Raw genomic sequence first — 111,813 nt, forward strand, 5'->3', positions numbered from 1 at the left:
CAGGACATAGGATACACCCGGGCGTACGGCTGACTACTTTATCCTCTGAACGGTTTGAGGTCCGATTATTAATAAACCCTCGACACCGCAAAAAGAGGATAAAAGGAAGATGAGATGAGATAAACAGAGTGCTATATCGAGATATTTTACGATTTTTCTTTCCCAAGAAAATGAAGTAGCTTCTGAAATTATGTTTGCAATACGAAATTACGAGTTTGAACTTTGCGCACATCTGAAAAAGGTAATAGATATATGCTAATAAACCTTTATGCCGTATATCGAGAAATAATAATGCTTGCGATGTATGTTACTTAACTTCCCTAGTTAATCTCTCTTTGCTATGCAGGCGTGTCTATTATGAAAATAACATTCTCTTTTATACTCCCTTCCCTCTACACGTTAAGTGCTCTCAAAATTATCTCCTTTATTTTTATTTTAAAAAATTATCTAAAGAAAATTGTGTTTCAAAAAAAAAAGTTAAGTAGTGTTGCACATAACTCGCATTACTGAGCGCATGTTACTTCAGTTCATTACTCGAACTCTGAGAGCAAAATGCAAATGTTTGCATTTTTAATTTTTATTGAGAATAACAGTAAGAATAGATTTCGGTGGATTAAAAAAGCCGAAGTGAAGCTGGTGTTTACTAATTTTGGTAGTAACAAACTTACCAAAATGAGAAATATCATGAAATATATGTATTTTTCGATTTTTTAAGTTTAGTTGAGGAACAAATTCTGCGGCTGCTATAAAATCATAGTGACAAAATGGTGCTCACCTTTATTACAAACATTTCAAAATATGTAGTCTCGTATTATGAATTTTTCGAAAGAGATAGAAAGAAATTCTCCCAGTGATTATATTTTCGAAACCCGCTCTAATTTTATCACAAATACATTTTAAAATGTTCTTACAGAAACCCTGCTATAAAAAATAGAAAAAAAAAACTATTTTTCTATTTTTGTACCACAGAGGTTAAGTGCTTTTTGATATGCATTTGGTTGTTACGTTTTTCGGAATGCGATCCAGCAGTGAAAGTTCATGGTGTGCATTTCTAATTTTGTTCTAATTCCTATGTTGTGAAAGCACTTATGAAATCGGTCGTGGCTGCCCTCATCTCCAATCAGGTGATCTAAAATCCGTTGACGGGAGTTTAGGAGATTTCGAGTATAACAACTTCGTCTGTCTTTCATCATTTTAGATCTAATTTGAATGATTCCCGCCAACGAAATGTTCTAATTCTATAATGTATTTTTTGTATCGAGGGTTATCTAAATGTTTAATAATCCATAAGCCCTAGAAACAAAACATAGCCCTTTTTTCAATACATCAAGTATTTTCCTTTGAAACGCTGCTAACACTCTTTATATACTCGTCATTCACACATACAACATCGAAATCGCTTTCCAGCAACCCCTCTGCTCTCCTTTTATGCCCACAAATGCATATTTCTCATCCATTTCCATTTTTCTGTCATCCGAGAGGTGTCCTGTGAATTTTGATACGATAGTGTTAATTGCTGATCTCAAAACAGCTTTTATATCGAACTTCATAAGCAAATATTCAGGTACTGAAAACGAAAAAATATGGAGATGATAATATTGAGAAGTAGTAATACAAGTTATACTACAAATATGAAATAACAAGTATTTTACAACTGAAAATGTAAAAGGATTAAGTGCTAAAAGGATTAAAAAGAATAAAAATTTGGATCAGAATGAAAAAAAGGAAATCAAGAGCGTAAAACATTGGTGATAGATCTATACTATGTTTGTGAAAATAACAAATGGATTGAAATATTTGATGGTGCAGGAAGTGGGGCCTTCTCCACACCCCACTTTTTCATTAGTTCCCATCAACGTTTTAATCACAAAAGCCTTCCAGATCTGAAGATATTACAACAGAAATAATTTTTGTACGGCTTTCCTTTCGTCAGGCAAAGGCTTAAAACGTAGATGACATACGGTTTCAGCATCTTCTTTTTAAAATGCACAGAAGATCCAACGACGTGAGGAAGAATCAAGAAAAGGGGCAAAAAATCGCAGTCAACAGGATTCGAACCTGTGGGTGGGGAATCCCCAACGGATTTCTAGTCCGTCAGCTTAATCACTCGGCTACGACTGCTTATTTTTAGTACTCGTTTAAAACATTAAAAAAAGGAAAGAAAGAAGAAAAAGAAATCTTAGTACACCTTGATATTTTTGAAATCTATTGTAAACAAAAAACAGTACAACATGTGTATGTGATATACACTTGCTTATATATATAATATATAAGCTTATATATATAACACAACAAAAATTAAAATAACTTAAAAGTAATAAGTAATTAAGAAGATTAGTTATCGTCAAGAAAAATTACTTTTTTTTCATAATTCGTGAATATTTAAATTAATTGAACATGTAATTCTACTAAACTAAGCCTTGTTTACTACATTAGTAAACATCCCCCTGATGAACGAATGAGGACAAACGCTGCGAATTTAATGTTATTAGAAAGGAAAAAGTAGACATATAATCATTGAAAAAGACCTTAAGAGGCTTCGTTTGGGCTAAATAAATTAATAGAAATTTAGAACATTATGAATCCATCCTTATTTCATAGTCGGATGTGTAGAAACTTAAAAGCAAGTTCCGAAAAATAGAACAGAAAGCTTATGAGAGAAAATCCTCACATCAGAGTTGCCATATTATTACGCTATTTTTTTTTCAGTTATATCATAGTTATTTCTTGGTACATGGTCTTGTACCAGTGGAGTGAATCTAGATATCTAATAATAGCATGACTGTAGATTTAAATTTTAAAACCAAATTCAAGTTGATGCATTACACTCCATTTAGGTCAACATTGGTATCGGATTTCAAAAGGTATTGTTTCTTCTGGCAAGAAACTCAAAATGTATTTTAAAATCCATATCGCTGATAACTTCATAAATTTAGTTAAAGTTTCTTGTTACCAAATCATGGTGATCATAACTGTCTGACATGGATATCAGTGCGTTTGGCATTGCTTTTACAGCCAAATTGGGGAAGAAATTGGTTCTACCCTATTTCATCGTAAAATATGCATGCATATGTTCGTACGTCTTCATGCTATCAGTGAATGAGGATTAAAATAACCAAATGTCCGTGATTTTTTGGATTCTAATGAACAGCAACAAAAGCAGTCACATATTTGATTTAAATGAATATACAGAACTAGTTTTTTGCATAAATATCAACTACCAAGTGGTGAAAAAGAAAATTTGTCTACATTCTAGGATGTGATTTCCACTATCTCGCAACACTACTTTGAATACTTAAAGTTTTTTTTAAAATGATTTTACTTATTGGCTGTTTAGTATAAATACTTACTTTAAAGAGAAGATATTGCAAGTAAATAAACGAACTGAGTCTCCATTACTCGTTGAAGAGACATACAACGACTTCCCGAAATCACAGCAAATGTTTCATTTACTATTACTATTACCAACGGAGCATTAAATTTCTCCAGAAAGAGTTTGATCTCTTTAATGCTTGATTAACTGTTTTCACTTCTGGTTTTGGAGTTTGTTCGAAACTTCGAACATCATTATTCTGTTGATGAAATGCAATGGGGTGGAATGAACTGCATCTCAATTTGTACCAAAACTGTTTAGGCAACGCCAATTGGTTGGTGTTTTTTCGTCTTTTATAAACCTTCTTTGATATAATGTGCTCTTTTTATTTGTGACATAACCATGCATAAAATGTGCTAATAAATTTAACCTTGAATACTAAATGGCAGATCTGATGGATGGTATTCTAAAAGATGCATTTCAGATATATTCAGTAACTCTTTAGAAACTAATTTTCCATTTAGAATGTCTCGCACTTATTCCAGTTCTCGGAGATAAAACTTTTAATCTAAATAACATTTCAGGATTTTTTAAATTCCATACGTTTAGCAATACCCACAAAATCTAGACATATACGAGGGTGGTCTTAAAAGTTCTTAGCCTCGAACATAGATGGCAACACTATCGGCACGATTTTTTTTCTAATTTGGTACATTTGTCATAAGCATCCATTTGAAATTGCAAGTAATTCTATCATGTAGTTTGTTTTATACATCTGTCTGAAGCCAAACTGTTTTGTCTGTATCCCTTGAAATGGATAAAATTGAGTACCGTGCGGTTATAAAAAGTCTTTGTAAAAGAAGGTTTAACGACAAAAGAAATTCATTCGAAGTTCATAAAAGTTTATGGGCACTCTTCACCTTCGTGTTTGACAATTAAGAAATGGACTGCCGAGTTTAAACGTGGCCGTACCAGCCTTGAAGATGATCCACGTGAAGGACGTCCAAAAAGTGTAACAACACCAGAATTCATTGATCAAGTGTATGATATGTTATTGAATGAACCGGCGAGTCAATGTGCGTGAAATTGCTGAGACTATAGGCATTTCAAAATAATGTGTAGGATATATTTTGCACTAAGAATTGCAAATGAAAAAGCTTTGCGCAAGATGGGTGCCGCGCTTGCTCACAGCAGATCAAAAACACACTCGCATGAAAATCCTTGAACAGTGCTTGGAGCGTTTTAACAAGAATAAAACTGATTTTGTGCGTCGATTTATTACTATAGATGAAAAGTGGATTCACCATTACACATCAGAATCCAAACAGCAGTCAAAACAGTGGACAGAAGCCGGTTGTTCAGCGCCAAAGAAAACAGAGTCGGTTCCATCAGCTGAAAAGATCATGGCATCGGTGTTTTGGGATGCTAAATGCATTTTGTTTATTAATTATCTTGAAAAGGGTAAAACAATAATAGGGGAATATTATTCCGATCTTTTAACCGGACTAGACGAAAAAATTCGTGAGAAAAGACCCGGTTTTCAGAAGTAAAAAATCATCTTTCATCAAGACTGCACCTCTCCAGGTGTTTTGGCAATGGGAAATTTAAGGGATTTGCACTGTGAATTGTTGGGACATCCACCCTATTCTGCAGATTTGGCTCCTTCTGACTTCTATTTCTTCCCAAAACTAAAACTCTTCCTCGCTGGTCAGCGTTTTTCTTCGAATCAAGAGGTGATTGGCCTGGTTGGTCGAGTGCCAGCGTATCCGCTCTCCAGTCAAAAAAAAAGGTTGCGGGTTCGAATCCTGCCTGGGCATGGATGTTTGTGATTGTCTGTGAAAATACTAGGGGTGGTGGTCGGCGCTAGATGGCATTGTGTAGATGATGAAGGTGGTTGCGGGTGGTGGATTGGTGGAGAGGGAGAGTTTGTAAAGTAGGTGCCTTCTCTCGATGAGTCTTTGGACTCCCTGGAGTTGTTACGTAATAATAATAATAACTGCAGCTGTAGAGGGTATTTTGCAGATCTTACTGAGAACCACTACAGGGACGGGATAATGGCGCTGGAGTATCGCTGGAATAAATGTGTTAGTCTTAAGAGAGATTATGTTGAAAAATAAAAATAATTTTGAAATTATAGATTAAGTTTTTCATTGTTAGGTCGAGAACTTTTCAGACCACCGACGTGCACTGTCGAGTAGATCAAAAACGCCATAATTTATGATGCATTAAATCTAAAAGACTCATGTTTCAGTAATTTCTTATTCGATGCTGTCGAGACTGTTTTTATTTCTCATTTTTATTCAGCACGTTAAGTTTTTCTCATCGAGAATTCATGTTCTCGGGAGGTTTATTTGTCTTATAATAATGTTGTTGAAGCCGATATTGAGTCTTTTCGCGAATAGCATGTTTGTTGTTGTTAAATAAAAAAAAATCGCACTGACAAATCACTTTTGAATTCGCAAATTTAAATATGTTTTTTACTTTAAAACATGGCTTGATGTTAATTTTGTCTAATTTTTTCATAGAATCTAACTTTTAAATGTGTAATATACTGTTATTTAAACAGGTTAGAAGATTTTCATCGTATGAACTTTTAGTTTAATTCACTTCAATTTATACTTAATATTTTTAAGAAAATCCGCGTGAATAATATATACAATAATTCAAAAAAAAAAATAATAATAATCAGTGTCCCACTGAACGTGTGCGATTTTATCGAATACTTTACGAAACGGGGTATCATCGCAGTATCGAATGGATAGTAGATGATACTTATGGTTATTCAAACCGAGTAGGATGTAAAGAAAAAACAAATTTAACACAGAACATTGCATACATTTCGTTACATAATATAAATATTGCGTTCTTAAACAATACTAAATAATCCTGAAATATTTTAAAACTACAATATAATCTCACTGTTTTTGAAGCTAAAATAAAATTATATGCAGACAATGAGATTAACATATTATATTTATTTTATTTGGGAGTTTTACGGATAGAATATTCATCTTGTTTGTTGGGATTTCTGAGTTCTTTTTTTTATGCAAATGTGCACATGCGTCTGTTGTACTAAATGTGTCGGTACAATTTTCATACTTTGTGTTTCGATGTTTTGTAAGTTAAGCGTTATTACGGTAATTGTTTTTGCATTCCTGTGTAGCTCTTTATACTTTTTCTTCTGAAATGTCTCTGTCTGGATATAAGGTGGTCTGTTTTAACAAACATTCAAGGTCATCCCCGAAACTCCACTAAAATACTTTTGTGTAATTTTCTAATTTTTATAGGCAACCAAACTGCTATGGATAAATTGTTATGCAATATCTTAGTGTTAATTCCTTGACATATGATTTTTGGATGTTAGTTGATATCATGCGTTCTGCTTGGAAGAATTCTGCAAGATGCTGTCTCCTTGTCCGTAACAATGATGCGAACTTTGATGTCAAGATATTTTATGTATGTAGTTCATTTATTGTGTAAGTCTATCATAAAGATCCAGATAACTAGTATGTGTACAAAATTTTAATTGCCTTAATCTCGACTAATTGCGTGATCATTTGTATCATGTACTTGGTGACTTGACCTTTTTATAGAAAAAAAATATAGTTAGGCTATTCGCCCCATGATTCAGTGAATAATTTAGACTCATCAAGAACTTTTCGCAAAAGCACTAGGAAAATTATTCATCAGCTTGATATGCAAATATAAGCTCTGCTAACGAAGTCCACATAGTTATATTTGTATATGAATAGAAATAACACTACACGATGTATCTCGTTCAATGTTATTTCAGGCTAAGAATTCGATCCAGTAACGGAGCTCTCCAAGTTTGAAAGTAAACGGACGGTAAGAGGCGATAATGAAGCTGAATTTAAATTTGAAAGTTTTGAGTTGTTTCGGGGAAGAGGAAAAAGAACATATAACGCAACCAGCACATAGAGTATGAAATGCTTACCACATAGACAAGAAAATGGGTTATTTTTCCACTGATTAAACACCCGGGATATTTCACCTCTTGAGAAACCAATCAGTTCCGCTGTTTTCGCAATCCTGGCTCCAGCTAGACGGGCACCTACAACAAGCCGTTTGTCGAAGATCCTTTCGGAGTTCGGAAGGATCTTCCCATTCTAATCGACACTAATGGCGATTACCGAAAGCAACATTCTTAAATATTTGCCCAGAACACGCATACAACCAAGCATATACGCTGTAAATGACGTTTATGTATATCTCCGTAAATGTTTCTAATTTGGTGGCCGATATGTGTGCATTGCCCACCTTGAATCAAATTCAAAACTCCTTATAAATGTTTCTCATTTCCTTAAGGATTCAATCTCGTTGAATTCATCCTTATATGGATTGAATTCTGTTGTTTTATAACGAATATTTAAATCATTGGTGTTTATATCATTATGATGAGCTTAATTACTTCGGGGTTTCATGAGTACAGTGAAAGGAGATATAGCATTTGGATTTCGATATAATGAAGAGAAATTGTTTAAAAATATGAAAATAATTATTTCTTGAACAATTTGTCTAGCAGCATTTGCAGAACGTAAACTTATATTAAGATTCAAAATGTCAGTATAGATATTTAAACGATTGTTACTGGATTGAAATAGTTTTGTTGATTGCATGGTATAACTCTCATTGATCCGAACTTATCTAGAAATGGTTTAAAGAAAATGCTATTCAAAACGTCTGCAATTTTATGATGATGGAAATTGTTGAAATGGTAACTTTGTAATCTAAATGATGGAAAAGTAATCGTAATATCTCTGAAATTGGCTGTTGCGGTGATAATCCCCAAATGTTGTCTAGAAAATGGAACGAAGTACCAACATGATCATATTCACTGCTCATTGACGAATGTATACACGTAGATAGAAAAGAAGACAATCATAGCATCTAACGTATTCCTTTACTATTATTCAAGAATAATTGAACTTCCGGTAGGACTAATTCATTACATACGATCGTTCTGCAGCTAAAATTTTAATATCCGGTTGTGTAAGCCACAACAGTCTGTGTTTGACATCACTCCATAAAGCGTCTGGTCGTAGTCTCAAATATGTTGAAAAAGTGTCATGATCTGAATATTACACGAGAGATATCAGTTTTAATTAGAAATCCGAAGAATTGAATTTCATTAAAAAAAAATGTGGGCAAAGTAATAAGCAACAACGAATTACAGCACACAGAATTTCCAAAAATTTGGAGCCAGTATTTATCATCTAGTTGTCATAAAATTAATCTCCACAATTTAATAAATGGCAATAATTATTTATATCCTCACAAAAAATAATAATTATTTAAAGCACTTTTAAAATAATCACTATAATGCATTAGTGGACCAATCACGAATCTTAACGAATCTCCCAATTCTCCTCTATTTTTCTTTAGATAATATAATTTCTCATTAACAGCGCCACCAAACGTCCAGTTTCCGAGTTAAGCTTTCGGTCATAGTTGTTGTTGTGATGACGAAGGACGATGAGTGTAATATCATGTGTATAAATTTTACAATTTTATTGATATTCATTTGTGGTCGAATTCATATATGGAGAGCGAAGAAAATGTAAATCTCTAAGTTCAAAAAAAAAGCTTTCGTTCTTTGTTTTTATTATCATACTGAAGTGATAGTAAAAATGTTGTTGAGGGACGTGCAGTTGTTACCGGTTGGTGTTCTCCTTTACCGCATGACTTTGCAAATATGCAGGAAAGCCGCCATGTTGTGATATTTCGGAATTATCCCATACGCAGTTCAATGACAATGATCATTGAGTGGATACATCACATTCAGAGAATAGAACTCTTATTCATTATATCGATGCTATACTTATGTATGCGTGGAAACACTCAAGGTGAGTTGGATTATTAAACTATTGTCAGTGTATTAAGCGACGCCATGACACTTCAGATGTAGTCAAGTTCAATGAGCGTGGCTACCGGCACTGCAGTGAACGTTTACGCGGATTAGTCTTGCCTGGTCATATGTTTATTTCATTTTCGATTCATTAATGTTAATATTCATTTTAATTTCTTAACATACTTATGTTATTATAAGTTAATGTAAACATGAAATTTCTTAATTTTGAACTGAAAATTCAGAATAGAAGTAAAAATGTATTAAAGCGCGTGTTTTTAGAGTAGCGATAATTCATATGGTATTGTAATATATTTCTGTCATATATCATTATATTTTATGGAATGCGACAGACATGTGATATAAAGAACTTTATCTAACGATGAGAAAGGCATTAAAAAGAGGGGGAAGTTAAAGGCCTCCCCTTACCAAACGAAGATGATGAGTTATGCAAAACAATATCACTTCTTAATTACACTCTATTATAGATGTATTGTTATACATGCTGTTAATATAAATTATATTAAGAAATACAATTTTTGCACTGTCATTTACAGCATTTGCAATCGCAGGTTACTTTTTATGGATGTGAGCCAAATCTTGTATAATACTTATATGCTCTTCTTCTTGAGTATTCTGAAATTGAGCAGGTTCTTCTTTTAGTAGCAGAAACTTTCCTTCCACTCTCTTCTGTTCTAAGCCTTCTTTTTAAAGGTTGTGTACCTGTCTCCATTGAGCATGTCATCTGGCATATTTTTCTTACTCTTCCTCTGGATCTTTTTCCGTCTATTTTTCCTTCGATCGCTTTCCTTTGATGATTCCATTCCCTCTCAGAATAGGTCCGATCCAGTTTCCCTTGGTTCTTTTTATCCTCCTTAACAGACTTTCTTCTTTTACTCTTTTTAAGACCTCTTCATTAGTTATTTTATCTGTCCATTTGAATTTTTCCATCCTTCTCCAAATCCACATCTCAAAGCTTCCAAAATCTTAATTTCTTCAATGTTCAAGTTTCAGCTGCATAGAGGGGAACACTCCACACATAATATTTTATGAATCTTTTCTTTAGGTTTCTATCCATTTTACTTCTGAATAAATTCCACTTTCTATTAAAGGCATCTCTTCCCATCGCTATTCTTGCATTTATGTCACTTTTACATCTTCCATCACATTTAATATCTATATTAAACCATCTTAAATAATAAATCTCATATCTAACTTTCGTGTTGCCCTCTGTCATCTAAATTTGATACTTAAATAACTAAATCAAATACATAAATATCTAATATCTAAATATATTTATTTAAATCTCGTACTTTATTATATAATGAAAGATTAAATGTCTTCCTTTATCATCTCACCGTCATAATTATGTTAACTAAAACTAATTTTCTTCCAATATGAATTTTATTTAAAAACTTATACAGCTATTGGACCTCGTTTTCATTATTTTTGAAATTATTGGAGTTTTAGATCAATACATACATCTGATTGTACTTGTTATTCATTTTCTGTTTTATTCAAAATTCATAGTATTAATTTTATAAATTTTATAACTAATATAATAATTAAATTTATTCTTCATACGACAATAAAATCGCCCTTGAACTTTTGTAAACATGGAGATTCTGGTATAAAGTATAAATAATTTGTAAATCTCTTTACCCGAGAGACTTATATAATAATAATAATAATAATAATAATACCAACAACAAGAACAACGACAACCTCAAGCTATAGACAATATTATTCTTGAAAAAAAGCTGATTTTATATTTTAGGAAGCCGATTTTATTTAATAACATTATCTTATGTATTTTGTCTTAACCGTAGATTATTTTTTGAAAGGCAATATCATTATTTATAAAAAATACCAGTTTTTTTTCTTTTCAGAAACCAAGCTAAATTTATTTGTTTATGATAAGGCAGTGACTTTAATTTTTAAAATTGGCTAGGATTGGTAGATTCTGTTTGATTACCATGAACTATTACCTCCAGAAATAAGAACACAAAACATTTTCTAAAGGGGTGTTGTTAAATAGGTAAGAGTAACGTTCAAACAATAATACATCCAAAACTCATCACGTTTTGTGCCATACATTCTCTCACAGTATCGCAACATTTGAAGACTTCTGTGACAGCTGCTATAGATGTTTCTATGAATAATGATACACTATATATTTAGCTCATCGTGGGATCAGCTTTTCCAGAATCTACTACGAAACAAATTATTAAAAATATTATGAGTTTCTTAATTGTAGACATTGATTGACACAAAATATACAGAATTTTGATTTCATTGCTGTGATCCTATTAATTACCGATAGTGAATCAACATGAAGACAGTGTACATTAGGAAGATTGGAGACTACAAATGTTGCAGAAATGCTTGTGAACTGTCACTTCAATTAGTGTGGATATATGATGAGAATAAATGTATACACAATATCAAAAAAGATTTTTAAATAAACATTGAAGGGAAAAGACTAAGCGAAAGACCACAGAAAATGTGAGACAAGATAAAAGAAGAATTTAGAGACACAAACTGGAGCTGGAATAGTATTCATGAAGAAAGAATATGGGAGTATAGAAATAAAGGGAGAGCTTTGATACTCCTGACTTGATAGTATCAGTTGAAATAATTGTGATAAAGAAGAGGAAAAAATTAACCGCACTTTTGAGATTTCAACATTCATTTTCATTCTTGAACTTACGAACAAATAGAACATATTCTTCATATACAGTCTTCAGGCTAAAGGTTTTTATCAAATGTGAGCATATATCTTCTAAAACACGCCTTTGTTTTTCATTGCATTGGATGGTGGTAAGTTCTGTACTTATTGCATCTTCGAGTTCCTGTTTTCAGTAGACCAATCAGTATGTCTTAAGATCTAAACTGATTTACACACACACACAAACACACGTCATGAGAAGAAACAGAATCATGTTGAAACGCTTACAGAATAGTGCAAAATCACAAATGATACTTTATCTACTGTAACCATAGTTGCAAGTAGACTTGAAAAATTTTAATTTCAGTCTTTCGGTTCCGGTGTCTGTTCGTTATTAATAATAACAGGAATAAGAGACAGTGATGAATATGATACGTCTAAACGGTAAATACTGTAGCCACCACACTTATGTAGTTCCTTCTAATAGTTAAAATATCTGACAGTTTTTAATTTTTTTTTTATCCGCATCGGTCTCTGTAGAAGATGCTATCCGCAAGTAAAATGCTCTGTTTTCTTTTTCCTGCAACATTAAAAAAACACTGTTTGCAATAACTCTTCATGCTTATTTTTAAATATTGTCTGTATAAATTGTATCTAGAAACGTATTGCTTTGATATCGAAGCGTACATAAGTATGAAATTATCATAAACAATAAAAAGAAAAGAAATATTCTTTTAACACTGTTATCGTCCATTTATTAAATAATTAAATCTGGTGCCACTTTTGACATAAGTGATCTGGATATGTTTTTTTTTGCTTTTCAAATAGTCTAAATTAGACAATATGGAGTTTAATGGCTATCCTAAATATTTTAATAGTAATGAAATTGAATGGATGCCAAATTTCATTCCATTGAAAATGATTTTATATTTGATAATATGTATGTATGTAATAGATAATAAGATCTTAGAACAGGTGAATTCATTTAACTACCTAAGATGTATGATCACATATGAAAATGAAAAAGATATAAACGTAAAAATTGCAAAATATTTAAAAATAGAAGGTGTAATTAGCTCTATATTTAAACCAAACCTAGTTCAAAAACAAACCAGACTAAAAGTATGCAATACATTAGCCCTATCAGTTTTAATGTATGGAAGCGAAATCCGGACAAAACAAAATGAAGTTGAAATGAAGTTAATGAGAAAAACTGCAAAGTATACTCTATTTGATTACAAAAGGAACGAAGAAACTATGAAAGAATTAAACCAAGAACCAGTAATAGAAAAAATTAAAAAATATAAACATGAATGGATGGAACACGTTCAAAGAATGAAAACAGAAAGATTACCAAACACAAAGATTACCAAAACAAGCCTTAAAATGCAAGCCAGTAGGAAAAAGAAAACCAGGATGTCTCTTAAACGATTCAACGATGACTTCTAAGGCCGCAACAGGCCATGCTAAATACTTGATACGCATGATGATGATGATGATGTATGTATGTTTTAATGCATAAATAATCATATATATATATATATATATATATATATATATATATTTAAAGATACAACTAAACCTCCTTATCCTAAAATTATGGTTATGAAAGCTGTCTAAGCAAGACTGGGCCTTAATGACAATGGCTTATATATTATCTCGAAATATTATTATTGTAGGAAATAATTATTATAATTTCGAATCGTTGTGTCAGTAAAATGGCATATTGTATAAAATGAAATTATAACAAAAAGATAATTTGTTATCAATAAGTTTTGAATCTAGGATTCAAATTATTTTTACTGAAACATACATACATACTATCATATAATTTTGAATAATTTCTGAAAATAAAAACCCATCCAATAAAAGTGTGAGTAAAAGAAAAGAAAGAGTAAATTATTTTCCCTGTAATGGTTATTATGCAAAAGAAAATAAATAAAAAAACAGCATTTTATTCAACAATCTTAAACTAAGTACTTGTTCGCAACATAAGTTCAAATTGTTCAAAAATTTAAATGATTATTCCTTATAATAATCCAAGGTAATTTACAGGCCATTAAGCCTCGCGGTATTCGATATTTGATATTTCCACCGTTTTGTGACAAGATGGAATTATTGAATTCATCTCTCTCTCTCTCTCTCTCTCTCTCTCTCTCTTTCGCGCGAGGTTTGTACTTTGTAAAATTCATACCAGGCTCAAAGGCAAAACTTCGACCCCGTTTTTGGCTTATGATTTTGGCAATTGAAGTAGTTTATTGTTACAAACTACTTAAGACGATTTAACGAAGCTTAACAAATATCCAAAATACTAAATATAATTAAATTACACCTTTGTTCTTAATTACTGACAGCATTTCAAATCACTTTGCAAATAAAGGTGTGCTTAGTGAAAAACGTTCCATGTTCAACCAATATTTAAACAACATAGATATATTCTTGTGCACATAACATAAATACCAAATTTAAATTTTATCATGCCACAATGTATATAATTTTCTCGCAACCTGTTAAGGTCAATGACATGTCGTGGCTAAATAACTTTGCATCATAGAAGTCACATTAATCTTACGACAGGACAGTTGATCCAATATACAGTTTTGTATTGCTGTGAATTGCATACATTCTATAATCTCCCTCTCTCTCTCTCTCTGTTTGCGGATGAAAAATTGAAGTTTCAGAAAAAAAGAAAAACAAAAAAGCACTGTCACTTCGGTATGAGAACGACTAACTCGCTATCAGGTTGAAAAACTCCTTATGCGGGGTTTCTTTGCATCTTAGAGTGAACTCAAACCAAGGTCTTTCCAACCAGAGGGTATCGATGTTATTGCTGACCGATCAAGAAACCTTCTATGTGTATACTTTCTACTTGCTCCCCTTTATGCCCCTGAAAACTGTATGATGAAAACAAAACTCGGACATACCAAATCTCAGTAAATTCCATGTAGCCTGAATATTTCAGTACTGATAGACCGACAAGCAAAACGACTCTAATCTTATTGGTGCTTGCACGTCTTACATAATGCAACTAATATAGTTAATGTGTAGGGCTCATCAAATTCGCTCGTCCACTCGACCAGGACAAATATCTGCAGGCTAAACAAAACTTAATATTTTTATCTAATAAAAAGTAACTTCCTAAACAAAATGTTTTTAACTTTAAGAAAATACAAATTCCGCACCACAGGTCAATCACCACTTTTCTACACTCTGTGGTATGTCCCTATAAGTGGTATGTCCCTATAAGTCAATAGGACTTATAGGGACATACCACTTAAAAGGGTCTTGGACGAGTACAATTTTAGGATAGCGACTAGGATTTTGCATAATTTGTCAAGCCCTGATAGTGTGTATTGTGTATGGTTTGAAGTTCTACTTTCATGTACTATTTCTGAACATAATCACTCCCTTTCAATATACACTATTTTCTCTACCATACTGAACTGTTTTCTTACACAAACTGGTGTACTAACAGCTGTCTTTACTAGAGACATATTGAGGAATCTCTGAAACATCCTCAATACATCATGGCCTTAATCCTTCAGACAGTTTGGTTATTTCCTAAGTTGATGTGGCATTCATTTTGGATTCACCTCATCAGCATCCGTTTTGAAAATGACGAAGAGATCAAAATATAGTCGCCTTTGAAAATGGTTCTGGAAACAACTTGAAAAGTTTTACTACGACTAGTTTCAAAAATTTATAAAAACTTAATCAGTGATAAAAATGTATTGAAAGGGAGGAAAATTAATTTGATAAATCATCATTAGTGGTGCTTAGGGCAAGTATGCTTGGCTTTCGTAACTATAAGTTTAATAAGGTAAAGTAGCTATCCTTACTCTAAACACTCACTCACCTTACGTACAACAGTTTCATTGTTGTACGTAAGATGGGTGTGTTCTTTTGACCTGTTTGCCTAATTAAGCAATGAAACATCCCTACTTTCGGGAAGGAAAACACTGTCACCTCCATATGAAACAAGCTAACTCACCTTCAACTGAAAAACCGTTTTATAAAAGTGCTTCTCGTCTCGTCCTAGATGGGATTGAAACTTGGGTTTTAATCCCATCTAGGACGTCTCTCCCACTTAAAGGCATCGTCAATACCGACCTAGTCAGGAGGCTCTATATTGGGAAATGTCGTGAGAGAATAAAGTGCACTTCAAATTATGTTTATTTATTTATTTATTTATTTAACTGGCATAAACGTATTTGCGAGGACAGATGTCACAATGCCCTCATTGCTTTCGCATTGCTACTCATTCATATTTCGTTGCCTATTGTCTGTATATTGACAAAAATATACTGATCAATCGATTTATATACTGGTTGTTTCAGTCGTGTAACTCCTATAAATAATATTTAGAGCTACCATACATAGAAGGTTCACTCCAGTAGCTTAATTTACAGAAACAGATGGTTTATTCTAAAACAAACAAAAATGTATACGAAGAAAGCAAAGTTCTCATTGATAATGGAGCAGTCTCTTTTTTTATCCAACTAGGTTAAAGTGATACTAATTAAATGGAAATGTATTAAATACAGATTATTAATTTGACATACTTGTGCGCATTTTTGAAGGTAAGGATGACATAGCACTTCGATAGCTAGGATTTGATCAGAACTGAGATGGTATATAATTAATAGGTGTAGGAGATGTAGACCCGATAACTAATAAAAAAAGGGGGAAATGCAGTTAGTTATCGCTGTTCTACATCTGATGACGCTTTAAAACTAAACGGCTAATAAACCATTATGTTGCTTACTTGCTGTGTATACAACAGGTCATTAGTGTCAACTCATTTAAATTCTTAATTTGGTGAATTCATTTTTTCTATATATATATATATATATATTTAAAAAGAATTGAATCATTAGAACCGAGATTTAAGTAAAAAGGTTTTAATATAAAAACACGACTAGTTTCGGCTTGTAACAGCCTTCATCAGGTGACATTATAAAAAAATTTTAAAAAAAGAAAAAACACTAAAACACTGAAGCTTAAATAAACTATCAACACCATAGAGAGTCTCTATACATAACTGACATTAAATCGTTGTGGTTGTATTTAAAGCTGTTCTTTCGTTTGTTGTATTGTTGGGAAAGTAAGTGCTAGTAGCATCTCGTGAACGCCAGTACATGATTACAGCTGAATGACTATCTGGGAGATTGTAGTTCAAGTTATTATTTAGATGAACAGGATTGAAGATGATTTCCCTAGATTCCACGATTTTTCTCTCTAGTTCATTATTGCAACGGAAGATGTTAGTAGATTTTTCCCAGCAGACTTTGTGATTTAAAAATTGGCTTTCATCATTAGGATTAGCCGAGAAAAGGATATGACTTAATAATGCACTGGCTCGCTGTCTCTTGAAAGTAATGTCCCTCATGTGTTCCTCCATACGCAATTCAACAGATTTGTCTGTCTGCCCAAAATAAGGAATATCACAATCACACAATATTTTACATACACCAGGGTGTTTGAGATGATGATGACAAGGTTTTGGGTGGCTTATTAAGAAACGGATCTTTGGAAGCGGAGTGAACAAGGTTCTGATATTGTATTTTCTTAGAACTTTTGCTAATTTGTGTGCAACAGTACTTATTTAAGGAATAGATATATTGCCTCTGAATCTATTTGTTTCTTCTGAGTGATGTCTAGGAGGATTAAGAAGGAATTTGTCAATGATTTTCTTGGAATATCCATTAACTTTGAAAGACGTTTTGAGATGGTTTATTTCTGTAAGAAGTTCATTTGGGTTATCCAGAAGAGAACGGGCTCTATATCCCAAGATAGAAATTATTCCAAGCTTATGAGGAGGGAAGTGATGGGACTGACTATGTAGATATCTGTTGGTATCTGTGGGCTTTCTATATATCGATATTTTTAGTTTACCAGAAGAGCATATTAGTTTGACATCAAGAAAAGGCAGGGAATTATCCGTTTCAAGCTCGGCAGTAAACTTAATACTATGATGTCGGCTATTGAGATGTTAGAGGAAAACCATACGGGAATCATGTCCATGGCTCCAAATAATGAAGACATCATCTACATTGCGTTTCCAAACTTATGTGTTAATATAAAGTAAGAGATAGCCTTGGTTTCAAAATTCTCTACAGGGGATAAAGGATTACCCATAGCCAGTCCATGATTTTGCTTGTATATAGTATCTTGAAATCTTAAGCAACCGGACTTGATGCAATGTGTAAGCAAGGCTAAAATGTTTTTGGATAACTTGTCCTTGAGTAATGTTAGGACTTCATCTGTTGGGACATTAGTGAACAGAGAAGTTATGTCCAAGCTAGCCATGATTTCATCTTCATTAACTGTTATATCCTTGATGTATGTAACAAAATCTGTAATGTTCTTGATAAAGGATGGTGACTTGCCTGAAAAAATTTTGAGGTATTTGGCAATATATTTTGAAAGGTTGTACGCCGGAGAATTGATACCTTCTACAATAGGGCGTAGTGGGGTGTTCTCTTTATGAATTTTAGGAACATCCTCCCATATATGCGAGGAATTAACGGATGGAGAGAGCGTAGAGATAAGCGAACGTTTCGGGATAATTTAGTGGTTGTTTTTAATAAGTTCTTTGTACGATTTTGAAGTTCACGAGTTGGATCTCTTTCGAGTATTGAGTAAGTATCATCTTGTAGTAATTCAAGCATTTTATTCTGGTAATCTTCACAGTTGAGGATGACTGCCGCATTGCCTTTATCCGCAGGAAGGATAATTATATCTCTGTTGTTTTTTAAACTTTTAATAGCTTTGCTTTCTGTTAAAGTAATGTTATCTGCAGGTGGTTTTGCGTTATTGATAATAAAGATTGATTCAATACGTAGAGGTTTTGCATCTTGTGGAGGGAGTAAAGAAGTAGCTTTTTCTATTTTTGTAAGTAGTGTCTCCTTTGGTATAAATTTTGGGGAAGGAATAAAGTTTAGACCTTTACTAAGGATGCTTTTTTCTTCATCTGAAATATTCATGTGTGTGGTTTTATATATGCGAGGAATTAACGGATATATATATATATATATATCATTTCCTGAAATGATATATAAATATCATTTCAGGAAACAGAAATAAATGATGTTCTACTATTTCTGACACATCATCACTGTATAAACAGTTCTATTTAAGGCGAATCATGCGCCGATGATGCTACTCATGCTTTGCAATAAAATTAGTCTTTTGTCTTCATTATCAGACTAATTCTCGCTTCGCTTTTTATCCCTACTAATCCTGAAATTGCGTATCCCCAATAATCTGCATTGCTATAAATTTTAGATATTACAACTTGTAATAGGTAAAACGCTTAATCATTTAATATATATATACAATGAAAATGTTAATTAAATAATGAAAGCAGTTTTACAGTTGATTGAAAAACTTATGGATTTTTTTACCAGTGCCACCTAAACTAGCTCCAGTGCTTCCAGAAGTGAGTCTTCAAAGAAGTCAACGATATCAAGTATTTTGCACTATCACTGAAGGGGATCTTCCAGCTACTTTTCATTGGGTGAAAAACGGCCAGCCCCTGGTAGAAACTTCAGATGTCTCAGTTCGTAGACATGATGATTTCACCTCTGCCTTTACAATAGCCTCTGTGAAAGAAGAGCATGCTGGGAACTATACTTGCATCGTATCCAATATGATTGGTACAGATAAATTTCTAACGAAACTTAAGGTGATGGGTGAGTTTTGTTTTTAGTGGGTATGCATCTTCTTTAATAGATGTTGACAAAACTTTGTTTTATGTATATTTATAATCATGATTTTGCTGTTAAAACATTCATTTGAAACTTTTTTAAATATTTTCAGTTCCTCCCACATGGGTCCGACAGCCTTATGACACTTCAGTCCTTTCGGGGAAGAAATTAGTTCTTAACTGCGATGCCACGGGAAATCCTGCACCAACAACCAGTTGGAAAAAGACTAAAGGTAATTATAAAATTCCAGTTCTTTCAGTAAATGCGGTTCGATATTGAAATTAACAAAAATATAATTTTTTCAGATATGTATTTTTATTCTGCAAATAACGTGAATTTTTTAATAATGAAGAAACGGAAGTGTGGTTCAGAGGAAAACAAATACCAACACTTTGTTATGTAACCTTAGGACTGAGTACGCAAAAAATGGAGCCAGTATCGGGTAGCCGCTGGAGAACTCAGGACGATGGATCTCTGATTATCTCAGAGATCAGGAAAGAAGATGAAGGTTTTTATTCGTGTGAGGTAATAAATGGTGTGGGAGACGGCTTGAAGAAAACTGTGCGTTTAGAAGTTCAAGGTGAGTTACATTTCACATTTAATTATACATTTTATTGAACGAAATGATAAATAAATTAAAAATTTAGTTTATCGGTAGCATTCTGATAATGATAACTTTTAAAGTTGTTCTGTACATTATCATGATGGTAATTGAGTGCTTTTCTAGTTCCACCTGTAGCAAAACTGTCTGCCTCTGGAAAAACAGTGAAAAAAGGTGAGAGAACTGAGATTGTATGTAACGTCAGTGGAGACAGTCCTTTGGAATTGTTTTGGGAAATTGGGAAACGTCAGATAAAGACATCATCAGACGGACGGTAAGAGTACTATTTAGTTTTTAGGTCTCTATACATATGTTCATTTTAAACGTAGTACATGATCAATATAGTATTTTAATAAAATCCAACATAAATTTCAACTGCTTTTTTCTTTGATTTATATCTTTGTAGAATAAAAATCGTCAACTTGCTGACAGATGCAGGAATTACATCTTCCATGGTCATAGAAAGAACAGAAAGTAATGACAGTGCCCTCTATACGTGCGTTGGAAAAAATACTTTTGGTAGTAGTATGACTGCGATTCGTGTCAGTGTTATAGGTAAGAAATGGATATAACAGAAGTTACCACCATTTTTAAGTATTACCGTTAAGAATTATGTCAAAATTATTTTATATGTCTAATGAAAGTAAATGTAATAATTCTCTGAGACTGAAACTACATTCATAAGAAATCATTCTATGTTTTGAATTAACTGAATTGAATCATTGAGTTAGAAAAGGTAACTTTGGCTAGTAGTGTTGGTGGCGATGATGATGTGGGAGAGTGAATATAATTTGCTATCCGTTGGTATAGTTGATTCGGTGGAACCATGGCTGTAAAAGGAGAGAGATGTGTCTTCATTACAATGGAGACTAATCTGTTTGTTTAGACATTTAGATCCATAAGCATATTTAAAATTATATTTATTTTCCCTTTATGGATAGCTTAAAATTCTTTGTAGTTCAAAATATTTAAAACATAAGCAGGTCAGGTTGGCCGAGTGGTCAGCGTATCCGCTCTCCTGCCAAAAGGCTGCAGGTTCCCCGCCATGGGAATGGATGTTTGTGATTGATTGTCTGTGAAAATACTAGGGCCACCTCCCACTTTGCAAGACATAAATTTTGTAACGCCTCCCATTATAACAGTTTGAATAAAACCATATTTCAAATATTTGATACTGAATAAAACCATATTTCAAATACTCAATACTGTACTGTCGACATTTCTTCTTATATTCAGACATAATGAAGTAATAAAATTTGCAAAAATATTCACAAAATAAAAGATTTAATTTACAGTTTGTATGAATCCACTTATCTATCACACTTTCGACTGATGATTGTTGGAAAAGCACACAAAAAATAATGAAACTTATTCCTAAACCACTGGTCTTTATAGATTTGAAATCTAGCTCGAATCGACTTGCATGCGTTGACTTGTTTGCGATACCATCGTACTCGTGCTTTGAACAAGTCACTGCAAGCACCCATATTCCTGTCAAAACATGCTGAATTGAGTGAATTACCTATGTAATAGTTGACCGACATACTACTAGTTAAGACTCGTCTGCTGCGTGGATAGACTAAAGCCTGTATGGCACGATCAATTTTTAAAATAGCAAAAAATGAATACATTTTTTAAGTATATAAAAAATAGAAGTTAAAAAAACCTGTATGACACGTTCAATTTTTTATTTTGCACGCAAGCGCATTTTGTTCATCCGACCACGACATTGTCCGAATAATTATAAATAATAATTAATAAATAAAATAATTACACAAGATATAAACAACAAAACCTACAAAACATAACCACAGAAAACAGTATAATAAGTTTCGAATAATATTTGCTTTGTTTTTTCCCTCTAGTTAGCAATATAAGTTAGTACTAACTAGGCTAACTAAAATTTACGATTTTATTTCTTTCTTGCCATTATTATTTTTACTCGTAATATTAAATTATATAAAATTGGGTTTATTTTTGTACAAATCAATTAAAAAAGTGGTTTTATATATTTTATATATATTTTGAAATGAAATATAACGAATATATTTGCTACTGCAAACATAACCTATTATATACACACATATATACATGCTCTATTTTCTCATTGACATAGAAAATTGACATCTATTTCTATCTAACATGGTAAATTTTCAAATGATTAAATAATTGAAATAGAAAATTGATTAAAAAAAATGATCGTGTAAGACGGGCATAAGATGAATTAAAATGCAATATTTAAATTTTAAATGATTATCTAATCGCAAAATCACGAAAATAATTAATTTGTAAATATATATTATTAATTTCTTCTATAAAGAGCCACCGACCGCCTGAACGCCCCCAAATGCTTCTGATCCCACTATAGCCCCCCTTAGAAGGCTTCAGCGCCCACTGGGGGGCGGTACCGCCCACTTTGGGAACCTATGGTGTAGATGATGATGGTAGCTGCGGTTCGTTGTAGTTGGTGGATTGAGTGGTGGAGACAGAGTTGTATAGTAGGTGCCGTCCCTCAATAAGTCTTTGGACTCCCTGGAGGTGTCACGTAATAATAATATTATTATTATTATTTATCTAATTTCCTCAGAAAGGTAACTGGAAATATGATTTGAACCAGATCACCAACTTCGTTATTAATATATCAAAAACCACTTTGATAAATCTCATTAAGAAACATGAAACAATAATGTGCAGAAATTGCAGATATTATATATATATCTCTATTTCTGGCATATTTCTATTTCTTTAAGCAGTTACTTCCTGGAGATAATTATAAATTAGAACAGCTGTCAAATGGTTTTTTATTAATTGTAGAGAGAATGAAAAACTCTGCAAAATGCTGAAAGGCGATTTCTTTTGTATATTTTATCTTGATCATATATGTTAGCCTACTTTGTATTATTCGCAATATAATACGTAAATAATATGCAGATACATTTTGCAGTTAATATGTTATTATTTCGCTATTATTGGAATAGATTTGATTAATATTATTGCACCTCTCTGTAATCTTCGATTCTAGGGATATAATTGCTTTGATCGACATGCATATGAGTGTCCAATATTATATTGTTACGAACTTATCTCATGAATTATTATATATACATATATAATTCTGAAACTTCGAATATTTTTCGATTTTTTATTAATATTATTTATTAAAGGAAAATGTTTTCTAATTCTATTGTCTTTAATGTACGAAAAAATCATTCTTGATTATTTTATTACACTTTTGTTTCACATTACTGATTAGTAATGCGAATGATATTGTTTATTAATAAAAAGTCTAAGAAATTAACATTGGAGGCAATTTTTATATCTGAGTTCGTTTCATTTGAAGTATTTGACTCTTCGCATATACCTATTCTAAACAAATTAATTTCATTTAATGAAAGGAAAAAGACCCGGAATATGGGGGAGGGGTAGAGAGAGAGAGAGAGATCTAAATAATTTTAAGTAATTATAATCTTACTTTGCCTTTCCAGAGCGTCCAGGTTCCCCGAAAGACTTTTCGGCCACAGATGTTTGGAGTAGCAGTGTCAGACTGATCTGGAACCATCCCTACAATGGAAATAGTCCCATTTCTGCCTACTTCATCATCTATGCAGCAAAAGCATCAGGTAAAAGTTAGCATGATTTCAAGATGCTACCCTGACTTTAAATGTTGTAAACTTAATTTTCGAAAATCCAGGAATTATTTTCCTCGCACTGCCATTTTTCCTGTTATAACGTTAATTACACTTTGTTCCTTGTAGAAAACTAAACGTCTACTATTTTCTTTCGCTTTATGTTCATATTTTCTCGCTTTATGTTCATATTTTCTCGCTTTTTTATTTCCATTCTCAGGTGATCGTGCATCTCAAAGTTCTAAGTTGAGGGAAATGAAAATTACTGGGACCCAGAACTCCTTTCACGTTTCCAGCCTTCGTCCACACACCACTTATGAATTTCAAGTGCTGGCAGAAAACGAAGTTGGAAGAGGATCCCCCTCTAATGTCATTGTAGTGGCGACACATGAGGAAGGTGTGAGTTCATGATTTCTTATATTATAAATTAAATTCGTACACCATAAAGCATTTAAATTTCTGAATAGGCGCATTAATCTATCAATGTGTTTTGAATAGGAACGCATAGACATTCATCTTACATTAATTTATAAAATATGATTGAACCTGTGTTTTAGTTATGCTGAATTGAAAACTCATTTGCTGAACTTTGGCGAAATCCATTAAATCTACAGTAACTCTAGGGCCGCATTTCCGATGACATTACTAACCCTACTTATTTCAAACCTGAATTGAATTGAAAAGAAAATATTTGATCAGTGAGAATGCGTGTTTCTGTTTATTTAGCTAGGTGACTGCATTTTATCAGTGCTTGTATGCTGTCCTGTATGTTTCCATCCTTTTGAGGAGAAATAGTCTTTAAAGAAAATACAATTCTTTACATGAGAAAGGTTGGGTTCATGCTTTGGATTAAGAATTAAGAATATACTTAAACTGAAACTCTTCAGTGTATTCATTGTATTGTTTTTGTTAGCATGTATATACTCCATCGGTAGCACTAATCGCTGCCATGTTCCTAGATGAAACAACTCTGTAGCAAGAGAAGTCAGGAATCGAGTTATTGTGAACGTTCTTCAACGATTTCACTAGAACTGCATTCCTGTGATTCTTGGAATCGGGACTCCACTAAATGGTACACGTTCTCACGAAATAGTAATTTATATGAATTTTACCCACAAATCGTTGTAAACTTATAGCACATCAGTACTATAGATAGCCTAAGAGTTAGATAATCCCGAACGTTGCGTTTCGTTCTAGAGACCAAATGTTTGAAACTTTTTCAAATCACTTTAGACCTCAAACCTGAATCAACACTGGGAAATGAAATTCATCTCCCATCTAAATGAGATTATATTACGCCATATGCCAATCGAGTTCTTAGCGTCCAGCCAAAAGGCTGCGGGTTCGAATCCTATCTTGGGTATTGATGTTTGTGATTCTCTTCACATATCCATTCATGCAAATCTATATACCCTCTTCCAATATGAATGAGTCTTCATGGAATAAATAGTCCCAACCCTCCCGCAGTGTAAAAGACATTCTGTCACCAGTGGAGATACAGGCTGAATATCATCCTAACTATGATATGCGTAATGAAAAAAATGAACGATATATATTCTAGATACGCACTCTACGAGATAAATATAGTATAATCGCTGTGTGGTATCACCATCGCTTAGTAATGAATGACCTAGCGGTAAAAGCATGCTTGAACTGTACTCTTGTATTTCAAGAATACTCTCGAATAGTACATCAAGCTGATTGTTATCCTAATTTTAAACTGCTAATTTTAAACAAAATCTTTTGCTTTCACATGTGAAAATAAAAAATGTCAACTTCGGATATTTAAGTCGCAAATGAACCACGTATCTAGATACTTTAAAAACTTCCAAAAAATGTTGTTTTTTGGAGGTGTTTCAAGGAGATGTGCCTAGCATTATAGGAGATATTAAGACGAGTAGTGATGAGAGCTTGATCCACCTTTACCACGAGTTGCCTCAGCCTTGAAGATACTTCAGGCACAAAGTTTGTTTGCTTACACTTGGATAAAGGATTAAACTAAATTTATTATAGTCTAACCAAGTGCAAAAAAACTTCCAAAATCTTTCTCTAAATCCAGAGGAATTTAATAATAAGGTGAGACACCTTTTGGCAACCCGTATAGGTAAATATGACCTCTCCATTGCTTCCACCTTAGTATCACCACTTCTGTGTCTGGCTTCCACTGACGAGACCTCAATAAAGGTCGAAACTGGTCTGGGTAGTGGCCCTTCCCTTAATGCATAGCATTATAGGAGATACTAAGACAAGGAGTGATGAGAGCCTGGTCCATCTTTACAACGAGTTGCCTCAGGCCTGAAGATACTTCAGGTGCAAACTTTGTTTGCTTACACTTCGATAAAGGATTAAGCTAAATTTATGACGTGGCCAGAACAGTATCCGAGTAGTATAAGAAGAAAATTACTTTCATTTCTGAAGTATCTTTTAATTTCTGTATGGTTTGAAGTAACCTTTATAGCGCCAAAAAAACAAAACTTCTGTAACGGTAAGGAAAGTAAATTTCCCCAAACCTTTAATCTTGTCCGAAACTCAAATATCGGTTTTATGACTATTTTCTAGCCTCTGTGAATAAAATATTTTATAACCATATCAACTGAATCATTGTTTTTTATTCAATTTCGGATAGTGACAGCAAGAGTGGGAGGATCTCCCTGAAACTTCCTTCTGTAAAAAAGACAAATCGGCCGGTAAACACACACAAAGATATAACAGACACGGAAACTATCACAGCTACGAATTAACCGCTTAGAGCCCACTAAAGATCTCTTTTTTATTTAGCTCACTTTTTGGTAGATGTCATGAAATAATTGTCTAGGTTCCCGGAAATCTCTTGATTATTCCTAATATACGCCATCAGATTTTGCATTAAGGTTTGCCTTCTTTCTTTGGCAATTTGCCAAAAGTTTCTTTATTTACTTGTAAATGTGGTTAGATGAATCCCTGATCTCAAATGACGCGGCTAGTGCTATGATTCATCAACGTTCTCTTCTTTTATCCACACGTTTTTCTGTATTTTAGTATATTTTTATAACTGGATTGAACTTCAGAATTTCTCTGATAGCATTGCGCTATTTATGATTCAACCTAACACAATCTCCAAAACTTTGTTCTCCACATCATTAAATATCGATCTCGAAATCATTCTTTAATGGGGTTGGTCTGATAATATTGTTCTGTTTCTCCCAGAAGGAAAAAGAATTTTTCAAAGACACCTTTCCTTGATAATAATAAGATAGGTGACAATATATGATTTTTCCAATAGAACAAGATTAATCTTTATATTTCTTGAAATAAATATTTTATGATATGTCTTTAGATACCCAAGAATTTTTTTTTATTCTCCTGGGTAAGTTACTCCCAAATCCTCACGTCAGTAGCATATTATTCTCCACGAGAAATAGTGACCCAGATGGAAGAAGAATATTCTAAAATTTTCAACTCCATAAAGAAGAAAGCATTAAGTTATTTAATGGCTGCTAAGTTACTGATTCATCCAGATATTCAACGTATGATGCCTGCTGTGCTCCATGAAAGCATTAGACGTTTTATAGGTAATCGTCACTAAAAGTGAAATGAAACAATCTCCCTTTGTATGTAACGCCTCAAACTCAATTCCAGTATTTGTATGAATTTCCTAAAACCTCCTGCATCTATTGAAATCTAACGTGAGTATATTGGTACTTCCCCCTCAACTCTAGCCGTATGAGTACAAGATTTGCAGGGACTTGTGGATGCAATTAATTATCGTAAAGAAAATATTGGTCTCTCATTTACTCGTAGGACCATGAAAACTGAGCAAGATAGAAACATATACAAAGATAGTCAGTGTGGAATAATGTGGAATTCTACATGGAATAAAAGAGTTTCTGTTATTTACGAATATATTTCTATAATAACAATGATTATACTTCAGAATTCAAGAAAATAATTATACGACCTAAAAAAGAAATTTATGGATATCAATCTAGTTTAAAAGACTAAGTAAAAGAAGCTTCTTTCAGTACGACTTAAAATGCCATTGTCAGTGCCACTGTTTGTTTCATATGCATGGAATGCGAAACACTATGTTTAAACACCTGCACGCTTTCATATTATGGTCATACATGCGTATGTGGAAAACCAAATGGACATATCAAGACATCATTCCACTCGTTAACTAACTACCAGTCGTTACCAATTGTCAAAATAATGGAAATGCACCCTCTGTCCAATAAGAAATCGAACTTAGTGTTGTATCTACTGTTTATGACATTGTTTCATTAGAAGCCGAGTTCTAGTGCCAAGAGTGACAGTGTGTTTTGACGAACGGTCGGAAAATGAGTTTCAGAGAGCTGCGATTGACTTTTGTGTTAACTTGGTAAACGTTTTACCGAAACGCATCAAATGTTTCAAAACGCATATGGTCATGAATGCATATCACTTACTAAAGTTTATTTACCAGTGGTTTAAGCGATTTTAAAGTGGTCGTGAGACGCTTGAGGACGACAAAAAGCCGGGCCGTCCAAAAACTGGACTGAGCGAAGTTAACATCCAAAAAGTGCGTGATTTCATTAAAGAAAACCTGAAATCGTCCGTGAGATTTATTGAAGATGAATTCGGTATTTCAAAATCAACTGTGCACAACATTTGGACCGAGGGTTTGTGCCTTCGTAAATTGAATCGTGATTTGTTCCCCGCAAGTTGACCGACGACCAAAAAGTGTATCGAATTGAATTGAACACTGCAAGGACCTCATTAAAACCGCTCGTAAGGACTCAAAATTTCCTTGAAACGATCGTTACTGGTGACGAAACGTGGTGTTTTGAGTATGAGCCCGAAACAAAGCGTCAGAGTGGTGAGTGGAGACCACCAGAAGAGGGGCATCCGAAAAAAAGTCGCTTGGAGAAGTTAAAAGTAAAGACAATGCTGATTTGTTTCTACGATTCCAATGGCATTTTTGCAGTTCCTTTATGGTCAATGATGAGTTTTGTTTTGAAGAGATTGATATCAAGAATTCGTCGCGTACGGCATGAATATCGTGACGACCGACCGTTTGTCAAAACATACTGTCACTCTTGGCACTATAACTCGGCTTTTAATGAAACAAATGTCATAAGGAGTTGATACAACACTAGTGAAGGTTGCCGCTTTCGACAACAAAAAGATAAAACAGGTGGCGCTACTAGTTTCTTCTCTTTTCGAAAAGTTCGGTTTCTTTTTGGAGACAGAGGTTGTAACTACATTTTAGGCACATGATTAGAGATGATAATTGCAGTTCCTTTATGGCTAGTTGCAAGAAAGATTTAAAAAAAAAAGGAAATGGCTTAGAAGTTCAATGGATGACATCAAAGACAGTATTATATTGCAATATTAGAAGCAAAAGTATATTTATACTCGTACACTATATATTGTATATGTCAAGGTAGTTGCAGATCGATATATATCATTATTGCCCTTACTTGGATAAAATGTGACACTCCACTCATTGTGGTTGGATATTCATCACAAATGTCCCAGGTGAAGATGTCACATATACTGTACATAATGTCTGACACACCGTGCTAAACAGTGCAAGTGCATACACCAAAGATTACGGAATTCAGCTAGGAAGTTCTAACCAATAACCGCAACTGTGAAAATAGTAGTCTTAGAACATTCCACTCTTGCACCCGTCACTTGTGACTTCTGTCTCTTAGAAACAATGAGCGAAGATCTTGAAAAAAAATTGCAATCGACAGTACGTGCAATTCGCTGTCGTTTCTTTGTTATTTAATGGCACATGACAATATTTTTTTTATCCTCCTGGACAGATAATGATGTGTTGGTAACACGGTGGAACAAAGGCAAATATCTTTCGTGACTATGTGGGTTGACTAATATCTCATACCTGGCATTTATTTTGAAAGTCCTTCAATCAGATCCCTTGTTAATATATTTTTCGAAACACCTCTTATTTCAGTAATTATAGATTTCTGATTTCATACTTTGGAAATTCGAATTTTCTTTAAAGAAATTAAAGGAAAGTCAGAATATATACTTGACATATTTTATATATTCTATTGCAAATAATAAAATATAGTTTTACTTGCATTGAATTTTAGTATCTACTGGTTTTACAGCATATTTTAACATATGCAGGTTTAGTGTGCTCTTTTCACTATTCCAGAGCCAGGAATGTCTCCGAAGAACATGAAAATCGAAGAAAAAGGAGCAACCTTCATAAGGATATCTTGGAAGGTAAGCGCTATCTTGGTGTAATTAATTCTTCTTTAATATGAAACCCGTCCAGGAAGCATTGTAACCCTACAGTATATTAGTATTTTTTTTCGACGGCTAAGCTAAGGGTAAGATAATACTGTTAGAAAAAATGAAAATCAAAATCGTCTCCATCGAAAAACATGCTCAAACATCTATGCCATAGTAGGAATACAACCCATTGCCAAATTGAAGAACTGCAGAGATGTCCACTCAGTCATCCGTGCCCGTCCTTATTACTGAAAAATTAAGATTGGAAAATAGAATGCAAAAGGACCTCCGATATCATTGTTAATTCATTTTTAAAAATGGCTGCAGTGCAGACCATAAAATGGGCATTATACTCTCTCTCTCTCTCCGTACCAAAGAATTCTTACTGTTACTTTCTTTATTTCTTTATGTAGTAAGAGAGTTTTACAAATCTGACAGATCACAATCTTCTTCTTCTTCTAACTTCGTTTTCTAATATGTGCAGACCGCATTCTCATGCCTGATTCGTCATGCTCATCTAGACATGGAAGTTCACGAATGAATCAAATCAATGACCAATTCACCTAATTAACGTGAATCAACTCACTTCAGACTTCTTGTAATACGCACGATTTCCTTTATTTTAAATTGCGATATGTATGTTACATCAGAAACCTGCCAAATTTATAATAATAATTTAATATATAGTCTAGTCAGTTATATCATATATAACCGATCTAACTCGTAGATATATTAAATAATTTCCCAAGTAAGCAAACAGACAAATAAGTCAAGTTTGCGCCTGCATGTAATGCACGTCTAACTGACCCGTAAAGTAGTACAAGTCCAAGCAACTCGTGGTAAAGTTACAATAAGCTCTGATCACTATTCTTAATATTTACCCTTAATGCAAAGCCCATCTCCTTGAGGAGATGTATGATGCTATGCATTAAAGGCAAGGGGCCACTACCTAGACCGATTTCAGCCTTTATTGAAGTCTCATCAGTGGGAGCCAGGCTTAGAAATACCAAGGTTAAGTAATACAGAGCTTATAAGTATTTTACCATTACCAAAACAAATTACCAAAAGGTGCTTTGACCTTATTAAATAAAACTCCCAGGATGAGAGATAGTTGTAGAAAGTTTTTTACCTTGGGTATAATATTTGTTAAAAATACCAAACTATTTTAAACCTGGTTTTTACTCCATTTCCCAAGTAAGCAAACAGACAAATAAGTCAAGTTTGCGCCTGCCTCCCACTGATGAGACCTCATTAAAGGTCGAAACCGGTCTAGGTAGTGGGCCCTTCTCATTATGCATTGCATTATACACACCCGAAAGGGGGTGTGCTTTGCATTATGGGATACATACTAAGGCAAGTGATATGAAGTCATTAGCCTCTATATACAAGTAGCTTAGACATGAATATATTTCACGCGCAAAACTTTGTTTTGCTACTTGGGAAAAGGATTAAAACCAAGTATAAATTTTCTTGGTATCTTTAACATATACTGTATATGTCTTGATATGTCTTGTCTAACTGATGCTTTTTCTAATTTGATCGCTATTTTATTTACTCTGTACATTTCTTGAACTGACTCTAACAGTTGATGTGATATATTTCAGCTAATACTTGAATAAATTTTGTCTGTTCATTTTTTTCAAACTATTTTTAATTAATAACAGCCGCGTGTATTTCTCTTTAAAAATTTATTCGATTTTCAATTAATAATTTTGAAAAATAATAAATTTAAGCAAACTCTCACTTTCGGAATCCGTTTTTGTTCTTCTATTAATTGACGTGCATTATGTATACTGATCTAATTTGTTATTAAATAATCATCCATCAAAATAATTTTTATGATAAAAACAGTACTCACCTGATTTCTTTCCTCCACAGCCACCACCGAAGGATTCGTGGAATGGAGATTTAAGAGGTTTCTACATTGGCTACACAACTTCCAGTTTATCAAGCCATCAGTTATCATTTCGAACTCTTAATCTAGAAAAACTAGAATCAGAATACGAATATCTTCTGTTAGGTCTTCATCCTTCTACCAGCTACACCATACAAATCAGGGCCTTCAATAGAATGGGAATGGGCCCTCCGTCCGAACAACTCGTAGTGAAAACATTTCATGGAGGTAAATGGAAAAATCATTTTATATATATGTGAAAAGTTTTTTACTTTGGGGATAAAAAATATTAAGGATACCAAGTAATTTTATAAACATGGTTTTTTTCCTCCTTCTCCCAAGTAAGTAAAACAGTTAAATTTGCGCCTGAATGTAGTTCAAGTCTAAAGGTAGTGCAACACCAGGGCAACTCGTTGTAAAGGTGGGTAAAGATCTGATCACTATTCTTAGTATTTCCCATAATGTAAAACACATCTCACTAAGAGATGTATACATTGTGGGTGGGGGAGGTCACTACCCAGACCGGTTTCAATCTTTTTCGAGGTCTCCTCAGTGAGTATCTGAGGAGACCTCAAAACATATATATATGTTCAGAACCCCCATTTCTATTCGACAAACTAATATAGATACAAAAATGTGCCTAATCATAAAAACCAGGTCTGAACTACAATTCCTAGTATTTTCTTCTTTCTATATGTAACCCTACGGAATTCCTGATAGATGATAAAATGTTCATTCCATAATGTTTTTATCCGCACAAATGGTCGTAAGATCTATAACACATCAGTACCAATATGAAAAAATGGACAAGAGGTTGTTTAGTAGAAACCCGTTGGCATGTTTGTTTGTTGAAAAACTGAAGGTTGCTGTCTTTGAGGAAGACATGATGACGGAGGCTGTTCTAAAGAACCGAAGGAGCTGAATGAAAAAAAAGGAGAAAGAGTAGTTAGTTCGGTGAATCTGAAGCTGGACTGTAATGGGTGGTGATTAGGTTATTACTGTTTTGGAAGAAACTAGAGGAAGGATAAAGGCCAGCTCAGCAGAGCAGTGTCCATGAAAGTATCTATATAATAGGTATGATGCTGAAACCGGACATCTATCAGATTAATTGTAGTAGACGTGAGAGAGGAATCATTAATTAGATTGCCCTCTTCCGTACAGCATCAAGCAATAATTCACTCATAACGAGGTATGGTGCATTACCCTCCCTCCCAAGTGTCTCAATACTTCTCCGTGGCCAAGCGAATTTTGGATTTCTACTCTGTTAGAATTTGTACAGAGGAGACGTAGTTCCTTTAGTGGAAAAGCACGCAGAATGTTTTGGCAAAGATATGTATGTGTTCTGGGAAAGACTGAAGGTATAGGTCAGCCATAGAAGGCAGATCTGATTAAGTTGGAATATTTAGTATCATCGAAAGTTAAAGGACTTAATGTGAGAACTTTCTTGAGAGAAATCAACAGGACTGAGTTTTGGAAGCATTGAAGTTTGTGCGTGTCTTCTCTCTCCATTGAAGTATAGTAAGGAGCGCCAAGTTTAGAGAGTTAGTCATTGTTGATCATCAGGCTTCTAATAATTGGACACTATTTTTATGAAATGAAAAAGACGAATCGAGGGTAGTGCAATCAGCAAAAGTATGGATAGGATTTGAAGTCGATGAAAGGAGATCATTTATATGTACAGGAGGAAGAGAGTAAGAAAAATTACAGAACCTTTGGATACTCGTACATTGGTGAGGAAATCTTTGAGGAGGAATCCATCTATCATGGCACACAGTGACCGACCAGAAAGGAATTTGGCAACTTAATTGCAGAGGAGCAGAAAGCTCACTATAGAATGGTAGTTTACTGAGGCAGCTAGCCTCTATTTCAGACCAGATGAAATCGCATTAGGAATGTCGAGATTAACCACATGAGTTTCTCCAAATCTTTCCTTGGGGTGAGTCCAAAGATGAGTGGTGTTGACTAGACGATCATTATGAATCGAGAGTCTCGATATCCATATTGTAGGTCACTAAGTAGCGATTTTCCTCCAGGTGGTAAAGAAGTTTCCTGTTGGTGACTTTTCCATTGTTCTTAAGAGAAATGAAGCAGTGCAATTAGATGGTAGTTTATTCGCTGACTTGTGTGGCGCTCTTTCAAATGGACTTAATATAGACTTGTTTTACATGCAGTAGGTTGGATACCAGTTGAGTATAAAAGATTGAAAACATGAATTAATATGAGCGTGAGTTCTGAACACAAATCCTTAACCTAATAAGGATCCAGATACCTTGTTCGTGTGTGTTCGAGTTATTCAGGATTCATCTGATTTCTTTCTGCCAGTAAACTAAAGGAGTCGTGACGTAAAGAAGAACGAAACTTTGCCTTAGTCAGTAGTGCAGGAAATGGAAGAGAAATCTCTTCTATTATCACACTTCTTATCTTCCAGTTTGTGTGGCCTTTGTGAGGACAAGGAGGCTAGATTTCCCCTTTGAATAAGAGGAGACTTTCCGGCATTTGGTCCTTTCAAAAATAGGTTTTTATTTATTTTTTTAATTTAATTTTATTTATTTATTTTGCAGCTGTTGCGATCCGCATTATCGAGTGAGCTGCAGCTTGAGTTTTGCTCGAGCCACTTGTGGTATACCAATTTTTTTATTGGAACGGCGTTAGCACACTTGTTTGAGAAGGTTGGGAATTTCGAGTGTGAATGAGGAATAAAGGTCTTCATCCCAGTGAGGATTATTTCCGTTATTCGTCTCAGCTGGTGTTTGGATCAGTAGAATAGAAGTAATAATTAGGTCACAGAAATGAGTAGAGTAGAAGTCACGGGGGAATCTCTTTCAACACCTTTGTAATAGCAGCAGAGAATGAGAATTGTAGAGTAAAGGCTGTTCTATGGTGAAGGAAAATTAATTCGATGAAGTTGCTGCATGAATGACCAAGAAGGAATACTGGAAGGGCTGTGACCCGATAAAAAAGAGCAGAATAGACATCCACGTATTTGCACAAGAAGCTTGATCAAAGGGGTTAAAGGTGTTAGTAGGACGTTGAGGGGACTGTCTGGTATTCTTATTTGTAGGTGGGCTGTCTGTGTTAGGTGGTTGCTGATGCATTGACATAAAACACATAGTCCATTCTACCGACTTCTATAGTTTTATGCAAGAAAGAAATAACCTATGCAAATTAGGGACTAAGCATCTTGTTTTACAGAAATTATATTCCGAATTTGAATTTTATACTTGAAAAAGTTGATCAACATTACAGTCACGAATCGAGAAACAAAAATAGGTGTGCCGCAATATAAGCTATTGTGTCGGATGCAGGATTCGACAGATCTTACTGTACAAAATATTGTTTCTCAAATATATTCTTCTGCACAAGAAAGAAAATCATTGAATTCTGAATATTACAGTAGCACTTCATGCAAAATTAAACTAGTATATTTTTTTTGCATTCCTATGTTTTGATTAAAATATATAAACAACTTTTCTGTTTCAGTTATTAGTAAATTGAAAAAAAAATTGTTTAGACTTCAGTACTTTAGTTATTACGAAACAATACTAATTTTGTTAAATAGTTTGGATCTCGTCTTCCTAAGTACTAGTTACAATCACAACAAACTTTCCGTTTTTATTGTAATTTGTGTGTGTGATAAACACGAGAGATAAACACGTATGCTTAAATCGTTATTCCAATTTCATCTTATCTGTAGATCCTCCGGCAGTGCCAAAAGTAGAAATTCTTTCCACTCGTCGTTCTGCAATCGAAGTGAAGATTCAAGTAGAAAATAAAAAGAAAGCCCTTCCATCAGGTGATGATCTGTAACTACGAGTGAACCACTCGTATTATGTCATACTTTTGTTTGTTTTCCGTACATAGATGTTTTATATTAATGTAACAGAAATGTTTATTTATCCTATCTTGATATTTATTCTCCTAAGATTAAATTGGAAATGTTGAATAAATGATTAATTGTGTGAATTGTCATGTATAGTTGTAACACCAAAAATTAAATTTTCCTGCAAAACTTGATTCTCTGTTACGACGATGATCTATTAGTATACGAAGAACGAGTTCCATCATTCCAAGTACCAATATTAAGCTGCTGGATATTTGACCCGGTGTTTCAAATACATTCTTTGTATTACAGAAATCCTATAATACCTGATGAAATATTTTGGAAATTTTAAATTGAGTTTTTACCTGATTTCTACTACAGAAAATATACTTGAAAACATCTATAATAGCTAATATCCATAAAAACGAGAAAACGTAAATAAAGTCCAAACAATTGCTTAATTGCAAATCTACTCGTGCTTGAGAAAGTAATTAAAAAGTTTAGCATCTTTAAAGCTGTATATTAACAAAGAAAAGTATAACATTATTATAAGAAACATCACCAGGTGTGAGACTACCACATTACTTACTGGACGTCTGAAGGTTTTTGAAAAAATTCTATGCTTGTTCTATGGAGATAGGTTTCCCGGATTATCTAATTAGAGTCCATCCACGATTCTCATTTACAATAGGTATAGAACATTTTTTGGAAGGTTTCATATAAAAAGTACTATTTTTCATCAATTAAGCATTTCCAAATACAAAATTGGTAATGTGTTAAAAATATGGAAGTCGTCAAAGTTCAAAATACAATGAAATATTAACACGCCTTGCTAACTCTGGTTATCTCATCTCGCCATCCGATCGTAGAGGTTTTCTCAAATATGTGCGAGTAACCACAATCTCATAAATGTTATCTCTATATATAGATATAATATTTATGCTTCTTACTCAAGACCTGTAGTGCCTTAAAAAAAGTTTCATGTGTGGTGTCTAGAACAAAGTTTCTGCATTATCTAACCCATAGTCTTCCACTCGCTAAAACTAATGCATTATACCTCTAATTTTGCAGGTAGGACTCACATAAAAACCTAAGCAAACTACTGAGATAAAGAGTCAAAGGTTTCACTTCGGCGATGCAAAAACTGATCTGGGTAGTGATCCTCTTCCATAATGCATAGCATCATACATGTTCGCAAGGAGATGTGCTTTACATTATGGAAACTACTAAGGAAAGTGATCAGAACTTACTCCACCTTTACCACGAGTTGCCCCTGTCCTGAAAGGTTGCTCGCGCTTGGAACCGCCGACAATTTTACAGTTACTATATTCGGCACGAAACTCTTGCCATTTCTGTATTGCACGAAACTCTTGTAGTTTCTATATTAGGCTGTGAAATAATGTTGGATTCAATATCCACTTAATTTGTGTAACTAAGCAAACTTTCCTCTCTTTATCTATTTTATTAATAAATTGCTATACAGAAAATCTCTTATGTATCATTCCTTCCTTCCCTTCTCATCCGTCCATTAGGGCAGGTAGAGTACCCTAATGAGGGGGTTTACAACAAATTAATGCAGCAGGCTCGTCACTCCCCCCCCCCCCCCTGCTGCATCCAAATACTTGCTAAGGGTAAGTATTTGTGACTGTAATCCGTGTGTGTTTACAAGGCCGGTTTGCCTGTTCTGAGGGACGAAAAACCCTCTACCTCACTTCATGGATGGAATCGAACCCAGGTTTTTCTGACCAAAGAGCTTCGTCTATATCGACTGAGCTAAGGACGCTCTTGTACACCATTAATGTATATCATTAATTCTCGAAAAATTAATCTAATATTAAGTATCTGACTTGTTAGTTCGGGACAGACTTCAAGAATGCTTCCCTGAAATTCAGCTATTTGTTTTCTCAACTAATACAAATGCTACATAGACTCTGCATTCTGAAATCTGTTTTTTTTTCCTCACGAAGACGGATCGGGAGATCACTCTCTGCTGTTCTGCTTCATTGTAACACTGTAGTACTTCATAAAGTTTAATTTTGTTTTTTATGAAAAGAATTGATTGCTGATTACCCTTCCGGTTGATCTATGACTACACAATCTGTTTCAAGAACACAAAGCAATAAAGACGGAGATATTCCCAATAACTCAGCACAGCCATTGAGAACATTCACATGTCAAGTTCACAGGTTAAATCTCAGATAGCCTACGTACTTTGCCAACACATAACAATGACTTGGTACGAAGACATCCCGTTCTTTAACAAGTGTTCGCCGAGATCAAAATGAGACTTTTTTATGCAAATAGTTATTGTTATTGTTATTGTCAAGTTATTGTGTAACATTTGGCATTGCTTAAACTATTTTATTTTTAATATATTTATATTTCAAATATTAATTTTCATATGTATTTCAGAGTACATCATCCATCTACGCAAGGAAAATGGTCAGTGGCAAGAGGTTCCTTTGTCCATATCTCCAACCCACAAGTATTCTATCGGAGGATTGTTGTCAGGTAGTCACTACCAAATATACGTTACAGCACGTAACCAGTTTGGTGACAGTGGACCAACAGACGTTCTAAGTGTTCGAACAGACAAACAGTGTAAGCCATTACGTTTTTCCTAACAAATGTTTGTATTTTTGGACAACAAAAGTACATTGCAATAGATTTTCCTTACTATGACATAACTCTTAATTGTTTTATAATTTATCTAGTACAGCTACAGAATTTTAAAATAATAGAATAAATTGCATTTACTTCTTTTGAAGAGAAAGACTAAGTCACTGTGATGTTGTCTCGGTTTCCGCTAGAACTCTTTTTATTAACTAAGCGCTTGTAAAATGAAGGAAAACTTTTATTTTACAGTTTCACCTTTTAATAATAACATTATTATTGAAATTTGTGACAACAGCTGGGATTTCTAATTTATCTTTCGATTATTACCCTTTTCTCAAATTAATAACGGTGCTCTTTATTCTCCAGATCAAGAATAGTTTTATTATCTGTAATACTCTCTTCTCCGAAAGTATAAAAGAAGAAGAAGGAGGTGGAAGAGAATCGGGACGAAATAATTCCTTTAGCTGACCGTTATTGTCCTTTTTTGTTACGTACAATATATTGTTATCACGACAGTTCCTTTGGCCGTTTGTTTTTACATGAATGAAGCGATACCCTTACCGTCTGCAGATCCAGGTGAGTTCATTTTTCTTAATAAAATATTTCAATTTGAACATAAAATTTAACTTTGCATGTTTATGTTACAGTTCTAATCATCATGTATATAAGCTATTCTGTTAATGCTTTACTAACTCATGTAGAAGCCCATAATGATGGCATGGTCATTCTTTCTTAACTCTCCACGCTCAAAGGATCAAAGTTGAAAACTTTCAAGAAATACTACCAGGAATTTAAGAAAAATTGTTAAAAATTACTTTTATAAGCATTTAGTATTATGTAAGTCCTTTGTAGAAGAAGTTCTAAACGTGAATGTGGGCAATCGCGAGAACCCTTTAGTTGAAAAGACCCTGGTTTGAATTCCGTCTATGAGGCGAGGACTTTTTGTAAAGGCTTTTCACCTGAAGGAGAGCTTGTTGGTTTTGCACGGAGGTGATAGAGACCCGCTTCCAGGAAACTCGAGTTTACCATCCCTGCATTCTTGAAAGTATTTTTAGTTCAGCTCTATATTTGATCTTGAAGGACAAATTGTAATTTTTTACAGTTTTGTTGGGTATTGTGAATATCATCAAGAAATAAATTTTTATCGGATGTTCAAGAGAAAATCTGAATTGAATCCGACGTTAGGTAGTTAAGTGATAAATTAGTTCTCATGAATTATCTGCGGTTTTCAGTTTCGCAAGTTTAGTGTTTAGCGATAAGAAACGATCTTTGAGAGTTGGATGTGTTGATATAATAGCATTTTGAACAGCATTAAAATGTCGTTCATCTCCGTACCAAATATTTTAAAATATGAAGTCTAATATTATGCATTTATCGAAATTAAACTGAAAGAAAGTATCTCAATCTGGATATCATATATTTTTGAATCGCATTGTATTTCAATCCCAATTCCTAAAATTCAACAAAGTAGTCTGTTAAATCTTTATTTATAAATTAAATTATAAAATTATTTTTAATTAAAATATTTGTGTATTGATTAAATTTAATAAAATTTAATTAATACACATAATCATGCAAATTAGTTTATATAATTAAGCATTTTCTTGTAAAATTTGAATAATAAATTTTTAAAACCATTTGTGGGAGGACGGAAGAAAATTCAGACAGATTCTGCACAGAGACACCAGGTTAAAAGTTTGAGAACTTCGATATATGTAAGGCATGATTTTTTCAATAAATGAGAGACTAAGTCCAAACTAAACAACTGATATTATTTATTATATTTCTTCACTTTTTGGTCAGCTAATTTGTAAAATAGTCCACAAAATGTATTCATCAGGTTTTAACAGATTATATCTACACCCTCTGTCTAAAACGAAACCAAACATTTCGAAAATAGAAGAAACAGTGGCGCCACTTGTTGTATCTTTTTGTTGTCGAAAGCGGCAACCTTCATTACTGTTGTGTCAACTGTTTATGACATTTGTTTCATTAGAAGCTGAGTTATAATGCCAAGAGTGACAGTGTGTTTTGACGAACGGTCGGGCATCACGATATTCATGCCATATGGCATGAATATCGTGAAGCGATTGATAGCGACGAATTCTCGCTATCAATCGCTTCATAACTTCGAGATAAAACTCACCATTGACCGTTTGGCCAGGCTGAACGAATTCTTTGTGGATAATGCCCTTGGAATCGTAGAAACAAATCAGCATTTTCTTTACTTTTGACTTCTCCAAGCGACTGTTTTTCGGATACCCCTCTTGTGGTCTCCACTCAGCATTCTGGTACTTTGTTTCGGGCTCATACTCAAAACGCCACTTTTTCACCAGTAACGATCGTTTCAAGGAAGTTTGAGTCCTCACGAACGGTTTTAATGAAGTCCTTGCAGTGTTCAATTCAATTCGATACATTTTTTGGTCGTCGGTCAAATTGAGGGGAACAAATCGCGAATTCAATTTACGAAGGTCCAAACTTTCGGTCAAAATGTTGTGCACAGTTGATTTTGGAATCCTCAATTCATCCTCAATCAATCTTACGGACGATTTCGGATGTTTTTGTATGTTACCTTTGCTCAGTCCAGTTTTTGGACAGCCCGGCTTTTCGTCGTCCTCAAGCGTCTCACGACCACTGTGAAGTCGTTTAAATCACTCGTAAACTTGAGTGCGGGATAAGCATTCATCGCCGTATGCTTTGTGAAGCATTTGATGCGTTCGGTAAAACGTTTACCAAGTTTAACACAATGGCAGTTCTCTGTTTGAAACTCATTTTACGACCGTTCGTCAAAACATACTGTCACTCTTGACACTATAACTCGGCTTCTAATGAAACAAATGTCATTAATAGTTGACACAACACTAATGAAGATTACCGCTCTCTACAACAAAAAGATACAACAGGTGCCGCCACTAGTTTCTTCTATTTCCGAAAAGTTCGGTTTCTTTTTGGACGGCAGGTGTATTCAAAAAGTTTGTCATTTTGTTTTAGCACCATTCTCGATTTCATATTTTATTTTGTTTGTTCTATGGAACAAAGATATTATTCCATAGAACAAAAATTTAAAACAAAATTTAAAAAATCTCTTCTTACATTCTAAACGCTCATCTCAGTACAATAAAGCTGTTCTGGAAGATCACCATGATTATCATCAAATCCCTGATATATACCCTCAGAAGGTGTACAGGATTTGTTGATAGTACTACATGAAAGAGTTACACAACTTCCGATCAACAGTTTTCCTCCAAATTATTCTGTTATCTGTCAAGACAAATACATTATCAGATCTTATATTTCTATCTTGTAAGTGCCTTGTAAGGCACTCTTTACTGCATCAATCCATCTATATCTTGGTCTCCTTCTGGGTCTTTTTCCTGCCAACCTAGCAAAAAACCCTTGGTTTGCTAAACCTTCCTCTCCCATTCTGTTCTGAAAGGTTAATTTTTTAAAGTGCATTGCAGATCTGCCATATCATATTCAAAAATCCACGAGTGACGTTCGGTCTTATCAAGAAGTAGATTAGAGAGAAACAAGAGTTGGGAAGCAAATACACTACTAGTAAATGAGTGAGTGAGTGAACATGACCTGCTTCATAAATGGTTGCATAAAGGAATAATTCCAAAATAGACTTCATATGGAATTTTTCAAGGCACTTCAAGTCTCCAATAAAATGGGACGGTTCCTCATACGGTTTTCTCAAAAATTCATGCTCACTGCTGGCATAGATTTCCAAACATTATTTACGACTAAAAGAGCCTCCTCCCTCGTAGGAATAAAAATAAATTTGAATTTTATATAACAACCCTAATGGACAGGAACACCTTTTCCGACTACACGTTTCTATCACGTAAGTAAGTAAGCAAGTGCAGAGGTCTTGAGAGGGAAGTTTGCATATGGAATATAAAGAAAGATTAATCTTCACATCGTTCTTATTTTCATGCAGGTAAAGTTAAGAGACCCTAAAAGATCAACTTCTGTCACTGGAAAAAACAAATAACCTGAATTTATTATCCGTATTACTAATTACATGACGAAAATAATATAACCGCAGCAATGAGTTCAACAAATAAAAAGTAATAAGAAGAATATTAATAATAATGATTTTTATTTCAGTGAAGTGGGCATGGGTAGGGATGTTTGTGATGTCTTTAGGTGGGAGATAAATTTCATCGCTGAGCATGAGAAATTGTCCTGTTTTATTGGAGACCTGAAGTGGCTTGAAAAATTTTCCATATTTGATCTTAAGAGCGGGAAGAAGAAGAAGAAAAAAATATCTCATGATGCTTATTGATTTTATTGACACTCGTCATTATGAAGTTCAGCAATGTAGTTGTATCCAAACTTGAATAATAAGAAATGATCTTCGCAACGGTGTTGGAAATCGCATGCGTGATTAGTCAACTCAACATTTCCTCTTTTTTCCCATGGCCAGTGTCACTCATTTCGGGTAAATTCATGCAGCCAATGGACACCAATTATTGTTCCAGCTTTCGAAGGAACAAACATTGGATAACAATCTCGATTTATGTATATGTCCACATGCAATGCAGCTTAATATTAAAAACTGTACAATTCTTTATTAGCATTTTGATTCTTGCCCTCCTAGAAGGCAGAGAATATTCAGCAGCGTTAATATCAATAAATACGCTGAAAATCCTGGAACACTCTGGATATATATTTTTTTATTCGATCTGAGATCGAACCGTAATCAGACCTCACATTAATAAAAAAATAATAATAAATTATCACCTCATTTACTTTGTTCTTAAAGTTCTTAAAAGAACTGGGCGATGGACTGAGTCCTTGACTCTTTATCCCGTCATCTGAATGAAGTAAATCTGTGTGGATGGGGTGTTATTGAGCTAAAAAGCTCTAGTCATGGCTGGGTAACGGCAATAGCCGAGCCTCAGTTAAAACTTCATTAGCTACAGCATTGCCATTTGTTACCCTGGAAGTCCTAAAAAGGACTCATTTACTTTGTAAAATACCACAATTAAGTAATGTCAGTAAATACTAAAATCTGAATGGTATCCAGACTTACAGTTAGAAACCTTAAAACTAATAATAATTTAAATTTCCTTTATTGAAATTATATTAAAAAAAATTATAGTTTAATCATAATTCTTAGCAGAAAATAATTTCATATATAATATATATTTCTTAATCCTCATACTGAAGTAAACGCAGAATTCTTTCATTGTATATTTGATTAAATTCAAAATTTTCTGACTGAAATAAGCTGTTATAAAATTCATTTATCTATATAATTTAGCTTTGTACTTTTAGTAAAAGCTGCAATTTTTAAAATATAGATTAAAAGCATAGGATATAAAATTTATCTAATAATTTTATTTATGATTAATACATTTCAACGTAATTTCGAAATTTTTGTTTCCTTTTAATAATACTTATTGCAGCGCCATCAAACGTCCAGTTTAGGAATTAAGCCATCTGTTATTGTTGTTGTTCGACATGGTAGAGGACGATGTCAATAATGTCGGACATTTAATTTCAAAAGTTTCGTGATGTTTATTTAGGTGTAAATTGTTTTTCATGAAAGATAAATCTACATGGAACCTAGTAATTTTAAAATGTGTTCCTACTAAATATTTTTATTCTCGAACTCACTTCATAATGGAACTAAATACAGCGCCAAGCTTGTCCAGTGTTTAGCAATTGGTGAGGCGAAGAGGTTCTCCTTCGCCGCATGGCTTTGAAGACATGCAGGAACGCCGCCATGTTGTGATATCGAAATTCATCTACGATTTAAATAATAATGGGCATTTTGTATCAACTACGTCTATCTGGGCTAGAACCACTGGTCACAGTATGGATGATATATTTCTGTGTATATGGAAATGCTCAAGGTAAGTCATATTATTTAAAGATACATAAGTATGACGCCATGGGACTTTTCGTTATGAACTCACCGGCTGTGATGATGAGAATGAGTCATCTCCTATGCACTCAGTATGACACGTTGCCCTTACGATATGTTTTCGTAGTTCTTAATGGATAATAATTTTTAATATATTTTTGTAGTTTGATAATGTATGCTGCTTTATTCATAGTTTTAACAATGAGATATTATTTAAAAATATTATTTTAGAAATATATTTCTACCTTAAGATCACTGTTATTACAGCGTATGACGTGTAGAGTATAAATATATTTCTCCTTTAATCAGTTTTAGGCACTAATAAGATTTAATTGTTTACCTACCATAGAAAAAAAATTCTAATTATATTCAACACAAAACAATAAGTATGTTATCGGCAAATTATTATAATTTGTTCTTTTTCTTTCTTGTGGTTATATCAGTTGTTTTAATATAATTTTTTGTTCTAGCTGTTTATCAGAACTTTCCCTCTCCCCCTCGTATATTGTTGTCTGTTGAGATTTTTGAAAAAAGTTACTTTTCTTTCGTTGGTGTATTAGGTCCCAAAAAGTTAAATGGCGTTCTGTTTTTATTAAAGCGTATACCACTTTCTTTTCATGGAAGTGTGATTGGCTGTAATTTACCCTAATTATAATTTATAACATTATACGATTTACGCGGTAATATGCAAGAATCGGTAAACTACGAACTGCCGTTGTGTATAACAAGTTAGGAAGATTTGTAAATGTATCTGTATTTTATTTAAAACATTTGCGTATGTAATCTATTTTTAATATACATGTACTTTTGTGTTTCCATTATTTTTTCCAGACATTCAAGTGTTACATAAATTTGGGTTCATTGATTTAATCTTTATTTGTATAGAAAATGAAATGGAATTACTTGCAAGATATAATATAACAGTTAATTAAAATCTCTTTCCTATCATTAATGAATTTAGTCTTTAATTAGAAGTTAATAATAGCCCATTTGTTTTCAAATATAAAAATGATAAATATACTAGTTTATATTTTACAAAACCTTCACATGAAACCAAGATTCTATAAAGCTGTTTAGCCTGCCAACAAAACCAGATAGAGTGGACTTGTACCATCATTACTATCATCAACACAGCCATTGATATTCAGTGGGAGATCATTTATGCATCGAAGAAAAAGGATGGGCAACAAAATATAATTTAGGGGAACTAGAGAACTTCTGCATTTAATTTGTGAAATATAAATAATTAATTATAAACCCTCACCATGACGTCAGCGAACGATTGGAGAGAAGACTGCCTTAGTTATAGAAGATGGAAGGTTGGCCATACAGTGGCAGTTCATTGAGAAGACTTAGGTAGACCTGACCAAATTCAATGAAAATATTAACATCAAGAGCACAGTTTTTTTTTTTTCAATTCATTACATAGCGTATCTTGAAAAGTGGAAGACGTAGTTAAGAGATCTGCTAGAAATCTAGAGGCATAATTCATATTGTATTATTTATAAAAACAAAGCAAACGCGGAAAATGGGTGGATAGTTTAATGACAGGCTTTTATCTTTTCTTTTATTTTATTATGTTTTTTGTTTTGTTTTGTTTTATTTTATTTTATTATTTTTGATTTTATTTTAATTTATTTATTTTTAGTGGGCTGAATATAGACATTTCCGTGCAGTAGAGATGCCAGTTGAGTAGAATAGTGTATAAATAAAAAGGTGTATTGATTGAAAGCTTTCTTCTTCGAAGTAATAATAATATCGCTTCTGAAGATATCTTCTGTTTTTCCAAAATCCATCCAAACTAGCTGTATCCTTTTATCAACTTAATTTTTTATTATTATTATTATTTATTAGGGCTATCAAAAGCAAAGAGTTTCACAAACATAATTGTCATCCTAAAACTAATGAATGATTATTAATTGAAAATGTTATCCATTTTCTTTGGCTACAAAATTAATTTTGGATTTACTCTCTTGAGATTAATAGCTAATTTATTCTAAATCAACAAGAAATAATTGACATTTTTGTAACAATTTGTTTCAAATATAGTAGATTTACTTTAAGTAAATTAGAATTACACAGAATTATATTTCTAATTCTCTTAGAAATAAATAGAATTATATTTATTAAATGCTTTAAAAAAAAGGAAAGAAAAGGGCCATGCCATTAGAAAGTTGCCAGTAGAATGCAATACTTTCACGGATATTTAAATATATAACTAGTTTAATGGCTGAAATAAGTAACTTAGAAATTTATTAAAACGTTTTGTGTCAAAATTTGTTAGGACATTCTATGCAAAATTCTCTTGTCTGAAAAATAAAATAAATAGTCATTAAGAAAATAATAAAAAACAATTTTTTAGAAATTGTTTTCTATTTTGTTGTATTTTTTATGTTCCGACCTTTAATCCTTTCTCTTAGTCAATACATAATTCATTTATACATATTCTGCTTCCGACAGTTCTACAATAAACTATAACTAGTGATGGTATGCTTCTGTATTGATTCTTTTTTTAAAAAAATTTAAAAAGTTCTTTTAACATTATTTGTGTAACCTTGACTTAATTATATAATCAAAACGTCATCACCACCTGTGTCATATCATTTTTGAAAGATTTATTCACTCTGTCTCTTTTGGAATTATTCTAATAATAACGGATTTATTCTCATACTGAGTCAAGAACACTATTCGCATTAGTATATTATATGGTGAATGAATTGGCAATTTTGTTTCTATGTAAACATAATTTCTTCTGTGAATTTTGATCATGATTATGACCGTAATGCTTTTAATAATCAGTATATTAAAATTTCCTTACATTTATATTTATTTAAAAAAAACGGGATTTAATATGTCTAAAAGGGAAATACTTGGATATTTAAAACTAGATTTCTTGGCTGATCATTGTCGTTTGAATATATTATCTAATATCTGACTGAGTATATCCAGAAGCTGTCGGTCAAATCTTCAATCCTAACTCTAATAATATATTCTCCTATACAAAAAATCAGTGAAATAAATGCTTTGCAATAGCCGCGAACCATTTACTCTCTTAAATAAAAACACATCAAATTATTTACTTAAAAATATCTATAATTGTTGCTGCTGTTTTCATGACACATCCACTCTAACTCGAATTGCATGGTTCAAAACCATCGCGATCGCTTGCGTTGGAGGGTCTTCATGATCTAGTGTCATCTGCTGATATCTGAAAACAGAAACATTGCATAACCGTTCGTTGTCCCGATGTGTGGACATAAAGAAAAGAGAATAATTTAACATCTAATTCATTGTCGCAAAACGTTGATAAAATTATTAGAACATCACATTTAAGAATTCTGGTTTTATTTATATGTAATAAAATTTATTAAATTAAAACTGCTGACAGAGATCTTTTCATTTTAATTCTTTTTTATATGTGATAATTTATTATAACTGGTTACGATTTCCTGTTAGCCAAGCATTAATTCTCAATACAGGATTGAGTTAATATTTTGTTATTTTATTAAGAAAATTAACAAGTTCTTAAAAATTAAAATTTGATTTTTCTTCTTCTTCTCTTCCGTCTAAGACGGGTTGAGTCTTCTCTTGAGCAGGATCTTCCGGTCTTCTCTATTCCTTGCTGTTCGAAAAAGTTTCTTATATGTTCTGCATCCCGAGATGTTCTTTATTAATTTCAGCCAGGTAATTCTTGGTCTTCCAGGTCTTCTTTTTTCAGTTGGAAAAGTATTGATTAGGACGTTAGGAAGTCTGTCTGCATCCATGCGTACAGTGTGTCCAAACCATCTCAGTTGTTGTTTTCTAATTTTTTCTATTATTGTCTTTTTATACAATAGTTCTTGTCTGACTGTGATGTTTGTTTTCTTTTCTATCCAACTTGTTCTATTTTTATTAAGCATTTCATTTCAAATGCCAGCAGTTTTTTCTCCTCTCTTTTTTTAACTGTCCACGCTTCTGCTCCATAGATGACTGTTGGTATAATTATTGCTTCATATAATTTGATTTTGGCTTGTTTAGATATCTTGTTTGTTTTCCAGATTTTCTGTAATTTTCCCATGGTGGTCCATCCTATCACTATTCTGTGTTTGATTGTTTTGAGTTCATCTATTGTTTCTGTTAGTTTTGATCCAAGGTATATGAAGTTGTCTACTTGTTCTAATTGTTCTCCGTTTAGGGTGGCTGAGATGGTAGTTCTGTTCCTCCCTATTTTCATCACTTTTGTCTTTTGTATATTTATTGTCATGTCATATGTTTTACAGGTTTCGTTTAGCTTGTTGATCAACTTTTGTAGTTCATTTGGGGTTCTTGCAAGAAGGACGAGATCATCTGCATATTTGATATTATTTATGTTTAAACCGTTGACATTGTTTCCAGGCTCATTGTCTATTGCTTTCTTTACAACTTCTTCTAGATACAGTATATGTTGAATAGACATGGGGATAATGGGCATCCTTGCATTACTTCTTTTTGGATCTCTATGGGTTCTGTTGTGAGTGTGTCCTTTTTAATTATTGCATTTGTCTTAGAGTAATATTTTATCAGAAACTGTATTATATATTTGTCTATTGCTTTTTCTAGTAGAATTTTGAGAAGAATGTCTCTGTTGATGCTATCGAAAGCTTGTTTAAAGTCCACAAAACAACAATATAGTTCTTTATGGTCTTCCCAGCTGAGTTCTGCTAGTTGGTGCAATGTGAAAATTTGGTCTATTGTTGAATAGTTTCCTTGGAAACCAGCTTGTTCTATGCCTATCATTTCTTCGTAGGTGTCTTTTAATCTATTTTGTATAATTCTTATGAATATTTTATAGATGTGAGGGAGTAAATTGATTGGTCTGTAATTTCTGCAGTCTCTTTTGTCTCCTTTCTTGTATATTAGGATGATCTTTCCAGTTCTCCAGTCATCTGGGATCTCTCCTGTTTGTAGTATTTTATTGAATAGGGTTGTTAAATATTCTATTGATATGCTGCCTCCATATGACCACAGTTCAGTAGGGATAGTATCAATGCCTGGTGCTTTATTGTTTTTCATCTGTTTTATTGCGTATCTAACTTCTTCTTGTAAAATTTTTGGGTGATCATTATTTTCTTCTATTGTTGGTATTATAGTTTTGTTTCCTTGGTGGAAGATAGTCTTAAAATGGTTTGACCAGATTTTTCTTATATCTTCAATATTCCCGGTTTCAGTCATCTTGTTGTTCATCATTGTTACTGCTTTTGCTGAGAATTCCTTTGTAATTTCTCTTACAGTATCATGGAAGACTTTTAGGTTGTTTTGTTGGTATGCTTGGCATTTCTTAGCTTTTTCTTCTAACCATTTTTCTTTGGCTTTTTTGCATAGGTTATCAACTTTATTTTTAGTGCTCTGTATTTTTCTCTATTCTCGTCATTGTTTTGTTGGTTTACAAGTATCTTGGCCTCTCTTTTCTCCTCTATGGTAGCTATGATTTATCCACTTGGGTTATCCACTGTTTGTTTATTTTGAGTTTGGAACCTAGAATGTCTTTTGCAATTGATAACACTATTTCTTTTCCTTCTTCCCAGAATTTTCCGCTGTTCTGGAAGATGGAGGGTTTTACTTTCAAGCACATCTGTTCTAAAAATCGACTTCTGCTTGAGCTATCTTTTAGTTTTGATAGGTTGATGTTTTCTTCTTTTCTGATATTGTTTTTCCTGTTGAATTTTATCTTCACTTTGGCAGTTAATATTTCGTGGTCAGTGTTAAAATCAAAACTTATTAATGTTCGTACATTATTTACTGATCTTTTCCATTGTTTGTTTATGATGATATAGTCTATGCAGTTCTTTATATTACCATCTGGGGATGTCCATGTATATTTATTATTAGGGCGTTGATAGAATAATGTGTTTGTAATCATTAGATCGTTTGCTTTACAGAAGTGGAGTAATTGTTCTCCTCTGTCGTTAAGCTCTCCTTATCCAAATTTCCCCATCACATCTTTTTTGTCTGCTGTGAACTGTCCTATTTTAGCATTAAAATCTCCCATCACTATCATGAGTTCTCTATTTTTGGGATTATCTATTTCCTGTTGTAGTTCTTCATAGAAATTTTCTATTTCTTCCTCTGAATGGTTACTGTCTGGTGCATATATTTGGATTATTTTAATTGTTTGACCTTTTTCTTTTGCTTGAAGTTTGGCTGTTATTATTCTAGGAGACACTGGGTTTATTTCAATTACTGAGTGTGTAAGTTTCTTTTCAATTAATAATGCAACTCCTTCTCTGTGTATGTTATCTTTTCTTCCTGAGAAGTACAGTCTTCCTTCTGGTAAATCCATGAATCCATCTCCGCACCAATGTGTCTCTGATAAACCTAAAATACTCCATTTCAGTCTTTTTAAATTTTCCTGGGCTAATTGTAATTTTCCAGATCGGTATAGTGATCTTATGTTGAGGGTGGCTACATGTTTCACATCCTTGGCTGACCACATTGCTGATTTCTCACCTACTCTATGTGGTCTTTGAGTAGGCGCGTCGCTTGTCCCGTACGCAGTAGCACTATCTCGGTTTGTAGACTTTCTCCTGCTCATGAAAGTTACTGGCATAATAATGTAGTCAGCTTGCCATGCCTCTGCTACATCCTTTGGTCCACGGCTCTTTATTCTTTATTCAGAGCAACCCATTTGGGCTTCCCCATCCGCCACCAGGGGGACGCGCTTGGTAGGAGTGTGGTCTCCCCCAAGATTTGATTTTTAGGTGTATTTTTCAAAATATATTAGCACCTATATAAATTAAGTGGATATTAAATCCACCATCATTTCAAAGCCGAATACATAAACTATAAGCGTTTCATGCGAAAATTGACCAGAGAGCTTGCGGGAATACACTCGCCGCCATACTACGAGCTTACGGGTTGCCCCCAGCCAAACCTTATAGGAAGCGCGAACGCTCAAAGGACCCGTATATTCGCCTCCTATTGGTCCATTTTGATAAGTTTTCCTTTTCTGATAAGGTTTCCTTTTGAAGCCTTTTGGCTCTTTATTTTAGTAAATATAAGCACCTGTTAAATTCATTCGGCATCTTCGTCAGGTGATAAACTAGGCTGCATGCAAGTTTATCACTCAAGCTGGGATAGATTTTATTGAAATTTATTATTTGGAATCCTTACAAATATTTATTTGATTAATGCAATTTGTCGTTCAATCGGACCATTTTCAGCCACAACATATATCGAAATTAGATATTTCAATCATTTTACCCTTGAATAAAAACAAATTTTATTGTTAAATTCCATCGATCCTGAGTGGAGTTATAATTTAGAATGTATACAAGACATTGTCAGTGATATTTAATTTGGTTTCATTTGATTCAAAGTGAATCAAATGAAACCAAAGTGATTCAAAATGGTATTAATAGTCCCTCATTGGATGGATAAAATTTAATGAAATTTGGTATATAAAACCTGTATTGAAATTTTCCAAAGCATTTACGTAAACCTTGACTTCAATCGGATTGTTTGAAGTTGCAAAGTTAGGCAAAAAAAAATAGATAAACACATAAATAAGAAAACAAATTGGTCGAAGTTTGATTTTTAATATGATTTACAGCAACTAAGCGCTGCAATTCCAGTAATATTACATTAGTACTGTGAGTGGGCTAAGGGTGAGATAAACCGAAAACTCTTGACTCGAAACCGAATATGGAACCTCTCCGGACTCACGTCAAGCTTCCAATAATCAGGGTTGTCTCACACCAGGCAGTGAAATTTATCTACCATCTAAATGTTCATGCCAGCAGTCAGACTGTTGGAAAGCTGATACGCGATCCATTTGACCAACCAGAGCGACTAACTGAGGTATCAAAAACGCAACACAACTTTTGATATACTTATTATGCAATTTTAAAATTTCACCACTTGATATAGTTGTGTGGATGACTTCATATTTTCAGCTTAGTTGGACTAGAGTATAATATATTTTCTAATTAAAAGGTGCTGTTGGATTTCCGACATGGGTGTTTCTAAACTCCTTAAAGCGAAAGATTCGCCTGTTGTACTACGAACACCCTGTTTATTAGCAGCCTGGAGTAGCTTGAAAAAGTTTCATGTTTGGTCTCTAGAGTAGGACAGTTATTTAAAAAGGTACAAAAAATAAATAATTTTAAAATGGTTAAAATTAAAAAAAATCTCTTAGCCCATTCACAGTACTAATGCACTAATAGGTTTACTATCTTTCTTAGATGTTTGGAAAAATCAAGCCAACTATGAAGAATTTCAAATTGTATTGAAATTCAACAATAGTACCCTGTGGAAGCTAAAGCGTTTTTCTATATATATTTTTAATTCATTATTTCTTTATATTTTTTATTACTTTTCCTTCGGTCCGGGAAATTCTGCTCTAGAGACCAAACGGGGAACTTTTCTAAGCCACTTCAATTTTTTGTTCTTTCGTTATAATCCCTTTTATTGGCAAAACGAATTAAAGTGATGACACTTTTTGTATAACTGGATTGTTTCAGTGGCACGTCAAAATGAACTTATTTCTAAAGTAAATATGTCAAAATTAGCATTGGGTTCAACTTTTGTGATAATCAATGAGCTTACTATTCAAAAATGCTTACGAAATGCATCTTCTTATGACTGTCCGAAACCATTTGCGGAAAATTGAGAACTTGTTTTCAAACCATGAAATGGGTCATTTCTCTTTATGATATTTGTACGATATTAAATGATTGTTATAGGGATAACAAAAAAGCAGTCGGAATAACTCCTACAAGACACGTGAAGTAACGGATCGTTGTTTATGACGCTAACGGTATCGTTCTTCTGCATAATGACCTGCAAGGTGTACTTGTCAATGTACAGTAGTATTGCTCGTCAGGACTGTAAGCTGCAGCTCGAACAGATCATCCATTTTGGACATCGCCAACTGTGTTGAATTAGCATAGAACTATCTCTTTGTAATCACCTGTCGAAAGACTGAACCGATGGAAACGGGAAACATAAGAGTATCTGCCTTGTTTCTTGACGCCAGTTTCTGTAACTTTCACCTACATTAAAACTGAGGACCCTCTGCTGAGAGGATGTTGCAATAAGAACGGAAATTCATATGTGCCGTGGTCGCTTCAGGATATTCAGAAAACACAGACTCTGGATATGAACTTTCTCGATTATCACATGGGTTGAAGAATGCTATCCAATGAGATTGTAATTATACGGAGAGGATGGAAACTAAATTTTACCTAAAAATAAAACATTAAAACAAAAAAAAATAATATTTCTTGTTGTTACTGTGTCCCTTTCGGTGTACCTAGGGAAAAGTATTGATTATTTTATTTTCCTTTGTTAGTCCCACCGAAACTGGTCCCAATGCAACTAGAGATGAGTCTTCAGCGAAGTGAACGATATCAAATCACGTGTGCCATCAGTGTAGGCGATCTCCCAGCTACTTTTCACTGGGTAAAAAATGGACTACCCCTTGTGGAAACTTCAGATGTTTCTGTTCGCAGACTGGATGATTTTTCCTCCGCTTTTATCATAGCGTCCGTGAGAGAAGAGCATGCTGGCAACTACACATGCATTGTAAGCAACGTTGCAGGAACAGACAGCTACACAACTAAATTAAAAGTTATGGGTAAGTAACGAGGAATGGTTTTCTCAGTGCTATCAATCTTTTAAAAACAAATCACAACACTTAATCCGCTTGTGGCGTTTTCTTTTTTTCCTCTTATGAATAAACTAATCCTTACATTTCTTGTAGTTCCTCCAACGTGGGTCCGGCAACCTTACGATATTGCAGTACTTTCTGGGAAAAAAGTCGTTCTCAGTTGTGAAACTGTAGGAAATCCTACACCGACTACAACCTGGACAAAAACTAAAGGTAAAGAAAAAGATATATCTTTACAACTCGATACTTTATGGTATGAGATCTTTCATATATAAGAAATATTCGGTTACTTCCTTGATAATAAAATATCACAGAAACATATATTAAATAGAAGTATTTGTAATCGGGAATTAGACGATAATCATAAAAATGCCTTCTAATATACCTGCTATACAGGGTGTTTCAAAGCGAATGACCCGATTTCAAATAATTATATTTAATAATGAAAATGTGGTACAGTTACAAAATAAATTACCAAGTATGAAGTAAGGCCTAAAGTTTCACTCACCACAATTGCAGATGCTTAATGTGCCCTCCACCTGCTGCACGGACAACATCAAGCCGATAGCTGACTTCATCGGGACATTCTTTTTGAAACACCCTGTATAACTCCCATGCACCAAACTCTTCGAATAATTTACACTTTCAAAAAAATCTAATTTATTTCTCCCTATCAAAAGGTCAGGGGTTTCACATATCTAGGGAGCAACTTTAAGCACAATGTAGACTGTGAAAAGGAGATAAGATCTAAGATAACAAAAAGTGAAAGTACTCTGTAAGCAATGGAAAAAAAGAAAAAGTAAAGCAGTAAGCATTGCGCATGGGCATTCACTAAAATGTGCATACTTCAATAAATGACTGAGGCGAATATAGGCATTCTCAGAACGTGCTGTACAAAGATTCTACGAATGATGGATGCGAAAGATAACGTATGAAGAGCTGTGTAGGAAAGTAAATCAGAAAAGGGTTAAAAATAAACGTACTTTTTTGACATGCAGGATAGTGGATAGTTGCGAGTAGAAAAATCGAAACCTTGATGTTCGGTAGAATGGACAACATATATAGACGATTACCGCAAGACAAGAGTAGGTTTATGGTGTGGAAAGAATTTGCAAGAGGTAAACCGCCTGGCAGTTGATGGAAGGGAATGTCAGTAAATAGTGAAACCTGTGTCAGACACCAAATGGACAGTCACGATGGGCTTCACAGCAAATCTGCTGTAAGGCCCACCAAACGGTAATTTTCGGTGAAAGTAATGGGAGTTCCTTGAGCTCATAGGGTAATTCTGAAGACCAAATTCGACAATTTTGGCTTTTTTCAGCCCCGCTCAAATAAAATGATTCTCATCTTCCCAACAGAATTTTCCAGGGCCAAAGCATCATCGACTTCCAGTCTAACCAGAAACGTCAGCGCAAATTGCAGTCACTTGTCATAATCACTGTGTATCTGTTATCGCATGCGGCTGATCTTTTATGGATCAAATATAATAATTTGTGCAAGACTTTCCATGCCGTGAAATAAGGCATATCCAATCGTCGCGCTACTCCACGGGCGATGCTACTACTAGTAACATTTTCGTGTGATCTATCAACAGTCTCTGTGGAAACTTCTTCAATTACCAGTTGTGGCTCTGGTTTCGGTCCTCTGTCAGGTGGAACTTCCAAAAATCCTGTTTCTTAAAACTTCCGAATCGTCGTTCTTACTGCGTTAGCTGACAGAGGATCTTTACGCAAGTTCAAACTCACGAAGAGCGGCTGATGCATTGCACTTGTTAAGGTAAAATAACTTTACAAGTAATGCGCAATGAGCACTGCTATCAATAGGAATGTGTTTGTGAAGTTTCTCCTTTGCTTTATAGCTCTTATGATGCCAGCAAAACAGGTGTTCAACACCTGCTTTGCTGGTTTTTATGCAAATCGAACTACATAAGGCTTTCTATAGGAGAAGCTTAATTATGGCCACCCTGTATATATATATAACAAAAACTGCATATATTCTAACTAAAATAGTATAGCTTAATGACACCCAAACTTAACAATTGTTTCATTAAATAAGACTTAAGGGTTCATCCTTATGTGATTTCACAAATTTGTTTGCACTGAACAAAGCTTCAAATTCCCATCTCTCTCCACAAAAATTTATCTCTCTTCTAATAAACTTCAGTAATTGCAAATAATAATATTAAGTAAACGTATTATATTCTGAAATCATAAATCAATAATTGAAATCACATTTTGTGCGAATGGAGCAATTTTTTCGAATTTTTAAATTATTTTAACAATTCTAAAATTTTTTAAATCAATAAGTTTCTAAACTGAAATATTCAAGCATACACTTTGAATGCTATGAAGTAATATATTTCTAGTAATGCCATCTCCCACCTTCTGTTACAAAATGTTATATTTTATCAAACCCGACCTATTAATTCTCTATGAGAAACTTTAATCAGTTTTCTTTTAGGAACTTGAGTTGAATACCAAATAAATTCAAATATATTAAAAATTTAATGCATTTAAATTTATTTAGTATTCTTTTAGTATTTTATATTTAATATTCTATTTAGTATATTGTAACTAATTATATTTTTATAGGCTTAATGCTGTGAATATCAAAATAATTCTGTTTAATTTCTAGGCCTTATATGTGCTTCCCCCCTCCCCTCTTTCCTACGTAATAAAAATAACTACCGAAATTATCAATACCTACAATTATATTCCCTGAAAATAAAATAAGTAGGTTAGTTGTATATTTAGGTGTATTTTATGAAACTTTCATTTAATATTTTATTTTATCAACCACTAATGGATGCAACACTAGTGGTTGATAAAATAAATTGGCGAACACTTTGAAATATGTGAATATACTCAGAAGTAGAACACTCTAAAAAATTGCAGTATTTCAATACTGCTTGAATTGTTTTTTTAATAAAAGTCGCTTCAGTATTCGTGTTATTTTACTCTGAATTCCCTAGTAGACTTAAACGAGACTGTTTTCATAAAATTTTCAATTTGGCGAATACAGAAGAAAAGAAAAAAAAACGCGAGCTGAGTAAAGTACGGTAGATCTTCCATCACTGCATTTTGTTTTTGACCAAAGCGTACAAAGGCCTATGTGGAAAGACACAATTAATTTGTGATCCAAAAATCTATTTTGTTAAGGTAAGTATTTGACCATTATTTTCAAAATCTTCTTCTTCTTCTAATTCTTCTGTAGCTTTTCCCACTTAAGTTGGGTTGCTGTTTGTGGTGAGTCTCCTCCACAACCTCCTGTCTTGGCTGTAGACACATCCAAGTTCTTCATCCTCAAATCCTCCTCCATCATCTCTCTCCATCTCTTCTTTGGCCGCCTACGCTTCCTCCACCCCTGTACATCCATCTGCATGACTTTTCTTCCCACATACTCTTCCCCCCCTCCTCATCACATGACCAAACCATCTCAACCTTGCCTCCTGTATCTTTGCTCTTAAGTTCGTAACTTTCACCGTTTCCCTTACATAGTCATTTCTCAGACGATCCTTTCTGGTCACACCGCACATCCACCTAAGCATTCTCATCTCCGCTACCTCCATCCTGCTGATGTTATTTTTCCTCAGGACCACAGTTTCCATAGCATACGTCATAGCTAGTCTCACTACTGTTCTATAGATTTTGCTTTTTAGATTGATCGGCACCCTCTTATCGTATAGCACTCCAACCATCTCTCTGCAGTTCCTCATTCCTGCTTGTATCCTGCATCCCACTTCCTTCTCAGACTCACCATCCTCTTTCATTGTTGAACCTAAGTATCTAAAGTCACTGACCTTCCTGATGACATTTCCCTCCAACTCCAGATCTGTCTCCTGGCTGCCATCCACTTTGCAACACATGTACTCTTACTTCTGCTCAGTCTCATACCTCTCTCTTCCAGTACTTTCCTGCAACTTTCCAGTTTAGCTGCCACTTCTTTTCTGCACACAGCACGATATCATCTGCATACAACATAGTCCAAGGCGCGTCTTCTCTCACCTCCTTCGTCACCACCTCCATCACAATAATAAACAGAAAAGGACTTAATGCTGACCCTTGATGCAAGCCAACTCTCACTGAAAAACTTTCTGTCTCTCCCAGGCAGGTCCGAACTCTTGTCTTCACATTTCTGTACATCTCCTGCACCAGACTGACATATTTCTCCAGTATCTTCTTCTCTCTCAGACACCTCCAGACTTCTTGCCTTGGCACTTTATCATACGCTTTCTCTAGACCAATAAATACCAGATGTAGCTCCCGTTGCTTCTCTCGAAACTTTTCCATCATCTGCCGTAATCCAAAGATAGCATCTGTCGTCGACCGACCCGGCATGAAGCCAAATTGCTCCTTTGCAATCTCCATCTCCACCTGAGTCTTCCATCAAGAACCCTCTCTAGGATATTCATTGTGTGGGACATCAACTTTATTCCTCTGTAATTCTTACAGTCTTGTGCATTTCCATTACTCTTGTAGATGGGAACAAGAGTACTTTTCCTCCATTCTTCGGGTATATTTTCCTGTTGACAAACTTTTATTAACAGGTCCCACAGTAGGCCAATTTCCTCTTCCCTCTCCCCAGCGCCTTCCATGCCTGCACTGGGATCCTGTCAGGGCCCACCGAAACGCTTTGATTTAAATGTTTAGCAAAACGTACAGTACAATACCCATTTGTTGTAAATGAACAAATTAACTTGAGAAACTATTAAATTAAACAATAGAAAATCTGATAAAATATCAGATTTTCTGATGAAATATTAGAAATAAAAAGAAAAAAAATACCTCATCTATATTGACAGCAATCGCTAAAAATGTAGACCTTGTAGATAAAACGTCGGTGCATGGCTCACTATTGATATAACTGCTTAATATGGTACGAGTGTGTCTGATGAATAGTGATGATATTCTGCAGGGCTAACTATGAAACAAGTGGAATCTGTATCCGGGAGTAGATGGAGGACTCAAGAAGACGGATCGCTAACCATCTCGGAGATCAAAAAAGGAGATGAAGGCTTTTATTCATGCGAGGTGACGAATGGCGTTGGTGAAGGCTTTAAGAAGACTGTTCGTTTAGAGGTCCAAGGTAAGTTCAATAAATTTCACTTGCTTGCTTCTTTGCTTACACTTAGAGAAAGCATTTATCATAAAATGAGCATAACGCTGTTCATTCGATTTAGTTCCGCCTGCGTCTAAGTTGTCAACTGCTGTAAAAAGAGTGAAGAAAGGAGAAAGGACGGAAATTATGTGTAACGTTACGGGAGACGATCCTTTAGAGTTGTTCTGGGAAAAAGGAAAGCATCACTTAAAAACAACGACCGACGGCCGGTAAGTCAATCTTTCATGACTGATAATCTCACAAATTTATTTCACCGTAATGTAACTTATTGTAATTGTCCTAAACATTATTGTAATTGTAATTGTCTTTATTGTAATTGTCCTTATTGTAATTGTCCTTATTGTAATTGGCTTCCATTAATTAAAATTATTGCATTCATACTATTTCATTCATCATTTGTTCAATGTTGTATCGTCTCGCCGAATTTCACACTCAAGTAACTGAAACAAACTTTGCTTTCAGTCTTAAAATCATTAACTTGATGACGGACGACGGTACTACATCTTCCATGATCATCGACAAAACAGATGGTAATGACAGCGGCCTCTATACGTGCATTGGAAAAAATAATTTTGGTAGCAGCATGACTATGGTTCGACTTAGTGTGATAGGTAAGGAAAAGAATTAGTGAAATGAATCTCGATAAGGTTATACATTTTAATATACACATTGCGTTAATTTGAATAATAAATATATTTAAAGGTGTGTACTATCCTTTAGATAAAAAAACAGTAAAGGTAAATGATTTTGTCTACAAAAAGTGAGGAAGCATCAGAATTTCTGGTTTTTATTGAGGACATTCTAATACATTCAATTATTAATAAATAATCTTCATAAGCACGTTCTTTTTGATCCATCTCTTAACGAAAACGCGGTCCTTCTGTTTAAAATATTTATTAAACTCATATTTTAAATATAATAATTGTTTTTCCAAGTTCAGCATCACTTTCTTTTGAATGTCTTCACTATTCTAAATATGTTGCCCTCTCACGGTGTCTTTCAGTTTAGGAGTATTTTCAGATCAAGATGTAAAGAAAGGATTCGCAAACTTGGTGTTACGTTTTTAGAGCAGAATTGTTAGTCACCTAGTTTTGAGTCTGTATGACTAGTAGTTTTGTTTACTAGTCACATAGTTTTGACAGTTCTACGGCTCAAATGCACTTTCAACTGCAGAACACTGCCCTCATGTTTAAATATATTGATTTTTAAAATGGTGTTAAAGTGCCTTTATTTAAATTTAATTATTAATCATTATAAATCAGCTTTTAATAATTAAATAAAAGCGGTTATCTGAAGAGCTAAAATTAAAAATGACAGAAGTCTAATCTTTCCAACATTTTTGCTAACATTAGAGAGTTATCGAAAACGATCCCATCATTGACATTTTCTTAAACCTTCTACTCGAAAACTCTTGCTCACAGAATTGATCCCTTAGAGACAGCTCATTTTAGTATATTATATGCTCATGTGCAGTATTCAGACTTCATCAAAAATTTAAAGCAAATTGTTATAAATACTGATGTGTACGGAAACATTGTAATGAAAAAAGGAATGCATGCTTTATCTTGCACTTTTTTTTCATTACGATATTTCACTTTTCATGAATCTGTTGCGTTACTTTATAGCTATGTCTTCTGGGTTAGCTTCTCCGATTCCTTTACTATTATTGATGATGTTGTTATTGTTACTGTTAACCTTTAGACTAGGATACAGATTCATTTAGGGTGGCACTGATAATGATAATGAACTCTACCAATTGCCACAATTCTTATTTTCTACCTAATTTACAGCACGTGTAACGTCATTACACATTCTGGGAATTGTGACTTCGGATTTATCTATTCTCACAATTTCCAGAATGAATAATTCACTTACCAAGTTACTTCGCCGTGATAGATCGTTATTCCTAACATGAGAGTGAGGAAGAACGAGATGAGAAAAAAATTGCACGGCAGATGAACCTTTTTTATGACTACCACCCACGAAAAGTTGCAAACCTGGGAAGGTATAAATTTTTTTGTAATTAATTTTTTTAATTTTTATTTATACTTTACTTAGTCTGGCAAACATGCTTTGGAGATCAAATATTGAACTTTTAAAGCCACTTCATTCCTCTAGTAAATGACTCGGTGGTTTCCCACGGAGATTTCCTAATGAAATTCATTTCCCATGTAATGACAATTTCAGCTATCTGTGCCCATTGGTTAGAGAGAGGGTGCGTTAGCCATTCGTTCAACCCAGGCTGGCAACATACTAGCAATTGCCACTGTATCCAAATCAATACGATTAAAACTATTGATACAATATACAGACACATTGCAATTCGCAATGCGTTTATAAATTGGCTTTTATATATTCACGATATAGCTTATCTTTTCAAATTTCATCTTTCATACTTTTTATTTTAATATTCATGTTTTTTCTGTTTCATTACATATTCATAAATAAACACATACACTTCTTGTAAAAAAAGTCAACGAACACCAGAGTGTGAGGAAAAACAGCTATGGCGCCCAACTTAATAAGATATAGTACCTCCTTTCGCTGCGATGACTGCGGCAATCCTACGGTGCATACTTTCTACAAGCGTATGATATCGATCAATGGGAATTTTTGACCATTATTCCTGTAGGCATGTAATGAGGTCCTGGACTGTTGTGGGACGGACATCCTTTGACCTCACCCGGCGCTCCAGTTCATCCCACAAATATTCAGTAGGCCAGTCAAGTGTGGTGACTTCATGTCCACAAACCAGTAGTTAGAGCAGCTGCTTAACACTCTTTGCTCCAATGAAGACGCTGCATGTTGGTTCGGGTAATGTGGCGTTTGCATATTGCCATCCTACCATGAACAACCCATATTGTGGGCTCTGCCCTGAATGTTTTGTGCAGATTCGTGTTCCAGTCAATGCTGGGAACTCCGCATTCAATTTGGCCGACGAATGGTGGTTTTTACGTATTATCCTTCGTAGCAGCCTAGGGTCGTGTTTGGTGATTGTGATACGTAGTCCACTGCAAGTAGCACTTGCATTTGACTCCCTGCGCTTTCATCTCGGTATGGTATCACTGGTTGGTGACCTGATATGGCCCAATTTGTCAGCAATATGCTGAACAGATAAGCTTGCACGTGCTATCCTATCCCATCATATTTATCCAATCTGTACAGACTGCAAACACGTGACACGTTACTTGACACAATGCACCTTTTCCATGGGAATTCCCGTTGCTTCTTTCCAAGCGGTATAAACACTAGCATGTGCATGTACTATAGAGAATAATTATACATCCTTTTAACATCCATTGTACATACATTAATACATTCATTATACATCCTTTAAATTAACCACACTGCAGCTATAACAACTACTGTCTAATTATTTCTAATATTTTAATAAATACGCTGCTTGTATAACTCATTGCTGAAAAACATACAATACATTCTGAACCCTAAGAGTAAATGTTATTTTCTGATTACTAAAATAAAGAGCCAAAAGGCTTCAGTTCTGCAATGTAAAATTACATAGGTAAAGCGGATATTAGATCCAGCATTATTTCAAAGCCGAATGTAGAAACTATGCGGGAATGCATTCCTCGGTATCTCCAAGTCGCCTTAATATGGACTACTTAAAAGGCATGAGCGCTACCCAAGCGTCCATATACTCGCCTTTTATTAGTCCATTTTATAAAGGTTTCACTGACCTGACAGCTGTTTCGTACTGGTTGGTTGTCCTCAGAGAACCAACCGCGAAATACATTTCAACTTCCTTAGTACTGAGAGTTTTTGCTCTCTTAAGGTTTCTGCCACTCTGCCTGTGTTATTTTCTGATGTTTGTTGTAATTTTGTTCTTCGCTAATTTTCTTATTATGTTGTCTATTAGAGTCTGGTTAAGCTAAGACCAACAAGCTTCTGATATCTTAAATATGACATGAACTAAATTATGAACTAAGCATAAAAAAACTTATTGTTTAATACTGACCATATACAAAGATTTTAACATTCTTTGCCTACCAGTTTCGCTAGCAAACTGTCTAGCTTTTTCAAGCCGTTGACGGAAAAGTATAAAAAATACTAGTAAATGCAAATTGAAAGGAACATTAAAAACGTTGTAAACACTCTAGTAGCTAAGGTTGCACGTTCGCGTGACAGAGGCTGAGTAGACTTATTGTTCTTAATCATTATCGCGCATGCGTGTTTGTTGTAAACGCATGATGTGATTACTAGCTAGCTGTAGTTCAGATGTAGTTTAGGCAAGGATGTTTACTTTCCCCTTACTTGTTTAGTATATATGCGGAGGACATCATGCGTGAAGCATGAGATGAGCTCAGGACAGGATTTAGGATAGGAGGTAGATTGATCAGTGATCTGAGGTATGCTGATGATACAGCTCCTTTGTAATGACATGGAAGAACTAGGACTAATTCTTGACAAAGTTAACAAGATTAGTAATAACAGAGGACCTCAACTCAATCCTAGCAAAACAAAGATAATGGTTCTCAAAGGAAATACAAACAGGGAAGCTCGAAACAAGTGTACCTTAATGGAGAAAGAATTGAGCAAGTCAGCAAGTTTGAGTACCTGGGATCCATTATTAATGTGAAGAATTGTTGTTCAGAAGACGTCCGAAAAAGGTTAGGAATTGCTAAAACAAGTCAGAGACCTGTCTAAAATCTGGAAGGATGGATCTATCTCCATGGAAACAAAGTTGAGAATTTTGGATGCAGTTGTTTTTCCAACAGCGACTTATGGATGCGAGACTTGGAACCTAAAGAAGTCAGATAAGAAACGGATATCTGCTTTTGAGATGTGGTGTTACAGAAGGCTGTTGAGGATATCATATACTGAAAGGCGTACAAATGAATGGGTTTTAGAAAAGATCAGTAGAACTTTAAGGCTTCTTAAGGATATTGACAGAAGAAAGTTAAAATATTTTGAACACATAGAAAGGATGAAAGGGGGACTTCTCAGAACAGTAATAAAAGGTAAAGTTCCTGGAAAAAGAGGCAGGGGTAGACCATCAATGAGATGGATGGATGGCGTGTGTGGAGTGACTGATCTTCAGAGAGAGTTGAGGCCGCCAGAAAAGCAAACAACAGGACTACATGGCGAGGCCTGGTGTGGCACATCACCGAGCATCGGAGTGACCATACGGCATCTGTAGATGCCCAGTGAAGATAGTAGTAGTAGTTCAGATGAATTTAGAGAGAGGATGAGGTTTTTCCATGAACTGTTAAGAATAGTACCCTGGTTTCTGTTGAGGTTTCCGCCAGTTTTTAACAGTACTGCGACTTTCTTGAATAAACGATGTCTATAATCGTCGTCTAAATATGGTATAGAGCAATTTTGCCACTCTATCGTGTGGTTAGACGTACAGAAATGATGTGCTAAGCCGGAAGAAATACTTCTGTTGTGGTTTACATCACCAACGTGCTCTCTCTGTCTGATCTCCAGACTCCGTGAAGTTTGTCCGATGTACGCGAGACCACAGGAGCAAGGAATGTAATATACTCCTGTATATTTGTAGAATGGCACCTTGTCTTTTGGTGATCCTAAAAAAGGTCTCGCCTACATCGGACAAACTTCACGGAGTTTGGAGATCATACATAGAGAGCACATTGGTGATGTAAACCACAACAGAAGTATTTCTTCCGGCTTAGCACATCATTTCTGTACGTGTAACAACACGATAGAGTGGCAAAATAGCTCCATGCCATATTTAGACGACGATTATAGACATCGTTTATTCAAGGAAGCCGCAGTAGTGTTAGAAACTAGCGGAAACCTCAACAAAAACCAGGGTACTATTCTTCATAGTTCATGGAAAAACCTCATCCTCTCTCTAAATCTATCTGAACTACAGCTAGCTAGTAATCACATTATGCGTTTACAACAAACACGCATGCGTGATAATGATTAAGAACAATAAGTCCACTCAGTCTCTGTCACGCGAACGTGCAACCTTAGCTACTAGAGTGTTTACAACGTTTTTATGTTCCTTTCAATTTGCATTTACTAGTATTTTTTATACTTTTCCGTCAACGCCTTGAAAAAGATAGACAGTTTACTAGCGAAACTGGTAGGCAAAGAATGTTAAAATATTTGTATATGGTCAGTATTAAACAATAAGTTTTTTATGCTTACTTTCACACGACCAGATATGTTTAATTTAAACTATGAACTGCAATTAAATCTCTAATCAATATCCTGTTAGGCACATTCAGAAAATTATATCGAACTATCCCCTTCTCGTAAATATCATAATTCACTCCCTATGAGCCACTTAATCTACACTTTAGGTGAGAACATCCTTATGAATTCTAATAAACTATACAAATTTGTAATCAAAAGTTACTATTGTTAATCTCAGAGATTCCTAGGTGATCAAAAGAAGATTGATTATCCCTGATATATATCTGCTTACCACCAAAGGACATCATCCTCTGACTCTCTTAGTTACCAAATGATTTAAGATATCAACAATTTTTTTCTTCCTGTATTATGTAGATAAATTGTGCCACTCAACTGTATTTTGACTTCCAACTGAACAGTGTTCAAATATAGACTTACAAAACCCTTAATAAATTCGTTCCAATTCCAATCGCATCATTCAAAATTATTTTCAAGGAGCTGATTGCGTTTAATTCCCATTTTTCTATCCTTCCTCACATATCACATATAATTAATATGTGACTTATTTATTTATTTCAAGCGGATAATTTTCGAGAGAGTCAAGTGAAATATGAGGGGATAAAAATACTACTAAATTCTTCATGTCGAGAAAGTAATACAGTAAAAAACCATTTAAAATTTAGAGCTAGGAAGAAATAATATTGCAAAATACTGCATTAACTGTGTGAGGTTTCATAATTCTTATACGTTTCTATTTTTTTTTTCAGAACGGCCAGGCACTCCCCAAGATTTTGCTGTAACGGATGCATGGAGTAGAAGCATCAGACTAACTTGGAACCACCCGTACAATGGAAACAGTCCCATTTCTTCCTATTTTGTCATCTACAAAATAAAATCAGGTCGGGTTCAGCATGTTAAACACGTATTGAATATCTACTCTTAAAATAATATTTGAATTCTGGTTGTTACATCGCATTGCTAGTTCTAGCTTGGAAAATTATTTACTTTAAATAAATATTAAGGTATTATTTTTTTTTGACATTTCCCACTTATAGGTGAAAGTTTACCTAAAAGTTTGAAGTTCAACGAAGTGAATGTTCCTGGAACCCAGAATTTCTTGCTTGTGTCAGACCTTCGCCCTTATACCGCATACGAATTCCATATGTTGGCAGAGAACGAGGTTGGGCGAGGAGTACCAACTGCTTCTATTGTGGTGACCACACATGAGGAAGGTGTGAGTTCATAATTTCTTTGACCAAGATATAAGCATTGTATAAAACGAATTCTTTTCTAAATGCTAACACTACTTATTACTTTCTTCGAATTTGAGTTGCTTTATTAACACACACACACACACACACACACATATATATACTTTTCCAGAACTAATTGTCAATACTTCCCCTGAAAACCATACAGAGGGCTAATTCTCTGATACACGTGCATTTTAAATTCGAAATCTGAATTTCTGTTCTTTTTTGTATTCTCATGAATTGCGTGGAAAAATTATGAATAGTTTCTTCACTCAATACTTGGTTAGAAATACCTACTTTCGAAATTGCAGGTACAGGAGACGTTATTATCCTTTGAAGTCAGTCTGAGTTAATCATTCTCAGTCACACACACACAAGGCTTTCCCCAAACGACAATCCAGTCAAACCATTTAGTGAACATATGCAAATTCGCAGCCATCAGTGAAAACGGTGATTATTGGTTAGGGATAATAGGCATAAGTATTTAAGTTTCAAAAAGTATTATAAATACTAATAAGTAAATATAATAACTAAGAAACACGCCATGTCTTGATATTTTCCCATCATTTTATCGATATAGTTATTTATATGTTACGAGTATATATTTATAACAAATCAGATAATATATTAATTAGACATATGCTATACTCTCATGATTTAGCAGCGATCTGAAAAATTTATTAATCTTGATAAAGCACATGATAAAGAGGAAACTGTTCATAATGCTAAAACAAATAATGCAGTATAAAGACACACACACAGAGAGAGAGAGAGAGATGCACTTTATAATTACATTTTTTACAAGTAAATAGGAAAAATATTTCAGATAAGTAGTATAATAAAAACCAAATATAAGGCGAATGAATATACTATATTCATATTTATAACCTATAAATAACACAACATTAAGGAATGAAATATTAAACCTGATGTCTAAATAGGGTTAATATGAATCTTCTTCTTCTCTTCTTCTTCTGCAGCTTCTCCCACTTAAGTGGGGTCACTGTTTGTTATGAGTCTCCTCCACACCTTCCTGTCTTGGGCTGTCACCACATCCAAGTTCTTCATCTTCAAGTCCTCTTCTACCAGCTCCCTCCATCTCTTCTTTGGCCGCCCACGCTTCCGCCTTCCTTGCACATCCATCTGCATGACCCTTCTTCCCACATATTCGTCCTCCCTCCTCATCACATGACCAAACCATCTCAACCTTGCCTCCTGTATTTTCGCTCCTAAGTTCGTAACTTTCACTGTTCCCCTGACATAGTCATTTCTCAGATGATCCTTTCTGGTCACACCGCACATCCACCTAAGCATTCTCATCTCTGCTACTTCCATCCTGCTAATGTTATTTTTCCTCAGGACCACAGTTTCTATAGCATATGTCATAGCTGGCCTCACTACTGTCCTATAAATTTTGCCTTTCAGATTGATCGGCACCCTCTTATCGCATAACACTCCAGCCATCTCCTTCCAGTTCCTCCAACCCGCTTGTATCCTGCATCCCACTTCCTTCTCAGCTCCTCCATCTTCTTCCTCTGTTGAACCTAAGTATCTAAAGTCTCTCACCTTCCTGATGACATTTTCTTCCAGCTCCAGATCTGTCTCCTGGCCACCGCCCACTGCGCAACACATATACTCTGTCTTACTTCTGCTCAGTCTCATACCTCTCTCTTCCAGTACTTTTCTCCATCTTTCCAGTTTAGTTTCCGCTTCTTCTCTTGAATCTACACACAGCAAGATGTCATCTGCATACAACATTGTCTAAGGTGCATCTTCTCTCACCTCCTCTGTTACCACCTCCATCACAATATTAAACAGAAACGGACTTAATGCTGACCCTTGATGCAAGCCAACTGTTACTTGAAAACTTTCTGTCTGTCCCAAACAGGTCCGAATACTTGTCTTCACATTTCTGTACATTTCCCGCACCAACCTGACTTATTTCTCCGTCACCTTCTTCTCCCTCAGACACCTCCAGACTTCTTGCCTTGGCACTCTATCATATGCTTTCTCCAGATCAATAAATACCAGATGTAGCTCCCTTTGTTTCTCTCGATATTTTTCCATCATCTGTCGTAACCCAAAGATAGCATCTGTTGTTGATCTACCAGGCATGAAGCCAAATTGTTCCTTTGCAATCTCCACCTCCTCCCTCAATCTACCATCAAGAACCCTTTCTAGGATCTTCATTGTGTGGGACATCAACTTTATTCCTCTATAATTTTTACAGTCTTGTGCATCCCCTTTACCCTTGTAGATGGGAACAAGAGTACTCTCCCTCCATTCCTCGGGTATATTTTCCTGTTGGCAAACTTTCATGAACAGGTCCCACAGCAGGTCAATTCCCTCTTCCCCCAGTGCCTTCCATGCCTCTACTGGAATTCTGTCGGGGCCCACCGCTTTTCCATTCCTCATCCTCTTCATGGCCTCCGTCACTTCCATTCTACTGATGTTCTGCACCATCCCCTCAGAAGGCTGCCCATCTCCTCTGTGAGTCCTTGCATTTTCCTTATTCAAAAGTCCCTTAAAGTATATTTTCCATCTGTTTCTTATGTCCACATCCTTCCATAATACTCTTCCTTCAGCATCTTTGATCTGCCTCACATGTAAGATGTCCTTAGCTGCTTTATATCTACATTTCGCTAGTTGGTAAATTTTTCTCTGTCCTTCCTTTGTTTCTAATTGATCATACAGATCTTGATATGCCATGGCCTTCGCCTGTGCCACAACTCTCTTGGCTTCTTGCTTTCTCTCTTTGTAAACCTGTCTGTCCTCTTTCACTCTTGACTCATCCCACTTCTGCTTTGCCTTCCTCTTAGCTGTCACTGCCACTTGTACATCATTATTCCACCACCAACCCTCCTTCTGCTCTCTAATCTTTCCAGATGTCTCACCAAGCACCTCGATTGCACAGCTCAGGATTACTTTTGAATTATGTTTCCACCAATCTTGTACACTTTCCAGTCCATCCGAAATCCTCTCTAACACTCTCTCCCTAAAACGATTCCTCACACTCTCCTCTTTTAAGCGAAACCACTTAATTGTTTTCATCCCATGGCAACCAGAAGTTCTTATCTTCGATCTTATTTTAAAGTCATATTAAAGCATATTACAATGTTAGTCACTTATCGAAAAAGTTTTTCAGTAGTAAAATTAGAATTAATCTCATTTGTTAACTTTATGCAGATATTTTAATTTTTTAAAATAAATCTGTTAAGTATTTGTCTTAATGTAGGTCTTAGTGACGTCATCTGATAGGCATTGACTATCCTCTAAGATAGGCTAGTTTACAAAAATCCGATATATATCGGTCATATACTGAATAAATTTCATTTCCTGTCAAGTTTGAAAAATATTTGTACTATGAAACAGTAAGCAGGCGTATTTATTAGGTATTTCTAATAATGTGCTGGTATCTTCAGGGCAGTGGACAAATATCTTTCATTTTACTCGAAATAATTTCAGTGCATTACTTGAAAAATAATGTGCATGTGATATTTTGAATGTTACAGAACCAGGAGTTGCACCAAAGAACGTGAAAATTGAAGATAAAGGAGCTACCTTTGTGAGAATATCATGGAAGGTGAGATTTTTCACAATAAATATATTCAACAGATTTCTTTTATTATAGATCATATTTCAAATTTCGGAATGAATAGCCTTAATTTACATTAATGCGAAATTTAAAGAAAGTGGGAATTAGCTGTTTGCTGTGATCTTTTCACGGTTAATTGTGAGGATTACAAATAACAAGTATTCCTCGTTTTGTTTGTAACAAATACGTTATTCGTTTTCTTGTACATTCATTTTTACAAATGTTTTACGATGGGAGGAGGGGAATCTGGAAAGTTCGGATAAACACCTAGAACAAAATGATGTTAAAGCAACTGATATACCAACACGAAAGAAAATACGAGGATATAAGAACCTGAATAATATGAGAATATAAGTTACCTTCATGACCCTTCTACTAGTATGTTCTTTCTTGTGGTTTATCAGTTGCTTTAATATCACTTTTGTTTTAGGTGTTCATCAGAACTTTCCACCCACCCTTCCTCAGTCGTACATCACAACTATATTTTCCAATTCATTCGAACAGTGGCAAGTGATGTGAGTTTGGGAAATCTTAATCCATTACTTTTATTATTATGTTAATGAGTATTACAATTGAGTAACGTATAAATAAAATTGCGATGAAATATTAACAGTATTGCGTAGTAATTCATCTGTCTTGGTAGCCTCTACCAAAGGAGTCATGCAACGGTGATTTAAGAGGTTTCTACATTGGCTACAAAACGTCTAGTATATCAAGTCATCAGTTATCGTATAGAACTCTTATTATAGACAAGGTGGAAACAGAGAGCCAATACCTTCTACTGGGTCTTCATCCTTCTACTAGCTACTCCATAGAAATTAGGGCTTTCAACAGAGTGGGGATGGGCCCTCCGTCCGAACATCTCCTAGTAAAGACACTCCATGGAGGTAAACAGAATGTCGATTCTTGTGTGTATTAATCTCTAGTAATCGTACAAATAAAAACAGCAAGGTGTACATTTTATCGCGTATACTGATCACGCGTTGAGTAACAGAATAATACAGTGATATGTATGCTTCGCAGCCGTAGAATTTGCAGTAGTCGCTAAGCTCCCCTTGAACCTATAATTCATTTCATCTAAACTTAGTTTCAAAAGTTTATAGAACTTTTTGAAGATAACTATTTATTGCTAGTTTGGTGTTTGAAACTGTTTATGGTTGGTATAGACAAAACGTATCCATTGAAATGGGGAATGTTATTGTTGAATTCGATGATTTTTGGCTCTTAGGTGGAACAACGATGCTCCTTGATTGGAAAAATGCGTGCTCAAATCCAATCTAGAATATGAAGATTTTTCCAAGTGAATATCAGTTAGCCAAGTTAGCCGTTTTCCTGTTGTAGTGTCAGGTTTTTTATTTCAGAAATTCAGGATTTTCATCCCTCAGACAAACTGGCCAGAAGAATACAAACTCAGTTAGCTAGCATAATGCATCGGCCTCAAAGCCTTACTTGTTTCCGTTGTACTTCTTAAAAAAATAACCCTAAGCTCTTATGTGAAGACAGTGTGTAAACATGTCTGAGCTATTCGTCTGTGATTCTTTATATCACTTACTAGATAATTCCTCGCTCTTCTGTATGATTTGTTGTTTCAGCGAACTCTGCGATAAAATGAGCACCCTGCAGTTATGCGAATATTCATTTTGTTTTCAGTAGTTGCATTGATTTCATGTTATTTGCAGATGCACCAGCGGTGCCCAAGGTAGACGTTCTTTCTACTCGTCGCTCTGCAATAGAAGTAAAGATTCAAGTAGAGAAGCAAAAGAAAGCCTCACCATCAGGTTAGAAGTTGATGTTATTGTTTTCTTTGCTTTTCAAAAGTATTTAAAATTTTAACTCCTTAACAATTTTTCTTTCTCAACTATTGTGACTCTCATTAGCGTAGAAAAAGTGCAAACTTTTAACTTTAAAATTGATATACTGCAAAGTAATTTATGTGTTACATCAGTTGGTGACTAAAACTCATCTTTTTCATTAAGAGTGGTTTCTAAACATAAGTTTACATCTGCAGTTTAAATGAAACTAATTTGTTCTTAAAACTTATAGTCGATTTATGACTATGTACCAACATTCACCTAATAAATCACATAATCACATTTGTTCAGCACACAAAATTTACCTACAACACTGAATCAAAACATTCTTTTCACTGGTATTGTGAAGTACCACTTTGAATGTGATCAGATTATCTTTGAATGTTATCAGCTTAGATTATTTCAGCAGCTATTTCCTCGACTCTCCAAATGCTCCACATGTCGGATATGAACTTTTGTGTCACAAAATATTAAAATTTATATATATATATACAATTCTACCCTTTTATACCCTCCACAGATTCAGTGACATCGGTGTTTCCTTATCTTGTTCTCTGGCTGAAGTGTCTCACTGTATGCTGGAGAATTATGTATATTGAGTGATTATTTTGATTATATGTATTTAACTGGATAAACTTAAAAATTCAATGTTCACCTGTTTTATAGAATATATCATTCATCTACGCAAGGAAAACGGTCAGTGGCAGGAAGTTCCTATGTCAATATCTCCAACCCACAAGTATTCTATAGGTGGATTGTTGTCAGGTAGCCACTACCAGATATACGTCACAGCACGAAATCGGTTTGGCGACAGTGGTCCGACAGACGTCCTTAGTATTAGAACAGACAAACATTGTAAGTGTCGTTCCTGAAAATATCACTCTTTACATATGTATAAAGTTTCCCATTATTATTGCATTTGATCCAAATTCCTCGGGTTAGGCTAAAAATAGAATATTTTTAATTAACATAATGTTTATTTTAGATAAAAAGAGATGAAGTCACTGTGAAAGTTATTTTCGTTTCCGGTCGAAATGTAGAATTGAAACAGTTTACGCATTGCTTCGTTTTATTTAAACTCTTTTATAGAGAATATTTGGATCTCGAGTGTGCTAAAATGACTTTAATTCGTCTTTAGTTGCAGTCATTTGCAGATGGTTGACGTCAAGGCAAGATTTTACATTTTATTTTCACAATACAGTTCTAGTATTATTATTAATGTTACACTTTAACAATATTCTTGATTTTAATATGCAACTTTACTCTGCAGATATGGGACAAATTTTATAACCTTAATGAAGGTGAAGAATATTCCATTTTACAGAAAGTTGTTCTTCCTCACTTATGATAGAGAGTTTAAGGATTGATCAACTTTCTTTGCAAGTCCGATGTGCTTAAAATTATACTGAGAGATTCATTATCTCAGGTAAGATTTATGTATGAAACTAATAAATGTGGATAATCTGTAGTTTAGAGTTTAGAGAAGTTAAAAATCTTCCATTGCGTTTTCTGTGAAATCACAATAGATTTCGTTGAATTTTTGCTGAAATCTGATAAACGATCTTTCTAATAAATTAGTTCTAAAACTATCTAATGCGTTCTTATTTTACATAAGTCTCCCTTATATGAAGCAGCTTATGAAACGACTATAGCTTTCGTTCTACACCTCTAACTTTCAGCTGACATAATAAGAACGAAATATAAATAACATAACTTAAAACATAGGCTATAAGTTATAATTTCTTTCTTCATGTGGACGTTTTCCTCTCATGTTTGCATATTCACTGTTTTCAATTTGGATTGATTGGTCGTATTCAAGTTTTATGCAATTACAGATCTTTATTATAAAAAAGCGATTATCATGAGTTTATTCTGCAGTTTAGTATTAAAAAGTGAACGACTTCAACGATATGAGATTTCTAAGAATATATTTCCATCTCATGATTAAAATCTGAAAGACGAAGTAATGATAACAAAAATATTCAATTTGATCCCGTTGGACCACCCAATTTCAATACACTCAATTTCACGTTCGTGTTTACAAAGAAGACGAAATAGAGAGTAAACATTTGAATGATTTTATTCTGTTGTCATTGATGGTATTTTTTTCTATAAATAGTGCTATAGTTTTAAAAATTGACAGTCTAATGAAATTTCTAGAATACATCCTAGAAGAGAGACTTAAAACAGTTGGTACTAGCAAAGATTTCATTGTAGTTTTCAAATCTTAAATTCTTTAACTGATAAGTAAAACTAGTCTGCAGATTCATTCCAGTTAAATCTGATGACATTTAGTGATTTTCTTGATTTTTTTTGATTTTTATATTAACATATTCTTAATTAGCAGAACATTCCTTTGCTTTCCACACACACACACATATATTATGTGTGTGTGTGTGTGTGTGTGTGTGTGTGTGTGTGTGTGTGTGTGTGTGTGTGTGTGTGTGTGTGTGTGTGTGTGTGTGTGTGTGTGTGTGTGTGTGTGTGTGTGTGTGTGTGTGTGTGTGTGTGTGTGTGTGTGTGTGTGTGTGTGTGTGTGTGTGTGTGTGTGTGTGTGTGTGTGTGTGTGTGTGTGTGTGTGTGTGTGTGTGTGTGTGTGTGTGTGTGTGTGTGTGTGTGTGTGTGTGTGTGTGTGTGTGTGTGTGTGTGTGTGTGTGTGTGTGTGTGTGTGTGTGTGTGTGTGTGTGTGTGTGTGTGTGTGTGTGTGTGTGTGTGTGTGTGTGTGTGTGTGTGTGTGTGTGTGTGTGTGTGTGTGTGTGTGTGTGTGTGTGTGTGTGTGTGTGTGTGTGTGTGTGTGTGTGTGTGTGTGTGTGTGTGTGTGTGTGTGTGTGTGTGTGTGTGTGTGTGTGTGTGTGTGTGTGTGTGTGTGTGTGTGTGTGTGTGTGTGTGTGTGTGTGTGTGTGTGTGTGTGTGTGTGTGTGTGTGTGTGTGTGTGTGTGTGTGTGTGTGTGTGTGTGTGTGTGTGTGTGTGTGTGTGTGTGTGTGTGTGTGTGTGTGTGTGTGTGTGTGTGTGTGTGTGTGTGTGTGTGTGTGTGTGTGTGTGTGTGTGTGTGTGTGTGTGTGTGTGTGTGTGTGTGTGTGTGTGTGTGTGTGTGTGTGTGTGTGTGTGTGTGTGTGTGTGTGTGTGTGTGTGTGTGTGTGTGTGTGTGTGTGTGTGTGTGTGTGTGTGTGTGTGTGTGTGTGTGTGTGTGTGTGTGTGTGTGTGTGTGTGTGTGTGTGTGTGTGTGTGTGTGTGTGTGTGTGTGTGTGTGTGTGTGTGTGTGTGTGTGTGTGTGTGTGTGTGTGTGTGTGTGTGTGTGTGTGTGTGTGTGTGTGTGTGTGTGTGTGTGTGTGTGTGTGTGTGTGTGTGTGTGTGTGTGTGTGTGTGTGTGTGTGTGTGTGTGTGTGTGTGTGTGTGTGTGTGTGTGTGTGTGTGTGTGTGTGTGTGTGTGTGTGTGTGTGTGTGTGTGTGTGTGTGTGTGTGTGTGTGTGTGTGTGTGTGTGTGTGTGTGTGTGTGTGTGTGTGTGTGTGTGTGTGTGTGTGTGTGTGTGTGTGTGTGTGTGTGTGTGTGTGTGTGTGTGTGTGTGTGTGTGTGTGTGTGTGTGTGTGTGTGTGTGTGTGTGTGTGTGTGTGTGTGTGTGTGTGTGTGTGTGTGTGTGTGTGTGTGTGTGTGTGTGTGTGTGTGTGTGTGTGTGTGTGTGTGTGTGTGTGTGTGTGTGTGTGTGTGTGTGTGTGTGTGTGTGTGTGTGTGTGTGTGTGTGTGTGTGTGTGTGTGTGTGTGTGTGTGTGTGTGTGTGTGTGTGTGTGTGTGTGTGTGTGTGTGTGTGTGTGTGTGTGTGTGTGTGTGTGTGTGTGTGTGTGTGTGTGTGTGTGTGTGTGTGTGTGTGTGTGTGTGTGTGTGTGTGTGTGTGTGTGTGTGTGTGTGTGTGTGTGTGTGTGTGTGTGTGTGTGTGTGTGTGTGTGTGTGTGTGTGTGTGTGTGTGTGTGTGTGTGTGTGTGTGTGTGTGTGTGTGTGTGTGTGTGTGTGTGTGTGTGTGTGTGTGTGTGTGTGTGTGTGTGTGTGTGTGTGTGTGTGTGTGTGTGTGTGTGTGTGTGTGTGTGTGTGTGTGTGTGTGTGTGTGTGTGTGTGTGTGTGTGTGTGTGTGTGTGTGTGTGTGTGTGTGTGTGTGTGTGTGTGTGTGTGTGTGTGTGTGTGTGTGTGTGTGTGTGTGTGTGTGTGTGTGTGTGTGTGTGTGTGTGTGTGTGTGTGTGTGTGTGTGTGTGTGTGTGTGTGTGTGTGTGTGTGTGTGTGTGTGTGTGTGTGTGTGTGTGTGTGTGTGTGTGTGTGTGTGTGTGTGTGTGTGTGTGTGTGTGTGTGTGTGTGTGTGTGTGTGTGTGTGTGTGTGTGTGTGTGTGTGTGTGTGTGTGTGTGTGTGTGTGTGTGTGTGTGTGTGTACATACACACACTCTATATATATATTATAAATATGTGTATAACTACGAAGAATTTCCCATTTAATAAATTATTAAAAATCTTAAAACATCTTAAAAAATTTACTGCATATAATTTTTCTTATAAAATTTCTAAATATTTTTTTCTTATAATTACATAACGTAATAAATTAACCAAATATATCTTAAGCTCTTTTAACGATTTCTAAATATATTTTAGTATCATCAGCTTATATGAGCGCCATCAAACGTTCAGTTTCAGAATTAACTTTTATGCCATTGTTGTTGTTAGTGATGGAGAGGGTCAATAATTCTGTGTGTTTAGATACTAAAAGCAGTTTTACTGATATTCTGAGTGTATTGTGGTCACATGGAAGATAAAAAATATGTGAACCTGCTTAAAAATTAGGAAGTAATTCACTATTTATGCCAGTTCTTGTAATTTTTGTGGAATGGTACTGAGAATGGCGTTGGAGTTGTTGCTCCATTACTTAACGGTTGGTGTCCTCCTTCACCGCATGGCTTCAGAGTCATGCAGGAAAGCCGCCATGTTGTGAGATTGTCGGCAGCCTCCATACGTAGCATAAATAACAATGGTGATTGTGTGGATACTCTACTTTCAAAGAATAGAACTTCTGTCCATGGTATGCATGGTGTGTTTTTGTATGTGTGGAAACACTCAAGGTAAGTCAATTATTATAACACATCAGGAGTCTAGTATACTTTGACGACATCATTATAATTCGTACGATCCAGCGCTTAGCTGCTAGTAAAATAGTGAGCATTATATAGATTATCCAGTGTAGGCCTACTTTAAGAGTATTACTATGTCTTTACTGTTGATAAACATGTATTTAAGTTTAAGATTGCGATGATATAAATTTCAAGTGGAATATATATCATTCAATGTTATGGATTTTATCGTTGATTTAAATTTAAAATCACGTTTGAAAATGAATGTGCGTATTTTTTTAAGAATAAATAATAACATAAACATAAATTTAATAGTATATTTTTTGTAAAAAAATTCATCGTAATGTTGGTAAATATACTTCAGCAGGCTTAGAACACCCACAAAAATAATTAATTCAAAGTGAGAATGGTCTTGTTCATTGCCAAATATGGACAATGTTGGCATATTGTATTTATTTTGATATGGCAAAGAATGTGTTTCATTTTCTCACAAGTTCCGGTATAATTCTTATAATTCCAGTATAATTCTATTGCACCAAAATTCCATAATAATTAATTAATGTTCTTCGTAAAACATAAGAAATACATTATCTTAAGAAAATTTTAAAATTAATTAAATCTTTATTTAAATTGAAATGTTTGTATTTCTTAAAAACTGGAATGTGTTTATCGATTGAGAATTTTATAAATATGAATGAAAGAGCAATCTTTTGAAAGCCTTATACAGCTAGTTAGTTTAAACATTCTTTGCACCTATGTATGAGCCAATAAAATTGCAATTGGGAATTTTTATAAGTGAGTTCACATCTGTATTCTTTTTCATTAACTATACGTAATTTTAATTTAATTTAATCTATTATCATTTAATTTCCACACCACTAATGCTTCGTTGTTCTAAATCAGTTATTATTTTAATAAGAAATGACTGAATAATTCATTTCTCGGGGGGGGGGGAAGTGGCGAGGAATGATATCAGCCACATGAAATTTAATTAGATTGAAGGGGAATCCATTAAACATGTGAACTTTTATTATGTATTAGAAGTGTTGTTAGTTTATCAGAACTTTTCAATTGAAGATGAGTTAGTCACAGGATATGTTAGGGTGTTTCTTCCTGAAGTCTTTTCCTCAATTTCGTATAAACAATGAAAGTAAATAACCTCCCATAGTAATTAAAAAGATAGCTTGAATAATACATTTACTGGTCCATAGTATCCCTCTCCCAGTTGTGCTCAAAAGCTATGCTGTAGTTATTCGTCCTAGTTCGTCTACAATGTTGCGCATGCTGTTAACAAGCCTATATTAATCCCATTCCAAGAAAAAACAAAACGTTAACCTTCATATTATTTCCAAATACCCTTAGTCCTCATAAAAACAATAATCATTTCAATGATCAACTTTATTACCTAAAATCCCACTAATTAATTAGTGATTGCAATATGTCTTCCGCCACTTTCGATTCTCAGATCTAGACAACATTACCAACCTTTGTGCACATTAATGAGAAGATTTTACAAAAATCACGTAGTCGATCATTGTATTTCGTCATTCCATTGACATGAAGGCCTCCTTGCCAAGATACTCTTATGGTGTGCCTTCGCTGTTCTTCGATTTAAGTGCCAGTTTCCTTTGTGGTAATTCAATGCACGCCATTTAGATTTCCCCCACTAAAGCTGATGTACCCCAGGGCTCTATACTTTTGCTCTCGCTATTTTTCCTATACATTATTGACTTTCGCTAACTTTAAATCGCACGACTAGTTGTAGTGCTCCAATGATTCAAGCTATAATGTCGTTCATAACCCATGCCTTGAATTTCCTTGCTATGATTTAGAGGTGTGAGGAACAACTTAGCTTTAATTCTACCAAAACATAGTAGTCTCTTATTTCTGGTTAGAAAGTGTTATTGTGTCTCTTCGTACCTTTGATAATATTCACACCTCCAAGCCATAATTATATTTCTTGTCACCTCTTGCCTTTCTTAACAAAAGCATATCTCAACCTGCAAAAAATTCGTTCCTCTTCATTCAAGACACTGTTTCTTACTCACATAACTCTGCATCCCAAATCTACTTAATCGTAGGATACTATTTGAGATGGTGCACCAGAAACCTTATTAATGATGCTCGATGCCATTAAGAAAAAAAAAACAACTCGCTTAATAGATGACCATCCTTCTAGTGACTTTCTCATAGACGTTCCATTTTTGTTTTTATGTTTCGTCTATATGTATTTTCATGAGAGTTTCTTCACTAAACCACTGACATCCGTGCATTTTCCTCCAAGAATATGGAACTACGAGTAGGTTGTGATCTACATCCTTATATGGAATGCATCTTCAGACTTACAACCTAATTTCCATTCCTTCTCTTTCATTTCATTTATCTCTGTTTAGCGCAGTCTTCCTCACACGTTGACATGTCAACAGGTTCCTTCTTTTCTCTATCCATTTATCCCCACACGACAGTGATGTGTTATAGGTTCTTTGCAAACCGACCAGACGAATACACGCAATTTACACACAAGAGTATAGATTTGGGTTTTGGACTAATTACCGTCTCTAAAATTATGGATATGAGAGGAAGAATGAATAAAATATGGGAATAAAAAGACGTTAGCTGATTTTTTTGTATGAGGAAGAATGAGCAAAGATCTTATAAAATACCTCGGATTATTATTAGTATCAGTATTCTTAGTTATGTAATGCAACTTCATGTGTATATCAAAGTTATATAACTGAATATAAGCACAGGTAATTTCTCAACTGAATGTCAACGTGGTCTGTTTTGAATTTTTTATTAAAGATGTTTTGATGGTCTTAATATAAATAACTTCTATATAAAATCGGTTGTTTTGACTAAAGAGTCCGAAAATAATTTAAACCCATTTTTAAACTAAACTAGTGATCTAAAATATTTCTTTGCTATGAAATAATAAAATTATAGCCTGTGTTATACTCCATTAGTGCCCCCTAAATTAGTTCCGATGCGTCCAGAGGTGAGTCTTCAAAGGAGTCAACGCTACCAAGTGATCTGTGCTATTAGTGAAGGGGACCTTCCAGCTACCTTTCACTGGGTAAAAAACGGCCAACCTCTTGTAGAAACTTCAGATGTCTCTATTCGTAGACAGGATGACTTTTCTTCTTCTTTCATCATAGGATCTGTGAAAGAAGAACATGGCGGGAACTACACTTGCATCGCATCCAACATGGCTGGAACAGACAGCTACACTACGAAACTAAAAGTTTTGGGTAAGAATCTTCTTCATAAAGAAATGTTTTTCTTCCTTTATCTGACATAAAAAAGAGCCAACTCATTCAAGAAATGTACACGATATTATACGGCACAAACAGCAAAATGGACATGTGATCATATGTTGGTAATGTAACCCGCTGTATAATATTTTTATTTTGTCCATATTCTGTTTATATTAGTGACTTCGCACCTTTTCCCTTTGTTATGTAATTTTGGTTGTATGTCTTCTTTTTTTTTATGTTGAGTCCATACTCGACTGGTTGATCAACCTATAGTACATTAGTACCGTATATGGGAGTAGTGGGTTGAGAAAGGAGAAATTTGTTTACATTTGATTTAAAACCCTATATATTGTATTCCTTGGGGAAATGCATCGGGGGAGGAGGAGACTGTTCCACAGTGCAGTAGTTACAAGGATGAAGGAAGAGGAAAAGAAACTTGTTCTGTGGATTTCAATGTGTACTGTGAAAGGATGTTGGACGGCAGCTGTACGTGTTCCAATGGGCTTAGTACAGAGTGGGAGAATTATTGATGCTATTTCAGACGAGCATTTGCCGTAGAAATATTTATAGAATACACAAATTGCAGAGAACCAAACGTCTCTGTTAAAGTGGGGGGAGCGAGTTGGGTGAGAGATGGGTCATTTATCAACCTAATTGCTCTCTTCTGTATTCAGTCAAGCATTTTGATGTAATTTTAGAAGCCCCCACTCCAAATGTGAGAGCATGTGCGATTTTTATGAGGTTAACAGCTGTTTAGAGGTGAAGTATCGTCTTGAGCGAAAGAGAAATCCAATTTTTTGGAAGCTGAGGATGCAATGATTGTAATGTGTTTATGTCAGGAGAGGCTTGGTGTCAAGGTAATTCCAAAAAGAGAAATATCATCTTGTCTGGAAATTTCAATGTTATCAAAAATAATACTAGGGAAAATGGTTCTTTTTGTGAAATATGAGAGAGAACCAGGTTGGACTAGCATTGAAATTGACGAGGTTATCTAAGCCCCATGGTAGGATGGCTTGGAGATCAGAATTGAGGGCAGTGGTGGTTGATGTTCTGTATGTTGAAGTGAGTTGGTAGAGTGAGGTTTGTCAAATGAAAGGAAGGAGTGCAATGTGCTTTCATCTGCAAAATTGTTAGAGGCCTACTGAAATAGGTGTTATTGATACACAAAAGGAAGAGGGTTGGTGAGAGAACAGAACCTTGTGGTTCTGTTCTCTCACCAACCGTCTACATCACATATAGTATGCGTCCAGACAGATAGGTGGCAATTCAACTACAGAAGTCTTGAGACAGTCCAAATGATAGGAGTTTGCTTAGTAAGCCTTTGTCACATACCCGGTCAAAAGCTTTAGATGTATCAAGTGCAACAACTTGAGATTCACCAAATTTCTCCATGGCATTTGCCCAGAGATAGGTGGTATATGAGAGATCTCTTATGATCGGCAGCGATGGAATCCGTACTTGTGGTCGCTTAATAGCTGGGTGCCTTCAAGGTTAGTGTAGGAGGTGAGATGACAGTGATTTGTCGCACATCTTAGGAATGGGTTGAATATAGGCCTATTTCTAGGCTTTGGGATAGAATACCAGTGAAGTAAGAGAGTATGTACAGGCGGCATTGGATAGGAGTCAGTTCTGATGCACAAACCTTCAGGACAATTGGAGAAATGGCATCAAGTCGAACTTAGGCAATAGGTTTCTGATCTCTTTCTGGCAAAAGGATATAGGGAACATTGCATGTTTGGCATCTGGAATGATTTGGGGGCGGGCTTTGCCATCAGTTATACGTGCATTAGAGGCAAAGTGTGAAGCCATGAGATTAGCTTTTTCTGTGGGTGATGATGCAATAGAGCCATCTGGATATGATAGGAGTGGGAATAATGTTGGGCAAAATTACGACCAATTGCTTTGGCAAGAGAGCAAAAGGCGCGGCTGCCATTTGGGCAAGCTGCAAGTTTCCTGCTTTTGGCCTTCAAATTCTGTTTTGGAAGCATTGATAGTTTTCTTGCATTTATTTCGGGCTTCGTATAAGCATTGGAGGAGGATGGAGTTCTTGATTTTAGCCAGTTGTGATATGCTTGATTTTTCATTTGTACAGTCTTGGCACATCTTTTGAAGAACCAGGGTTTAGTTAGGGGACGGCAGTGCAGAGAAGTGTGGGAAATGTATGTTTCTATGCTAGTGAGGATTACTTTGGTGATACGTTCGGTGCATATGTTTGGATTGGAAGACTGGAAACAATGGTCCAGCCATGGGAATGAAGCATAGAAGTCACGGAGGCTGTCACACTTGGCACTATTATAATGCTTACACAGCCACTCCCACACTTGTGGGGGAGTGGCTGTGTAAGCGTTATTGCATGGGGGAGTAGATGAGCACAAGATTGGGGAGTCACTATATTCACTGTGTATTTGGCAGGGTCATTGGTAAGGAAGAAATCTAGGGTATTTGGTGAGTGCTTCGAGTTATCTGGTATTCTGGTTGGAATGTGAACAATTTGTGTAAGGTCGTTAGTGGTGGCAAATGTTTCAGTATCTCTGCCTGCAAGATCTGTACAACTGTAGGAGGAAAGCCAGTTGATGTTATGGACATTAAAATCTCCTAGGAGGACGATTTCGCTGTTAGGAGAGTGGGACTGGATAAAACCAATTTTTAAGGAGAAGAAATTGAAAAGCTCAGACTGGTTGATGGCATTAGGAGAGCGATAGAGACAGCAAATGAATCTGACTTAGGCAGAGATATTTTCAACCAAAGAAGGTCAAAGTTGGGTGCTCTGGCAAGGTGCATATATCACAGCAGATATATGCACAGACGCCACCCTTGGGTAGAAAGGAATTAAACAGTGTGTAGTTTGGAAAGTTGAGATAGATAGTGTAATAGATAGTCTACACAGTCATTACTATTTTAATGCAAATAAAACATGCTTATTACGTAAACTGCTTCATATTTTATAGCAGTTTTCTAATAAATTTTAGATGATTTCATAAGCAAATAATAATTTTAGAAATTAGCTTTTTGTTGTTTTGATTCATTTTTGAGAGATTTTTGACTGATTCATTCAGCATAGTTTATGTCCACATACTACCATTTAAAAACGACTGGCGTATAAACGAGATGAGCTTTGTATCTTAGCATTGCATATCCCATATTACACTACAACTATGTGCATTTATCTCCAGACAGAACTTCGTGGTCATTAAATTGTTCATGTCTCATATATAGAAAGAGGTTTTATTAATTAATTACTTAATTACTTTTAATTTTTAATTAAATAACTTTTTTCCAGCAGTATTTCAAAAGTTCTATATCTCTGTATTCAACTTGGATGACTGCAGCAATCCTACGGGACATACTTTCCACAAACTTGCGATATCGATCAATGGGAATTTTGACCATTCTTCATATAGGCATATAATGAGATCTTGGACTGTTGTGCGCGGAACTCGCTTGACCTCTGAAAAACTTGCTACGAACCGTCTTAACAGTAATATACCAGCTTGCATGACAATAAAATTTGCCAGTGTCAGCAATGGTTTTGATTGACAAATTCTGAACTTCTCTAATGATATTCTGGACTTACTTCATTCCTAAAATCATGTTAATTTCGTTTGGTTTCTTTCGAATTCTTTGTTTAGAAATATTGAATGACTTCAGGAATCATTTTTATTTTCCATTTTTAAAAGCATGCCAACTTAACTTTTCCCTTTTTAATCCTTAAAAGACTAGGTAATTAAAAAAAAAGTATCCAAAAACCAGATGTGTCAAGTGTAGTATATTCATATATTTTAGTAGAATTTCTTTATCAGACTACGTAATATTTCATCGTCCTTTTAATATATTAGTCTTTGATATATCAGGAATTACCACGCTATATGGTAGCTAATTTGATAATTTATGCTTCAAGTCATTATTTTAGTTTAGAATTTGTAGAATTTCCAAATCTTGTCATTTTCATATAACATTTATGAACATCTAAATCCATTCACATATTTCTCTTTTGATCATCGAACATAATGAATGAAAGTGTTACAGTTGTAGAATAACTTTGTAAATTGTTAGATTGATTTTCATTTTGCGTCAGTATAATATAATAATGTAGCTCAAAAGTATTTCTGAATACGAATATTGCTGTATTGTTTAAATATTTGAACCAAACATAACGTATCGAAAATTTTCTTGGACGGAATTTTTGAAATGCAGTTATATTTGTCAAAAATTTTTATTTTATTTTATTTTATGCACTCGAACTTCAGAATAGAAATATACATTTGTGTCCAAAAACCTAAGAGATAACACTATTTCTGCAGATTATAACCACAGATTCAGAGGAATCAGCTTGTGACAATTTGTATAACTGATAATTTCGAGTAGAAAGAGGATACACATTCACATTTTCGAATTCCTCGCGAAGAGATCACGTAGTAGCACTCAACATTATAAGAGGCAAAAAGCTGCGCTAAGCGAATTGTATTTCAAGGAAGCTCTTTTCTTCTAGATAATATCACGCAGGGAAGAATTATTATAAAACTTGAAGAAGGCTGCACAATTACTGTTATTGCCAGAGAGTTTGGAATCTCGCATAGCGTTGTATCTAGGCTCTGGGTAGCGTTTCAAACCAATGAGATGTGTTGTAGATGTTTGCTAAGAGGGAGGTCGACCTCTACCACGGAGTACGAAGACCAGTGTTTGGTTATAACAGCAAAACATAATCGACGCACCACGGCAGATCAGCTTGCAAGTCGGTTCTATTCAAGCAAAGGTGCGCGGATATCTCGACATACTGTGGCAAGACGTCTGCGACAAGGGCCTATAGGCCCGAAGGCCCGTAATCTAGGTTCCTTTATCCACAGCTCGTCGTAGCGCACGTTTTCAGTGGCAATGTATCCATAAAAATTGGATAAGACTCCATTGTGCTAATGTAATCTTAACTGATGAAAATCTTTTTAGTTCTCCGATTCTAGACGATACTTGATCTGCAGCGAAAGTGGTACTCAGCATCGCAAGAATGTTCTTGAAAGGGATAGATAGGGCGGTGCTGAGGTCATGGTGTGGAGAGGCATTATGCTTAATGGACGCACCGAGCTACAAGTGCTGGAAAAAGAGACTAAGACTCGTGAACGATATTGCAACGAAGTTCTTCTCTTGTAGGAGAAGAATTCAATGCCACACCAATTGTATACGAGCAATGGAGATGCTTCTGAAGACCGAAGATATTAATTCGAATCGAGTGGCCAGCACGCTCCCCAGATCTCAACCCCATAGAACACGTTTGGGGTTCTATGGCATAGAGGATGCGATAGGGGAGACGCATTGTTGCTCGAAATTCCCCTCCAGAAAACAAACAAAGTCCTTATCATTGCTCTGAAGGAGTGGGCCAGTTTGCCTCAAGCACTCCTCAATCACTCGGTGCTAAACGTTGTACAACGTTGTGAGAGCTGCATCGCAGTTCGGGATGGATATATTCCATACGGAAATGTCTCTCCGCATAGTTTTCTGTATGCTCTACATTAATTCCTTAACTAGGTCCTTAGGAAATGTGTAAAATTTGCCAAAACGTATTGCAATTTAATTTGTACGAAATTTATAACCCATTTTTGTGTTATATAATGTATTAGTATTCTGGCAATAAATTTATGCCAACATTTGACTGTAGTCATTAAATTGTTTCAAACACAGTGGCGATCGGTGAAATTTTTAAGTGAGGGTGCTGCATATACAAAAAAAAAAGTAATAAAAATAAAAATAAATTATTTTTTTCCTAATACGTAACCAATTTATTAATAAATAAATTTAATATTAAAAAATTGCTTTATTAAAAATATTTCACCCTCACCATGAATAAACATCAATAATAAAAGTTTCGTATCTCACAAAAATAGCGCGCTAGCATACATTACACTGCCAAACGAGCAGTGTCGGGAATGACTTGTAACCTACAATCACAAACGCAAACGAATATCAGCGAGATGCTGCATTTGGCCAAACGCGATAATTCTGACACTGCGTTAGATCGCAGTGTGTTTGTTTCGTGTAACGATAATTGAAAAATATAATTATTTTCAACAGTGACACTCGTCATAATTCAGCCTTGTATCTATAATAAATAAATAATTATATGTTATTTTAACAAAATAAAATAAGATTTGCAAAAAAAAAAAAAGAGTTCACCTTCGCCACGAACACGCACCAATAATACACTGCTTTAGATCGCAGTGTATTTGTTTCGTAATTTAAAGCATTAATCGAACAATTCCAATTATTAACTATTCAATCACTGTCGAAAAATAAGCTGTAACGTTTAACATGTTGTACTGCATAAACACAAACAAAATTTAAATTTTTAATTTTTTCCTTGGGGGTGGTGCAGTGTCGCAGTGCTTATGCACGGGCCGCCACTGGGTAAAAATGTAGTTTATTCCTTAGCTTTTGGACACCAGTGTATGAAATAGCATGGAAATAACAAAAGAGTTTAAAAATTCCAGATAAAGTAATTTCAAATAATTAAGTTGTAAATTATTAAACATAGCCAATTAAATTAATTAATAGGGGGAAATTCTAGAAGTAATATTTTCTGTTGCGTAGGCGTTGTAAACCGTCGTCAGTGTTTTATTCTTCCTTTTTACTGTTTCTTTATGTGATACGGGTAATATTTTTAAACAATTTCAGTGCCTCCCACATGGGTCCGTCAGCCTTATGATACTGCAGTACTTTCAGGGAAAAAAGTCATTCTCAGTTGCGAATCTGTAGGAAATCCTCATCCAATAATAAGTTGGAAAAGAACGAAAGGTAAATAAAAGTATTTTTAGAAATTTAGACTTTTAAACTGAGATATATACTTGCTAAATATTTGGTTTTTTTTTAATTATTTGATTGTTAATTAGATCGCGATATAAATGTTCACTGCGTTCAATAATCCTTTATAGGAAAACAGCAGTATTGCAATCCAGAGGACATATAAATGCATATTAACAATTATTGAATTAGTCTATGGATACCGAAATATTAATACGGGGTATAATTCAAGTTAAATTCCTATAATAGCATCTCTTAACATATGTACTTTGATTTCTTCAACTGATAATAAGCGAGAATCAGCACCTATATGTGTGAATACTCTCGATGATACCGCAATAAAAATTCATCAGCCTTTTTATTGCAATATCATTTTCCATTTCACTGAGAACATGTTCACCATATGTCCATATCATACGTAGCATGATGCATATTATGGAATGGGAAAATATATCCTTCTTGAGGTATTGTTGTCAAAAATTATTATTTTTTAAAATAATAAGTTAGTTTCCAAAGCAAACTTTTTTTGGGGCTTTCGTAGAATTATTATTATTATTATTATTATATTACATATATAGTGTAATCTAATACCAACAATAACATCATGTACTAGAGAAGAAACATTCGGATATACTATCACTGCTTCCTGCCTAGATCACATAAACGTCCGAGCACCACCAAACAGTTACACTGCATCAGTCATAAAATGCAAAGTAGCTGATCATTACTTCACGGCTCTAAACCTGCACACTAAGACAATATCCATGCAACGCCCCACAGAAGAAAAGCAACACAAAACAATAATAGACGAAGAAGTAGTCAACCACGAAATAAGAAAAAACCAACTAGGAACACATGGCATCAGATTCAGCAAATATTTTATACAACAACATTAGACTCACACTGGAGGAAATATATAAGAAAGCTGCAAAGAAAGTCAGAATTCGCTCAAATACAACCCAAAATCCTTGGATAACACAAACCGTAATCCTAATAATACACAGAAAGGACGCTTTATGGAAATAATTAAAGCGATATCCAAATAACACAACTTAAAAAACTGAATATAGGATAACAAGGAATCGCGTTATAACACAATCAGAAATGCAAAAAGAAACTACTACAGAGGCAAATTAACCGCTGCACAAAACAACATGAAACAAACCTGTCATCTGATCAACGAGATGCTAGATTGTGCTCCCAACACCACCGCCTCCGAAACCATAAAACACAGCTTCATGAAAGACGCAAAACCTATCCAACAACTAGCAAATGACTTTAACCAATACTTTGCAGACTCCATCCAAGAACTGCACAGAAATATTCCCCCAATCACAAAACGTGATCCCCCACTTGGACCACAATCAAAACAGACATTATTGTTCCTAACGATAAAAGAAGCAAAACTTCTCTCTGCAATACATCAAATCAAACCAAACAAAGGCCCAGGAATTGATGGTATAAAACCTAAGAATATCAAGCAACATGCAACTAGCTTAGGTCCTATCCTACTAAAATTAATAAACAAAATATTTAAAACGGGACAGATACCAAGTATGCTACATACCGCCATAATCACACCCATATACAAACATGGAAAAAGAAATTTAATCAGCAATTACAGACCCATAGCAACATTACCAATTATCAATCAAATTATGGATCGGATCGTACTGAAGAAATTCACATCATATACAGAGACCTTTCATATTATTCCCAAAACACAATATGGTTTTCAGAAAAATAAGGGAACAACATCTCTCTTGGAAGACTTCACAAACGTAATTAATACGGCCTTAGACAAAAACAAAATTGCCATGGTAGTCTTTATTGATCTAACTAAAGCATTCGATACACTCACATCAAACCTTGTTAGAAAAGCTGAGGCATTTTGGAATAGACGGGCCTCTACACAGATGGTTTACAAACTACCTCCAAATTAGAAAGCATATCACACGTATCGGGTCAAACCGAAGTAGAGAGCTACCAGTAACCTGTGGAGTGACACAGGGAGCTGTACTCTCCTCAACTCTATTCAACATTTACACGCACGATATTAATCAGCTACCTCTCAAAGGTAAGATATTCCAATTCTCAGACGATACAGCGATAATATCCATCCATAATAACACAAACATAGCCCAAACAAATATGCAACATGACATAAATCTGATCACAGACTGGCTCACGAAAAACTCCATACACCTAAACTCAGATAAGACAAAATTAATGATATTCAGAAATCCACTGACTCGACCAGTTGATAACAAATATATAACCATCCAACATCCACTCTCCAACAAAAAAAAAAAAAAAACAGAACAGCGAAACCACTCAGATTGAAACAATACGATACCTTGGAATTTACTTCGATGCAGATATGAACTGGAATAGCCACATAAACCATCTACACAACAAACTCCGAACAATAAGTGGCACACTCTACAGGTTAAAAGACATAGTTCCCACACGCCTTAAAACACTAATATACAAATCACTATTCCAAAATACACTAAGATACGCTATGCAGCTTTGCTGAAACATTATTTCGATGCCAACTACTGGACAGTCAGAAATACCTACCGTATAACAAGACCTCACACTACTAATTATATCACATATAAATACAATAATCACTACGGAAAGGCGAAACTTCTACATCCCAGACATGATAAACAAATTACCTTTTGAATACAGAAACCTTACAAACTACAATAGCCTGAAAAGAGCTCTAAGGACATACTACGAACAAGAAACACGCACCCAAAATGCCATACAAACATAATAAAACACAATATATTCATTCAGGCTTCCAGTTCAGCGACGCATCAATACATTCCAAGCTATTGCGCGCGCGCGTGTGTGTGTGTGCGTGCGCGCGCGCATTAGAATATCTTGACTAATGATATTTATCCATGTAGTTCTTGGTTTTCCTCTTAGTCATTTATCAAAACTTTTGCTATTTATAGTCTTCTTAAACATACTATTATTTTCCTTTCAAAAATATGAAAGGAACCTGCCTACTGCAACTTTTTTTGGACTTTATTTTGCTATATATTGTAGGTTCTTTATAGAGTTGATATAACTCATGGTTGTATCTGATCCTCCATAGACCGTTGTCACTCACTGGACCAAATATATTTCTTATAATTATCCTTTCAAAAGCCGAAATCAAATTGTTTACTCTCGCTGTAAGTTCTCTACTCTTACCCATAAATTCTCTATCCTCGTCATACAATGACATAAAAGGTGTGGGGGGAGGCAAATATATAAGCTATTTGATAAATCGCACTATTTACAGTTGCAAATCTTGTAGAACATATTATTAGTAGGATGAGAGAGAGAGAGAAAGAGAGAGAGAGAGAAAGAGAGAGAGATTCCTGTAGGTTATAATCCTTAAGGAATATTCGAGAAGGGAGGCGGTTTCAAAGAACACGCGGATGAAAAAAGACGTCATTTCTCTAGGTTTGATATCGAACCTGTAATGAATGATGAATAGATGCAACTAATGTATTTAACGGGTGTTCCGTAAAACAAGTAGCTTATACACGTGTACATGCTACTTCAATTACTGCCGACCTGGTTTGGCCGAGTGGTTAGTGTATCCACTCTCTATCTAAAAGGCTGCGGGTTCGATTCCCGCCGTGCGCATGGATGTTTGTGATTATCTGTGAAATTACTACTGGTAGTGGGGAGTAGATGGCGTTGGTGTAGTTGCGGTTCATTGCAGTTGGTGTATTGAGTGGTGGAGATAGAGTGTTGCATAGTAGGTGTCCTCCCTCGATGAGTCTATGGACTCCCTAGAGGTATCATGTAATAATAATAATTATTAAAGCAATATCATAACACAAAGAAATCATTTATTAAAAAAAGTATATTGAGTAAGTCACTAAACGAGGTTGTATAAAAATTTTCCAAATTAGTGACCCATTCTGAAAAAAAAAAAATAGAAATATTTCTTCGCTCCAAAAATCTCAAAATTTTTTTAATACTTCGTTGGTTTTACCATATCACTAGAGATTGATTCAAATGACTAGAGAATTTCTCTCCGATCCAAAGGATGAATATTTCATCAAATTAACTGTTACTTTTACAATGAAAACTTAATCTATTTTAATACTTCGAATGCGCAAAATGTTTATTAAGAATATCATTAGTCGCGCACTGAATGGAAAATATTAATCAATACTATAATCGTGGCATCTCTCAGCAAAGCAAACATTGATAGGGGATTCAGTGCTATGCGGCTCTGAATAGCACTGAATTTCAGTGCTCTTCAAACTGTGCTGAAATCAGACTGAATGTGTATATGTGCTGAAATCAAACACTTGGCATATTGGATTGTTGTCATACCGCCTTTGACATATGATTGCGAAACTTTGTCCACATATCACAGACACCTGACTACATAGGAAATATATCACAGATGTTTCTTTCGAAGGATCCTGAAGTAATTTAGTGAAAAGACAGGAGAATTAACATTCAGTCATCATTTTGACTGAAGCTAGTTGTATTAGTCCAGACAATGATTATTCACTATTAACTTCGATGGATTGGTTATGTTCTTCCCCTCGGAACCAAAGAAGGGTAAAAGAAGTAGTTCAAAGTTGCAGTCAAAAAGGGCAAAAGGCAATAACTACAGATTCCCGTGATTTAAACACTATTATGGGAGTGTTTTAAACAATAACTATGACTTCTCAGACTCACTTTCCAATAATGGTTATTTCACTTTCTTTTTCTATCTCTTTTCCAAGAAGCCATCATTGGAACACATAGGTGATTCGGAGAGAAGTAAAATACTGGTAATTAATCATAAGGCAGCTGGAAATACTATTCTTCACAATACATTTATCTCATTCAAGAAACAGGATTACTGTATGAGATATGCTTTCTGTGTACTCGTTGAAAGTTTATTTTCCACTTGGTTAGAGTATAATAAATTTAGTTTAATCCTTTATCCAAGTGTGAGCAAACAAAGTTTGCGCCTGAAAGTATCTTCAGGACTGGGTTAAGGTGGTACACACCAGGGCAACTCGTTGCAAAGGTGGAGCAAGCTACCAACACTCCTATCCTAGTATCTCCTATAATGCAAAACACATCTCCTTGCGGATATGTCTATTGTTATGCATTAAGGGAAGGGCCACTACCCAGACCGGTTTCGACCAGACCGGAAGGTCGAAACCGGTCTGGGTAGTGGCCCTTCCCTTAATGCATAACAATAGACATATCCGCAAGGAGATGTGTTTTGCATTATAGGAGATACTAGGATAGGAGTGTTGGTAGCTTGCTCCACCTTTGCAACGAGTTGCCCTGGTGTGTACCACCTTAACCCAGTCCTGAAGATACTTTCAGGCGCAAACTTTGTTTGCTCACACTTGGATAAAGGATTAAACTAAATTTCTGTGTACTCTTCAAGAATATCAACAATAAATTTATTTAGTGCAGTAGAAATGCAATCCAAGTACCATTATTATAAAACAGCATGCCATGCATAATATTGTACTTTCTAATACTGTTCGCTAGTGTATTATTTCAACATAAACGTTGTTTCTAGGGCTCACTGTGCAACAGATGGAACCTGTGTCTGGCAGTCGATGGAGGTCTCAAGACGACGGATCCCTTACTATCTCGGAGATTAAGAAGGAAGACGAGGGTTTTTATTCGTGTGAAGTAACTAATGGAGTTGGTAATGGTTTGAAGAAAACTGTACGCCTGGAAGTACAGGGTAAGTTCGTTATTAGTAGCAATCCACCATAATGTCATGTAGTCGACCATACAGTGAAACGTAATATCGATCTATCAGAAATAAATTGTGCACTATATAGAAGATTTGCTCATTTTTCGTAAACATTATTATCATATGAAATTACCTGATGATATATCCTATTTTAAATTCTGTTTTAAGTCAGGTTTTCATGCATATGGATGCTAAAGGCCATAATTGGGTTGGTTCTTATCGATTCTCAATAACAAATAAATAATAATTTTGTCTTACTATACTTCGTCTGCGGATTTTTAATTTAGTCCGCTTATGTTAAAATATTACAAAACCATTGATATAAACTAAGAATTCCGTACTCGCTGTAATAGATGTGAACAATAACTATCATTATTGATCGAAAATATTTACAAATGCACATTGAGGACTTGAAACAAGGGAATATTAACATTAATTACAATATAGCATTAGGGATATACAGTAAGGTTCTATTGTAATTACTTTTTAATATACATTAGACATAATGCAAAGCACACAATAAAATACCTAATAATATCACATTAGTATGGCATATTTACCAAACACTGACTGAAACCTTATTTTTTTTTAATAAATGAGGATTACCTTTATGGATCTTCTGAAAATTGCAAATACACAATGAGAGTTTTGAAATAAACCTGAATTAAAGGAGCACGTTTAGCGAATCCTAACACTGTGCACATGCATGGAGTTCCTTTAATAGCCATGATGTTCAGTAGTATTTCATTATCGAGTGTGTTGAAAGTTTTGATGAAATTAAAGAATATAACGATAGTGAATTCAATTTTATAACGAGCATTAGTTTATTGTGGTCTTTCACTAGTATGGTTGTGGCATAATTTCTGGAAATCGTATTATTTTGAGATATGCTGCTTGGAAAGAAACCAACGCACACCATATTGTGAGGAACTCCATAACACAACTTTCCAAGCTTCCACGTCCCACTGTACGCGCGCTTTGCACCACTGAAGACAATGCTGCATGTCGGTTCGGATAATGCGCGAATTGCATATTACGGTCCAACAATGGAAACCCGTGTTGTTAGCCTCGGTTCTGAATTGTTTGTGCAGATTCGTGTTCAGTCGATGCCGGGAGCTCCACATTCAACCTGTCGGCCGACGAATGGTGGTTTTTACATATTATCCATTGTAACGCCCTATGATCACGTTCGTTTATATCGTGGGTCGTTCACTGAGGGTAGCACTTGCAGGTGATTTTCTGCGCTTCCATCTCAGTATGGTATCACTGATTGTTGACCTGGAATGGTCCAATTTGTCAATAATTTGCCAAAGCAATAGGCCTGAAACATGAGATCCTATCGCAACGCCTCTTTCAAACTCTGTTGTCAGTTCCCTTCTTTAAGCCATTTCACTTGTAAACAGTTGCACTGACTTGTGAGCATCATGTTCCTCCAATTTATACCGGCAACAAACATATGAACTCGTTATATTTTACGATGCACCTTGCCCATGGTAGTTGACTTCTTTCCAACCAGTGTATAATGTTTCAGTAAATAATTTTGTAGTTCTTTTATATTATTTTTTTCAAGATTTCAAAAGTGACTAGTAGATTAGTGTTTCCTGTAGTCCTTGATAACATTGCTTTTTCCCTTGTCTTAAACATTATCATCATACGTGTACGTGGATAGAATGATTAAAGTTTTCTTTAACTTTATCAAATATCATGTTCACAAGTTTATTAGGTCCTGAATCTAGTTCATTAAAATACTTCGAAAGATCTGTGATTTAGTTTTGTCTATTCCTGACTTCATGTTTGGATGCAGTTGTGAAAGATCATTTTTGAGTCCTGGTTTAGATAATAGTAAAAAACAAAACATGATTTACTTATATTGCTTTTAATGTATGTTTTTATTTGTTGAGTCGTGAGATGTTATTTATGACGTTCCGTCATAAATAACATCTCAGATTGAATAACATAGCAGAGTGAATGACTCTGCTCTTTTGGGTCATCTCTTAATTGAATCGTTCACCTATGAAATCTTGTGGACAGGATTTTGCCTGCTGTACTCGATACCTAAAGCCTGCAATTCATCGATGGTCATGATAGCTATTGGAAGAATTTAAGGGAAGAAACTGGATACCCATCGTTTTCCTAGAGTAACTTAAGACGAAAATAGCTTTGCGCCCCTGCTTAGAAAAAATGACAGAGGATTTCTTTATTCATAACAAATAAAAAACCAAGCGAAGTGGTTCACTTAAAGGCTTGTGTGTTTAATATTTGTATATCTTCTTCTGCTTAACATATTAGACTGAATTGCTTGTCACTGCCAACTAACTTCCCACGATGACAGGACAGTTAATTCTGTCTCTAGAATCTGTATATCTGAACAGCTTGTTTTCTGTGGCTGATTTGTCTGTCTTTGATGAAAAACATTTCCGGGAGTAAAACATCCGTATGAAACCATCTAACCATCATGAAATCATCATGAAACCATCTTCAGCCGAAATGTCCTGTTCTTTTCATCTCTCAGAAGGGATTCGAACTCGTCTTTCCAACCAAAGAGCATCGATGTTATCAAGTGAGCTATGCAAGCTTGTTTATTGACAACAAACATTCAGAATGCATGTAATAATGTCGAACAGTCATAACCCTTGTCTATTGTTACCATTAATATGTATAACCCTTACACTTGATAGTCTCACTAACTGTTTAAGTTTATTAATGAAACGTTCTTGGGGAAGTGAGTTAAGCCAACACTCTTCTAAGCAGCTCTAGAGCGGCTATTATAAAGGAAGTGACATCATCAAATACAAGGAACTACTTAAAAGTTCACGAACTAGCTAAGTGGGTCGCGTGCTCCTGACATGCGACTTTACCACCGTCAGGTATTGTCCTACTTCATTATAAGTTAAAATGCTGAGTGCCATCCTTATATCTCCAGTGATTTCATATAAACGTGGAATATACATATTTTATTGTATTCTGCAGTTTTCAAAATTAGCGATGTGAAATAGTTGCAAAAGCAAAAAAAAAAAAAAATGATCTTCACCTACGACAGGGATCTTCAACCTTTCAGACAGTGCGAGCCACATTAAAAATTTCAATGAAGCCCGAGGGCCACTAAGCTATACTGCAGTATTCAGAATTGTAAGATGCTTTCCAGATTCACAAGGAACGCTGTGCATTTGATACTTGACATAAAATCCTATAAAAATAAACAAACTCAGCTTTAAGTGCGTAGGTAGGGGTCGGGTTCATGATACGTAAATACAATCAATACTTGAAAAAAGATAATTTAATGAAGAAAACATTCATTTTTTTACAATGCCAATGGGCAACTTAGCAATGTTTTTCCTTGACCAGCTTGTCGATGTTGGCATCAATGTTGGAAGTCACTATGCGCAGAGTATTCTCGAGATGTTGGTTCGTAATCTCGGTTCTTGTCTTGGACTTCACATGCTTCATTCTGGAGAAGAACTGCTCACATAAGTATGTGCTTCCCAACAAAGCGCACATCTTCAAAGCATGCCGGCGAAGATTAGGGAATGCAACCTCAGAAATGTAGTCTTGTAAAATGTAAGCAAGGGCACATTGAATAATTTTTCTCTCAAAAAATAGTTATTTTGGAGTTCAAGCAGCTCCATTTGAACTGAGCTTGGCATTTCGGCAGCATTGACACTGAATGGCATTGAAAATAAATCTAAAGAAGACTGTTGGTTACGAAAATCACTAAATCTCTCTTCGAACTCACTTTGCTTTGCAACACGGCTAATTTTGTAGCGTATTCATCAAGAGACGAACAGTTGGACTCAGCGAGAAGCTGAAAATGAGTTAACTCTTTTTTTGGGGGGGGGGGGGTTGTGCCTCCCAAAAGTTTGAGTTTGGCTACAAAATCTTTGATGCGATCAAAGATCACACGATCTTTGATGCGATCGTGTGATATTTGATGGAGTGTGCACCAGTTGATATTTGGATTGTAGCCGCGTAATTAGGTCATTCAAATGCAATGAGATGCCGGTCACAAAGGCAAAGTCTGTCATCCACGTCGGATCGTTAAATTCCCCAATCGGATTCCCCTTGGTTTGCATGAACTGCTGAATTTCGCTCCTTAAGTCAAAGACTCTTTTAAGAACCTTCCCTCTGCTCAATCAATTCACATCACTATAATAAACCACATCGCCGTGATCCGCTTCGCATTCTTGGGTCAAAAACTCTTGGAATTGACGATGATTCAATCCTCTTGCTCTAATAATGTTGACGACAGTCACAATAGCTTTCATGACATTCTCAAATCCAATAGTTTTCGCGCACAAATTCTCCTGGTAGATTAAACAGTAGTAATGGGAGAAATCCTTTCCTTCTAGTTCCGGTTCTTTCCGTTGCAGCGCAACAAACCCTTCGTTCTTTCCCACCATAGCAGGAGCACCATCAACTACCATACCCTCGAGGTTAGTTAAGTTGAGTTGAGTCGAAACGCTGGAGCGTTTTCTTGGCGGCTTCAAGAATATCAGTGCCTTTCGTCGTTCCCTTCATAGGTACGAGCACTAGCAGTTCTTCTGTCACATTAAATTGATTATCAATGCCACGGACAAAGATATCCAGTTGTGCTGTATCCTTCACATCTGTGCTCTTATCTAAAGCAAGTGAATATGACGTAAATTCGGACGACGGTTTTTTTTTTAATTCCTTCGATGTCATTGGCAAGTTCTTCGACACGTCTTGCTACAGTTACCCCAGACAAACTCCGTTTTTTAAACACGCCCTTATTATTTGGGTACAGAATATCCCCAGCAGCGATGAGACACTCTATCGCTAACTCGCCGTCCAAGAAGGCTTTTGATTTTGTAGCTATTTTTTAATTATATAACTTACTTTTCACGCTTCGCCGTCTTCCCCCTGCCTTTTAAACTTACCTGCTGCCATTTTAAATCAATTTGGACATACGAAACCGCCCTTGAAGGTGATCAAAATTGGACGCATGCTTTGTCTCATAGTGTCGTTTTTTATATTGTATTCTTTTGATACTGACACTGACTCACGACAAATTAAACACACTGGCTTATCGTCAATCGCCACAAAAAAGTACAAATTGGTCGACTTTTCATTAAAATCCCGACAAGAATCACTTGATTTACGCTATTTACTCGTAGACGCCATAGTGATGGAAGATGAACCCAAAATAAATGATCCAAAATGGCCTTGTAACGGTTATTATCCACTGAATAAGTCTCACACTAATGAAAAGAGTCTGGCAATATAAAACCACAATAGACTGGCTGACACGACGAACCTGCGTGCGCTTATACACGAATATCACTGTTCACGACTGACTGACTGACTGCGGATGAGATCCTCTTGTATTTATATGAAAATAACGAAGTATCGAGAACCTTCGAGATGTATCTGGAAGGCACTAGACAGCGCACTCGAACGAACTACTGCTTCAGCCATGTTAGTACTAGTACTTAAGTACCGCTTGACGCTGGTAGATGGCTGAAGTAGCATGTCTATTTAATATTTATTTTATAGGATTTTATGTAAAGTACCAAATGCGCGGCGTTCCTTGTGAATCTGGAAAGCATCTTACAATTTGAAATACTGCAGTACAGCTTAGTGGCCTGCTAAGCTATACTTCATTGGAATTATTTTTTATTTAATCATTTTAATGTTAAGTAGTTATTTTTTTAAAATGGGCGGCGGGTCACCGCAAAGAGCTCCGCTGGCCACAGGTGGCCCGCCAGCCATGCGTTGAAGACCCTTGGCCTACGATAATAGCACAGTTCATGATACATTGTCAGCACTACAAAGTTATAAGTTATGTGATTATAGTGTTTCCGTGGCAGAATTGCTGTACTCGGGTTATAAATTCATAACATGACTAATTACAATGGAGCAACAATGACCACGAACTGATTTAAGCCTGTTAAAGATACCAAGCAATTTTATAAATAAACTTGGTTTTAATCCTTTTTCCCATGTAATCAAACAAACAACTAAGTCAAGTTTGCGCCTGAACATAGTTCAAGTCTGAGACAACTCGTGGTAAAGGGGGGGGGGGAGTAAGCTGTGATCACTTTCCTTAGTATTTCCACCTAATGCAAAGCACATCCCCTTGCGGAGATGTATGATGCTATGCATTAAAGGCAAGGGTCGCTACCCAGACCTGTTTCGGCCGAACATAGTTCAGACTTGAACTATGTTCAGACGCAAACTTGACTTACTTGTCTGTTTGCTTACTTGGGAAAAAGGATTAAAACCAAGTTTATTTATAAAATTGCTTGGTATCTTTAACATATAGTATACTCAAGGTAAAAAAAAAACTTTCTAATTTAAGTATGTTTTACCGCGTTGGGAATTTTTTGGTAGGAATGTGTACTTCGATACTTATCAGATGAACAGGGTAAATGAAGCGATGTCTATGAGACTCACGAATAACAGTGAGATAAGAAGGAAGACTAAATAATCGAAATTATGAACGATGGAATTTCTGTCATTAGTGAACGCTCTTAAGCTTAAACCCTTTAGTCACGGTCCCCTAATGATCCATCTAATTTGACTCTTTCTTTATTGAACAATACATACCTAATTTTTAACTAATTTGAAACAAGTAGTTAATTATGTTTCTTTAATTATTATTCTTTTGCTCTTTTCTCATATTTATTTTCATTCCACAGTTCCACCTGTAGCTAAATTATCAACACCTGTGAAAAGAGTGAAGAAAGGAGAAAGAACGGAGATTGTGTGCAATGTCACGGGTGACACTCCTTTAGAGTTGACCTGGGAAAAAGGGAAGCATCAACTGAAGACATCAACGGATGGACAGTAAGCAACCAGTTCTGCTGTCTTTACTTTCATCTTACTGGGAATAAGTAGAATTTTGTGATAACATGATGCGATGTACTATTATGGTACTATAGTACTAATGCACTATAGGTTTACAACCTTTCCTGGAATGATCATTTGAAAAACATGGGCTTTGTTCAGATGTAAACAATCAATCAGCCACCACATTATTAGCTCACCTATCCAGCTTAAAATTATAATTAATTAGAATTTGATAGTAAATAAATTAACTGAAATTATAAACTAGTCTCATCACTAAGTTATTTGTGTCTCATTATTGATATGCTGAATGACATTCATTAATTTGGGATTCTAAAAAACAGACTGAACACCGAATTTGTTTTTCTTTCAGTATTAAAATTATCAATTTGCTTGTGGACGATGGTGTCACATCATCCATGATTATTGAAAAAACAGATGGCAATGACAGCGCCCTCTACACTTGCATTGGAAAGAATTCTTTCGGTGTCGGTATGACAATGATTAGACTTAGTGTTATAGGTAAGAATTCAGTTTATAAACTATACTTCAAAAATTGTACTCATTCAAATAAGATTCATATTGTATCTTAGTCGATCTTTTCATGCTGAGGACTTGTGATCCACTGTATTAGTCTCCTCCACCTGTCTCCGTATTTTGTCATTCGAAATACATCATCAGCGTTAGTCCAGTAAGAGCAGGAATATGATCTAGCCATCATCCATGGGCCCTTCCTCTTCTTTTAGCTCCTGGCATCTTTCCCAGCATGAAGAGTTTTTCAATATTCTCTTCCTTTCTTCTTGAGATGCATCCAGAATATCTGAGGATTCTTCTTTCCACCATGTTGCAGACTCTTTTCAAGATTTAGTTGATCTCCGTTCTCGGGTCGGTTCTTTTCTGTAGCCAAGAAACTTGAAGCATTCTTCTCCAGGCCCACATTTCAAAAGTATTGATGTTCTTCTTAATTGCGTTGTTCTGTGTCCGAGACTCTGAGCCATAAAAAACCACAGAGAAGACTGAGGATGTGACTAGTTGATCTTTATTTTGATAGATATTTTTCTGTTCTTCCAGATCTTGGTGAGCTTTGTCATTGTAGGTCCTCCCAATTATCTAAGCAAATTATGTATTACTTATTTTATTATTTAAGCAGTTTATTTACATTTTTATTTATTTATGTATTTAGTTGATTTACGATGCTCGGATTGTTTTTTTTCTCTTGCCAAGGAACTTGAAGCATCCTTCTCCAGGCCCACTTAAACAATATTAACTGTATATAAAGTAAATAATGTAACTGTAAACATAACAAACAACATAACATAACATAACGTGTTTACATTTTTCATCTTGCTTTATATTAGCTATGATTTATTAATACCCCATATAATTATAAATAGCATTCATGATCATTAGAAAGTGCATGTTTCTGCTGTTGTACAAGTAACAAATGTTTAGCACAAGTTTTGGTCTGCTATAAGTAGCAAATGCGTAAAATATTTGGCTAATGTTTATATTATGTGTTATGTCATTTTTAACAATCTTATTTTATATTATTATCTGTTATTTATAGTAACTGGAGCGACCTTATCTGACATTAATAATATAATTATTGTACTAGCCTTTGATCTATCATATTCTGCTTTTTATGTGGATTCCGCCTAAGAAAGGATTTTGCACTTATGCTGCAAGGCTACATGAAGAAAAGTGTAATAAACGTTCCAAATGGCATATGGTAGTCACTGGTTATCAAAATCTATAACTAACTAAATAAATAGAATTATAATTCATTCAGTTGGTTTGAAAGACTTGATTCGAATACCGTATAGAACGTGAAGAATCTTTATCAGGACTTTTCACTTGAAGGTGAATTAGACAGTACCATACGGAGATGGCGGAGTTTTTCATTTCGCAAGTCAAGCCGGCCAGAACACACACAATTGATATTATAATACACTATGTTAGAGAGGATTTAACCGCCCTGTTAGAGCATTAAATAAGCTTCAAAGAAACCAAGTAACTTGGCCGTGATAGACAATTGAGCCTGACACGGAAGTGAAAATGGAAATAAAATTATATTTAATTATTAAATTACAGAATCTTAATAGCTAGGAAGAAATAAAATATACATTCTGAAAAGTTTAAAAATGCATTAAAGCTATGTTATCTTATATAATATACGTGAAATGTTATTGTTGTTGGGTATTTTTAGAACGTCCAAGTGCTCCTCTGGATTTTTCAGTAACTGACGTGTGGAGCAGCAGCGTCAGACTGACATGGAGTCACCCGTACAATGGAAATAGTCCCATATCGGCTTACTTCGTTATCTACACTATAAAATCAGGTTGGCATGGGTGGTATATGTGTTTTCTCTATATTTTGGAACAGAATAATAATTTAACAATCAGCGATTATCAATATACAATTTCTTTTGATAGATTTCTTATTATGATATAATAGTATATTTTAATTATATCTTTTGTATTAAATAGACTATTATAAATATTATATAGTTTTCTCCTTTATTAATGCAGATGCTTTGTCTCAGAGTTATAAGACCAACGAAGTGAAAATTACTGGTACCCAGAATTCCTTGCATGTATCAGATCTTCGTCCACATACCACTTATGAACTCCATGTATCAGCACAGAATGAGGTTGGACGAGGGGCACCCTCTTCTTCTGTTGTCGTAACTACCCATGAGGAAGGTGTGAGTTCATAATTTCTTAGACTGCACTAATATAAGTAAACGACAACATTCTCTAAAAGTGTAAATGGTTTTTTAATTTATTCTTAGCAATTAAAGCTTAAGATTCCTATAGTTTTTCCTAAAGAAAATTTCAACAAGAATTTTATTTTCTTTTATTTTGATTTAATGTATTTGAGTCATGGAATACTATTGTTAACAGGCTCTCCGATTTTTATTTGGAATATTAATCCCTTGACGATTTAAGAAAGACCATTTTATTAGTATATTGTAATGATGGGTGCTATTTTTCAATTTCTAAATTAGAGAGTAGCTAATATAATTGTTCTTAAACATTGTGTTCCAGAGCTAACACTCCTACATCGTTTCTATCATTTATTGCATATCTGGTACTTATCCCAATGTATGGAAGCAATCTGATATTCAAATCACACAGAGACAGTTTCGTCACTATAATGGCCATAATACTGGCCATCTACTATCCAAATATCTGTCTGAATTTCAGACTCAGGCTCTCAAACGTTTTAGAATTTTCATTAATATTTTCGATTGCCTATTCGCAAGGGATTTTGCAAATTATCGAACCATATTTCCAACTCTTTTTCAACCCGATCATGCTTTATTCATTGTTTTCTTGAGCTATCTTGCTGCATGAACTGGTCAGATGATCCTTTTTTATTTTGTCTTCGCAGTTGGCATGTCTTTGGCTTTGCTTCTCCGTTGATTACACTCTTTCTTTGGTGCTCTTTATTTGTTCCTTCGCAGTTGACATGTCTTCGGCTTTTTTTCTCCGTTGATTACACTATTTCTTGGGTGCTCTTTATTGGTTCAGTATTGATACGTTTTATATCTTGTCATCCAGCATTTAAATGATCTTGTCGGCAGCCTTTGGATCACCTGTATTCATTAAATTTACATTAGCTATTCCTTTTACTGGCCTTTCAGTTCTTCCGAGTTCTAGCTTGAATTCAGCGACAATTTATCTTTATGATATTCTCTCGATGCTGGATTCAATTCATAATAAGGTTGCATAATAATCTTTTTTTAACATTTTTGTTTGTTCCTATAATCCCTTAACAGTATATTTCTGTGATTGTCAGAGCAGAGGATGCAGGACACTCTAGCTCATTTATCGTCTGATGGCAAGGCGCTATGGCATTATATGCTGCTCTTGTTCATCCAGTTGACAATCGATCTAGTAAAGATGATTTTATTTATTTTTTGAATGCACCATTTTTTGAAATGGGATGAGACGCAGTCTGGCATCTCTATTTCTTTCTTCTTCTTCTTTAGCCCCCCCCCCCTCCATCCATTGCAAGATAACGCCTCTCCCTTAAATTTCCAGTACCGTCTGTAATTAGAAAATGTCCACCATCTCCTATCAAATCTTTGTAGATCATCCCTCCATCATGTCCTTTGGAGACTTTTCTCTCCTAGAATCCACTCGATGCTTAATTTTGTCCACCTTTCGTCTGGCAGTCTACTAATATGGCCAGTCCATCCCTCTTTATATGCTTTGCTTTGCAACACTTCACAATATCTTCTATTCCAGTCATCTCTCTAATTCTGGTGTTTCTTATTCCATCCCATTTTGTTATGTGGAGCATTCTTCTCTCCAAGGCTTTTTGGACAACACGCAGCCTGCCTTCCTGTTTTAGTTGCTACCCATGTCTCACTTCCATAGGTAAACACTAGAATAATGGATATATTAAAGATCTTTCTTTTTAGGCACAAGGTAAATCTTCTGACAGATAATCTTTGTACTGCCAAAATGCTTATTTCCTTTCGTGATTCTTCTATATCTTTCTTTATTTCTGTTTCCCTTAAAACTAACCAACTGCTCAAGGTAAATATAGTCCTCCACAATTTCGATCCGATTGTCTGTTAATTTTAATTCTATTTTATCTGAATTTGTCATCCGTTTGGTTTTAGTTAGATTGATCTTTAAACTTTTTTTTCTGCTTTCTCTATCAAGGTCAATCGAGTTCTTCTACCTATCAGTTTTGAGATTCTTTATTTTTATTTTACTATTATTATTTTGCTACATTGGGCTTCTTCTAATATAGCAGAAAACGATTTGGGTGATATTGGATCCCCCCTTGCCTAACTCTTCTCCTTATACTAAATTCTTTTCCCTGTTGATGTAGGTTTATACTTGTTTTTGCGTTTTGATACATCGTTTTTAATAATCGGATATACTTTGTTTGGCTTGCTGTTTTAAACTTTTCATTATTTCTGATTAATATAGAGAATCAAAATATTTTTCAGAGTCTACGAATACTAATATAATCCTGTTGCATATTTATATGCAACAGGATTATATTATTTGATTTTTCTATTACTTGATTAATGATGTGGATATGATCTATAGTATAGAATCGTTCTCTGAATCCTTCTTGTTCATATGGCTGTGCATCATCCAAAAACCATGTGATCCTATTTAATATAATGGATATAAGCATTTTGTACAATTGTAATAGCAAAATCATTGGCCTGTAGTTATTGATATCATCTCTACTTCCCTTTTCATGTAATAAGAGAATTAAGGGTTTATTCCACTGCACTGGAATATCATTGAACATATCCAATATTACCTTATGAAACTGTGAACCTCCTGATTTTATTTCTACCAATATGCCATCTTCTCTAGGACTTTTATTATTCTTTGCAGACCTGAGGGCTTTCTATAATTCTTTTATCACGATGGCTGCTGGTTTCAGCCTCACCTAAATATAATGGACGATTTGTATCTGTTTCCTTGCCTGTGTATAAGTCCCTATGAAACTGACTACATGTTTTCATTATCTGTTCTCTCCATTAATGTACAATTCCTTATTTTCAATTTTGAAATTCATTTTTTTTCTTCCATGTAACTCTTGTTTGATAATTTTGAGAACGTTTGTTTATTTTCTGTTATGCTCTGAAGTGTCCTGAAATTATATTATCTGATATCGTTTTTTTTTTTTAATTTCTTTGCTAACTTTCGCATTTCCCCAAATTCTATATCGTCTTTGCGACTTATGTGCCTTCTTTTCCTTAATTCTTCTTCTTTTTTTTTTTTTTTGATTAGATCAAGTGTCTGTAAAGTAAGTTTTTCTCTAAATGTTCTATTTGCTGGTAATGATATTCTTAAATTTTTAGTAACTTCTATTATTGTTGAAGCTATTTCCTTCATCCGATTAGATAATCCTGATTTGTTCGCACTTTTTTCCTTCAACTTTTGAAGAAAAACGTGCGCTCATGGTGCTCATGGCTATAACCTGTAGAATCCTGATAACATTCAAGCTCCATCAAGATAAAATCGAACCCATGGAAGAATTATTATTATTATTAAGATTCATACAAACTTTTGCGCAGATCTTCATTTCATTTGTTATCTGTCATCAGAGTTTATCCTATTCTTCTACGTGAACGATAGGAATGCATCATTCAGTACCGTAATAATCTGCATAAGATCATGGAATGTGTATTCTATCTGTAAAAGTTTAAGAAATGGAATAAACGTTTCCTGATACATATTTTGAGAACTCAAAATAATGTTTTGATTTTACTCCAGGACAGCCTAGGACTCAACTTTCAGGTCATGTTTGCCATCGGATCATCAGTATTTCAACCTCAATAAAGAGAAGTTTGCGTTCTTTGTATTCTGTAAAGAATATCAATGGAAAAGTTCTGCATGAAGTAGTCAAGTCTGCAGTAACATTCTTAACTGAACTCAAAACAGCTACAATTTCTTAAACAAAAAGTTGTTAAATCCAAGTTTGCGTTAAATAATCTTTGAAAAGGTATACAAAAGAGACTCAAGGAAAAATCATGCAGAAGATTATTTAATGATTAAATTGCGGAAACTGAGAAATGGATCTTCTTGACAGTGACGGTACGGAAATGAGAAAATTGCTGTTAGAAACATTTAAAAGCAATTGCATAATTTGTTAAATATTAATTTGTGATCTATCAGCCAGGCTAAATTTCATTTACATGCAACATATGTAATAAGATGGTCTCACTATATTAAAATTATCTAAAATAATTCTTTCGTTTCGTCCATTTCTAACTAATTGTGTAACATATGCAGAGTGGTATATATATAGGATTCGAATTTTTCAGAGCCTGGAATGCCTCCGCGTAATATAAAAGTGGAAGAAAAAGGTGCTACTTTTGTAAAGATTTCGTGGAAGGTAAGGACCAATTAATAAATACAATGTACTGCCTATTCAGAATTTGATTTTGGGGGGGGAGGAGACAAATAGTCATAACGATGTATGAAATTAACAGTACAGTTCAAAATAATGTTTTATTTTGATATAATAAATATAACAAAAAGAACACAACGATATTATTATAATTCATGTTCGCATACAACCAAAATAGTAAAAGTAATGAATAGTATTTGACCACATCAGTGACAATTTTTAATAATAATAATAATGTAATTATCTTATAATATGCAGAGACTTGGGCATGAATGTTAGTGCAGGTTTATTGTCAAAAATCATCAATCAAAACAAAACCGTCATGTTGAAACTCGGTGGTTCACAGAAATTTAGAGAAATAGCAGAAGTACGTAACATTTCATTTGCTCATGCGTATTTCACGCAAGGGAACTTCCAGTTTTGTCCTGTGAAAAATCTCATTTCAAATTTTGCTAAGTTATAAAACAAGTTAAGTAATACATCTGCGAATATAGTTGTCGAAATGTAGACTACAAAAAAGTGTAATTTTTTTATTGGTTTCGCTCTTTTGAACCCCATACTCGTATGGCTACGACTGTCGTATGTATTTTGTGCAATTGAGCAAAAGGAGAGACCGCGGGTTTTGGTTTGAATAGAAGCACGTAGGAAATGACTGTTGTTCCTTACAATATGGAGTTTAATGCTGTAAGTGTTATTTCCTTGATTTTTTTTACTTATTTAGAAACAGTGGTAGAAAATAACAAAAAATTCATTTTATAAACATAACCAGGCGCGTTTTGCTTTAATTATGTGTAACGAGTTTACAGAAACTAAGAAATGAGGTGTCCTAAGTGTCCTCTTTAGCTACAAGCGTTACTTTACTGCTGAACAACTCTGTACAAATCATAAATCCAGTCAACCATTGAATGCTGTTCTCACATTTCTGGTTGTGACCCTAAGAGTTCTCTAAAAATGCTTGACTCAATAGACAAAAGAGCAATTAGGTTGATTAATGACCCATCTCCTACCAATTCGTGAAGCAGCAATTCAACACTCCTTCCTGATTTAACTCCAAACTCACAGACCAATTTTTTCCTTCTTTGTTCATTCTTCCTTCTATTGTTGTCTTCTAGAACAGTCTCTTCCCGTCTATGTATTTCCTAACGAGTAGAATCTACAGAACTTCAGATTCAGTATTACCAACTTTCTTCCTTCCTCTTATGTTTCTGCCCAACCACAGTACTAATAATTGTAAGTGGAACACGAGCGGAGATCAGTTTACTCTCTTTGGTTTGGAAAACTGATAAAATGAAAACACTGTCATAGGCCTTTTTTGTGCAGTTTTATATCAATGTTTTGATCGACACTCTTATGGAAATGTTTGGGCATCAAGAGTTCCGACTTGAACCCATGGGATTTTTAGAACCTACTAATCTCCTAAAACTGAGTGCGATCAGCTGCATAGGTGATTTACGAGGATGTGAGTCGCGGAATCATTATATACATTTTATTTTAACAATTTCTTAAAGTTGTTGAAAATTGGAGATGTATCGTATATATATTTTATATTGAATGCAGTGTTCAAGCATCCGATTCATAAATGTATCTGTCCAATAAATAAACTTTTGAAGTGAAATATTTCTTACACCCCCATGTATAACAGAAATTAGAATTAATTAAATAAAAGATAAATTTACTTAAATGTGTCGATACTATAATTTAATCGATCTATCCTCAGACGCCACCAAAAAATTCTTGGAATGGAGAGCTAAAAGGATTTTACATCGGCTTTATAACTTCTCTCGGTGTTCAATTATCGTATAGGACTCTGACTATAGACAAGATAGGCTCAGAACATCAATACCTTCTAAAGGGTCTCCATCCATCCACCAGCTACACCATAGAAGTTAGAGCCTTCAACAGGATAGGGATGAGCCCTCCTTCCGAGAAGATCACAGTAAAGACACTGCATGGAGGTATATAGAAAATACACTAGTATTCAATATACAAATAATTATCTAGCAACAGTCATCAGAGTCAGATGAAGTTTTATCTTATTTGTAGATCCACCAACTGTTCCGAAGGTAGAAGTTATCTCCACTCGTCGTTCGGCAATTGAAATGAAGATTCAAGCAGAGAAAACAAAGAAAGCCCTTCCCTCAGGTATGCATCTTTATGTACCGTAATTAGCTCTTCGTTCAGTTCTTCAATAAATATCTTAAAACTTCCATTCCCATTTTTCGTGGCAGAATACATAATCCATCTGCGCAAGGAAAACAAACAATGGCAGGAGGTTCCTCTTTCCACATCTCCATCTCACAAGTACTCCATCGGCGGACTGCTGCCAGGCAGTCACTATCAGGTCTACGTTACAGCACGGAACCAATTTGGAGACAGTGGACCAACAGATGTGCTCAGCGTACGAACAGAAAAACAGTGTAAGTCATCTCCCTTCTCCTAATAGAATTACTGCTGCTGGTAAATTCTTTCTGAAAAAGCAGATACTGGTAAGAAAGATGGTTTTAATTAGAAAATATGGTTATTTGATGTCGGGAAAGACGAAGTTACTGGATGTTTATTTCAGTTCTATTATCATTCATAGAGATTGAAAAATTTCCAGAGTCCTCAGTTTTGAAATGAACTCTGTTATTAATAAATGCTTATCATGAAATTCAGTTTACTTGGAACAGTTTTCCTCTTTTAAATTCGAATATTTTATTCTGCAGATGAAACAGTTTTTCCTCTTGAGAAAAGTAGTAAATATTGTTGAATAGAAATTCTAGTTGAGACAGGAGAAATCATTTTCCGGACGTCCCAGTGGTATGATTATTTCATTCCTTTGGAAGTTACTGTTGTTTTTATAAAAATGCTCCTTTTGTTAAGGTAAGTAGCTATGAATATTAGAAGTAATTATAATGAAGTATCATTGATTTAATATCTTAAAGATAATTAGATGTATCCTAACAGGCACACTTTATGATATTTGTAAAATACTAGCGTCATTCTTTTACATGTAATTGTATATGAAATCAGCCTTGCAAGATATAATTCAAAGATTCATAACAGTTCTGACTTAATTCATGTGTGAATGGTAACATAATGTAAATTATTGAAATTATCAGCTTCTCCACTTGCTAATTCTATTATCTATATCTAATTTGAATATATATCTGCATATTTAATTTACTATCTTTACTAAACATTGTACCAAAGTAGCTAAAATATTTTACTCAGATTCGCTATTGAAAATTGGCTCATAATTTACTATATTCCTAACTATTTTCATAGCTTCCATCGTTTTTAATGCTGACTTTCGCTCTAAATTTGTTACCACAGTTATTAAGTTAAGCTACAGAGTCTAGATTTGACATGACGTCCTTTTCATATAGATCATGAATGACAATGAAAAGGGGAGATTTTGGGTGTCTTATACCTAGTTTGAATCAAATGATCTGCCTGTACACTTTCTTTCATTTCAACCATGTTGGCCAGTTACTGCAGTTAGTGATCCTTGTTCATTTCCCGACTATTTTGTTTTATTTTAAAATAAATTTTGGTCTTGAGTTCCACTTTTTGCTTTCCTGAGTTTCTCTTCAACAGCAGTTTTAATTAGTTTGTGCTTGCATGAACATCTTCTTAAATACCCCCCATGAGAAAGTTCCTGTATAATTCTCACCTCTATTTGCATTTCCTTTTTTTTTTAAATGGATACTGTGAGAGATCTCCTCCAAAGTCTCCCTCTGAACCGCTATTCAAATTATGCAATTTAACCTCCTTAAAAATTTTATATTTCTATATTTTAGCATTTCTGATCATTAATAACATCTATTATAATTAAATTTATCAATTACAGTTTTTCTTCTTCCGATACTGAAATGTCATCATAGCAATACTCATTGATATTTTCTACCATTCTGTCGCTATTTTTCTCATTTAACCGAATTTTTAAAGTAAATGTTTTCAGGTGTCCAGAACACCTTTTTTTACATCACCTTCATTTTTTTTATCTCTAGAAAAACATCTCCGTTTCTTTTTATGCTACTTTGTCTTCATTTCTAAGCTTTTCAGTCGTCTCCAGAACGTTTTATATATATTTCCTATGCTTTTGTTTGACTGCTTTTAATGTACAGTATTAGATACATATTTTTAGTATTCTTGAATAATATATGCTGATGGGCTGATTCTTTATCTTCTTTCCCTGAAATGTCTCTATAACTTAGTTTTCTGGAATAATAATGTCTTGAATTATAATCGTTTTCTGATTTTTCCATTTTTACAGACAATTTCACAGTACTTTTCCCCATCTAAGATAGTCAATATTTCCTTGAGAGTTTGCCACTACATCTCTAAGTTTTGGTTCTTTTCGAAATTATTTTTCCGCCTGTGATATTTGTATATTTGATCCCATAGACTGCGTATCAAAAGATCGAATTTGATTCTTTTTTAAAACTTTCGTGTATATTTTCTTTTCAATATGATATTCGTTTTTTATTCTGCTCATTATTAATGAGCAGAATAAAAATAGGAAGTGATCATCATTAAATGATGATCACTTCCTGTTTCAAAACATCTATATATTCTTGTACTCTGAACCAATGGGAAGATATCACTGTCCACGTGAATTCATGCATACCTTTATGCTAAAAGATAATGTCGGTAATAATTAGTTCATGTGCTGACCAAAACTTTAGCATATTTTTGCCATTATTATTAACTTTTTTGTGTGTGTGTGTCGATAATTTCTGGCATCAGTTTGCTTGAGTTTCAGGTGATTTCAAGTAGCTGACTTTTCACTGATTTTCTTGTTCCCAAATTTTCACATGGACCTGTGTAATCAAGAAGCACTTCGGACAACATTATATATGATTATGTTTTACATACTGCATGAATGGTTTACCTCAACAACTTGAAATATTATTTAGTCAGAAAAGTACCAAATTTCCAGTTCATCTTTACTCATTCATTATCCTAGTGGATACCTAATAACAGGATGCACCATGTTATTAGGTTAAGACATTAAGCTGTCTCGTGTCTTTCAGATTATATGGAGATCTCCTCCCATATTTGACCATTTAAAGACTCCTTTTTACTTTACGCTGTTTCGTTTATTTATACTTTTTATTTGTTTTAAGCTTGTCTTTGCATAGTGCTTCTTGGCCTTACCATTTAATTATATCACAAGGTCGATGTCGTCTAAGTTGACTTCGATTAAATTTAATATTTGATTTAAGTGTCGACTGTAAAATTAATCCACTAAACTCAATGTTTGGTGCACCTTGAATATTTTTGTTACTACTTGCACGAAAGTTGCTACAAACATAATTTAATGATAATCATCCATACGTTTATTTTAAAGTTATCAACGATAACTTACAGCAAAAATAAGAACGTTACACAGTGATTATTAAAATACGCAGTATAATATTACATAGCCTCGTCTAGGTGCATAAATTCTTTGAAATGCACTGTGTCCAATTATTACGTAACCTTTTAGCAATATTTTGATAATGT

General features: G+C 34.8%; 2 protein-coding genes and 1 non-coding gene across 3 annotated transcripts; 2 read left to right on the top strand and 1 right to left on the bottom strand.

Moving 5' to 3' along the window:
• Nucleotides 1-2,037: 2,037 nt before the first annotated feature.
• On the bottom strand, nucleotides 2,038-2,121 carry TRNAS-AGA (transfer RNA serine (anticodon AGA)). Its single transcript has one exon. It is a non-coding gene; the product is annotated as a tRNA-Ser (tRNA).
• Nucleotides 2,122-9,158: 7,037 nt separating this feature from the next.
• Nucleotides 9,159-52,842, top strand: LOC150097797 (cell adhesion molecule Dscam1-like). Its single transcript, XM_090406992.1, has 12 exons — nucleotides 9,159-9,177; nucleotides 19,257-19,541; nucleotides 19,669-19,788; nucleotides 19,909-20,136; nucleotides 20,284-20,431; nucleotides 20,564-20,712; nucleotides 23,643-23,777; nucleotides 24,004-24,180; nucleotides 29,929-29,999; nucleotides 31,887-32,130; nucleotides 38,135-38,323; nucleotides 52,694-52,842. The coding sequence occupies exons 1-12, from the start codon at nucleotides 9,159-9,161 to the stop codon at nucleotides 52,840-52,842; spliced, it is 1,914 nt and encodes a 637-aa protein (XP_090263118.1).
• A 713-nt stretch (nucleotides 52,843-53,555) lies between these two features.
• Nucleotides 53,556-99,433, top strand: LOC150097798 (cell adhesion molecule Dscam2-like). The gene is made up of 12 exons (XM_090406993.1): nucleotides 53,556-53,808; nucleotides 53,935-54,054; nucleotides 58,756-58,926; nucleotides 59,021-59,168; nucleotides 59,422-59,570; nucleotides 66,141-66,317; nucleotides 71,613-71,711; nucleotides 72,411-72,599; nucleotides 79,812-80,096; nucleotides 86,763-86,882; nucleotides 92,443-92,613; nucleotides 99,282-99,433. Exons 1-12 carry the CDS (start codon nucleotides 53,556-53,558, stop codon nucleotides 99,431-99,433), a joined length of 2,034 nt encoding a protein of 677 aa, XP_090263119.1.
• Nucleotides 99,434-111,813: the final 12,380 nt, after the last annotated feature.

This window comes from Typopeltis vanoorti, chromosome 17 (assembly GCF_054136105.1).
Source record: "Typopeltis vanoorti isolate ZY-2024b chromosome 17, IOZ_Tvanoo_1.0, whole genome shotgun sequence".
Classification (NCBI taxonomy): domain Eukaryota; kingdom Metazoa; phylum Arthropoda; class Arachnida; order Uropygi; family Thelyphonidae; genus Typopeltis; species Typopeltis vanoorti.

Bases quoted from the DNA above. Each gene is read 5' to 3' on its own strand.
- LOC150097798 (XM_090406993.1), top strand. From the start codon at position 53,556: ATGAGTCTTCAGCGAAGTGAACGATATCAAATCACGTGTGCCATCAGT. The intron at 71,712-72,410 runs GTTAGAAGTTGA...CCTGTTTTATAG, and splicing joins AAAGAAAGCCTCACCATCAG to AATATATCATTCATCTACGC. The intron at 92,614-99,281 runs GTAAGTTCGTTA...TTCATTCCACAG, and splicing joins TGTACGCCTGGAAGTACAGG to TTCCACCTGTAGCTAAATTA.
- LOC150097797 (XM_090406992.1), top strand. The intron at 20,432-20,563 runs GTAAGAGTACTA...ATATCTTTGTAG, and splicing joins AAGACATCATCAGACGGACG to AATAAAAATCGTCAACTTGC. The intron at 32,131-38,134 runs GTAAATGGAAAA...TATGTATTTCAG, and splicing joins AGTGAAAACATTTCATGGAG to AGTACATCATCCATCTACGC.